Source organism: Callorhinus ursinus, unplaced genomic scaffold (genome assembly GCF_003265705.2).
Source record: "Callorhinus ursinus isolate GAN/ISIS: 27379988/994484 unplaced genomic scaffold, GSC_fseal_2.0 scaffold11, whole genome shotgun sequence".
NCBI classification, from domain to species: domain Eukaryota; kingdom Metazoa; phylum Chordata; class Mammalia; order Carnivora; family Otariidae; genus Callorhinus; species Callorhinus ursinus.
In genome coordinates this window covers 42365639-42470355 of record NW_027397073.1, presented here as the reverse complement: position 1 = coordinate 42470355, position 104717 = coordinate 42365639, and the positions used below count along the sequence as shown (strand labels likewise).

The 104717-nt window shown below is 35.8% G+C and overlaps 1 protein-coding gene and 1 long non-coding RNA gene across 2 annotated transcripts; both read right to left on the bottom strand.

Annotated features, from left to right (window-relative positions):
- Positions 1–17269: 17269 nt before the first annotated feature.
- On the bottom strand, positions 17270–50526 carry LOC141373683 (uncharacterized). The gene is made up of 3 exons (XR_012379930.1): positions 50474–50526; positions 29231–29282; positions 17270–17344 (listed from the first exon to the last, which is right to left on the bottom strand). It is a non-coding gene; the product is annotated as an uncharacterized lncRNA (long non-coding RNA).
- Positions 50527–64595: 14069 nt separating this feature from the next.
- LOC112835132 (large ribosomal subunit protein eL27-like) lies at positions 64596–65051 on the bottom strand. The gene has a single exon (XM_073897978.1). It carries the CDS (start codon positions 65030–65032, stop codon positions 64709–64711), a length of 324 nt encoding a protein of 107 aa, XP_073754079.1. The 5' UTR covers positions 65033–65051; the 3' UTR covers positions 64596–64708.
- Between the last annotated feature and the right edge of the window lie 39666 nt (positions 65052–104717).

The following is a 104717-nucleotide window of genomic DNA, read 5'->3' as shown; positions in this document are numbered from 1 at the left end:
CTGGAAGTCCAGAATTGTGATGCTGCCAGTTTTGCTTTTCTTTTTCAACATTCCTCCGGCTATTTGGGGTCTTTTCTGGTTCCATACATATTTGAGGATTATTTGTTCCATTTCTTTGAAAAAAGTGGATGGTATTTTGATGGGAATTGCATTGAATGTGTAGATTGCTCTAGGTAGCACTGACATCTTCACAATGTTTGTTCTTCCAATCCATGAGCATGGAACACTTTTCCATTTCTTTGTGTCTTCCTCAATTTCTTTCATGAGTATTTTATAGTTTTCTGAGTACAGATCCTTTGTGTCTTTGTTTAGATTTATTCCTAGGTACCTTATGGTTTTGGGTGCAATTGTAAATGGGATTGACTCTTTCATTTCTCTCTCTTCTGCCTTGTTGTTGGTGTGTAGGAATGCCACTGATTTCTGTACATTGATTTTATATCCTGCCACTTTACCAAATTCCTGTATGAGTTCTAGCAGTTTTGGGGTGGAGTCCTTTGGGTTTTCCACATAAAGAAGGCTTCCCTGCTCTGATACCTGGGAGCTTTGCCGCACTCAGGCACCGCCAGTCTTTCTGCGACCCTGAGGGTCCTGAGACCACACAGTCCCGAGAGGGTTCCACCCCCTGCTTAGCCACTGGAGCAGTGTCCCTCAGCAGAGCCGACTTCTAAAATTTCCGATTTTGTGCTCCGCGGCTCTATCACTTGCCAGAAGCGGCCGACAGAGGCCCCCTCCCCTGCCGTGTATCCTCCCGAATATCGCCTCGGATTCACTTCTCCGCACGTCCTACCTTCCAGTAAGTGGTCGCTTTTCTGTTCAGAGAGTTGTTGCTACTCTCTTCGATCTCCTGTTGAGTTCGTAGGTGTTCAGAAAGGTTTGATCCCTATCCAGCTGAATCCCTGAGACCAGATGAAATCCGGGTCTCTTACTCCTCCACCATCTTGCTCCACCCCCTAAGAAGATTTTAATCATAAGATACCTTTTGTGAAAAAGCAATTCATCCCAGTCTTAGATGTCCTCTGTTCCAGGTTCCAGTAAGAGTTGAGCACAAAGAACAAGGTCACGCAGATGAATGCCTTCTATTTTCCTGCCAGTGAAGGTGTGGTCTTCAAACCAATAGCACTGGTATTGTATGGAAGGTTATTAGAAAAGCAGAACCACAAGCTGTTGGTTACAACTTCTAGAATTCCTCAGGTGAAATTTGCAACCAGTCTCCATACACCCCAGTACTAGTTTAGACATTTGGGATACACTGGTGAAAAAAATCAGACTAAGACTTTGCTCTTGTGGAGCTTATATTCTAACGGATTCTTGAGTCCCTTCTATAACACACCTTACACCTGCTGTCCGAAGACAGCTCGAACATATCCACTGATGGGTAGTTCAATTTCTTTCATTGTGGGCTACAGTCTTCATCTGACTTTTTTTCAATTGGATATATGGACACCTTCCCAATAGGGTAAAAATTCCAGCTGGGAAATCTTTTGTAATTAATTTATTCTATATGGAAGAAAACACTATTTCAAGTAGATTATTTTCTTAAAGCCAGGGAAAAAAATAAGGAAAAATAATGTTATATTTTGAACTGTTCTTGATCATGATTCTGATTTCCTAATTAATTTGATATCCTGAGCTTCTTTTTAATAAAAGTACAAACCACAAGTTTACTAGAATTTCTGCAGGGGCAGGGGCAGAAGGAAAGGGGGAGAGAGAGAATCTCAGGCTGACTCTCCACTGGGAGAGTCAGGGAGCCCATGACAGCCTTGATCCCAAGACCATGAAATCATGATCTGAGCTGAAATCAACAGTCAGACACTCAACCAACTGAATGACCCAGGTGTCCCCTCATGTAATATTTTAAAAGTTTGTAAATTTAAGTTGGTAGACTCCAGCAATTTTTTTGAATTGAAAATACTTTGTTGTTTAAAATATGCAAAGGTATGAGTTCTCATATCTATGCAAAGAATAATCATAATATTTAATTTCATATGAGAAACTGAGATTCAGATATTTTAAATATAGTAAATAATACTGCTGGGTTGACTGATAACTCTCAAAAAATATCACCAGGAAAACCTGTTGATTCGAAAAAGCTAAGTTAGTTAGACTTAGTGCAGTAAATACTCTCCTGGGGGTGTCTTTGTAGTATTTCAGAAATGAGAACTCTGAGGAGGATATAGACATGTTTAAGTCCTTGGGGTTTTTTTTAATACTTTTAAGGGTTTAAGTCCTGGGTTGGGTGACTTTAAGGTGAATCTTGCAAGATGGAATACTAGTTGGGATTGGCAGAGTTTGTGACATAGTAGTTTTGGATTGGCAGGCATAGCAAGAAAATGTTCTTTAAATGCATACTGCTGAGTAAGCTATGTTAGTAGTTTATTGTCATATTTTCCAGGAACAAGTGTTTTTTGAGACAGTAGCTAGGTTATTTTATTTTATTTTTTCATAGAGAGAGGAGGGACAGAGGGAGAGGGAGAGAGAATCTTAAGCAGGTTCCACACCCGGCTTGGAGTCAATGTGAGGCTCGATCTCACGACTTGAGTCGAAATCAAGAGTCAGTTGCTTAACCAACTGAGCTACCCAGGCACCCTGGTAGCTATATATATATATATACATATATATGTATATATATATATATATATTTTTTTTTTTTAACCAAATTCCTGTGTTGGCTAGCTTGTTTAGCACAAAACCAGGAATGTATGCTTTGTACCAAAATAGATAAGCATGAAAACATGAAAGTTCTTAATTGAACCCCAATTGTTTTTCTTCTAATAAATCACTGTTGTGGAGAAGCTGAAAGTTATTTATCTATAGATCATTTAATAAAAGGAAACAACAGTCTAATTTTCTTATCATTTATATGCAAACATATACCTACACAATCAGATAATCCAATTAATCTTCCATTTCTACCAGCTATACTGATATTTCATGTTTTTATACATTGATTTTTTTAACCAATATTCCTTCTTTTTTCTTGAATGTCTTGACCTCTAGATAAACCTATGAGTGAAGGAATAACAAATTCAATAATAAAGAGCACAATTGAGAATGCTGGGATTTTTTATTGATTTTGATTTTCTGCCTTTGACCAGATATAATCCTGCCATAAGACTGACTTCCTGTAAGTAAGGAAAATAAAGAATTCAAGTTTCTTTGCCTCAGACTCAGCTTTAGAAAACCACCCAGAAGCTGCCCGTGAGCTAAAATTGATGTGCCAGGAACACCCTTGTCCTTTCTTTATTTGACTCTAAAATAAATCTGCATTAGGTACACAAAAGCAGTTAGGAGAACTGAATCAGCTCTAGCTGCCTTCCAACTCGTGTGGAAGCAGCTTCTCCTCAGATTCAGACCCTTGTGTTACTCTGGGTGGATAATTATCAATATTAGACTGGCTTGTAAGAACTGTAAAAACAACTATTTAAGAAATTGAAGCTAAAATTAATCTGTTAAGAATGATAAAACTATTGGCTTGATCTTATTTTGTCACTATGTTTTATAAACTGCAACATTTAGTTATATTTTTTTCCTTTTTTGCATGTTTTCAGTAGTGTTGCTGATGTTTTGGTTTTGCTCTTAACTCCGTTAACCATAAATAGCTTTTTTAGTGTTTACACCTGTCTGTTCGAGTTTTAATCTGTTCTAGTGGTCATGTGAAGAGAATATGGGCATTCATTTCTAAAATGGGATTATGAGTGTGTTACAACACAATGAGAATTACAGTATGAGTCACACAGTCTGAGTTCTAGTCCTGGCAGTCAAAACAGCTAATTGTATGAATTTAGAAAAGCTCTATGTAACTAAAGTTGTTTATTTGAACAAATGAAGGTGTTGGGCTATTTGACTGATAAAATTTTCCCATGTCTATGAAGGTTTTATTTAGCTTAATTATAAAATATCCATAGTAAATCAGATTTCATATGAAAAAGGATGTTAAGAAGCTAAACAGGCTAAAACATGATGCTTTTAGTGTATTGTTGAATCTATGATGATGTAATGGGTTTACATATAAAATATAAAAGAGAAATCAAAGGTCAAATTAAAATTTAAATTTAAGAATCAAATAAAAAATTAATAAAGATCTACATATTTACGAGAACACTTGAAGAAAAAGCCTTAGTTTGTAAAATGAATCCAACTCAGCAAATTTAACGTAGAGAAAAAAATGTAATATTCCTAAATAAAAATCTGGCTCTTTCTTTCTTTTTTCTTTCCCTTCTGCTAATGGTGAACTTTACTTGAGCTCTGGAAAACAATGATGATTAAGAAATTTTCCCAATGTTTTGTTATCCAGAATCCCCCTTTTTGTGTTATGGGAAAAAGTTTACCTCAAAGAACCACCCATGTGTGTTAGATAGGACCTTCTGTCCACCCTTTCTCATGACCCTTTTACAATTTGCAGATGACTCCTTTGTGTACCTGTGACAGGTCAAACACAGACCTTTCCCCCTTTTGCCTGAACCTGCTGACAAAACCAGACATAGCCCCTCCTCTTCCCATTCCTTGTCTCGTGAATGATTAGCTGAGATTAGAATTGTTTGTCCCCCATGAAACTAGCTAGACACAGGGATAAACATTTCCATTTTAGCTAACTGACTGAGACTTCCTTGATGGAAAAAACAAAACAAACAACAACTCAAGTGTAGATCACTCTACCTTTAACTTCACTCCTCCCTGAAAAGTCCAGGGTAAAACTCCACAGCTTAGACAATGATTCTTAGATCTCCCTGTTGAAACAGCCTGCATAAAATCAATTTCCTCACTTGTTTTGTTTTTCTTTGACATTGCCTTCTATTCTTCTTTCTTTTCTTCCTCTCTTTCTCTTTCTCTCTTTAATTGTTGTTGGATATCCATAGATTTTCTCAGATTTTATTCAAGGTGAGGCTTGAAGCACAGAGAAGACACTTCTCTTGCCTTCCTAAACAGTAAGAATGATGAGTAGCAGATGGGCATGTGTCTACTAAAATGAGAAAAGAAAAGATTAATTACATACTGAAAAGATAATGCTTCTGAGCTGAATAGCATTTTAAGGACCACATAGCACTCAGTTATGACAGAATAGTTTAATTTGGATCCATCATTAAGAAAGCTTGGATTTAGAATAACTGACATTCAAAGTTGTCGAACTTAAAAGTGTATATGTGAGTTTGTTTGTGTGTGTATGTGTTTAATACATATTTATTTCTGACTGTAGGTCCTGCATATTAAAGGGACCCGAATAGTGCAAATTAGTTAAAAGTATATATATGTATATGTGTGTGTATATATATGTATATGTTTATATATGTATATATAAAATATGTGTAAAATGTATACAATCATACATAAAGTATTATAATCATTTTATCAAATCGAGAGACAATTCAATATATTAAAATTATTAAGAAGTTTACAGTTTTAATGAAGTTCTTCTAGCTTAAGGATTATTCTATTTCATATTCCTTTAATCTATAAAAGTAACCCAGTAAAAAATAAATACTAGTTACTAGAATTCTTGATTTCTATAAGTCTAACTTTCCACGTACTATAGTTCTATAACATTTTTACTTCTATAAGATTTATAGAGCAGCATATCTCAAAAGATTTCATTTGAATTGGTAGCAGAACGATATAAACATTGCTGTACTTCTCATATTATAAAGACAGTCTGCTCCTTCTCCTTGTGCAGGCACATTACTCTAAGTGATGAGGTTCATGGCACTACACAGCATGCTTTCTTGGATCAACATCAGCTCTTCAATCCCAACACATCTCAGAGTGTATTTTTGATGAATAAATTACCAAACTAATGAGACACACTAAGAGGTTAAGGATTGATCAAGTACTTAATCTTTTTAATGAAGGACACAGCATGAAACACATTCCTCCAAATAGATACAATAAACAATCTTCTAAAACCTAATTAGAATAAAAATAAAGGTGCAAAGTCTTAGAATTTTTCTACTAGATAATAACTTAGCATTTTCTGCAACAATGGAAAAGCTTTAAATCATCAACCTTATTAATATTTGAATCAGGTGAGTGCAAGAAATGCAGCAGGATAAAATAACGTTTCATTTTGTTTTGCTTTTTTTCTGGGTCAGTCTGGAGATAGGAGCTATGCTGGGAGAAAGTAGTAATGATTTATTAGTTATAATCATAACAACAATAACAGTATACATATATTGAAAGCTTACAATTCTCCCAGCATTGTCATGTTTTATTTCACTGAATTCTCTTAAAAATGATATGAGATGACTGCTATTATTTTCCCCATTTTACAGATGAGAAAACTGAGCTCTAGATAATGTAAGTGACTTACCCAAGATCAATACATGGTAGGTGAGAGAACTGGATTCAAATCCCACATGGTTCAGAGTCATAAACCATTAAAATAAGAAAACCATTAAACCATGTCAAAAATTCTTTTTTTCAAAGAGGTAACCCACAGAATGGGAGAAGACATTTGCAAATGACACTGCACATAAAGGGCTGGTATCCAAGGTCTATAAAGAACTTCTCAAACTCAAAACCCAAAAAACAAATAAGTCAAAAAATGGGCAGAAGACATGAACAAACACTTCTCCAAAGAAGACATACAAATGGCTAACAGACATGAAAAAATGTTCATCATCATTAGCCATCAGGGAAATTCAAATCAAAACCACATTGAGATATCACCCTATACCAGTTAGAATGGTAAAAATTGACAAGGCAAGAAACAACAAATGTTGGAGAGGTTGTGGAGAAAGGGGAACCTTCTTACACTGTTGGTGGGAATGCAAGTTGGTACAGCCACTTTGTAAAACAGTGTGGAGGTTCCTCAGAAAATTAAAAATAGAGCTACTCCATGACCCAGCAATTGCACAACTCGGTATTTACCCCAAAGACACAGATGTAGTGAAAAGAAGGGCCATATGCACCCCAATGTTCATAGCAGCAATGTCCGCAGTAGCCAAACTGTGGAAAGAGCCAAGATGCCCTTCAACAGATGAATGGATAAAGAAGATGTGGTCCATGTATACAATGGAATATTACTCAGCCATCAGAAAGGATGAATACCCAACTTTTACATCAACATGGATGGGTCTGGAGGAGATTATGTTAAGTGAAATAAGTCAAGCAGAGAAAGTCAATTATCATATGGTTTCACTTATTTGTGGAACATAAGGAATAGCATGGAGGACATTAGGAGAAGGAAGGGGAAACTGAAGGGGGGGCGATTGGAGAGGGAGATGAACCATGAGAGACTATGGACTCAGAAACAAACTGAGGGTTTTAGAGAGAAAGGGGGGGGAATGGGTTAGCCCCGTGATGGGTATTAAGGAGGACACATACTGCATGGAGCACTGGGTGTTATACACAAACAATGAATCATGGAACACTACATCAAAAACTAATGATGTAATGTATGGTGATTAACATAACATAATAAAATAAAATTTAAAAGAAATTCTTTTTTTGCACTGGGTGTGTTTCCTGCAGAAAAAAATACTTTAAGAATATTCTTTTCCTTAGTAAGAAACAGTTTGGAATGACAGTGATTTAAGTTCTACCCACATGACATTGTCAATGAAACTTCAAAAACATGAATCAGCCATACCAATTCTATGTACTCTTAATGTTTGTCATTCTTCAAAGACAGGTAAGATCTCTATCCAGGGAACTAGTATCTTCCCAATAAAACCTAAATTATCAATTAATATGGAATTTCGGTGGTGTGGTTCAAGGAATAAAAGCTGCAATTTTAAATAGAAGAAACTGCAATGTGCCCTTGCTTTATTTGTTCTACCAGGAGGCCATCAGGTGCCTAGAAAGAAATTTACTTATAGGAGAAAGATGGGCCTAATTTATAACAGTTAAAAATATAATTAAGTAAATATTTCCAATTGTCTTGAAACAACCATCATTTTGCCTCATAGACAAGTATTTTGTTCTCATGTAAAATAATTTGTTTCCACGGGGCATAATTCATACTCTTGGATACCAAACCTTATTTAGTGGATCACTTTCTCTCATTTATGACTCTGTGTTTTAGAAGAGTTACATTATAACTGCTATTCAGTTTACTGCCTTAGAATACTAGAATTCCAGCAATTACTTCTAGAATAAATTCGTTTTCAAACTGTGCTCTAAGGAGTGCTAGTGATTCAGTGAGGGCCAGGAATAAGATGGGTTGACAAACAGTGAGCCTGCCCTAGTACATCCTGGGCTGCCAAATTACATGTTCCTTGAACAGAGAGCTAAAAAACCAAACCCGAACTCCAAAAAATTTTAAGTCCCTCGAGTTAGGTTAATAAGTAGAGGAAAAGTCATGTATAGCCTTTATTCATTTCAGTGTCTTAAAACATTTCTTTTTGGAAGCCTATGAATGTATTAGACAAGTTATTAGAAGATTTGAGTTAAACATCTGATTTTGTGTTTACCTTGATGTATGAACTTTGGGGGCTAAGGCTCCACATCTATGAAAAAAAGAATGTTGGATCATTCAAATCACCTCCAGCTTTAAAATAAAATTAAAAAATAATGAAGTTAACACCAGTGATCACAGACAAGTTGCATTTGTTCTTTGAAGATTATATTATAGCTCAGTTTTCCTATATTACTAATAAATAATTACCTCATATGACGATAAAGGTCAACATGACATTTAACATCGGTATGCAAAATTAAACCTTCAATTATTCAGATATTTATAAATGCCCTCATGTTTGTTTCTGGTGAACAGTATTTGTGACTCAGATTCTTTCATTCTAAACTAAGAAGTTTTCAGGCCCACTGATCTATCAGTAGTGTCTTAAGCACTTACTAGCTTCTGTAGAAGCCTGAAAGAATTTAAAGAATTCATAAACTTTTCAAAGGTGTCCAATTATCTCCCCATATTACTCCACAATTAAAAAACAAATCTGGTTCTTTATCATTTATAGTTTCATTACTTACCAAATTTATAATTGTTTTTGAGAAAGTTCATTGCACACATTTATGGAAAACAGAGTATATTTTCTCAAAATATATGACTCCCATATTTATTCCTTTGTGGATTTTTATGACTATAGAACTTAGCATTTTTTCTTTCCCATTTTGCCTTTTAGGACCCTAGGTAGTGAAAGTTGGCCATAAGTATGTTATATCATTAAAACTTTAAATTTAGTATGTTTTCCTTTTGAAGATCTACAATACTATTTTACAAAAAAAAAAAAAAATTGAAACATTTGGCTTTTGCTTGCTTCTTTCCCTCTTCCTGTTATCTGAAAATGGCACAGATCATAAGTGTACAGTTCAATGAATCTTCACCAAGTGAATGCATCCCTATAAATATATCAGAAAATAGAATATTACCAGGACTGTAGAAAACGCTGTCAGAGTCCCTACCAGTCCCTGCCCACCTCCAAGGGTGAACTCCATCAAAACATTTAATATCATAGAAGCCTGCCTGATTTTAAACTTTATAAAAACAGACTGTGCAGCAAGCCCTCTGTTGTGCATGACTTCCCTGACTCCATTGTTTGTTCTTTAATTTGTCCATTAATTTGTGTAAGGGCGATTGATGTTGTACATCTTTTGAGAGTCAACAGTTGAAAAATAGTAGATGAACTGTTTGGGGGAAAAATGTTTTTACAAGTGATATACAATTGTCTGTTCCTCATTATTACATATTATCTCCATTTTATGCAGGATCTTCCATACTAATCTGATAAAGACTTGCTGAAAATAAATGATATGTAATGTGAGAATAATCTATCCATAACCATATGTAACAAGGTTTCTCTTCCTATAGCTTTCAATTTCAGGGTTAAACTGCCTTAGAGATTTGACAAAATATAGTTTCTTTCCTAAAGTAAACAATGAGACATAATGAATATTTGGGACAGAAATTAAAAGAATTTCATATATGGGGGCACCTGGGTGGCTCAGTTGGTTAAGCAACTGCCTTCGGCTCAGGTCATGATCCTGGAGTCCCGGGATCGAGTCCCATATCGGGCTCCATGCTCAGCAGGGAGTCTGCTTCTCCCTCTGACCCTCTTCCCTCTCATGCTCTCTCTCTCTCTCTCTCTATTTCATTCTCTTTCAAATAAATAAATAAATAAAATCTTTAAAAAAAAAGAATTTCATATATGTACTTTTGGATTACAGGAGAAAGTTAATCAAATAGACTACATGTTATGCTAATTCCAGGTTGGCATTTATACATGCTTGTCTTTTTTTTTTTTAAAAGATTTTATTTATTTATTTGGCAGAGAGAGAGAGAGAGAGAGCACAAGCAGGGGGAGCAGCAGGCAGGGGGAGAGGGCGACATAGGCTCCCTGCTGAGCAGAGAGACCTGATATGGCCCTGGATCTCAGGACCCCAGGATCATGACTTGAGCCAAAAGCAGATGTTTAACTGACTGAGCCACCGAGGCGTCCCACATGCTTGTCTTTTTTACCTTGCATTTTGAATGTATGCTAATTTCATTTCCACTGCTTGACTCTGTCTAGGTTCTTTGGGTGGGGAGGTATCTATTCTTGTACCTCTCAAGCTTACTCTAACAGTTACTCTAACTTACTCTAACAGTTACTCTAACTGTAAACCAAAGTAGGTGCTTACTAAGTGCTTGTGTTTGAAATGAATAAAAGGCTGACATATCCATTTTTCCAAGTCATGCAATAATAAGTAGTCAGAATCTCTATTTTTGCATTTAATCTATAAAATGATACTTTAATATTGATTTGTCTCTTGATTATATTAAAAAACTATTATTTCTGAGGCACAGGAATATTTTTTTGTACCTGTGTTATTCTGTTTAACGAAATGTTTTTGAAATGTTCTTGGATTTTCAAACCAGTAACTAAAGCTAAAGTATGAATTTTTCTTTTGCCAAGAGGAAAAAAATTCTAAGAGAAATTGGTAGCTCTACCCTAATCTCTAAATCAATACAGAGCCATAGCCTAAAATTACTAAATTCCATTGGATTGATAGGTAATATTCCAGAATGCAACAGTGGCTGCCAACTTTTGCCTTGGAAATAGAGAACAGGACAATGGGCTAGAAAAATGTTTCAAAAAGAGAAAAAAAGATAATCTACTAAGTAATTCCACCTCATGAGAGAACACAATGAGATATATTAAATTCAATCTTTAGGCATTTTATTGCTAACTCTCAGTAGGTCAATATAACAAAGTAAATATAGTTTCTAGGGTTTTCTGTGTTTTTGTTTTTGTTTTTGTTTTGTTTTGTTTTGTTTTGGTGTAGTTCAGTCTACAAAATAAATTGGAAGAGAAAATAAAAAGAGTTATTTCTCGTTTCTTCTAGTCATAGTTGGTTTGAAATTGTTCCATGAGGCAGACAGACATTTTGTCAGTAGAACTGGATCTAAGTGACTCAGTAGTTTTGTTCTACAAGAACCTTTATTTAAATTTCCAGCCCAGTGTTTTTCTATGTGTATCAATTTGGTTAGAGATATTTAATATCTTCCAAGCATTAGTGGCCTAGCATGTGCAAATACCATGTGAAAATTTCCCTTTCAGTCTGGGAAGTTATTAGTTAAAATCATCTAGGAAATATGGTAGAGATTAGTTTCCTTGTCCAGTCTTTCTTCTAAATGGCAGCCATGCTTGAGCTGTGCAGCAAAGCAGAAGCAAAAGCACAGAAATCAGAGAAGCCAGCAAGCAGATGGCTTAATTGTCAAGTCCATCCTATCCATCACTGGGCCATGTGCTATTTTGGCAGTCCAGGAAATGTTATTTTTAGGAACAGCAGGAGCTGCTGCTAAAGCCAGCAAATACACTTTTGTGGTAGCACCATTGGCCAGTAGCATTTAATATCACAGCTAGAGATAACAAGATTTTATACCACAGGTAGTAGTATTGGGTGATTAATATCACAGGGAATGGTATTAAGTATTTACTATCACATGTAGTGATACGGATGCCTTTGCTTCTTACTCCATCCTTAAGAAATGGGGCAATACCAACACATCCTTATGTGCCTTTAAGACCATTTTCAAAATGTAAGATACACTTATGGGTTTGATAAACATCATTATAACAATCATACACATACTAAATTGGTGATTTCTATTTTTAACTTGAAAGCTTTTAGTAATGTCTATTTTTTCTGGGATGATAGAAACTCATAATAGAGAACTCTATTTTATCATAATCTGATAACAGTAAAATATTTATGGTACAGACCAGCTCACACAAAATGATAGATGATAATCACGTTGAAATGAAAGTTTCATTTTTGTCAATAATTGGATTTATAATGAGTAATAGCAAACCAAAGTATTGAAGAGAGTAATATCACTCAAAGAATCTATATTTCATATATTTTTGCTGTTGTACTTGAAGAAAGAGAGAGAATATGTTAAGGATACTACTTTTAAAGTTCAGCTTTGCAAAGCAGTTGATACAAACATTTGTTTTTCAAAAAGTAAGGTTTACATATATAATTACTGCCTACTGATATTCAAATATGATTAATACAAAAATTAGTCAATTTTTGGCAGGCAGGAAGAAAAGAAAATGTATTTAGTATAGAATGGTATACAAACTGTTATGTCTATTTCTTGGCAAACATCATTTGCTTTCCTTGAAATAGCAAGAACTTCATGTTTAGATGTTTACATAATCACCCCACAAAGAAGGGCCATTATCATTAAAAATACAACTAATGTATAGTAAATACCATAAAAAGGGAGCTTTTAAAGTTTTTACATTTTTTACATTTTGAAAAACATTCTCCCAATTCCTATTTCTGAAATAGTAATTCATACCTACAATCTATTTAAATGTAATTTAAATATTTCCATTTGTAAATTTCCTTATTTTTTAAAAAAGTAGCACTTTAAAAAAGCTTTTGTAGATAGTCTCCTTTTGTTCCCTTAAAACAGTTAAGTCATTATGATCATTTTAGTGAGGCAGAACAGGGAACGGATTAATTTAAGGTTCTACCTGAATTTGGAGGTTGGTGGGGAGGCATGAAAGAGATAGATTAGCAATCATTAACTGTGTTTTAGGCATCTTTATGTAAATTTATGTAACTAAATCCATGATGCCTAAATTCTCCAGGTAATGGGGTCTTAACTGGCCTAATCACGCCCAGCAGAGCCAGGTCTTCTATTAATCCTCTCAGAAGCAGTCCCCGAGGCAAGGATTCAGGTTCAAGTGATTTGTTAAGGAAGATCCCCCAAAGGAAAGCAGAAGAAGCAGCCACTCAATTCTGTGTTTTCAGTGGAATCCTAGACTCAGCCCCAGCCCTCAGGGAGCTCTGTAATGTAAAAACACCAAGGACTGTCCAGCCTTGAGGCAAAGGAGAGGAGCCTCCGTGCTCTTGTTCTAGTCAGTTATTGTTAGGGACTGCAGCTGGGTGGAGGGAATAAATTCCCCTGTACTTCTGGCTCCCCATAAGGGTGGGCCCTAGTCCTCAGAGAAGAGCAAATACAAGCAGGCAGCTGCAAAGCCCACTGAGGCTGGGAAGTGGTTGCACAGAGATGGTCTACCAGTCCGACTCGGAGGGCACCACCAGGGTCAGCTATGGCTCCATCTTGCGTGAGCATTTAGGTCCAGCTCCCCCTCAGTTACCTCTAAGGAATCCCAGCCGGAGTCTGTCTCTTCCTGGCTATTGCTTGTTTCCTGTCCATTCACTGTACCTCCTCTGGTTACGTCAGTCTGCTCTCTTGACCATCTGGTACCTGCTGCTCCAAGCTGTAACCCTTCTTCCCTAGTTAGTTTTGCTCTGAGGGTGGACACAATCCTTTCTCTTTAATTACAGTAACACTCAATACAAGACTGTGCAGTGAATAGATTTAAGTAAATCTTTAAGATAACACAATTACAAAGCAGAAAAGGAAAGCCTACCTGGTTCCTGTGTGCTATGGCTCTGCTTTAGCATATTTAGTATATATTATTTGCTATATTCCTTTTTAAAGGAATAGCAGCTACAGCCTTGCCTTACTTCTGTACCACTAAATATTCAATACATCTTTTTTTTTATTTTTTATTTATTTATTTGAGAGAGAGAGAGTGAGAGACAGAGAGCACGAGAGGGAAGAGGGTCAGAGGGAGAAGCAGACTCCCCGCTGAGCAAGGAGCCTGATGTGGGACTCGATCCCGGGACTCCAGGAACATGACCTGAGCCAAAGGCAGTCGCTTAACCAACTGAGCCACCCAGGCGCCCTGTACCACTAAATATTCATATGAAAATTTCACCTAAGACATTTCAGCTTAGATCCTAGAATGCAGAAACTGTTGCTTTTTAAAAATCAGCTCAGGGGTGCCTGGTTGGCTCAGTCAGGAAAGCATGGGACTCTTGATTTTGGGGTGGTAAGTTTGAGCCCCATGTTGGGTATAGAGATTACTTAAAAAAAAAAATCTTAAAATGAAAAGCAGCTCTGTTTTCTCCCTGCCTTATCTATACATTACATCTAGTTTACATGTCATTGTAAATTATTGTATAGAAGAGGAAGTTAAGCCTTAAGACTGAGTAACTTTTAGAAGTCATATAACTATTGCATAGCAGAACTAGTCTCCCACTATGCATCACTTATTTCAAAATACATCTTTTTTTATACTATTCCATTCTTTTATTTAAAAAAGGTTTTATAGTGCCAAATTTTGTCTTATGTTTGTATACCATCTTTGGGGGGCTTTAGACATCATTTGACACATAGTGTGTCCTCTCAGGATATTTTGAAAAACTCTTCTCTGATTGAAGAATGTCCTTCTTTATGAATCCTGCCTTCCTAAGACAGGAACTAGACCTGGCTTTTCCAGTCATCCTAATAGTTTGGGCACAAGAATACAATCCAGGAACCAGAAATGCAAATGTGAGACTTTGCTACAGAAGAGAAATGTAAAGAATCAAGCAAGGCCTCACAGAACCCACCTTTGAGAGAGTGTGGTGGTGAAGGTGGCTGGCTTTTATGGGTAGCACTGCTGAAGATTCTGGCATTCATTTCCAAGCATCAATTTTGTAAGCAATACTCATTTCCAAATTATTAATCTGGGGATAAAATTCATGCTTACTTCTGTGTGGGTTTAAGAGAATTAAATGAGATAATGCATAAACAATGCTAAAAAGTATGCATGGCACAAAATAAGTCCTCAATATGTTAGCTTTTACGGAAATGATGATGATGATGATGATGGTCTCATTCTTCTTAAATCCTTCAATGGTTCCCCAGGTTTTTCAAGATGGAGGTCAAACTCCATAGTTTATGCCACAAAGGCCTGCATTAACAGGGTTTTGCCTCCTTTCTTTGCAGACCCTTCCTTCCTCCACACTAGATATAGAGATTTTCACGAATTACATCTACCTGCTTCCAGTTTCTGAATATATAATATGTTTAAAAGTATCAGCCTTCATGCATACTATCCTTCTCCCATATCACCCTATTCCGGCTGTGAAACTTATTGTCTTTCAAACAGAACATTTCCGGGAAGCTTTTGCTTACCCAATTTGAATTAATGCTCCTTCTGCTCTCATAGTGTCATATCTATTTCTCCATCTCAGCATTTAATACAATATAAAGCCCTTTGGACTTAAAGATTTGTCTCACCACTACTCTCCTTGAGAGTATGGAATATGTCTTACTTGCATGGTTCTCCATACTTCTTAATCTCAGAGAATGTTGTTAAATCAAAACAATATAATCAGACTCTGAGTAGAATAAATAGCGAGACCCTAAATCAAAAACATTGACGAAGGCAACCTTCACTCCCTCCCAAAAGTATAGAATCACCTATTATTTACTGTTAAACATGTGCAAATCTTCCTTTGTTATACACAATAGTTGACTTCATCAACCTATCTCCACATAGCCACTGCTCTCTGCCTCCCTCCTCCATGAGTTTTCTATACTCACTGTGTCTACTTTTTTTATCTCCAATTACTCTTAAGTTCATTCCAATCTGGATTCACCACCATCTCCATCACACCACCAGGCCATCCTCATCAAGGTCGCCAATAATCTCCAGGGCAGTAAATCTAATGAACTTTACCCCTTTCCTAACTTGCTAGACTTGTTACCTACACTGAATAATGTTGAAGCATTCCCTTCCCTTTGTATCTATGTCCCAACACTCTCCTGGTATTCCTCTCACCTATTTGTACCCTACTTTCCAAGCTCAGCCTCTTCTACTGTCTTTAAAACTTTGAATTCTTCATGATGTGATCTGAGGCCTATTTCTCTTCTTGTTTGTTATCCAAAGACATCTCTTATAAGACTATGCCTTTAATATGCTCTAAATATGTTGACACCCAGAGCCTAGAACAGTGACACTCAGTACACAATTTCTCTTTGTTCAGTGTATAACTGAGTAAATGAGCAAACCTCAAAAAGCTAGGGTGTACTGGACCTTAGGATGAGCAGGAAAGAGCCCAGTAATGCTTTGGACAATAATGGAGGACCACTGTAATCTCCTCTATGAGATTAGACTTGGTGGTCTCTGAAAAATATTTATCAATGAGGGCTGTGTTATTTAATAACTCATTCCATCAGGAAGCTCTGCTCGTGGTTTGAAGCTCATGCTCTGTTTATGATCTGTAAGTCTGAGCTGAATTGGCCATGCATACCTATACAACAGAAGACCTGAGTTCAATTTCAGGTCTGTGGTGCAGAAAAGAAATAATGGGAAAGGCTTTCTGTTGTTAGTAGAAGGTGGAATTTTCCTCAGGGAAGCAATAGGGTTTGTGGAACACAGAGACTCTAGAAAAGTGTGGCATTTTGTGTAGGATGGGTGATGTACAAACCTGAGAAGGAAGAATCAAGAATAAAAGGAATAAGAACACCTTCTCACAATGTCTTGTTGTTTAACATGGGGACGTTATGGTATCTTTTGTGCTAGATAGCTCACGCTTCAACTTTAAGAGCAGTGAATTGTCCTAAATGAGAATGTACACCTTAGCGGTCCTCACTGGCAAAATATCATAAAGTCCACACTCCACACTATAGTGCTTATATATGTAAGCACTATATAAATACTGTATGTACTTAAGTGCAATATTATATAATGTAATAGAAAAGACACATGCAAAAAAACAAATCTTCTGATTGCCTTAGAAATAATCAGAATCTACTGTTTGTTGAGAAAACAGAAGAGAGCATAGAAATATTGAGGTTATATTACCCTAACACTTAGAACATGTTTAAGACCTAGAACACGGCCTAAGCCTGTTCTTTACCTGGTATATACTTGGTATATACTTGACAAACGCTTTTGGATGAACAAATGCATGCAGTTAGCTTTTAGTTTTTAAGGTCAGTATTATTCTTTTTGTGAATTCTAACAGAGAAGGAAGTCCTCACCAGTATTTCGACTCAGTTCTCAGGGCCTGGCAATCTGGTGAGTTCTTAAATATTTTATTGGGTGATGAATGTTTACTGGAAGAAAAAAAAATCAATAAATGAATAAATTAAAAAATAGCCACTAGATTCTAAATATTAAGGTGCATCATGATGGGACAAAAAAATATATCATGCTAAATAGGTGAAATATATTCTTTAAGAAGCACACTTATTATTTTTTTCTATTGCTAGATAAGTAGGATTATAATAAAATAATGCATCTCAAAACTTCATACATATTGTGCTAAGGCTACACAATTAAGACTAGGATAAATTTTTAAAAATCAGAAAACAGGCAATACCACATTGCTAATGTGAAGGTAAGAAAGAAAAAGAATGGTTTCTTCTTGAAAAGATTCATTTTATTATAGGTGGTGCCTTAGCCCAGGGACCCAGGTAACAGTAATTTAAATCTGTTGTATTTGATCTTGTATTGTTAAAGGAATTTACAAGTAAAGCCTTTACCAGTCTCTCCTCTCTCTCTCTCTTTTTTTAAAGATTTATTTATTTATTTGAGAGAGACTGAGTGAGCAGGGGGAGGGGCAGAGGGAAAGGGAGACAAGTAGACTTCCCACTGAGTGGGGAGCCTGATGCAAGGCTGAAACCCAGGACCTGAGCCGAAATCGAGTGGGACGCTTAATCAACTGAGCCACCCAGGCCCCCAACCAGTCTCTTGAACAATGGAAGAGATAATACATTTAGAAAGTAAAGAGTTAGTGATGTCTTCTATGGATACTAGGCAAACAGTGTAGATCATTCCTGAGCAGTATCTTCCTTGAATCATCAGACTTAATATTCTAGACTAGACGTCTAGAAAAATAATTATTGCCCAGTTGTTGAAAGTTGCTTAATATAATGGAATTAACACAAACAAATCTCACAGGAGACTCATGTATAAAAAACAATATCAATGGATTGTTTAACATTATGTCACTACACAGACTTGCCCAGCATTAGAGAATTTAGAAAAATTAAATTTGTAACCAAGGAGTTACTTGGTATATATGAAAACACAACAGAGAAAGTAGAACTTTCAGGATGTCCTTTTTCTGTCTAGAATGAATTCCCCATTGCTATAACAGAGCATATAGCTCCAGTGATTAGAAAGTTCTTGTCCACCAGGTGAGACAGGAAGGCATAGAAAGATTATAATGTATATATTTTCAGCTTTTGTAGAGGATTGAAAGTGGAACGAGCTTCAATGACATGCATTGGTTATATTCCTATAAATGATTAAGTAGGCCATACTTTAATTGGTTTAAGTTCATGGAGATTATATTTTATCTACAAAAAAAAAAAAAAAATTCAGGGAGCACAATATAATTTCATTCTCATTGCTCTAACGTGAAGACTCTTTCTTAGACTTATGTCCCTTTTGGCTCTGTCATGGTTATATCTGCTCTCCCTAACTAATGCCAGTGACTCTTCTCTACAGAGATAACTTACTTGGGAATTTTGCTCCTGAATGCTTCCATTAAGTTGACCCATACATATAGTACACCAGTTCTCTAACTTTGGTGAATATAAAAATCATGCAGAATATGTAGTAAAATTTCAGATTCCTGGAAGAAACTCCATAGTTTCTCGTTCTAAGGGTCAGGAATCTGAACTTTTAACAAGCACCTCAATCAATTTTAGGTGAGCAGTCCAAGAACAAGGATTTGCAAAAAACCCTCACATAGTGGTTTCATTGAATCTCAGAGTGTGCATCAATCCCCCTTCCCTTTAATGTGGGCTGTACTGGTGTCCATCCCCATAGATGCCTAACTGGGTATACTGAGCTGGCCAGATGGTCAAGTGGTGCCCCCAGATACAGTCACTGGGATGTCTAGCCAGCTCGTGTTCTGACAGTGAGGGAACAATACTCATCATTAAAACTGAATGGTTAGCATTTCAATATTACTTCTGCTAATAGCACTCTTGGTCCCTCTATTTCCCAAAGGAGAATCCTTTCTGACTTGCCTCTGAAATAAACTTACTTTTTTCTCTCTCTGGGGAAATATTTTTACTCAGGTATCCCAAGAAGAAAGATTTTTTCCAAGTCAATAACCAAGATACAGTCTTATGATTTCTTTATAGGTAGGGTTGACCTAGTCACGCATCAGTGGCCAAAGATTGACAGTCAAATAACTCAGTTTCTTCCTAAGGTGTCATGGCCATTTGGGGTCCATTATGCAAACCTTGAAACAAAAATTCTTCTACAATTAACATGGGTTCCTTACACTATATATACATATACATGCATATATGTACGTGCATATATATATGTGTGTGTGTGTGTGTGTGTGTATACAGTTTAGAATTTAAGACTTTCTTAAAAATTTCTTAAGAAATAAGAATTTTCCTAAATATGAGTTGCCAAAAAACAGAAAATTGTATTAGGAGGAGCAGAAGATTGCTTTGTTCTCTTCTGTTGTGTATCATAGAAAGAAAAAGTTAAGCATTTACCTCTCTGGCATAATAAGATGTAGTTCAGTGAGGGTGAAGCATAGTGGGAGTGCATAAGCTATTAAAATCCCATCCAACCAGGTGAATCTATTTATTTGTTCTTTTCCTATGTTTAGATGTGGCAGTGATGAATGCGATTTCCACACAATATGGTGCCTGTAGCTGGCACTGGGACCATGTTTTGTAGTGAGTTAGGTATAGCCATCTACTTTCATATCTTGGCTACTATTCTATTTAACATAGACCTTGAAGAAAAGCACATTTAGTTAATAAGTGTGTACGCATTTTTCATAAATGTGGTTTTAGAAAGCTGTGCTCAGAAAAGTCTAATTTAGACTATGAATTATGTATATTTAACCTTATTTCAACAATCTGTATGTTTTATGTTATAATATCTGCTTCTTAACACATAAAGCTCCCTTTTTCTTTTCTTGCTTTTTAGATTTCAGCCTTTAATTTAAATTGGTCCTTTAACCTGCTCCATCTGCTTACCTAGTGATTATTTTCATGATATACTTGGAAGCAGTTGCATATCCAAATGCTAATTAGGCATACATATATATTTATAAATATATATATATTAATTGAGGTAAGATTGGTATATAATATATTACTTTCAAGTGTATCATATAATAATTTATCTTTGTATATACTACAAAGGGATCATCACAAAAGATCTAGTTTCCACTCATCACCATACAATTGACTCCCTTCTCCCATATTGCTCAACCCCAATTCCCTTCCCTTCTGGTAACTATCAATCTTCCGTATCTATGAGTTTTGTTTTGATTGTTTTGTTTTTTATATTCCACATAAGTGAAATTATATGGTATTTCTTTCATTGTATCACTATTTCACTTAGCATAATGTCCTCAAGTTCTATTCATGTTGTCACAAGTGGCAAGATTTCATTCATTTTTATGGCTGAGTAGTGTTCTGGTGTGTGTGTGTGTGTGTGTGTGTGTGTGTGTGTGTGTGTGTATAATCACATCTCCTTTATCCATTCATCTGTCGATGGACACTTAGATTGTTTCCATATCTTTCCGTATCTTGGCTATTGCAAATAATGCTGCAATAAACATAGAGGTGCATATATCTTTTCAAATTAGTGTTTTCATTTTGTTTGGATAAATATTCCAAAGTGTAATCGATGGATCATATGGTAGTTCTACCTTTAACTTTTTGAGGAACCACAATACTGTTTTCCACAGTGGCTGCACCAGTTTACATTCCCACCAACAGTGTACGAGGTATCTCTTTTCTACAAATCCTCATCAAAGTAAGTTATTTCTTACTTCTTTGATAATAGCTATTCTAACAGTTGTAAGTTGATATCACATTGTGGCTGTGATTTGCATATCCACAATGATTAGAGATTTTGAACATCTTTTCATGTATCTATTGATCATCTATATATCTTCTTTGGAAAAATGTCCATTCAGATCTTCTGCCCATTTTTAAATGGGATTGTGTTTTTCACTAAGTTATTTGAAGTTCTTTATATATTTTGGATATTTACCTTTTATTAGATACATGGTTTGAAATTTTTTCTTCCATTTAGTAGGTTGCCTTTCCATTCTGTTGATTATTTTCTTTGCTATGCAGAAGCTTTTTGGTTCGATGTAGTCTCATTTGTTTATTTTTTCTTTTGTTGCCATTGTTTTTGGTGTGAAATCCAAAAGTTATCACCCAAACTGATGTTTATGTTTTCTCTGAAGAGTTTTATGCTTTCAGGTCTTACATTCAAATCTAATCAATCTGAGTCAATTTCTTGTGTGTGGTATAAGATAATGGTCCAGTTTCATTCTTTTGCATGTATCTTTCCAATTCTCCCAATACCATTTATTGAAGAGACCATCCTTTCCTCATTGTGTGTTCTTGGCCCAGTGTAAGCATGGGTTTATTTCTGTGCTTTCTCTTCTGTTCTATTGATCTGTGTGTCTGTTTTTATGCCAATACCATACTATTTTGATTACTGTAGCTTTGTAGTGAAGTTTGAATTTAAGGAGCATGATATCTCCAGTTTTATCCTTGTTTCTCAAGATTGCTTTGACTATTTGGTATCTTTTGTGGTTCCATCAAATTTTAGAATTATTTGTTCTAGTTCTGTAAAAAATATACTTGGAATTTTGATAGGGCTTGCATTGAATCTGTAGATTGCTTAGGTAGTATGGACATTTTAAAAATATTAATTCATTCAATCCATGAGCATGGGATATCTTTTCTTTTATTTGTGTCTTCTCGAATTTCTTTCATCATTATAATCTGTCCTTGAGAATGTTCCATGTGCACTTGAGAAGAATGTGTATTCTATTGCTTTTGGATGTAATATTCTGTATATACCTATTAAGTGTATATGATTTAAGGTGTCATTTAAAGTTGCTCTGTTTGGGTGAGCCCCACTGCTCTGTCCTCCAGGTCACTGTTCTATTCTTCTGCTTCATCTGGTCTGCTGTTGAAGCCCTCTATTGTATTTTTCAGTTCAGTTACCTGTGACTTTGTTCGATACATTCTTGGTTTTTTTGCCTTCTTCTTGAAGTTCTCACTGTGTTCTCCATTCTTCTGAGATTGATGAGCATCTTTATGACCGTTACTTTGAACTCTTTTTCAGATAAATTACTTATCTCCATTTCACTGAGACTTTTTCTTGGGGTTTCATCTTGTTCTTTCATTTGGAACATATTCCTCTGTTTCCTTATTTTGCCTGACTCTCTCTTTGTTTCTGTGTATTAGGCAAAACAACTACTTTTCCTCAGCCTTGAAGGAATGGCCTTGTGTAGGCAATGAAACTTATCATTCAACCTTGCTGTAGCCCTTGGTTATTTCTCAAACCTTTGTGATTGTCTAAGCTGCCTAATTTATTCTTGATAATTCCCAGTTGTTGAAGGTGTGTCAAGCCCTTGTCAGTGTTCCAAAGGAAGAGCTCTCAGTCAGCATCTGTTGTAGGCCTATTGGAAGCCAGTCTCTCAGGCAATGGCTTTTAAAGTATGCAAATATATGGAGTCCTGTGAGACTACAGTCATAACCTCTGCTGGCCTTCAGACCAGGTGATTTGGATGTTTCTCCTTGGTGACAATGCAAAAACTGGGGCTCCAGACAAGTGTAGAAGCTCCATTCTGAGAGGGACCAGTGAAATCCAAAAAGGCCAAGGGAGAGTGCAACGATGGCATCCCCTGGCCTGAGATCACCTCAGTAGCCCCTACAGGTATGGTAAATCTGATTCTTGCCCCTCAGCTCCAGGAAAAGTAAATAGTCCTTTTCCACAGGAATACTGCCAGTGTATTTCAGTCTATTGTCTGTGTTGTGCCCTGAGGGGTGATAGCTTGCCAAGAACTGTCTTTCTGATTGTTTCAGTCCTGTGGTGAGCAAAGGTGAGTCAGGTGAGCAAAAGGTGTCCCCTGTGTGGATTAGATAAATCTGCTGGCTTCAGCAAGCCCACTGGTGCTAGCACGGTGCAGTGAAAAGGTAAAAAATGGTGCCAGCCAGTGCCTTTGTCCCCAGAGAAACCCAACTGATCTCTGCATCCCTGGCAGATGCTTTGAGATTAGCTAAAAAATCTTCATGTACGGTCCAGGTGTTTTTCAAACTGTTGCTTTTGCATTGGTTCCCAGGGTGAATGAATCTGTGCATGAGCCCTTTAAGGGTGGACTTTCCATTCCCCACAGACTCTTGGGTCTCCTAGATTTAAGCCCTACTGGTTTTCAAAGCTTGGTGTTTTAAAGGATCATCCCTCCAGTGTGGGATCCAAGGGCTGTGGCGCCTTATGTGGGGCACAAACATCTTGGTCCTCAGGGATAGGCTCTGTATCTGTGATACCCATCTTCATTGTGGGTCACTATGAGGATGGAGTTTTTGGCAAGACCCTGTCTCTGGTTTTCCTAATCTTGTCAATGTGGTCCTTATTCTTTGTTGTGCAGGAGCTATTCAGCTAGTCTTCAGGTTTCTCTCAGAGGGAATTTTTATATATGTAGCTGTAGATTTGGTGTATGTGTGGGAGGAGATGAGTTCAGGATTTTCTTATGCTGCCCTCTTGAACGTCCCTCTCCTCCACTCAATGAGACTTATATTTATCTCTATATTTTGCGGTTTAAAATTCCATCTGATAACAAAGGGACACAGTGTAGAAATGCATAGTGAACATTCAGATATGTGTGTATTTTTTTCCTGGGGGCATATAAGATTTTAAAAGAGAGAGAACTGTTAAAAAGGGTACCAAAAAAAAAAAAAAACCCCAAAACAAAAACAAAAAGAAGCCTACAACATTTTTGTGCATTTTGAAAATCAAACAATAGCATAAAAGATATAAACATAAGAATAAAACTAAATTTTTTTCTAGAAAAGTATTTTTCTGAGAAATTTCTTCCTTCTTTTATCTTCTCTTCTAACAGTTCCTTGGAGTACTGCAGTTTGTTTCTGCCCATTGGTTTGAAGCTGACAGCAATATTTTGAACACTTTCATCAGTGTGCTATGCACTTTTTTTCTTTTTCATATATTAATCATCATAATTTTGAAGTCTGGATATTGAAACAGTTTTAGGACATAACTGAATGGGTCTCTTAAAATTTCCCTGAGGGCAATGTTGTTCTGATGTGGCTGATGGTGAACCTGGACTCATTGATAGAATGGTATCTGTGCTGGACGGTAAACGATGACTTTAATCAAGATTCTAAACGTTGTTCAGATTAAATTGCTTTCCAAGGTTCTCTGATTTTATAGAGTCAGAGTGGGTGTATCTGTTTCTCTTTTGTAGTTTCCTTCCCCTAGATGCTGATTTCTCTTAACTCTCAAAGCAGTAAAAGAAGCTAAGACAAAAATCATGCTATTTACCTAGTGATCACTTTTTGTTTTGCAATCTGAAGCACATCAATGTTGGTAACCGTAGAAAGGAAAGAAATGTGCTCTAGTTTTTCCTTTTCATTATCATTTCCTTTGAACATAAAGGAGGAATATTACACAAAAGGCAAATTTTGTTGCCAGCCATGTGATAACTTATCTAAACAAATACATGTTGGTTGTTTGAATGCTGTCACCTTAAAAGGCAATGCTCTCGTTTCACTCATGCTGTAGTTGCCCTGGGTAGCTTTGATCCAAAATTTTAGAATTATTTTCAGAACCAGAGGCAGATTCTTTTCTTTTTATTTTCCCTTCCATTATTTCCTTCCTCCTTCCCACCATCCTTTCTTCCCCTTCTTTTGGCTTCCTACCATCTCCTTTGTCCTTTCATTGTTTTCTTCCTGGTCAAGTGCCTGGAGGTAAAACTCACGAAAGGACAGGAGCTTCCCGAAGGCTAAGACTCCCTTGAGTTTTTAACTCTTAGACTTGCTCACCCTGAGCTGCCAACAATTTATCAATTACAGTTTGTGTTCCTACCCTCGTATTGGTTCCAGTGGAGGTTTTTGCTCTGGTAATTTGTGAATCTCGTTTCACCTCTTTCTCCAGTTTTGGGAGGCAGCAGCTTGCCCTGTGACCTTAATTCTCTAACAAATCTGATGAAAGTAGTTGATTCTTAGTTCAGCTTTTTTCTTGTGAAGATGGGAGTGACCACTTCCCATTTCCTTACAAGCTGGACCAGAAACTAGGTCTCTGAAGCACACTTTTAATGCATAAGAAGTGACAAAGACTCTTTTAAAAGGAGTCTTATACATACTATGTTTTCTATCATTTTTAGCTATCATTATTGCTATATTTAATACACCATATCTTATTGATGTTGGGACTGTGTTTTTCAGATTTCAACAGTCTTGAAATCATGATGTGGTGGCTTACAGTTGGTTTGCATATGATTACTGCTATTTCTGACCTTGACTCAGCTAAAGAAGTCCAGCTGCTGTTAGGGTAAGACCTCAGCAATTGCCCTCCCCACCACAAACCTCTTAGGTCCTATCTAAGCAGTCCCTTTGTACCAACTCTCTTATGTCAAACACAAGCATTAACATCCTTGGACTTGCTTTTACACCAGGAAAGAACACTGAAGGGCCACTTAGATTTCTCTGGGCCACTGTGCAGTTCTGGTATCTATTGGCTGTCATAGCACATCCAACTAGAATTCTCTTTCTTTGTATATCTTTCTGTCTCTTTCAGTTTCTCAAGTTAAGATAGGGAGCCAGAGAATCTTTGAAAGAGCTTTTCTAGTAAGTGCAAAAAAAAAAAAAATCAGTCAAATAGTAAGAAAACATTTTGCCGTAACTTAATTGGCAGCATTACTTATTTCTTCCTGGTAGCTAAAATGGTGTTGTACAATTGATAACAACTTATATCTGATCAAATGATCCAGTGATTTGCTGCAGCCAGCTTCTTCTCCTGGCTCATGAAGTAGAGTGTGTGCCTCTCTTCCCAGCTCCATTCCCAGTGACACCAAGTTGGTGGCTTGAAGTTAGCTATGGTGGGATTTTTAACACCACACAAATGAGCAAAAATTAAAAATCAGCACCTCCTCCCCAAATTGTTAGATATTTCCTAGAAGATCACTGATTTTACCTCTGAGTTACAATTTTCACTCTGGAAAAGCATCGTCTATTTGTGATTGACTTCAGAAAAGATGAACTTGCAAAATTTAAACATATTTTAGAAGTTTACATACCTTACCATATACTGGCATGAACCAGTCACTAATGAAGTTAAATGAGATTACCACATTGTAAAAAAAAATCAAGTTGATAACAACATCAATAAAACTCTAGTCTATTTCTCCTTCTTTGTTGAACATTAAGCTTAAATGTTTTTAAAGAGTGTTTTTCAGTAATAAAAAATAGTTGAGTTTATTATTGGTGTGAGAAAGGACCTATAATGACTTCTTTGGGCCTTTCAAATTTATAGCAATTGGACATTCTTAGACTTTTAGCTAGTAGTTAAAAGATTTTTATTTAAGGAACTTTGTAAAGTTGAAAAACTTTTTTCAAAGAGCAACAATTTTTTTAGCTAATATTTTTCTCTTGGACTATTATTAAACCATGACCTTAGAAGGACCAGTTTCTTTTTCTTCTGAGATCTAGCAATGAGGAAGCAATCCTCTGTTTATGGTACAAAAGAAACAATGTCCTCTGGAGAACAGCAGGTGAGAGACTGTCACCTTCTGTAGGGTCCAGTACAAATGAGTTATTAGGATGGAAGTTTTTATTCTGTATGCACACCTTCAACTAAAAGAGCAGGTAGAAATTATTTCATTAAAAAAATTATACCTAAATCACTGCTTAAGTCTACACATTGCTTTAAAATTTTTGTCTAGGTCAAGTGGATATCTTTGGAAAAGTTATCACTCATTGCCTTTTCACATCTTGAAGGTTTTTATTGTTAATCTATCTTAATTACTCATTGATTTTATCGAATATATCTCCAGTGCTTAGGACAATGGCTTATACATAGTAGGAGTTCAAAAAAAATTTAAGTGTATGAATATATGTATGTGTATCTATTTATAGTCTATCTTAATAAATTGATGACAGCACTCAGATGTAGGATATGACAAGAGGAGAGTATCCAGAAATTAAGGACACTTAATCAGTACTAAGCAAACTTCTGTTCCTGCTTAAGTTCAACTTTAACTTTACTCTTTCACTACAAATCTTTCCCAGTCCTATTTTTTGCATCTTTTCCTTCTTCCTTTTGCTATTTTACTCACTAGCTTCTTAAATTACTTTTTTTATTCACGCCACTTCTTTTCATAGGAATTCTTGAATAATACAGGCAAGTGAAATATTGACCCCGATCCGTTACCTTCCTTCATATTGAAATGTATTACTGCATTACAGGTCACAGAAATGATTGGTGAATAGAAACTGTTGTGTGGTTACATTGCATCTACAGGTAAATACAGCACATAGTACTAGAGAGCAGGGAAATATAATCAAGAATTTCATCCACTACCATTACCACTCAAGTGGAAAACCATTTCTGAAATGTCTAAAATGCTACTCTGACTGTATCATTGATAAATAAGTAATAAGTGAATCCTTCCTTGCTCCAAATGGTTTATAAACCAATTATTTTGAGTATCAGATATCAATATAAAGTATTCCATGATTTACACATGGATATTTATTGGAATAAGTAGCAAACATTAACTTTATTATATTTTTAAGGGTATACATTTTTAACCTGCTGGTTTAAATGATACTTGCAGAAAGATTTCATTCTGTTTTACTTATTTTGTTAATGTAAGTTTATTCCTTTTTTATATTTTAAGTAAAGATCCATTATTATTCATGTGGTATATACTAGGAAAAATTATCTTCAAATGAGTAAGATAAAACATTTAACTATGTTGAATGTACAATGTAATTAAGAATTATCAACACAAAATAGTTTTAGAAAGAAAAATATTGAATGTTTTAAAAAGAGAAATGCATTTGCATATATAACATAGACAATTTGATAACATATTTTATTTGTCAGTATTCTGGTCTCTGCAGAAGATAGTTACTATATAGAGAATTTTATTCATTTGGAGGGCAAGTAGAGCTAGAATGTAAATGTAATTAATCACATGTTAACAAACATATCAACTCAAACCTCAAAGTCCATATAGCTTTCCACTGTAGGATGATGGTAAGAATGGACATACTGAAAAGGGGGAAATACCCCTTCTCAACCTTGCTCTTTTGTCTAGGGGGGAACTCTGAGCTTGGAGCTCCTCACCTAATCAGGAAATTACACACTTGAGTAGGCACAGTAAGGTGGTTTTTAATGTGAGAATTGAACCCATTTATTTCCTACCTTGATTCTATTTAAATTAGATTGACCCAAGAGAGAAAGATGTAATTCGATTAGGTTGTAATTATTTTTTTAATAGTCATTCTAAAATGATGTGGCAATTACCTGTGGAAAATATAAAGTGTTTACATCTGTTAGTACTTTGGAGATTAAGCCTGAAGTTATTCTTCAGGGAAGAGTTGCCAGGAAGTTTTGGAGGATTTTTTTTTTTTTTTTTAATTTCTAACCCTTCGCTCAGAAAGTCTTGCAAGACAAATTTCTGAAATCATTTTTAAGGCTGTGAAAGGATTAGCAGAAATGTAAAAAAATGACCATAATTCAGCAGTTAATCTGTTGCAATCAAGGTCATGGTGTCCATTGTGAACATTTCTTTTGGGGGGTGGGATGTGGGAGTGCTGCTACTCATCTCTTGATTAAATAAATAAAAAGAAAAAATAGAAAAGTTAGCATAACTCAATGATGTTTTTTTACTTAAAAGTGCAATACAACACACCGATTTATTTGCAAAGTCATTCTCATATAATTAAATGATACTGCTTATATTCAAAATTCATAAACTCCTTGGGAGGTTTAAAACACTAAAACGTTGCTAATCTGAATATAAAGTTTTTCCCCTTCACAGCCAGTTCTTCCCAAGGAATTTGAGGGAGAAGGTCACATTTGCCCAATAAGGCTGATTTTACTTTAGTGGATGTAAAAACCTATCTCAAAAAGCTCTTGAGATGTAATTTAGAAGTTTTTAGGAAGCAGCAGAGAACACTTACCAGTAATGTTGAAGGACCCATCGTTTCTTTTAACCACCTGAAATCAGCAGCCCTATTATAAAAAGGAAGATACTTGGGTGATTATGTTCAGGGCACCAGCAAAAAAAGTAATTTTTAAAATCTGGCCCCAAATATAAATTCTAAAGATAAAAGTAATCAGAGAGGGGTAACTGGTTCCAGCATTCTGAACTGACTATAAAATTAGTAGAAATAAATTTGTCTTAAGATTTGTATGTTGCTTACACACAAATGAGGTAAGGAATTTAATCTGACGTATCTGTGCCTGAAGAAAGCAATCTTTTCATTCCTCAATAGCCTCCATGTAATCCTATCACTAAACACTTGTTTCAGGTTTCTGAAGTTAATTATTTCCATTTAGTTATTTCAGAAATACATAGACTCTATAAAGCTTAAATAATTATCAAATATGAAGATATTGAGTCAAATCAAGTCTGATTAATTAGATCTAGAATACAATACATGTAACAATCAAAAAGATCCCTAACGTCTGAGCTAATATTAGGCTGCGTAGGATAGAGAAAATATAAATGCACCACAAACATCAGTTAATATAATGAATATCAAGCGAAATGTTATAAGGTAGACAGAATAGTTAAAAAGCATACACTTGGGATCAGGAAAATCACATTTGAAATTCAAACCATTTCCCCCACTCGCAATGCAGTTTTTGAAATGCTTCTTATTCTTTCAAATGCTCACTTTTCTCATCTGTAAAATAGGATACTAAAATAATGACAAACATTCAGTTTGTTGAACTTTATAGCAATGGCTTTGTTTCTAAGTTCCTTAGAAAAAGTAGCTCTTAGTAGAGTTTTTAAGACGGAACATTTCAAAGAATTAAAGTACCAGAGTTGCAATTTTATAAAGATTGTATCATCTATTTAATTCTTTTTTTGTTTTTTTTATTTTATTTTGTGATGTTAATCACCATACATTACATCATTAGTTTTTGATGTAGTGTTCCATGATTCCTCGTTTGTGTATAACACCCAGTGCTCCACGCAGAATGTGCCCTCTTTAATACCCATCACCAGGCTGACCCATCCCTCCACCCTTCTTTCCCACTAGAATCCTCAGTTTCTCAGAGTCCATAGTCTCTCATGGTTTATCTATTTAATTCTATAAGCTAGCAAATATAACTCACATTCTTTTTTTCTTAGGATTTTATTTATTTATTTGAAAGAGAGAGAGAGCACGAGCAGGGGGGGAGGGCAGAGGGAGAGGGAGAAGCAAACTCCCCCTGTGAGCTGGGAGCCCGATGTGGGGCTCGATCCTAGGACCGCGGGATCATGACCTGAGCCAAAGGAAGACGCTTAACCAACTGAGCCACCCAAGCGCCCCAATAAATCACATTCTCATTTTAGGGGTAAAATAATGGTTATTTTTATACCTTTTGGATAAGTCTTCCTTTAGAATTGCCAAATATATACATATATATGTGTATGTGTGTGCATGTTTGCACACTTGTTTCATAATGTATTTGTTATTACAGTAATTTCAAGAAATGACATATCACAGCTGTATAATTTTATAATGTTGTTTGATATATTAAGAAATTATTCCCAGTAAGAAAGTATGTTTAGATTCAAACCTATAACATTTCTGCTTCTGGATCAAGTCGCAAAACGACTCCTGTAAACATAAGTATTCAGTTTTCTTTTTGATTTTGGTTTTGGGTTTGGGTTTTTTTGTGTTTTTTTTGTTGTTGTTGTTGTTGTTGTTGTTTCTATATTTTCTTTGACTCTTTTTTGTTTCTGTGAGGAAAATGACAGCATTTTTCATCATTATGTTCACAGCACAATCTGACAGATCTTATTGCTGCATCTTCGTTTTAATGCACCAATTTTTTAAGGGGGTTTGTGCCTTCCCAGTAGATACTACTGTTTTTCCCACTTGATTTTGCTGGTTTTGCTGCTGACTTTCCCTACAAATGTATTGTTACGGCATTTCCAAATTTGTATGTGTATCTACAGGTATATTTTGCTTGGTAAGAAAATTGGTGTGTGTCTCTGCGTTCTTGTTTGCAAATATGAATGTACGAATAAACAAATATATATGTGTAAGCTGTTTTTAGTTGGGGCACGTGTTCTCTAGTTCAGCACAGGCCCTGTTGTTCTCTACTGCCTTATTGTGAAGTGCTTCACGCTCTGTCTTCCAGAAGATGAGTTTTGGCTGCATCGTTAGAGGGCTCCAACTTGATAGAGTCATTTACTAAACCACTGCTGTTGCCGAGTTGAGACAGGATGGCCCTCCAACAATTTTTCTGCTTGTTTTGCTGTTGCACTTATTGCTTAAATATATGGCAACTGTTTATTTTAAAACAATGCAGATTACATCTTGGATTCTATGTAACAGATTACCAAGTCTATGCAAAATATCCAAAAGTCTTTTATTCTTACGACATTATGGTTGTCAGCAAAAGAGTTAACTTTTGCTTTTTTTAAAGTACTTTTAAAGAAGAAGTTACGGCATTTCCAAATTTGTAAGTGTATCTAATATTAAAAAAAGAAGAACTAAACTTCACCAGTTTTGAGCTAACAATTTTACATGCATTTGCCCTTTGTGAAAATGTGTCATCACTACTGTTGCCTTGCAAAGGCACATTCAATCAATTCTAGTTATTATAAAAATGACAAGCAGATAGCATTCGTTATTGTCATGCCTCGTGTGGACTTGTACTTCGTCTTGTTCCAAGACTAATTGTTCTAAGGGTCAGCAGATTTTTTAAATATTTATTTTTAAATCCTGGCTTTTTCTTAAACAGTAGTTATAGCACAATATATATCCTTTGAGTCCTACTGTGTAAGGAAAGAAAAGGCTCTATGCAAATATAAAAATATATTTATATGTGTATATTTATTTATATAGCTATATATAAACATATGTATCTATATGTACATGTGTATATGAATATATATACATACACATGTATGTATATGCATCTTTTGCATTGGATTGGAATTAGGGATTATATCTAATGACTTATTATAGAAGCATGGATATTTGTCTGAAAAGTCTAGGACGGTGGGTTGGAGGGGTTGGCGTTAGATCTGTGAAGAGATTGGGGCAATTGAAACAGATGCTGACAGTGGAATTTCAAACAAGTTAACACATGAATGGAGTCTAATTTTTTAAGTTTGGTCAGTATAGAAGAGAATATTAACTATGTCAGTCTGATGGAAAAACAAGGATTTCACACAGCGTCAGAAATCTAAGTTGTGTTATCAGTTACTGCCTTCCAAGTAAACAGACACATGAAATCTGACATGGATAACAAAACTCAAACTTAGGTTTCAAGGTAAAATCTCAGTCTCTAGAGAGGGTGTTTGGCCACCAGGCAGGGTTTTAGTCCTCACCAGAGGGTGGGATAGAGAAAGGGCAGCAAGTTGGTGGTTACTGGGGGCTCTGTACTATATATGCTATGCTGGATGCAGATGATGAAGACTGCATTTGCGACAGGGATCAAGAGAAAGTCTCAGCAAATGGGAGAAATGAGCTCCTCAGGACTGAAGAGCCAAGAGTCAGGCCTCTGGGAGCACTGTGTCCAAAAAACCACATGTAGGCTGAAGATGGAGGGGACAGAATGCCAAGCCCTCTAAGTGATCTCTACTCATGTGTTAGGGTTGCTTCTTGCTTTAGTCAGTAAGAGTTCAGAAACTGAGTCCAAACTGGCCAGCAAGTAGGGTATTAAGTGGGGCCTAATCATTGCGGAGCTGGAACGAGCAATCTAATATTCCTGGCTGATATTCAATATCTAAAACAATGAAGTTTAAACTAGGAATACTTTCGATTAATAAGTGCACATTTTTCTAAACTCATGAGTATCATTCTTTTACGTAATTGCAGTCATAAGTCCTACCTTATGGAATAGATGTATGCCTAGAATGTATATGCAAATAATTATTGTCTTGATAAATTAGCTTGTATTTTAAGTGAACAAAGAAACTCATTGTTTAAAAAATATCAAATGAGGTCATCAGAAATATGAACTTGGTCCTTCAGTGTATGACTTTATCTTTTTACCTCAGTTTACAATTCACAAGAAACATTTTCACTCCTGTTGTCAGCTGTGAATCCCATAACTCTGTAAGTTATACAAGTGAGTATAATTAGGTACACTTTTGGAAGGAGCAGGAGTGGGAAATACACCCATTGCACACATCTGAAAGTTAGCTCTAGGTCTTGGACCATCATGCTTTCTCTCTCCCTCTCTCTCTCTCTCTCATACCACACTGCCTCTGTATTTTGTAAAAAATATGTTCTTATGTCCCATGTTACCATCTGTGGTTGGGATCTTATTAGCCAGGGAAGCCACCATATTTGGTTAACAGCAGTGGTTTGGTCCATCCTCTAGCAGGTGGCATAGCAGTTTGGAGCTTGGAGTTTGGAGCTCCTCACTTGACTCCTCCCTCTACATCCCGATTACTCATGTTCTCACTCATTGCTCTGACACTGATTCCAGGCTCTGGAGAACCCTTCCTTAAGCTGCGTGTCCCTTCTCAATGGAACTTTAACCATACATAGTAGGGCAGCCTATATAATGTCCATGAATGAGTAGGCATGGTGAGATTTTCCTCTCTTTCCTTTTAGTTCTTTTGCTACCTTATAGATTCCTTAGATCCCATTACTTCTATTTCCCAACAATTCTCAAATAACAGACTTCCAAGCCTGGGTTCTTACACTGCCTCAACAGTTGAAGTGGATTGTGCTACACCTGGTTTTAGATGGGCCCACAGCCCTTCTTATTGCTAAGATGCTCTGCTTGACTCAATGATTTCCATGTTCAATAGTCATACCTCAAGGATAGCCTCTGTGGCTTAAAATTTTATATATTGTACAAAGTCACCAGCAAAATGGACCACCTATTAATCATTTTCTTCAATATTAGCCTTTAAAATAAATAAAATAATGATTATTTCTTTTGGTTTAATTCATTCACTAAATATGTGACTGGGAACTTTTCTGGGGAAAAGTTTTATTGTATTGCTCTTTGAAATGTTACAGTGTAACATTTATAAAATAGGTTAAATGCAAATTGTGAGCTGATTTGCAGAAACAAGCCGCCACATATAAGAATGATTCCTTTGGGAGAAATTCATATCAGATTCAAATAATTCAGTTCTAAATTTAGAAAGAAAAAATCAACCTATTTGCAGCTTCAAGGTTGCTTGTATTTGGTTGTTTTGAAATGAAGCACATCTGCTTGACCAAATGACTAGTACCATATTTCTTTTGACTATTGCAGCTGAGTTTACAAATACTACTTGTTCAGTGGAAGTCATTTATAACACTGAGGTGGGTAAAGTGAAATACCATCACCTTAGAAACTTTTGTTGCTCCATCATGCTTTAGTTGAATTCACATATTGTGCTTCAGAAAGCAAGGTCTGACCTGTGAATTACCAGAATTCCCATAATAACCACGAATCATAATATACCTTGAAGTAGAAGATTTTTTTTAAATCTTAAATTTTAAATTTAATTTTTTTTAAATTCAAATTTTTTAAATTTTTAAATTTAAATTGACCGAGAGAGAGATAGCGAAAGCAAGAACACAAGCAGGGGAGTGGGAGAGGGAGAAGCAGGCTTCCTGCTGAGCAGGAAGCCCGATGTGGGGCTCGATCCCAGAACCTTGAGATCATGATCTGAGCTGAAGGCAGATGCTTAACAACTGAGCCACCCAGGCACCCAAAGTAGAAGGTATTTGAAAAGAAATATGCCATTCAATCAAAAGAGTTCTACATTGAAATAGGAAAAAGGGAAAGGAAAGAAATTAATGGAATTAAATTCAAAACACAGGAGATTTTAGAAAATTATGTATATGAAGAAAATTTTTAGAGAAAGGCTGTTACGGAAAAGGAGACTAGTAGTTTCAGGGGGAAATATTTAAAAGAAGAACATAAGCAAGTCTGAATAGTGTTTAAAAATCCAGATGATTGAAGCAAATGGAGAAATTTGGGTGATGATGAAAGCAATACAAGATGTGGGAATAAGCTACAAAATAATAGACCAGCAGAAAAGAACATGCACGATACTTCCTTAATAGACAAGATATGACATTGATTGAGGAAATCCACTCTTCACATATCTGCAGGAGCTGCTTTTTTTTTTTTTTGAAAGCAGACAATCTGACAAATTTTTGTCTTGTCAATTTTATCTCTCACAAGCAATGAGAAAATATATATGTACTGTCAGTGTTTAGATTGGAGAAGATTCAGAGGCATCATGATGGCTGTCTTTAAATGAAGGAAGATGTGTTATGTGAAAAAGGGATTCCTTAGCCTAATACACAATTCCAGAGGCTATAATTAGAACCAGTGTACAGAAACTCAAGGGGAGTTAAATTTAACTCAATAAATGCAACTGTTGTTCTTGATATATTCCTTATTAATGAGTAGGAATATGTAACAATGGAGTAAGCTTTCCAGTGAAGAAGTAAGATGGTAGTCATGGATTTCTTTGTGAATTGAAAGTCCAAATAGGTGAAGTCTCTGAGCCTAAAGGACACTGATCTCTATTAAAAGGGAAGAAAATTCTGCTATTACTACTAATAATAATGACTAAGGCTTACTGAATACTCACTCTAAATCATGCACTATTTTAAACCCTTTGTTATTAACTTGTTTGAGTAGAGTGAGGATCACCAAATAATTGACAATAATCAGGAGAAAACTGATACAGGATGCTACTTGAGAAGATCATGTCAAGGACTCTTGAGAAAAACAAAGAAAAGATGTCAATATGGGCTATTTGAGCTGCACAAAAGGATGTGGAGCGGCTCCCTGGAACGTTGCTAAGATATTGGTAACTTAAAGAAGACACTTTCAATATAATATTGAGAAGAGTCTAAACAAATCTAGACGTTGGTAAGGACTCTGGCTATAATAATTATAATTCAAGATTTCAGATCAATAGTCAAAGGTGGTAAAGAGTTGCAGGAAGATAATTAAGACATTGGATCTTTAAAAAGGCTTTTTGGGATTAATATATCCAAGTGGAATAAATGAACTCAATTGGCTTCTAACACATTCTATACATATTTCCTTCTAACAGATACTACTATTTTTATGTCCAAAATTGAAAATATGACATATGCCTATTTATCTTAGCATCATATTTGACTAGATACTATGTCATTATTTACTTGCATGATCATTGAAAATGCATCATCTGTGTGTCTTTAATCTAAATAAGCATACTGTTTCTATGGCACTAATAAAATAATATTTATATGGCAAATGATTTAAATATTGTAGATGATGTTCTGCCATCAGCACTTTGCTTTACTTACAAGAAATAGAAATTCACTCTGGCTCTCTCAAATTGAAAACTGTGATGGGATTTTGGTAAACAATCAATGGGAATTATCAATGATATTCATGGAAAAGTAATCCAGTACAAGGGAGTATCATAGGAGCTGAATTTAAGATATCAAGTAGCTGGAAGCAAATTCTTTTTCTTTACCAAGAAAAGCTAATTTTTACTTGTTTTCATACAACTAACATTTGTTTTATGAACATTTCAAACATAGAAAATAACAACGAGAAATAACAGAAGTGCTTCTTGTTATCTAAAGAATCATCTTAATAGAAGTAGATTGCTTATACATTTTTAAATATATTTTAATATATTTTAAATAATATTTTTTAATTTTAAAAAATTCTTATTTTTCTTTTTTTCTTAACATATATTGCGTTATTTGTTTCAGAGGTACAGATCTGTGATTCAACAGTCTTGCACAATTCACAGCACTCACCATAGCACATACCCTCCCCAATGTCTATCACCCAGCCACCCCATCCCTCCCACCCCCCACCATTCCAGCAACACTCAGTTTGTTTCCTGAGATTAAGAGTCTCTTATGGTTTGTCTCCCTCTCCGGTTTTGTCTTGTTTCATTTTTCCCTCCCTTCCCCCGTGATCCTCTGCCTTGTTTCTCAAATTCCTCATATCAGTGAGATCATATGACAATTGTCTTTCTCTGATTGACTTATTTCTCTTAATACCCTCCAGTTCCATCCACATTGTTGCAAATGGCAAGATTTCATTCTTTTTGATGGCTGAGTACTATTCCATTGTATATATATATACCACATCTTCTTTATCCATTCATCTGTCGATGGACATCTTGGCTCTTTCCGTAGTTTGGCTACTGTGGACATTGCTGCTATAAACATTGGGGTGCATGTGCCCCTTTGGATCACTATATTTGTATCTTTGGGGTAAATACCCAGTAGTGCAATTGCTGGGTCATATGGTAGCTCTATTTTGAACTTTTTGAGGAAGCTCCAAACTGTTTTCCAGAGTGGCTGCACCAGCTTGCATTCCCACCAACAGTGTAGGAAGGTTCCCCTTTCTCCGCATCCTCACCAATATTTCTCCTTTCCTGACTTGTTAATTTTAGCCATTCTGACTGGTGTGAGGTGGTATCTCATTGAGGTTTTGATTTGGATTTCCCTGATGCTGAACAATGTTGAGCACTATATATTCCTAAAAATATAAATTATGACAGTCGCCACTTATATGATTAGTAGTAGCACACTCAAATATATTTTTTTCACTAGGCAAATAGAATCTCTACTTCTCATAATGTCTTTTCTTTAGAGACCACATATACTTAAATTATTCTTCTTGAGGTTCAAAAGTTTAATTTGAAATACACTTTTATATTTTTTTCATTCTAATAGGTTGCACACAGCCTTTGCATCATCTTAGGTTCAAACTACCCGCAATATCTAGTAAATACCTAAATATAAAATGATGTCTTAACAGTACTTTTAGTTAGTAGGTGTGTGGAATGTTGATTTCCAAAGGAGGATGTCAGAATTTGTGAGTAATGAGTAACTGTACATTGGTGTTTTTCTGCTCAATCTCAACTCTTACAGTGGTACGATGCCCCTATATAGAGGTAAGATTTTGAAATGCTAGATATTAAATGATCTGACTTTGAACATAAATAAATCATTCTGAGGTTTTGACAAGTCTTTTTTGGAAAACTCATTCAAGCCACTGTAACCTATACTGAACAGACATGCTCGCTAGACATAAGTCACTCCATTTCAGAAAGAACAGTTAATGAGAAGCAATAAGTAAAAGAATAATTTTCAATAATCTATTGTCTAAAGGGGTAACTAAAATAACTATATAGGTTTTATTTTTTTTTCTCCTCTGGCAGAAATACAATTGTTCATAATTCATTGGTTGTTTTTGGCTTCTGTGTTACTTTGAAGAAATGTTTTAGTATTTTATCCTTTAATCTGATAAAGGTTATCTACATAAAAACACAGCAAACAAAATATTTTATGATGAAATGTTGGAAGTATTTCCTTTAAAATTAGAAAAGAGAAACACGTTACTGTTATCACAACATTTTTCAATTTTTGGTGTTCAGTGCAGAGAGGCAAAGAAAAAAACTGTATGCAGACTGGATACAAAAAACTAACAATCAAAAACCAGTCAATATTTGCAGATCATATCATTGTGAATAAAAATAATGTGATGGAATATACAGAAAATTTATTAGAATTTATAGCAGAGTTTAGTCAAACTGTTAAATACAGATCTAATAATTATAAATCAAAAAGCATTATATACAAATTTACATGAGGTTAAAAAATAATGAAAAAATTTAAACCCCATTTCAAATGACAAAAAGAAAATACAAACTATCTAGGAATTTATTGTACAAAAGCCAGACAAAAGTTTTTTGTATAAAATTCCTTTAAAAATAAAAGACAATCTGGTTGAAAATTCTTTTAAAAAAGGAAATAAATAAGGAATATACTAGTTTCATAGCTTAAAATATTCAGTAATTGAAAAATACAAATTCTGTCAAAATTGATCTATAGATGCAATGCAATTCTAATAAAAATCTGATGTGCGTGTATTTAAATTGAATATTTTAACCTAGAGTTTATATGAAGTGAAAAGAAACTAGAGTTATATAAGATAATTTTATAGAACACAATAGGGAGACTTGCCCTACCAGGTATCAAGACTTATGATAAAGTTATCATGATCAAAAGAGTGTGGTCCTGGTGCAAAGATACACAAACAAATAAAGCAGAAAACAGACATCAAAGATACTTGTGCCCACACATGCACGTGTGCGCACGCGTGCACACACACACACACACACACAAAGTCATGTAAGTGGATCAAATGGGGAAAAAGTACCTTTTTTCATGTTCTAGAATGAATGGCTATATCAACGTAAAAAAAAAGGAAGATTAAATTTCTTTATACCATAAACAAATATAAATTCCAGGTAGACTGAAAACCTAAATATGAAAGAACAACCTACACATTTTTAAGAAGACAATATAGAAGAATATTTTCACAACCTTAAAAAAGAAATGGATGTTTTAACTGGACAACCAAACAAAAATTCATGAAGAGGAGAAGTGCTGAATTCAACTAAAAAGAACTTCTTTTTTTAAATATTTATTTATTTATTTTGGAGAGAGCGAGCTCACAAGTGGGAGGGGCAGAGGGAGAAGGAGAGAGAATTTCAAGCAGATTATACACAGGCCAGGACCTAAGGCTGATTTCCCAACCCTGAAAACAGGACCTGAGTTGAAACCAAGAGTGGGATGTTTAACCGACTGCGCCACCCAGGCCCCCCAACTTAAGAGAATTAAAAAGAAAAAGAATTTCTGTGTATAAAACATACAGCAAAACAGTATAAAGTCATGCCACATTTATGACACATACAAAATATTTTCAGAATATATAAACAACTTCAGTGAATCTGTGTGAGGAAAAGTCAAAAATTCAGTAGTGGTATTGGCAAAAGTTTTGTCCAGACCCTTCATAGAAGAGAACAAGCATGCGAAGTATTAATCAAGCAAATGAAAATACACTTATTTTCTTATGCATACCTTCTTCATTAAAAAGAATGTGAGCAACACACTTTCTAAGTCAAAAGAAATTTGAAATTGCCTCCATTTCTTCAAGGATTGAATTTTGTAGATAATCAGTCTTCAAGTTTAGTCTGGATGACTGTACCCTGATTTTTTTCACCTTTATAATTTAGAAATGTTAAAAGGCTATGACTCATTTTCCAGGTACTTTGTGGGGTATTTGTACATATATAAATTTGAGAATCTTATACTTGGAAGTTGTTTAAAATGTATTTTCCCTTATTTCTTTTTTTTCCCCTATTCATCCTGTATGGACTCTTCTATATAAGATTTCCCAAATTAGCTCTCCCTATCACTTTTATTTAATTACTAACTTTCATTTCTTTGTCTTTTATTATTCTGTTAAGTTCAGAGAATTTCCTAGGATTCTCTTTTAATGTAATAATTTTCTATGCTGGCTTATTCAATCTATTATTCACTGCCTTAAAAACGACAATAACAACCTTGCAATTATGATTTGCATTTCCAAGAACTCCTTCATTTTGTGATTACTTACAAGAGCCAGTTCTAGATTTACCAATGCAACATGCTTTCTAATTCTTCCCAAAACAAAAGAATTCTCTTCTTTTTCTTGTAATGACTGTTTTTATAAAGCATTATTTGCTCTCAATTCTCATTTTATCCTATTTGTTTCCATACTGAGTGTTTTTATATTTCCAGTTTTTTCCCTTTTCTTCCTTGGACTTATTTGAGAAGGTCTGTACACATATCAGCACTGGAAGAGAGTTGGGTCCTTATCCAATATTGTTATTACTGATCAATTCCTTTAGGTTCAGACTCAGGTCTAAGTATTTGTTACACTGTAAAATTTCTTTTTTTGTTAAGTATTACATTTTCTGGGGAGTGTTTGGCTTTGGGCAGAGAGAAATAGTTTTGGAGCAGAGAGTTTTTCCTCTTTAGAAACAATCTCTTCTCATGTATGCACTGGCAGTCCAAAGACAGATAAAAAGCAGAGTCCTCCTCTCTAACTGGCCACCTAGCTTATGTGAATTTCCATGTTCCCCCATTCCACCCAACAAACTGTCTCTGTGAACTTATTCTCTGATCTGTACAGATTAAGGATGATTTACAGGCTCAAACAAGGTCATAATTTATTCTTATGCTCTCTCCTCCAGTCCTTCTGTTAATCTCCACTTTAAGAAGTAAAATGTTTGTAGTTGTAATTTTAGATACCTAATGATTAATAGGACTACATTATAATCTTTTACAAAATTGAAGACAATCCCATTAACTTCTATGTGTATTTCTGTCATGTATTTTTACCGTATGATGAAGTCTCAAAACATTCTTCAATTTTGATGTTTAATTTTTCATCCATATATTTAAAATAACCTATGTTCTATTTATTTATTCCTTTTTTTTTTTGAGAGGGAGAGAAAGAGAGTGCACACCCAGGGGGAGGAAGTGGCAGAGGGAGAGGGAATCTTAAGCAGGCTTCAGTCCCAGTGCAGAGCACAACATGGGGCTCAATCTTACAACCCTGAGATCAAGACCTGAGCTGAAACCAGGAATCTGACATTTAACTGACTGAGCCACCCAGGTCCCCCTATTTATTTATTCTTAGTGATTTTGAACCCAGTGTTATTCTTTGTATGAAATTAATATTGACATCACAGTATTACTATTTTTTTGTTAATATTAATGTTAATGTTAGGCTTTATATTCTTGAGGGTTATCATTTATATAAAGCTTATTCTTTTTTCCCCAGCTTTATTGATATATAATTTATATATAACACTGTGTAAGTTTAGATGCACAACATGTTGATTTGATACACATATATTACAAAATAAAGAATACTGCAGCATTAGCTAATACCTCCATCACCTATATAATTACCTTTTCTTTTTTGAGATGAGAATATTTAAGATCTACTCTTAGCCACTTTTAATTATATAATACAGTGCTGTTAACTATATTTACCATGTTGTACATTTTATTCCCAGAATTTACTCATCTTACAACTGAAAATTTGTGCCTTTGACCAGCATTTCTCCATTTTCCCCATTTCCCAATTTCTGGTAACCATCTTTCTGTTCTCTCTGAGTTTGGCTTTTTTAGATTCCACATAAGTAATATCATATGGTAACTGTCTCTTTTTTATTTCACTTAGCATAATGCCCTCAAGATCTATCCATTTTGCTGTAATTGGAAAGACTTCCTTCTTTTTCCTGGCTGAATAATATTCCATTATATATATATATATATATATATGTATATATATATCATATCTTTATCCAATCATCCATTGATGGACACTTAGGTTGTTTCCATATCTTAGATATTACGAATAATGATATAATGAACATGGGAGTACAGATATCTTTTTGATATCCTGTTTTTATTTCCTTTGGATGTAAACCCAAAAGTGGGATTGCCGAATCAATCATATGGTAGTTTTATTTTTAATTTTTTGAGGAACCTCCATACTGTTTTCCACAGTGGTTGTTCCAGTTTACATTCACACCAAGAGTGCACAATGGTTCCCTTTTTTTCCATTTCTTCTCTAGTATTTTTTATCTTTTGTCTTCTTAATGATAGGCATTCTAACAGATATGAGTTGTTATCTCATTGTGGTTTTGATTTGCATTTCCCTGATGATTAGTGATGTTGAGGAACTTTTCATGTACCTGTCACCATTTGGATGTCTTCTTTTGTAAAAATTTGTATTCAGGTCCTCTGCCCATGTTTTAATCAAATTATTTGTATTTTTGCTATTGCATTGTATGAGTTCTTTATATATTTTGGCTATTAAAACCCCTTATCAGATATGTGATTTGTAAATAATTTCTCCCATTCCATTGGTTGGCTTTTCTTTTTGTTCTTTGTGTTGATTGTGCCTTTTACTATGCAAAACCTTCTTTTTTTTTAAGAGAGAAAGAGAGTGCAAGTGGGGGTAGGCAGAGGGAGAGAATCTTCAAGTGGACTCCCCACTGAACATGAAGCCCGATGTGGGGCTTGATCTCATGACCCATGAGATCATGATTGAGCCAAAACCAAGGGCTGGATACTCAACTGACTAAGCCACCCAGGAGCCCCATGCAGAACTTTTTTTATGATGTAGTCCCACTTACTAATTTTTGCTTTTGTTGCTTGTCCTTTTAGTGCCATATCCAAAAAGTTGTTGCCAAGAGCAATGTCAAGGAACTTATTCCTATGTTTTCTTCTAGGATTTTATAGTTCCAGATCTTATGTTTGTCTTTAAACTACTTTAAGTTAATATTTGTAAGTGGGGTAAGGTAGGGGTCCAACTTCATTCCTCTGCATGTGAATATCTAGTTTTCCCAACACAATTTATTGGAGAGACTATCCTTTTCCCCCTGAGTATTTTTGGTTCCCTTGTTAAGTATTAGTTGACTGTTTATGCAAGGGTTTGTTTCTGAGCTCTTGGTTCTGTTTAATCGGTATATAGTGTCTATTTTAATGTCAGTATTATACTCTTCATTACTACAGCTTTGTAGTATAGTGTGAAATCAGGAAGTGTGATGCCTCCAATTTTCTTCCTCTTTCTCAGGATTGCTTTGACAATTTGGGGTCTTTGAGGTTCTACACAAATTTTAAGATTCATTTTTCTATAACTATGGAAAATGCCATTATTCTCTCAACTTCTGCTTATCTGAGAAATTATCTTTCATTTCATTTCTGAAGGACAGCTTTGCCGGGTAAAGCATTCTTGGTCAGCTATTTTCTCTTTCAGTGCTTTGAATGTATCACTCTAATCTCCTGGCCTGAAAGATTTCTGGTCTTGAACTGTAAGCAATGGAACAATGTCTGATCGTGACTAGGTTATGGAGAATGTTGCCAGGATTATCGAGCATAGAACTAGAGAGAATAAAGCCCTAATCCTATACTAGGTTGTGGATTCTGAAGTCCTTAGTTGTATGTATATTTGGGTGATGATAGCAAGTTAGACCAAGCAGGTAGTAACAAAAAAGTTACATCGCAGGATGACAATCAAATTCTAGAATGTCAGCATCCAAGAAAGGCACAGGAAGTAGAAAGAAATGGTGAAGTGTAAAGAAAAAAAAATAGGCAGATCAATAGGTCTAAGGATACTTAAGGTATTTCCATAAGGGAAAGAATCAATTCCAGGCTTAACCAGAATAAGACTTGTGGGTAGAGTTAGGAAAGTGATTGTATTTGAGAGAAGCATTAAGTGAAAATTAGAGCGTATGCTGAAAGACTGCATACTTTTAAAAAGATTTGTATTTGTCATAGGTACTTCTAGAATTTACAGTTGTTTGATCAGACAGTTTTCCTGAAAAATGCACTTACACGGTGGACAGGGTTTGATCTGCATATAGTCTGATCACTACAATTGTACCTTTTGAAATTAGAACCAACAGTCTTCTCTCAAGCTTTTTTAAAAAGATTTTATTTATTTATTTGATAGAGAGAGGGTGCATGGGTGGAGAGAGCACAAGTGGGGGGAAGCAGAGGGAGAGGGAGAAACAGACTCCTGTGCCATTAATAATAGCAATGCTATATCCAGATGTTACTTTTCTTTTTTTTTTTTTTTTTAGAAATAGGAGCTTCTAGGAAGAGATTTGCTGAAGGTGCAGGGGTTCAGAAGTAAAGCTCTGACCTATTACTTCTTATCTTATGTTTGTAGTGGCTGCCTAGATATTTCCTCCACTTTTAGCACTGCTTCTGTTCCAATGTAATTTCCATTTCTGCTGACAGACCACTCTTAGGTTACAACTATAATCATGCTTTCCTTTTTCCCCAAATCCTCATCCCCATGCTTACTAAATCTAGGCTATATGCTTTAACATGGTCCTCAAGGACCTTCAAATATAGCTCCCACATGTATTTTCAGTTTTATCTTTCAATGCATTCCTTGGAATCCAACCAAATTCATCTGCTCACACCCACTTCTATAGTTTATACATTTTAGCATCCCACTCTTGGCCTTTTATTTTACCATATCAGTGTCTTATCATTCCATAGCTACTTTAAGGCCCAGAGCCATGTCATCTTTCGTAGCTAGAAGTGGCTGCTGTAGACTTACTCTCTCCTAAGAACTGTGTAAAGAATTTTGGGTGGTTTCAGTCGTTTGTATTTTAATAGTCCCATCTTATGGTTATTTGGGTTTACCTTTAAATTTTCCCTGTTTATTATTGTAAGGTCCTCCTCATTAAATTGTCAACCCATTTATTATACAAATTTGTATCTCTCACAGTTTCTTGCACTTGTTTTTTTTTTATATAGTCATGCTCAGCAGATAATTATATGAATAAAATAGTGGTTAGTTTATAGAGCCTGCAAAAGACTTCTAGGATTAATCTACCCAGCTGACAATCGATTTCTGTTTTATAAATAAGTTACCTAATCATATCTTCACTTAAACCCAGTCCATACATAATCCCAATATGTCATGCCTCAAATTTTTCCATATAAACATATATTCTAAGTAAATACACCCTACTTACCAGGAGCAGATTATTTAGAAGAAAAATCCACTGGCTTTATCCCTATTTCTTTCAGCCCTATTGCTACTGTGAATATTAACTATATTAAAATTACATTTACTACAGTTCTATCCTAAATGCTCTATTTCTACTTCTACAAGAATCCTGAAGACTTTAACTGTTCAACATTATTACCTTGAACAGTGTCTGTTAGTTCTTCTATTGTCTACCTACCTCTGTAGCCTGAACTTTATCCTTTGGGTCACACTGTACATAGACTCCCTTAGAATAAATGCATGACCAGAAAGGTAGTTGGCTGGAAGAGCCTCGAGCTTGCTGGCTACTGAATAGTATAAACATCTTTTTATTTGCATTAGGTGAAACTTATTGATCTTTCTTCAAAAGCAGTATGGAATTTTGGAAAGCATTTTGCGCTAAGGTTTGTAAGGAGTGCAAGGATCTTAGAGGTTGATTTTATATACAAATAAAGACAAAGTCTCTGTCTAGAAGACAGAAAAGGCATACAATTTGGTACATTAATGTACATTAATCTCACATTGGCTATGTCAATTTTTAGTTGCCATTTAGCTGAAGAAAAAGTACAGGGAACTGTTAATTGTTGTTAATTTTTCCATGTTTAGAAATACGATTTAAAAAGCTACTGGAAAGCTACTAGTATGATTAATCACAGAGCTGTGTCCTCTTGGGGTACAGAGATACATAGGAAATGGCCTCTGCTTTCCAGTTTTTAATCTAATAGGAAAATTGAGACATTATCCACACATAGCTATTTACATACTGTATGGTGTGTGTGTCCTTTCCTCCCTCCTTCCCTCCCTCCTTCTCTCCCTCCTTCCTTCCTTCCTTCCTTCCTTCCTTCCTTCCTTCCTTCCTTCCTTCCTTCCTTCTTTCCTTCCTTCCTTCCTTCCAGAGAGCATCACAATCAATGGGAGAAATTTGAAGAAGGAAAAGTCATTACCCAATGAGAGAATCAAAAGCCGTCATTTAAGCATAGAGATTGCTCAATCAAGGCAAGAGTGGGAAAGGAGAAAGGGTTGGCAAGAACAAAGCATTGTAGACAGAATAGGGAACACATGCCTCTGGTACAGTGAACAACACAGTTTCATTGGAACAGATGTGTCAAGAGACAACTGCTGTTGGAAGAACTGAGAAAGAATAGTACCATTTTTCAAAGTCTTAAGATTATAAGGTCAGATCTCCTTCCTGAATGCCTTATCCATCGATCCAACTAACTTCTAGAAATCTCTTTGGGATATTTCACCTCAAATTCATCATACTCAGAAGACAAAGAAAGCTGATGAAAGTTTTTGAGGAGGGAGTTACCTGGTGACTGATTCAATATGAGAGAAAGGAGGGATGTGGTAACTTTATTGTTAGAAAGTAATATTTGAAATTGAGAAGTCCCCTGTATTCCTCTTTATCTAAAATAAGGAAATGTGAGGAAAGTATGGGAAAGGTTAGTCTCTTCAGGAAACAGCCAGCCACAGGAGTAGAGCATGACGGAAGAGCTCAAAAAGAGTTTGAAAAAAGTTTGATAAAGGCAGCAGGGATGAGAGGTTTGTGGCCAGAGATCCTACCGGTTAACAGCAATATAAAGAGTGGTGTCTTACAGGTGGGAGAGAAAGGTGCCTGGGATGACATTGTATAGTGCTGTGTGATGGGGGTCAGAGGACAAAGGGCAGGTTCACTGAGGGGATATGAAATGTAAGCATCCAAGTACAGGGAAGCACAGCATAGATCTTTAGTGTGTCATTTCAATTAGGAACATTATTTAAAACTTTTTCGTAGCACAAAAGTGACTTTTAAAATTATACCTATGGAAAACTAAATAAACCTTCCTCCAAGAGGACATCAAAATAGCCAATAGACCCTTTAAAAGATGCTCAACATCACAAATCACCAGGGAATTGAAAATCAAAACCACAAGGAGATGTCACTTCACACCTGTTATAATGGTTATCATCAAGAAGACAAGAGACCTGTTGGTACTGATGAGGATGTTGTGAAAAGGAACTCTTATACATTGATGGTGGGAATGTAAGTTGGTCCAACCACTATGAAACACAATATGGAAGTTCCTCAAAAAGTTAAAAATAGATCTAGAGTACAATCCAGCAATTCCACTTCTGGGTATACACACAAAAAAAATGAAAACAGGATTTTGATGAGATATATGCATTCTCATATTTATTGCAGCATTATTCACAATAGCTAAAATATGGAAACAACACAAATGTCCATCAGTGGATGAATGGATGAAAACGATGTGGTACATTTACACGATGGGATATTATTCAGTCATAAGAAAGGAAGATATCCTTCCATTCGTGACAACATGGATGCACCTTAAGCACAGTGTGCTAAGGACACAAAGTCGGACATAGAAAGAAAGGTACTGAATGATATCACTTATATGTGGAATATAAAAAGGTTAAACCCATAAAGGATAGTAAAATGGTGGTTACCAGGGGATGGAAGAGAAGGAAAAGAGTGAAGGTTTTAAGGGTACAAACTTGTAGTGAGTATTATGTAAGCCATAGAGATCTAATGCACAATATAATGAATATAGATAATAATATTGTACTATAATTATATAATATGATAAATATCTCTACATCAGCAATCATTACAATATATAAATGTATCAAACTAATGCCGTGCTGTGCACCTTAAACTTATTCAATGTTCCATATCAAATTTATTCAATTAAAAATGATACTATGGAAAAACTTATGTTTAGAAAAATAAAGAATATGAATGAGGTAAACTACAAATTAGAAAAGGGTTGGGTTACTTCTAGTAATTGTAGCTGTTTAAATTCAGTATCTGTTTGACCAAGGTGAAGCTTATAGTAGTTTTTAACTTATTTTCTTGAAAATAAGGACACATTTTGAAAAGAACTGCAATCCTTCAAATCATACTTGTTATTTAATAAGTACACAAGGGGTGCCTGGGTGGTCCAGCCGTTAAGTGTCTGCCTTCGGCTCAGGTCATGATCCCAGGGTCCTGGGTTCGAGCCCTGTATCGGGCTCCCTGCTCCACGGGAAGCCTGCTTCTCCCTCTCCCACTCCCCCTGCTTGTGTTCCCTCTCTCGCTGTGTCTCTCTCTGCCAAATAAATAAATAAAATCTTCAATCAATCAATCAATCAATCAATCAATAAAATGTACACGAACTCTCTACAGAGCAGTAGTGAGAAATTAAACATATTTATATTTTTCTAACAACTTCATATGTAAATATATGTATTTAAAGTATCAAATATAAGTAAAAGCATAGTCCTATGAATAATTTGAAACAAACCAACTTTGACAACATTTTCATAAATCATTCTTTTGTTCATTAATTAATTTTCTATGAGTTATCATTAGTCACATGAAATTTCCTTTGCCCTTCAGCATAATAAGATAGTAATATTTCCATTGTGCCAAAATGCCTGTTAGATACAATAAAACTTTCAAAAAGTAGAGAAGGCCATAATCTATAGAATGAACTTTGTGATGTGCCTGAATCATTATGGCTCTAGCGAGATTTCCACATTCCTCTCAAATTGCCTTCTGCCTATGTGCCCCCCCCCAACTCCTGGGCACTTTGTTAAGGCATCCTTAATTCCCTTTTAGATTCATATTTGCAGTTTATCTACTATTACCACCATCATTAGTATTTTCCCCTGGGACCCATAACTTTTGCTTTCAAGATAACAATTGTATGACATTCTTTCTCCCATGTCTTCTATGAAACAACTATTTATTGGTTTTCTTTTGCCTCCTTCATAGTCTCCTTTTCCAGTAAATATCTATTAAATGGTGATATTTGTTAGACTTTCTATTTGCAAGGCTTCTTCTCCTGCCATAGTTTTCCTGGCTGACATTTCATTACTATGCTTCCACTCCTACCTCTGTTCCTATGCTTATGACCCTCAATTTTATAGAGCCCTTTCCTGAGTTCTAAAATACATTACAAATTACTTACTAATCATCTTTCTTAGATATCTGTAAGGCTCTTCTAATTTAACATGCCCATCACTGAGCCAAGTGTATCTTTATTCAAAATACCTTCCCTGTTCCTCTCCTTTACTGGCCATTCCTTCCCTTTTTCCTCCATTTACTCCCACAGATGTGGAATGCCAGGGGACATGATAACAAATAAGCTAAACATAGTTCATGCCTCATGGAGGTAACAGTCAAGGGGAATAAAATGATTCTCAACAGATCAATATGATGGTCAGGTGATAAAGAAAATCAACATAATGTGAATGTGAAAAGATAAGCTTCTGTAATAACAATGTGGATGATATTCTCTCAGTTTGGCAGTAGCTTGTGGTTACTGACATTTTGAATGTTAAAATGCCTTCATAATCAAATCTCCTTTCCAAGAGAATACTGATAGCACCACCCCTTCCACCCCCCCACCCCCGCGCCCCGCCTTCCTACCTCCAAGGATTATACAAACATGTTAAGAGAAATTGTATTAGATGCCCTCCTTCCAAGTTCTACCAAATTATGAAGGACTTGTAGTTGGTTCAAAAGGCACTCTGAACTGAAAAAACAAAACAAAACAAAACCAATTCAAATTACAAAGTTAGAGTGAGCAGGAAAATCTATCTACTGTGAAAACTTTCTACTAAAGCTCTACTTTAGTATTAATTAAATGAGCAATTCCTGGTTGTTTATGTACCTGATTGAGATGCTTGCCAGTTGATGCTTTTGTAGAGCAAAAGTATGCAGTACTGTACTGCCACATTTAATTATTGTGTGTTTTTTTAATTGGGACAAATTTTTGAAACACCGGACTTTGAAAGTATCCTGTTTATTCTACCATGCCATTGGCCCCTAGGTTTTATTTAAAGATGAGGTGGAAATAGCTTTATACCTTTAAGGGTAGGTCAGTCCACATTCCTCCTCATTTGTCAAGGGACTTGTGTTGATTAGAATCTGTGGACTATTATGAGCTGAGAATTGTTTAACAGCAAAAACCTTCTGGAACAAGCTGGTTGCCTAACAACTAGAGATCAAGTCTTTCTTACTCTTTTTTTTCTCTCTCTCTCTCATACTTTGCCAGGATGCTGAAGCTAAACACTACAAGAAAGCACATTCACTGTCCTTTAAATGTGCTTTAAATTAACTATGTTAGATTAGGTTTGTAATCAATTCACTTGTAAGGATTTCAATGTTAATGTGCTTTCAAACCAGGTGGGATTGTCCCTGAGAGGGTAAATTTGCTATCAATTTGATACCCCCAGAAAGTTATTGTAATAACATATATCTTGAGGCATTTCACTGGCTACTGCTCGAGTCCCCATCACTGGCTTAATTGGATTAATCTCAGGAAAAGCAAAGATTAAAGAAATTTAGTTTTTGTTTTAACTTTAGTTCTCTGATTAGGGAAGATTTTCCGAGCATGCAGGCCCATGAAAGAGCTTCATGCTAACTATCCAGATGTGAGATGTAATGAAAAGTTTCAGTGAGAATTTGGTGGTTTGTCCATCCCCCTCAGTATAGTTTATTCTCTCTTCAGATATAACAACCATTCCGAAGCTATTGTACATCCTCTCTGGTCTTTCCCCATCTAAGTATGTGGCCATGAAAAATAGATAGTATATGATTCAAAGTTACAGAGTTATCATAATGAACTTACTTTTCTTCAACATTGTTATTGAGATTTATACATGTTGATATACAGATCTAGTGTGTTACTTATATTTTTCACCCAAATTTAGTTTTCCATTTTACAAATATAACATTATTCCATTATCCATTTCCCTATTTGTGAACAGTTAGGTTGTCTCTAATTCTGTGCAAACGTTGTTAACCTGAACAAACATGGACATGTCCCCTTGTGCGCATCTATAATACTTTCTGGAAGGTGTGCACAGTACTTGGAAATGGAGTTGCCACGCACATTTCCATCTGCACCTCTTTTGCTCCTTGTTTTTGTGGGCTGTGTTTTTCAGGCCTCCATTTTCAGAAATAACTTCTTAGTGCTTGGTTTCTTTGGTTACCCTAAATATGTTTTTGTTGTAATCATTCCTTGCTTGTTTTTAATAACGGTCTATTTTGTTTTCATTACTATTCCTATTCAGGTTTTTTGTTGTTGTTGTTGCTGGTTGTTTGTTTGTTTTGATTTGTTTTGGTTAGCATATGCCTGATACATTTTTCCATCCTTTTGCGTTCAACATTTCTGCCTCATTATGTTCGAATGTGACATTTATAAACAGCATAATGGTGGATTTTGAAAAATCCAACTTGGAAATTCCTGTCTTTTAAGGGGTCATTCATTTTTTTAATTCACTTACATTTATCATTATTCCTGACGTATTTGAAATTAATTCTACTATTTTATTTTCTACTACTATTTTATTTTCTATCTTCTATTTATGATGAGTTTGCTACTTCTTAGTCTTTCCATTCTTCTGTTAAACCTATCAATTTTTATTTACTTCCTTTTCCCTTTTGTACTAATTAGGAGGCTCTATGGTCCACCTCTATCTGATAGTGAGTCTATTTTCTAAACCACGTAATTGAATTAAATCTAAAGTTTACCAATATTTCTACCCTTCTTATGAAGAACACATGGACCTAAGAACATGTTAGCTCTGATTACACGCTTCTCGTTTTACAAGGTATTTTTTCTCATCTGGTATTTTAGATCCATGTTTTTAATGATCCTCACTTTGTTGTAAATTTCATTCACCCACAATTCTCATAATTGCCTTACTGTTGCTTCTTATGTGATACTCTGTCATTTGGGGTTCAATTCCTTTTTGCAGAAATATATGTTTAGTTGTTATGAAACTGAATATGTATGAGTGGAAAATACCAGGCTGTTATTATTTTTTTGGTCTGAAAATACTTTGTCCTCAGTTTTTATGACAATTTATCGGTTACTTGATTTTACACCAAGAGCTGAAGCACACTGAAGATAGTAAGTATTCCACTGGCCTTTATTGTTAATTTCAGAAAGAATCCTCTCAATGCAATGGTTGCTTCTTTGGAGGTAATCTGTGTGTTTGTTGTTGTTCTATAGATGTTCTACTTTCCTACACTATTTTGTAGTTTCATTACGATGCATTAGTTCTTACTTTGTATTTATTTTATTGAAACTCATGGTTTTCTAGTATTTATGATTTTCAGCGTTTCTGGCAAATTCTCAGTAATTTTCTCACTAAATCATTCTTCTTCCTTTTTCTTTTCTTTCTGCCTGAATCACATATTTAATCTTTGTGGTGATTTCTCATTCTGCCTTCCGTATCTTAATTGATCTTTTATATTTTTCATTTTTGTTTCTTTGTGCCGACTTATGCGTGATTTTCTCAGCTCCATCTTTTGCCCATTGAGTGTTTAATTGCAATGGTATTTTTCATTTTTACAAGTTCATTTTGATTCTTTTCTAATCTTGTTTTTTCCCTTTTTAAAAAAATTCTTTATCATTTTTAATCCTCTTTCATCTCTTCAGTTTCTTTAAATATATGTGTTTTGTAATCTTTTTTCAGAATTACTCTTATATGAAATTGCAGGGAATCTAAACCTACACAGTATTATGCATGCTGCCTTTCACTCCTTTGGATGTTTTGCTTGTGTGATTTTAGCTTTTTTCTTTTGAGTTAATTTTTAGTTCAGCTTTTTTTAAGTTATATAGTGAATTTGCATTTCTAAAACTTCTAATGAATAATCCAGGGTTTTCACTGACCTGGGACCTGTTTAAAAGATAAATTATTACTTTAGGATTTTAGTTTCCATACCCTAGCATAAATTTGGAGCCTACTCTTGTATTTGGGATAGTCTTAGTTTTATTAAATTTCTTTTCCCCACATGGAGTGTGGGGCAGAGACAAGTTCCCAGGGAGAGTAAATTTTTTTTTTTTTTTAATTTTAAGGATGGGATGTTTTTTTCCTAGCTTAAAGTTTAGTTTCTCTACCATGCTCAGATCAAAGTTTACATATCCCCTTCCTAATTGGGAATCCCACATTCCTAAAGCCTATATCCAGATCTAAAATAATCTTTCTAAAACATCATGATCATCTTACCACAGGGTTTGAACTTATGTTTAAACAGTTCAATAAGCTTCCTGTTATCCCTCTGAAAGCTAAATATTTTCAGCTTTGCTTATGAGTTCTTTCCAGGTCTTACTACTACTTCTTCCTTCTTCCTGGTGTCTTTTTCTTTTCACCTTCACACTCTGTATTCCAGCTACAATTGGCTTCTTTCAGTTTTTTCATTGTGCTCTGCTCTCTCTTGCTTCTGGGTCTTTAATCAGCTCTTTCTACTTCACAGGTCATACCTTTCTCCTTCCCTTCACAAGATAACTCTTCTTTCTTTCTTTTAGATCCTCTCTAACTACGGCAGTTCCTCCAGCATGGAGTTTTCATAACCCATGTGCTTCTTTAATTAAAACGCACCAACTTACCATCTACCATTGAAATATCCTATTTAATTGTTTGTCTTCCTTGCTAGAATATAAACTCCATGAGGGCAGGAAAAATATCTACCATATTTACTACTATATACCTAATGTCTAGCAAACTTTCTATACATAGTAAATACTCAATTCTTATTTGTTTTATAAAACAAATAAAATGCTTTGAATAAATGAATAAATAATGGCTTTAATTTTTTTTATTTTGGTTGTAATTATTCCATTACAATACAGTTGAATCCAATTAACTTGCAATTAGCTAAAACCTCAATCTAATTTTACATACACAATTGCTTGCCTTATCCTAAATATGAAATATGTTACAGAAATGAACATGGATTTGCATACCTAGTTCTTGTGCATGTAGAAATATATTATCTATAGCTTTCTGGGGTTAATTCAATTCTTAGTAATTTGACTAAAATGATTGGTTCTGGTGGTTATAATTTGATTTCATATAAATTCTCAAGGATCCTCTAAACTATACAATCTACCTTGTTCTTTGGCCCAACTTTGGACTAATCCTATGCCCATATCTTACCAATGCACTTTGTTTTGATCATGGCAATGGAGAAGCTGACACCACGTTAGTATCTTATTGGACCAGCTGAATCGTTAACAATAATCTGTGAACATGGAAAAAGAAGTGGGCTTTCTTACTGGGAAAATCAGAAATAAATTTTCTCTGAAGAGAGTTAAAGCCATCCTCAGGAGACTATGTGAGGAGGCAGATACTGCATACATGATCTCCAGCTGGTACTGGTATATTACTGCAGGAAGAACTTCTGAAATGAAATAACACAGGCAGTCTTCATGCTGCCTTACCTGTGGGTATCTGTGGATGAGCTGTCAAGAACACTTGACCTGAGGTTCTAGGAGGGAAAAAAAGCAAATAAACATCAGTGTACATCTGCTTACATTTACTAAAGGACGAGGTAATGGTACTCTTTTACTCAATTATTCTACAATATATCTTAAAATATAAAAAATATACATTGTAAGTGGAAAATACAAAACTATGTGTTTGTTATCAAGGTTCTCAATAACAGGTTGGGATTCTTTTATATGGAGAGAAGAGATATTTTTCTTTATAGTTTTCAGAACCTTGTTGTTAATGTCCATACTGAAAGAAGTCATATCCCAGTGCATTAATTCTATGTATATACTGCATAAATACTTGTGAAATTTACTGAAAAAGCAAAAACAGAAACAAAAAGGAACCTTAAAACTGTGGCTGAATATTGTCCTAAAAGAACTGGAAATTTAAACAGCAGCATGTTTGCAAATTTTCTGTTCCTCAAACTTGTTCACATTAAATATATTCTTGACTTTAGGGTCTTAAATTTCATTCCACTATAGCCTTGTGTTATAAAACAAAATAGAGCAATTTGATTGCAGTTTAGTAGTGTCCTTTTGTTTCCATATGTTACTAGCAAGCTGTATTTAAAACATCTTTTTTTTTTTTGTAATGGACCAACTATCAAATGCTTGAATTCCTACAAAATTTTGAGTACTGTTAAGCGGAAAACTAGACCTCTGAATATAGTAGTATGTCCAGTTAGGAAACTGATATAGTATTCTTCTAACACCCCTAAAACACTTGTCAGGATGGCAAAAGTGATTTGCTCTGTGGAAATTCTCTGACCACAAAATCCAGGCTGATGTCTTATGGGAAATGTGTTGATTTATTTTTACATAGCATACTATGCATTTTATGTTGTGTTCTTTCATTCTGTAGAAAGTGCCAGAATAAATTTGAAGTGCTTTTTGTATGAGATGAATCCATCTGTTTTTTTAAACATTGCCTCTGTGAAAACTGTTTTTAATTTAGTAAATAACTACAATTACATTGTAAGCTTCAAAATGAAAGGGGCAGCAATATAATAGTAAATCAATATTAGATTTATTTGAGGAATGGAACTTATGTAGCATTGCCAGACCAACCCCAGAATTTAGATTTGATGTGTGTGTGTGTGTGTGTGTGTGTGAGAGAGAGAGAGAGAGAGAGAGAGAGATTACCAAGGCTGTTAAAGCAAATTGGTATTATCTTTCATTTTTTAGCTAATATCCACTGGGATTAATTTTGGGAAGTATGATAACTTGGCTTGGATGAGAACGATTTGGAGTATTTCTAGAATTAGATAAGTTAATAGTGAGTATCCTAGATACATTTTTTTTTTCTCTTTAGAGAATCCTTTCATTAATTTCATTAACACTTGAGCAATTCCAAGGAGCCCACAAAGCTAACACATAGCAGTAGTTTTTTTTTTTTTTTTAAGATTTTATTTATTTATTTGACAGAGAGACAGCGACAGAGGGAACACAAGCAGGGGGAGTGGGAGAGGGAGAAGCAGGCTTCCCCCTGAGCAGGGAGCCTGAGGCAGGGCTCGATCCTAGGACCCTGGGATCATGACCTGAGCCGAAGTCAGAGGCTTAACGACTGAGCCACCCAGGCGCCCCGGGTACAGCAGTAATTTTAATAGTAATATCAAATGCCATTAGACAAAAATCTGTCCATTTTATAGGTAATTTCCCCAAAATCATTGAGTTTAGACACAAAACTCTTACATTTGACTGGGAGTGGGGGGTGGGGGGGAGGCTTCCATCTGCATTTCCATAGTGTTTAATAGCACCTGCTCTGGAGTTACTTTTCCTGGGTTCTTACTTTAGCTCAACTACTTATAAGCTTTGAATCCTTGTGCCATTACTTATTTCTGTTATCCTTCAATTGATTACTTTTTTTTGTAAAATGAAGATATTAAGAGTGTCTACTTCACTGGTTACTATAAAGATTAATTTACAAAAATACATACAGCTCTTAGCACAGTGCCTGGAAAAATAAATGTTGACTCAAGTATATATTGTTAGTTTGTGTTATTATTTAACCAAACTGTTATAATGACAGGCTTGTCTCAGGAACCACAACTCCTCACCCTATATTTTCCTTGGACTTTATATATGTATAAATTAGTTTGCAGTGGTTAAAATACTTGAAATTCATGAGTGTGAAATAACAACACAATAATATTTTCATTTTTCTATAAATGCTACTTTTCAGATCTTTTCCATTTTGGTACAATTTTTAACCTATCAATATTGCTTTATTTATCATTATAAACCTATTTTTATTTCTCTGTCAAAACATCAGATTGAAATGGTGAGTTTCCAGGCCCTGAAAACATCTTAGATTACTTCTTTCCTAGAATATGGACACTATTTTTATTGTTGTTCAACTTTATAGGGAAGTCCAACATATAGTTTTCCTCATTGGATTTAAAGGCAACATTTGCAAAGTAAAAGAGTAAATAAAATTTTCTCTGACTCTTCATCAGGGAGTCTGAAAGTCTGTATTGATTTTGCCACAAGTGAGTTTCATGGCCTGTGATGATAAATTGATTTGGGGGCTGTCCATGTTGCAACATCTTTGCACACAGCCAGTTTTACTGACAACAACATGGCTCTGGAGACCCCAAGAACTATGATCTCTGACTTGGGGATTTTCATTCCTTGTCATCTCAAATGTCATTTCAGAAAAATTCATCATAAGCGGTCTGTCACTGGACAAAAAAATGGGCCACTGTGATATTCACTCAAATACACACACTTGCGCTGCTTGTGTGACAGGTCCTGCTGTTGGTTACTACTTGAGATTATGGAGAAGTTCAGACACGTCAAATACAAAATGGGGATGACATGAGATGGCAGCTGAAATGGCACTGTGCGTGCCCACTAAGGCTGCTGGTTACGTGAAGGGATGATATAAAAGCAAGAGGGCTCCTTGCTGCTTGTGTTGCAAGTGTTAAGTGGCTTATACTACTTGAGCTATATAGCTAGAGCCATTACTATTGGGACCCTTTTGATTTGAGAGCTGTAACCACTGTGAGTATTCAAGCATATGTTGTAAGGCTTATGAGGCAAGCTCTGTTTGCCACATCTGTAAGTGTGCATGGGGGTTAAGCACAGTAAAGACTCCCCCAAATCATCAGGTGTCCTTCAGGACCACATACACCTCTTACCTCTGTTTTCCTATGATGAAACAGCTACTTTCAGTCCCAGTGTGTTTTATCACATTTATACTCACACTATGTGAATTTCCTAATTAATTATTTAATTTCCTAATTAATATTTGGGATAGATGTATTTTCCAGGGGAATAAGTTTATGGGGATAGTTTAATAAGTAAATGCGGTTTGGATAACTTCAGACAATATTTTGTGTCATCCTTTTCTGAGCCTTTAAAGTTAACGTGAGGACAAAGGAGAACACAGGTAGCAACCTCTTCGACCTCAGCCACAGCCACTTCTTCCTAGAAACATCGTCAAAGGCAAGGGAAGCAAGGGCAAAAATGAACTATTGGGATTTCATCAAGATAAAAAGCTTTTGCACAGCAAAAGAAACAGTCCACAAAACCAAAAGACAACCGACAGAATGGGAGAAAGTACTTGCAAATGACGTATCAGATAAAGGGCTAGTATCCAAAATCTATAAAGAACTTATGAAACTCAACACCCAAAGAACAAATAATCCAATCAGGAAATGGGCAGAAGACATGAACAGACATTTTTCCAAAAAAGACATCCAAATGGCCAACAGACACATGAAAAAGTGCTCAACATCGCTCGGCATCAGGGAAATCCAAATCAAAACCTCAATGAGATATTACCTCACACCCGTCAGAATGGCTAAAATTAGCAAGTCAGGAAACGACAGATGTTGGTGGGGATGCGGAGAAAGGGGAGCCCTCCTACACTGTTGGTGGGAATGCAAGCTGGTGCAACCACTCTGGAAAACAGTATGGAGGTTCCTCAAACAGTTGAAAATAGAGCTACCATACAATCCAGCAATTGCACTACTGGGTATTTACCCCAAAGATACAAATGTAGGGATCTGAAGGGGTACCTGTACCCCAATGTTTATAGCAGCAACGTCCACAATAGCCAAACTGTGGAAAGAGCCAAGATGTCCATCGACAGATGAATGGATAAAGAAGAAGTGGTATATATACACAATGGAATATTATGTAGCCATCAAAAGGAATGAGATCTTGCCATTTGCAACGACATGGATGGAACTGGAGGGTGTTATGCTGAGTGAAATAAGTCAATCAGAGAAAGACATGTATCATATGACCTCACTGATAGGAGGAATTCTTAATCTCAAGAAACAAACTGAGGGTTGCTGGAGTGGTGGGGGGTGGGAGGGATGGGGTGCCTGGGTGATAGACATTGGGGAGGTATGTGCTATGGTGAGCGTTGTGAATTTTGCAAGACTGTTGAATCACAGATCTGTACTTCTGAAACAAATAATGCAACATATGTTAAGAAAAAAGAAAAAGAAGAAGACAGCAGGAGGGGAAGAATGAAGGGGAGTAAGTTAGAGGGGGAGACAAACCATGAGAGACGATGGACTCTGAAAAACAAACTGAGGGTTCTAGAGGGGAGGAGGGTGGGGGATGGGTTAGCCTGGTGATGGGTATTAAAGAGGGCACGTACTACGTGGAGCACTGGGTGTTATGCACAAACAATGAATCATGGAACACTACATCAAGAACTAATGATGTAATGTATGGTGATTAACATAATAAAAAAATTTTTTAAAAAGTTAACGTGAGGACAGTTTTCAGTTGTGGCTACCTTTGGCTTCCCACTGCTTACCTACCTCTCTTCAAGTAAGATGACTTTTACGTTCGGACTGGAATCTAGTCCATCAGTATTACTCATTCTCTAATTTTTTCTTGTTTTACCTTACAAATTATTAATTTCTTAATGTAATCTCAACATACTTAACTAGTGACTTAAAGAATTGACAGAGCCAGACTCTTCATATAAGCTAGGCCTTTTTGTTTGTTTTCATCTAACACATTTTTTCTTCCTTTAAGCAAAAAGATATTTAAGTACATTTTGGTAAGGCCTGACTTAATTCTAGATTCAAGTTCTAAAAAAAAAACACATATCTCTACCTGCAAAATTTAATCAGACTTTGAATGTTGCTAGTGAGTGGTTGACAAGAAAACATTACTGAAAAGTTAAGATTTTCTCTCAGATTAAATTGTCTAAAAACTAAAGTACTTTTTCATTTTGTGATTCCATCCCAGACTAAATGTCTATTGATTTGTTGATAAGGAAGGAGATATTTGGCCTACGTCATCTTGCAGTAAGGAAGGAAAGACACACATTTTGGTAGGAAATTAATAAGTGATGTGCTTACAGAAAGAACCTAGGCTTCCCAGTGACAACCTCATAGATTGTCTGCCACTTAACTTATAAAGCACATTCAACTTTTATGGAGAAAGCTTTCTCTATTCATGTTAGATAAAGAGTTTGGGGCTTGAGAAAAATAGAGCCTACCTAGATTCTACATCCTCAGTATTCCTTTGAGAATTCAGGAGGTTAGCTAAGGCATGATGTTTAAATCCACTTATCCTTGCAGACAGTTCATTTAATAGTCTTTGTCTTTAAATTTTACTGCTTTTAAACTGTTTTCAATTTCCCATTATACCATGGCATACGATTATTTGTGCATGACTATACTGGAAGCTCCCCAAGGGCAGGTTTTTAAAAAAAATATAGTAGTAGTATTCATCCTTGTCTTCTAGCACACTGTATTTTTCAACTTATATTTTTGAGTTGAAATTGATTGAAGCTAGAAATTGTTAAAAGAACAAGCTTTCATAATGAATTGCTCAAGTAGGAAAGAGAGGACCTACCTTTCTTAAATGTTTTCTGAGTTTGATGTTTGCATTAAATAAAGGTATATGTGACTAATTTGGGTTATTTTCCTGTCTTTATTGCCAATATATATTAGCAAAGTAAATTGACTAATAGCTAAGGTAGATACTATCAGCAGTACGCTCAAAACTCTTGGGGAAGTTCAGGCTTATTCTGTCCCCAGGGAAAAGGAAACCTGATTATATTCAAGTGTGTGATTTCTATTCTAGGCATGAGCATTTATACCACTCTACTAGGGGAAGCTATTAGAGGGAGAAATAGGAGCTTAAATGGAACAGATCTAGATGGATGTCTCTTGGATTATGTCCACATGACCTTTGATCAATCCATCTTTTTTAGCCTGTGTGATAGCCAGGCATGGGGACACCTCCTGTTGGGGATTGATGACCACTGCCCATAGAACGCCAAATATGAACTAAGATGGGGTGAGAAAAAGGTGAACTGGGGAAAGCCACTTAACCATGAGTCTAATAGACTAGACAGAAAGAACTCTAAGGAATCATCTGAGATTTAAACTTTCATAATAACAAAAAATGCACTAGCTCACAATATCCTACTTTCTTCTTCTTTTTTTTTAAGATTTTATTCATTTATTTGAGAGACAGAGAGCACGAGCAGGGAGAAGGGGCAGAGGGAGAGGGAGAAGCGGGCTCCCTGCTGAGCAGGGACCCCCCCCCACCCCCTCACGGGGTTCCATTCCAAGACCCTGGAATCATGACCTGAGCTGAAGGCAGACACGTAACTGACTGAGCCGCCCAGCCGCCCTAGTATCCTGCTTTCTTATTAGCGGTTGCAGCAACCCATGAGGCTAAAAATAAGGGATTTCTTGTCTTAGACTTTTCGCTGAGTCAAAGTTCTGATAATTATTTCTTACTCTTTACCTGACCCATTTCTGAAAATGAACAGAAAATGGTGATCTCAGGACAGAGGTAATATGATAAAATATGCAAGAAGCAGGTATGTAGTTTTATATATATATTTTTAACACATTCCAAATTCCTCTCTTCCTTTACTCTCTCTTCATTAGTATTCTCCTCTCAAATTTTAAGCCCTTTCTTTAAAAAAATTGTTCTATATTGAGTTAATCTAACAGTAAGAGGTATGCTTCAGTGATTATTGCCAGCTACGTAAGTGCTCAAAGGTTTTGTTTTTTATGTGTGTTTTGTTTTTTGTTTTTTTCTTTCTGGAAACTTAAAATTAAGCACATAAAAATATACTTATTAACTTGGTATATAAAATTCATGTTAAGAATATATAGCGTATATATAAATATATACACTCATATTATATATCAATAAACAAAAAAAATAAAAAAATAAAAATTCATAGCATCAATCTGAAATTTCCCACTACACTACTTTGCACCCTTATAAAATGCTAAAAAAAAATCCAGTGTATCTAGAATCCTAATTTGAGCAGTTAAGCCTATCACTTTCTAGATACAGTTGATTTTAGCAAACATCTTACTTTTCTAAGCACTAATGCCACTACTACCTGGGGGCTTATTGCTTATTTGCTTCTTTTGTCTGAACACAGGAACCTGGAAGTAATTGCCTAATTAAGGTAGTGTTGGGGAAACATAGTGAGCAAAATTAAGTCAAATTAGATCATTGTTCTCAATCTTCACTGTATGTTGGGAATCAATGGGAAAGTTTAAAAACATATGCCCCACCCCCAACAGATTCTGATATAATTAAAATGGGGTATGGCCTGCGTCTTGGGATTCTAATAGCTCCCCAGGTCATATAAAGCAGCCAAGGCTACAGATCACTGAATTAGAATTTGAGAGGACTTCATCAATTAATCTTTACTTAGCAGTAGTATTTTCACTAGATCCTATGTGGGACTTGGATATAATACTGATTATATATATAAATGTTCTTTAAAATATGACACATAACTCCTATAGAGAAGAAAGGAGTTCTCCAGAAAGGAAGAAATATTAGAGTCCTTGTGTTTCTGAATGTACCCATCATTTATGTTATTATTTAATACAAATTGCAGTGATGTTATTTGGAACAAGGAGTGCTTCCCTTTTGTTGTGTAAAGTTACTATTATAAATGGTTTAAAGTAAGTATATACATGGTTTTATGAAAGTAAAATATTAGTATGAGTAAAAGTATTAGTATTACTAAAAGACAATTCCAAAGTAAGCACAAGACCATAAGCTTTACCTGACAAAATTACTGGAGTACACAGTAGATTGAAAAATTAGAATTAGATTTTGGGTGTGAAATATAATCTTAGAATGTGCTACTTCTTAGAGACTGGGGCGCTTCTGTATTTGTAGCTCTTAATTTGATATTTTCTTCTTCATTTATTGCAGTAATAACCAGGGAGAAGGAGTGCATGGGAAAGTATACAGCAGGCATTCAATTATGTATATATTATATACAGGCAGGGGTCAGCTGAGGGAGAGAGAGTATGTGTGTCAGGGTCAAGCTCCCTGCTTATTCCACAAGTATCCTCGGACAGTTGCTTAGCTTACACACATACTATTTAAAATTTCATAGGATCATGAGGGAAGTTAACGTAGTCAATTTTAAGCATTTAGAATATCACAAGTACTTAATAAGAACTATATATCATTAAACGGCTTGTACATTTTAAAGAATTATAAAACAGCAACATACTTTTGGGGTGCCTGGGTGGTTCAGTCAGTAAAGCATCTATCTTTGGCTCAGGTCATGATCTCAGGGTCCTGGGATCGAGTCCAGCATCAGGCTCCCTGCTCAGCGGGGAGTCTGCTTCTCCCTCTGACCCTCCCCCCTCTCATGCTCTCTCTCATTCCCTCTCTCAAATAAATAAATAAAATCTTTAAAAAAATTTAAAAAAGAAAAATTAAAACTTGTTTAGAAGTATAAGAGATTAAAAAAAACACTGTATAAAGTTGATCAATCAATGAATCCAAATTTAAGTGCTTATCTTTCTGCTGTTCATGGTAGAAATGAGCCTCACTGTGCCTACACTGATCCGCTTCCATTAGTCCTCATTCATAAGCTATTCTGTTTCTTTAAGCAAGTCAGTAAAAAGTAAATAGTTGCACTCTTCCTTTAGTTCTAATGTGTCTTTTTTGAGAAAAGATGTTAAATAAAATTCTTTTGAAAGGCCAAGAGTCCTGGTTTTTGTTTTTGTTTTTCCCTCTTCTACTTTAAAAGCAGACTAGCTGTGCCATTTTATTTGTGTCAAGCAGTTTGTGCTTCCCATTTCCATCTTCTTTAGCTCCTAAGGCTTATCTTGCAGCAATGCTGCTCGGCGGGCCCAGGGGAGCCAAGTGTCAGTTTTTCCAGATGGCAAGCTGCCAGTCTACAGTAGACTGTTGAGAGTCACAGAGGGAATTCATTTCATTGCAAAACCAAAGAACATCATCTCATGCACACCTTGTACATGATCAGCTCACAACAGCTGATGAGTAGCCACTAAAAAGGGACAGATGGAGAGAGAGAGGAGATGCTGTTTTAGTGAATTCAGCCCATGTTCTAGACTATTTTACAGTGACATATTTTATTTTGCAAACAGAAAGTTTTTAAACATGATTGTCAATTTACAGGAACTTCTCTCCTAATAGCTGGAACAAAATTCGCAATTTGCCCTAATTAGAATACTAGTTAGGGGGAATGAGTTTCTCTCCTTCATATTTAAACTGAACATTAAAAAAAAAGTTAAGTCACTTTAAATGGTCTTTAAATTGCATTCTCTCTATCAGAATCGTTAAGTCTTTTTGCCTGAAGAGAAAAGCCTCAATGTAGAAATATAATATCAGAGTATATTATTTGTCTATAATAAATATTTTGGCTATTACAGAGTTTGTATTTATTTATTTATTTGTTTGTTTGTTTGTTTGTTTGGTATTTTTAATGACTGAAACCAAACAAATCTAAAACCGCAGCTTCTGGAAGAACCACTTGTTCTTGCCGGTCTTGTACCTCTCCTCGAACTTGACCTTAGCCTCTCGTCGGGCCTTTCATTTAAGAGCAAGGTCTCTGAAGACATCCTTGTTGACAACAGTCTTGTCCAAGGGGATATCCACAGAGTACCTTGTGGGTATGAGGTGATTGTAATTATAAACTTTCACAAAAGACTTGATCTTTGACCTCTTGGCAATTTTCTTCTTGCCCATGGCAGCTGTCACTTTGCGTGGATAGCGGTCAATTCCAGCCACCAGAGCATGGCTGTAGGGACCGTCTGAGGTGCCATCACCAATGTTCTTCACGATGACCGCTTTGCGTCCGGAGTAGCGTCCGGCCAGGACCAGCACCACCTTCCTGGGTTTCATGAACTTGCCCATCTCGACACCAGCCACTCAAGCCTACCTACAGAGTTTGTATTTAAATGGGAAGTATTATGAGTTCTACCTATCTATGAGTTCATACTATCTATGAGTTAAATGGGGAATGCTGAGAACTACATTAATTTTTAATAGTTTTGTAAATGGAAACCCAAAGCATAGGAAACTGTATGAGCTAAAATATTATTTCAGGAATTGAACAGGTACATCTACAGGTAGAAAGTTTAAATTGCAAAGGATTCAGGTAAATATAGCATATAGATAGATTATGAAGCCAAGAGACAGAGATTCCAGCTTCAAATCTCTGGGTTCTCAGGGGTCGTAGGTGGCCTCTCTGGGTTTAATCTATAGAAGAAGCAGTTTGGTTTGGCTCTCTAGATTTCTCCTGTCTGTTAGGGGAGCGAGTTATTTGGCTAAACTGCAAATTAAACATTTGTCTGAGCAAGGGTTACACTGTGATAGTTTTGTTATTATAACACATCTTCATTTTATGATAACACAACAATTTCTTTATGGAGGAGGAATTCAGAAATATAGTGTTTTTTTCTGAATATTACTATAAACATTGACAATTTGTAGCATTTGTGTATATTGAATAAGTACAGTATAACATCAACATCTGAGTGCTCATGCTATGATTACTGTTATCCTCACATTTTTTCAGCACCTTCAAATGTCTTTAATCAAGTAATTCATGAATTTTACCCACTTAAGAATTAAGTGAATAAGTATTTATTTTACTGGAAAGAAGTTATTTTGATTCACAACTAAAAGTGAGATTGTATTTGTTATAATGGACAGTGACAGAAGCAAGATTATTTTTTAGATAGCCTAAATCTAGACTATATTTTAAAACATATTCTAAATGTATTCTTAAATATATTCTAAAAGTAATAATGTATAGTTTATTTGTTGTATTTAAAACCTTTTACCATGATAAAATTTGAATTACAATTTCGAATCTTCTTTAAGTTATATTATCTCACCTTTTAATATGAGATAAGAGCTTTATGGCAGGATAAATAGGAAAAGAATGCCAAAAATGTTTTGAATTTTCAAAACCCTACTTGATAGTCACTATTTTGCTAATTTTCCCATGCCTTGATCAAAGATTCCCCAAAATGTAGGATGTTGGTTCAGGTGCTGTGAAATTCAAAGAAAAGCAAACATTTACCTGCTTTTCACAAGCTTAACGTCTCAAAAAGACAAGGTAGCCCTTGGTGTCCACAAATACATCCCATCATCATACAGAGCCAGCTATATACATTTTAAAAAATTATGATTACAAAATAATTAATTTCATATTCTAAATATAGAATTTTTAGATGAGGAATCTCTGGTCAGTAATTGGGGCACAAGTTTTTAAGGAAAATCAGCTATTTTCCTAAGAAGAGAAGTAGAGGGGAGCTTGTTATGAATTTGAACGCTGAACGTGCACAGCCAGGTATTATCTGTGAGAAATCTACAGCACACATACACTAAATAGCTTTCCCAAGATTCAAGGGCAACAACACAAGGGCTGCCTTGGATGCCAGAGGGTCCTGGATCTAGCACAGGGCTCCTTGCACTGGTCCCCAGAGAGGCCAGACCTTGTACGATTGGGAGGATTTAAAATAGTTTGAGTCTTCTTGCTTTTGACTTCAGTGTTGTGAAAACAGTGCCTGGTGCATGGTAGAAGTCTGACTTAAAGTGTTGGGCTGTTGGGGGGAGGGGTCAATGTAGAAACTCTAAGGAAGAATCTCTGTTGGAATATGTTACTAAGCCAAGAAGGAAACATGAAAATCTGAGGGTGGGATGGTAGGGAGTTGTATGAGACAGACTATAGCAGGTAAGCAACTTCTTTCTCAGCATCTTGCAGCAGACTGTCTAGATTTCCTTATGACAGCTCTACGCAGGTGTACAAGTAGGATGATTTGCAGACAGTCATGCTTCTGCAAGACTTTCCTACACGTTTTAATTAACATAATATTAAGCGTTTCATGTGTTATTTATACAGTAATCAGTGTTCTTTGTAACAGGAATTGAGCTCAGCACCCTCCTCAACCCAACGTGGATGCTACTTTTACCCTTCGAAAGAAAAGGAACAAAGGTATGAGACTTTGAAACTTTCTCAGGTCAACTGCTAAGAGACAGGCTTGGAATTTCAACTCTCTGCTGACTGACAGCAAGCCTTTGCTCCTAACAACTACAGGAATATTGTACGTAAAATGTATGCTCTGCATAAATTAATTTCATTGGTTATAAATAGACAGAAAAAGAGAAAAATGATTCTGCTCTCAGTTTGAAAAATGGTGAGCGCTGTGAATTGTGTAAGACTGTTGAATCACAGACCTGTACCTCTGAAACAAATAATACGATATATGTTAAGAAGAAGAAGAAGAAGAAGAAGAAGAAGAAGAAGAAGAAGAAGAAGAAGAAGAAGAAGAAGGAGAAGATGATAGTAGGAAGGGAAAAATGAAGGGGGTGAAATCGGAGGGGGAGACGAACCATGAGAGACTATGGACTCTGAGAAACAAACTGAAGGTTCTAGAAGGGAGAGGGGTGGGGGGATGGGTTAGCCTGGCGATGGGTATTAAAGAGGGCACGTATTGCATGGAGCACTGGGTGTTATACCCAAACAATGAATCATGGAACACTACCTCAAAAACTAATGATGTAATGTATGGTGATTAACACAACATAATAATAAAAATTAAAAATAAAAACAAAAACAAACAAAAAAGAAAAATATGTTGGCTTCAAAAAGCATTTTTGGCCTTTTTAACTAAGATTTCTTGATATTTTAATTTGCTATGTGCATAGCATTTCCGAAAGGTTGGAGGAACAATGTATGTTGCATTTTGTAACATTTGACCATGAAGCACTTTTGCAAAAGTTCATTTTTTTTTCCTAATTCATTCATTTGTTTCTAGGTTACCATCCACTTATTTTCTTGTCTCTTCCACACATCTCAGGCTTATATTGGAGCCAGCCCAGATCGTTCCCTGCTATAGGAAAACATATACAAGGTGACTGAGAGATTTTTCTTTAAAAATAGATCTATATAGCACTCAGATATTTTGGTTGCTATTGCCTTATTTTGAAACTGCCTTGTTCTCCGGCAACTGAAGAAGTCAAATCTTTTTGTTTGTTTGTTTGTTTGTTTTTTCCAGGCTTTTCCTGATAAAATTCTCATTATCGATTAGCTGAAATAATGTCATTTCGAACTTTTCAAAAAAAAATCTTTTTCAACCAAAGTGAATACTTCTTGATGGCAGGCATATTTCATATTGATGTTCCTCTATGCAAATGGTAGAATCCCAGTATTTTCTCAGTATGACTTCTTTTTATCCCCCGCCCCCCATCACCAATTGAGTGTCCATGTGAACACTTCTATAGAGTCTATGTATTTCTCTTCTTTCCGTAATTAAGACTATTTGTCAGGTCTCCATATATGAGGTTGTGGATTACCACAGATCTTCTCAAGTAGGACTTATTAACAGGCCCAGCTTTCATACGGTTCTTCAGCTGATAAAGAAAAGGACTTGGAATTTATTTTCCTGTAGCAAAGTGTATTTCCTAAACTATATTCTTTCTTATCATAACAGATAACAATTGGAGGTATCACAGCATCTGCTCACACTAGGAAGTCTAGGGGAGAGGAGATTACAGTTATCCAGCTTGGATGTGACAGGCCGTGATGCTGGGAAGGGAAAGGAAACATCAGCTTCAAGCAGCGGTGTAAATAGGGTGGTGTGGTCACACTGGTTACAAACACACAAGGAGAGAACAGGGCCTAAAGGGTTTGCTCTGGGTGACTTCCTACAGTTCATCCCATCTGTTCTGCCGTGACTTGTTAGTCACCATTGCAGAGTGGTCCTGCGTCACTTTGACCTTATCTGTTCATCGGTAGTCTTCCAGTCACTTCCATGTTTGTACCAACTAGGCTTGTATTGACTCGTCTCACCTGTGACTGGCACAGGGTTATCTTTTCTTCAGTCCCTGAGAATTTCTCCCTGTTTCTGCCCTGCTCTAACCCCCCATGCAGAATGAGGGTTTTCTTAAGATCTGGAGCCAGTCAAGGATTTACTGGATCTAATCATACTGATCCTAAGAATCATCAGTTGATAGCTTTCTGTATTTACTGGTTGGTGCTAAAATGACTAAATTTTCATTTTTTCTCATTTGTCTCTCAATTATACGCTTATTTTTTTTTCTACGTGTATAGTGCCTGAATAAATTCTAACCACTTCTGTCTCCCCTAGTGGCACCAGCTATATTGATGAGGGGCAAGCGGTTAATAGATGTTCACGCACTAAAAACTGCACAATGACATTCCAAAGTCTACATCCTTTGAAAATAGTTTGGCAGTTGTTATTGTTGTTTTTTTAATCACCAAATTTTCTTTAGTTAGCCAAAGAGGTTGAGTAAGGTTGAGTTTCATGCATGGCAATATTTAGGAAGAAAAATAAATTAACTGTGATACCGGAGCAAGGAAAAAGGATGTACCTGGCTTACTCTCTTTATTTCTGGCTCTCAAACTGATTCTGAAAACAATTTCAGAAGATGATTTTTCAAAAGGTAGCATCATCAGAATAAAAATGGCCAAACTTTCGAAGTGATTATTTCTGAATATGAATGTATTTACTTGCATACCTAAGTCCTGTCCAAGAGTACTAATTACTAAAGACAAACCTAGTAAAAATAGTAAATTATCAGAGATCTCACCATATAAGTGGTATCAACTTATGTGCAATGGCGACATTTCACCAGATTCTGTCCAGAAGCTGCGGTTTTAGCCAATCTAGTATCTTGGCTTAGTTATGTTTGCCTGGACAAGTAGTGAAGTGAAAGAATGACAGAAATAGAAACCTCAGCTCAGAGAAAGCAATGTTTTCTTGATCTCAGGGCTGTTTTCGTTGGTGCTGCTAATTCCAACCTGGCTCCTGCTGATCACCGGCAAAAGGATCTGATACTGTTTGACTTTCAATTTGGGGAAATATTTGAGAATTTGCTTGGGGCAGAAAGCACAAGTTATAACTGGTTTCATGCCAGCAGAATGAGAAGTTGTCAATACACGTTTGTTGAATCAAATTGATTTGAACTGAACACCACTGGATGCAATTAGTATCATGACAGGGAAGAGAAGCTTCGTGGCAATTACTCAATATTTGTGGATCACCTACTATACACTAGTATGCTGTGAAAGAGAGAGCAAAGTTGTTTCTGACCTCCAAAATCTTCCAATCCTGTGGTGGATGAGAGTGAGAAAGGAAGACTGACTTCCTTCCCAAAGCATATAACTATAATGAGTGACAGCAGAGCAAACTGCCACCATGCCCCCAGTGATATTATAGAGATGTTTCAAACAATGTTTCAAGCCAAGGCTGTAAATATATGTTCTTGACAAATTATACCAATTATACTTCCTTGGTAGTGCTGTCATGCATATGAATATTTACCTATCACTTAGCATAATGCTTGCCATGTAGTAACAGTAGACAATCTTACAGAATCAGAGGGGAGGCTTGTTTGCCATTTGCTAGTTGCAGTGCCTTCTTATGAACGTGAATTTGGAAAACAGCTTAGGAAACCATAGTGGAGCAAAGCTATTTAATACCAGAGAATTGTAAGTTATAACTCATGAACCAGTGGGATTAGGCATTGGGTATTTTCTAGGTCTTTATAGATTACATTTTTTTATCTGGTTATTTTGCAATAGCTCTGTAAGAGAATTCAGAAAGTACCTCTCCAAAGTCCCAAATGAGAAAGGGAAACATAATTGGATAGCATCTCTGGTATAAAAGGGAAAGGCAGGTAATTTCAGGTAAGGAAGTGGGAGCCAAACAATGTCCAGTGTGCTCTGTCAAAGTAAAAAACATCTTGTAACCCTCCTCCCCAAGCACAAGGAACAGTACCAAATGTCTGTTCCGACCTATACAAGAGTCCAGAAATTAGATAAGAAACCTCCTCATCTAAGAGTTGGGTAACTAGTTTGGATAAATATTTGATTATATAGCATTTTCTTGAATAAAGGTTTTTGACTAAAGACGCATTTGACTAAAATCCTTGTATCACTGATTTCAATCACTTAGAATTTTAATCCATTTACTCACCGACTTAAAAAACAACCTCTGTTTTTTGTGGGGATTTTTGTTTTGTTTTTAATTGGGCTTGGCAAGGCCAAGTGATTCTCCACATGAATCAGATTTTCCCTAAGTCAAGTACTAATGTTACCTATTTTTCTTCACTTTTTCTGTCTTCCTCCTCACATTTCAACCACTACTTGCAGACAACTAATTTCCTCAGGCTTATCAGGTCACTGACTAAAAAATTTGTCAATAGAGGTCCTCTCCATCCTATTTCTACGCTATGTATCTTTTCCTACTGGTGGTTCCCCTCCCCCCTTCAGGTTTAGCTATAATCTTACTGACACTTTCATAAAACTGCATTGTAGTAGTCAGCCTCAGAAATATTACCCATTTATCCTCACCCCTGGTTTTCTTACTTTTGTGTAATTTCCTCCTGAGTGATTAGGACTCACCAAATGCTCAAATGATGGTTAACATTATTTTAGCTACAAAGTATTTTTTAATTAAAGTATGTACATTGTTTTTCAAGACATAATGTTACTGTATACTAGACTATGATATAGTGAGTGCACTTTTATATGCACTGGGAAACAAAAAAAAATATTTGCTTGGCTTTATTATGATATTCACTTTATTGCAGTGGTCTGGAACTGAAACTGCAGTATCTTCAAGGTATGCCTATACTGTTGATTCATAAGCATTGAACTCACAACTAACATCACTGTAACTCATGCTTGGACAAAACTTACCTAACATATATTTTCTGTGTAAGGCACTTCACAGCTTTCTTGCACTTATCAACACGACATAGCACTTCCACACTGCATTCGAGGGCTATTTTGAACAGTGTAATGACCAATAAAAAAGCAAAAATATGCAAAAACTTGGCACTGACTAGATTGTGAAAAGGGCACCGTTTATAGTATGAGAGCTGAAACAAGAAGGCAGAGTACTGCCTTGTTCAACCTCAGCAGGGAATGGGCACACTGGGTGACCCAATGTTTCACGACTCTGCACATGTCCACCAATGATGGCAAAAGGTCCTTGAGTATTGGCTTTGAGTTTGCAAATAAATTTTACTAAGTAAGCAAATTTGCAAATATGGAATCTACAGATAATAAGGGTTGGCTGTATTTATTTGGTTCCTTATATATTCTTAGTGGAGAGTCTATCATAAACATACTTGCTATCTGGTGGATATGAAAAATTAGAAAAGGCAATGTCTACTCTACTGCACTGGCCTCTGAACACTTTAGTTAACCTGAATACCTACTGTCATCCAGTATCAAACTGATTTGGATGGTTGGGAATCAATCATTTTGAAGCTGGAATAGATAGATCCCTTTACTCAGTGAGGCTGGACAACCTGGCTGCTCTGTACTATGAGACTCTGCACCTGGATCAGATTACTGATATCCATCTTTACCTGCCCAGCTGTTTCTATAAGTTTTCACACATTCCCAATACCTCATATCCAATGTCAATTATCTTGGGGGAGATAGAACAATATAGATCTTTACCAAACAGATTTCTTCTTTCTTTACCCCTTCAAAACCTTCTCTGCCACCCATCTGCCCATCAACTAGAAAACTTATAAACAAGTATAATCAGAGTAGCCTAATTAGAAAATAACCTACAGATCATTTTGAAAAACAAAAACAAAAACAAAAACAAAACATCAATTTCTCCCAAAATATATATCCGAATTTCCAGGGAATGGTCTTGAAATTCTATAATCTTATCAAGTGTTCTATAATGATTTTTATGATTAAGCAAGTTCTCACCCTTAACATTTTTCCAAAAACTTTGAAAATTTGGAAAAGGATAAATAGAGGAAAATAAGATTCCTGACTCAAGATTTCCTTTAGGCCCATTTGAAGTCAGGTTTTTAATTGAAAGCGGCTATCAGAAAGGCTCAGCCTTAGATGATTTTCACATAAGTAATGTTAAAAACGTACTAATGGAATTGCGATGGATAAATTAGTTAGAAGTATATTTTATGGTCCTGATTTGCCTGTAAAGAGGAGGCAATAGTTGTTGTAAAATATTTAATATATTTGGTTTGAGACACACTGTTTCTAGTGCTTTCTTGATCCTACCAGAAGGCATCAACAGAAAATTTTTAGCAACTACATCAAAACTACCTGCCTGATAGCAATTGTAAGACAGGACACAATTAGTGTTAGATGAATTTCTATTGTAGATATACTAACATGTGAAACAAACAAAATAACAAAGACATCAAAAAAGTGGCAAATAATTGATGAATTCAGGTTATTATAGTATCATGTTACACTAATTTATTTCATATAAGTTATAATTGCCCCAATCATGTTAAAGACTATTTTCCCAACTAGAAAAAAGTAAATTGAAATAGTCTTGAGTAGAGAATGTATCCCATTTGTTCAGGCTTTTATGATTTTTTTAATCTCTAACTAAAAACAAAACAAAACAAAACAAAAGTCCTCTTTTTTTTTCTAACCTGTATTATTTACCTCTTAACAATATCTATTTTCCTTCATACCCATTACCAGCCCCTAGTTGCAGTTTGATTATTCATTTGAACTCTTATTAACATACTTGTGCTGTGGTTTGAATGTTTACTGCTGTAGTTACTCCTCTGAAGCACATCATGGAAAGGTGCTGTGTTAATAAAGAGCTCTATAGGGTGCCTGGGTGGCTTAGTAGGTTAAGCATCTGCCTATGCTCAGGTCATGATCTTGCGGTCCTGGGATCGAGTCCCACATCAGGCTCCCTGCTCAGCAGGGAGTCTGCTTCTCCCTCTGTCCCTCCCCCCACTCGCTTTCTCAATCTCTCTCTTGCTCTCTCTCTCCCAAATAAATAAATAAATAAAATCTTAAAAAAAAATAAAGAGCTCTATATTTACTGAATCTCAGGGTCCGGCTTTTCATGGATCACTTTCCTCTAGGGATAATTAGTCCAAGTTAGTGATCCTCAAACTCTGGTGCAAATCTGAATCTTTTGTGGCACTTCCTAAAAACAGTTGCTGTAACTGCATCTTAGCTTCTGAGTGAGATCCTGAATGGCATCTAATCATGGGAGCACAGGGTACATCATGAGGATAGAGTGAGCTCTGGCACTCTTAGACTTATTCACGTTCATAAGAAAGGCATCTGCACACACATTGTCTGCCTTGGCTGCACTGACTTCAACTATGACTTCTTAATAGACCTAACACTGCCAGTTCAAATTTCTATTCCTAATAGCTAAAGGTGTACATTGCCATTAATCCTTAGAGTTTTTTGCTCCATTTTGATAACCATTAAATCAAAAAGAATTTTCAGCTAAGACATTTAACTTATACATGCTAGTAAAAGAATTGTTTATAGGTTGGGAAGATGAATTTTTTTCTGAGAAAATGCCCTAAACAAGAGATTACATTAATAAGGAAATTCCAAGTTGTCAGCTAGAGTATTGAAGTGATTATTTCATCTTGATTAGTCTTTGGAGCCTTCAAATCAGATCCAGAAATTGGTCTCCTATTTACCTCTGTGCACGGCTAATCTATTATCACTTTTAGAAACCACATCCTTTAAGAAGCCTACCTCAGTTGTTTGGTATTATATCATAATTCTCCTCCCCTGAGGGTAATTTAATCTTTTCCTTTTTTAATAATACCAACAATGAAATAATCAAAATGTTACATATGACTGAAAGTGGTTTTGTAGCCTTTTGTTCCATTATAAGAATAAAGAAAACTGAATGCAAGAAATTCACATGTTCTAAAAAATTGCATAGCATAGTTTGGATGCCACATGCGATTTGCCATTAAAACAAATCAATAATGAAACCCTTTAAACATTGAAGCAATCAAACACAGCTGAATAGCATTAATTGGAAATCATGGTATATTTTATAAATCAAAGATGGAAAATCAATAGCAAGGTTGAAGGTGCACCTGTGGTGATCATTCTTGGTTGCATTCTCCTGATAAGTGACCACATATTATTGATTGGGAAGAAGCTTATATCGAATAGATGGTATATACTGATGTCTGGGTCATTCACTTCTTATAGCCACAAAGAAGAATGGGACTTAATGAACTGGTCCCCTTATGTGTACATAATTACATAAGCAAACAAGAATTACTCATGTGAGAGTAGTGGTATTGTTAATTAAATGGTTAGTATATGTTGGATTGTATGAAATTGAAGATAGGAACCTATGTCACTAATCATAGAATCTTGGAAAGGTAATTTAGAGACCCTAATGCAACACTCTCGTGTTATAGTGGGGGGAAAAAAGAGACAGGGCAGATAAAATGATTTGATCAAGCCAAAATAATAGGTAAGGTCCAGATCTAGAACCAAAGACAATATTCTTTCTGTTTCTGATGTATGATGAAATATCTAGGAATTAAACACATCTAATTAAATAGTATTTATGTTGCAAAATATATTTTGTGAGTTGGTTTACTGGAATTTGGATTCTATTTTACCAGAAATAGAATTTTACTTAACAAAAGCAAGATCTCCAGAGAAATCTACAAAAGTGTTCATGCCAAAACCCATCTTTCCTTCTGCAACTGGTGAAAGAAGACTGGCAATACTTTTTCATTCATGCAACTTTAAGAACAAAACGTTAAAATCTAAAATGCTTTATTATAAATTTAAACAGTCACAATGAATAACATTTCTAGTATGTTTTCTAGATTGACATTCTAGAGTATGTATCTACACATTTTACTACTGCAAAATTTCAAATTCAGTTTAAGTGTAAGATGAAGACTGAAATTGTGCTTTTAGGAACCTGTTAACCTAAATATATATTGATTTTATGAACCACTGGCCCCCAAATCTGTATTTCAAGATCTTTTGCATGCTGTATAGATTCCTTCATTTTCTCAAAAAGAAATAGCCTTTATTTCTTTCTGTCATAATCCAAATTAACTATTTCCCTTGACTTTCAAAACAAATATAGTGATTTGTTGTCATCTTCTAATACACACTATAAATCATCACGGGGAATTTTATGCTCCCAGTGTTTCCATTCACAAACTGTAATTAGATTTTAATCCTCTCCAACCCTAATTCTCTCTAACTCTATGTGTCACTTACCTATTGCTTTATAACAAACCACCCCAAAACTTAGTAGCTTGAAGCAACCATTTATTTAGCTCACGTTCTGTGTGTTAATTTGACGTGGTCTCAGGCGCATTGTTCTGCTGGTCTCAGCCAAGATCACTTATGTAAATACAGTGACCTGCCAGTAGTTGGAACACTCTGCTGCTTGGATTGGCTGACTATAGTTGGTGGTGACAGAAGTGACTGGACCACATGTTGCCTAACAAACAGGAGGCAGCCAGGGCTTTGTCACATGGTGGTGGCAGAGATTGAAAGAGCGTAAGGGGAGGGAAAACCTCATTGTGCAACAACTTTTTGGTCTCTGCTTGCATCATACTGCTAACGTTCTACCGGCCAATAAAAAGTGGCATAGCCAACCCACAATCAAGGAACGAATTAATGGTCTCCACTTCTTAAAAGGAAGACCAGTAAAATCACTCCACTGGAGCATAGTTGGAGGGATGAGAAGAATTTGTCCTCATTTTTGCAACCTATCATACATTGATCCTGCTTATGACTATTCAGTTGCTTGAATAGAATGTCAGAAAAATTTACTAGATCAAAGTCCCGTGCAAAGTCAGTTTTAGAGAAATATTCAAGCCAAGATATATTTGACTCTAAAAGTATCAAATCCATCTTATGATAGATTTTAAATATATCTCATACCTCTTCTTTCTTTCATCTTCACTGTAGGTCAAGCCATCATCTCTGATCTGGATATAATCTCCTTCCAACCTATCTTCCTGTTTCCAACTCCCCTACCTGCAATACATTTTCCATGAAGCAATCTGAATGGTATTTTAAAATGTAAATGAAATTATGCTGTTTTCCTAATTTAAACATTCCAGTAGTTGTCATCCTCTTACTTAGAAAATAAAAATCCAAAGTTCTTATCTTGTTTATAAAACCCTAGAAGATCTTCCCCCTTGCTTTGTTCCCCATACATTATGTTCATTATGTTTGAGCCACACTGGCCTGTTTATTGTTTCTCTAATACATTGAATTTATTCTCCTTAAAAGTGTTTGTTTTTTCTGTCCCTGGAGACATAGCTTCTGAAAGGAAAACTCTTCTCTCCTGGACTACTTAGCTTTCTCTCATTATGCAGGCTCATTGACAATGCCAACTTCATAGAAAGGACTTTCTTAACTGTTTTCTGTAGAGTAACCATGCTTTTCTCTGTGTATAGGGTCCTTCATTAAGGCAATTTATTACATTATATTGGGGTGGGACACAAGGAGATGGTGTCAGTATAATACTCATTAGTAATCGTCTTGCACATTTGTTTACTTTTATAACATCTACTTTCTTGCTACCCTTGTAAACAAAATAACAGTAGAGACCTTGTGTATCATAATCACTGATGCATTCTAAATGAAGGACCAGTGCTTAACACGATATTTGTTGAATTAAGAAATGACATGCTTCAGATCTTGGAAAAAGCCATGAAAAATAACAGGACTCTTTCCCCATCTTTGGTAGCTTTCCGTAATGAGCTGAAGGCCAACTGTTCCAAAGCTCATTCTCCTCAGAGTTTTCCTTTGATGAGAGTCTCTACACTATCGTGGAACATGATTCCAAAAGAATTAAAGTTGTCATCTATAGGGCATTTAGGCCAGGTGTGACTTCAGGGATATCTACATACCAAAGGGGAAACAATGGTCTTTGAAATTAATTTTCACTAACATTTAAATGATAATATATCTTTACCAGGTATGACAAAGGAGAAATGATAAAAGCTGAAGAATATTGAAGACCTGAATAATGGAAAGAAGAAAATACTGAAAGGAGAAACATGAAAGAATTGTAGATTTAGTGACACAGAAGACAAACTACATTGACTTGCTTTGATTAACCCTATTTTCCTTTAACTTGGTAAAGATAAAAATATAAGCTACATCTGGAGTATTTTTGTCACTCCTGACTGAAAATACAGACAGCTGTGTTTTAGATGATTTATGAATATTTTTAACACAGATTGTGTAAAGGATTTCAGTCTCAGTGGAATAAAGTATGCTTGACAGCAGAGTTATAACTAGAAGGGCTGTTAAGAATAGAGTTATGGAGATTAAGGAATGTGTCCTAGATTTATAAGAGTATACACAAAATAGTTCAGTCTTATAATTACCTTAGAAAATTGGTAAAGAGTAGAAAATAAATTTTTAAACTGCAAAGTATACTATCTTCTATCTTAGTGGGGTATTCTAGCATTTTGGGGTATTTTTAAAAATATGTTGTGTGGGCCTGGTAGCAAAATGGAATTCTTGAGATTGTTTATGTTGGAATATTGACATTTTCAGATTTGTGATATATCAAAATGTCTAAAACAGTCTATTTTGGACATGGACTAGAGAGAGCATATATCTTGCTTAGTGAAATTCTCAGTAGAGTAATGCAGGACACTTTATATATTTACTATATACTATGCATAGATGTATGTATATTATAGATATACATGTGTGTGTATTTATTTTTGAACATTTTGCTTTTATTGGAATGGAAATATCCTACTCCTAGACTTATTCAATTCTCTGTAGAACTACATTACTAAACTCAGTAATAAAGATTTTTTAATTGCTCTAGCTAGTTCTGTTTTCATGTATTCAGACCTCTGAATATTGCAGCTTTTGAAATGTAAATATACATTCAAGTAGAATAAGAATATTTAAGAATCAACATTATTTCCTCACTTATTCTATAAAGCTATGCTATTGAACATCTACTAGATGGAGGGACTAGATGAGTAACTGTGGAAAATACAAGATAAGAGGACAAATTTCTTTTAAAAAAGTAAATGATTTTTTAGTAAAGATAATACACATTCACAAACTAGTAAAGCATAAGATAGAAAGTGTTGTGTACAATTACATTTTATAGTGTAAATTTTATGGTATATAGATTTTTTCTCAATAAATCTGTTAAAAACACTACGTACAAAATGATATTTACAGAAACATGACTAATCAAGGTAGATTCTTGGAAGGTTGATATCAGCTGGTAGGCATGGACACACTGTGTGTTTTTTACTATTGACATCTATTCTTTTTGGGGTGTCCTCTGTTCTGACTGGTTAATGCAGAGGCTTCATCAGTTATTAAGGATTTGATCATCACCATTCCAGGTAGAGAGTTTAGAGTATAAAAATTAATGTGTTAAATGTTCTAACAAAAAAGAGAACAACATGAAATAATAAATGGGTTTATTAAGTAGAAAAAAGGAAGTTATAAAAAAGAATCAATTAGAAATGTGAAAAATAAAAAAGACACAATAACAAAGATTAAGACTATAATTGATGCGCTCATAAGTAGACTCAGTATAGCTAAATACACAATCAGTGAACTTGAAGATAGAAACATGAAATAGAAACCAGGAAGAGAAATAAACACACACACACACACACACACACTCACACCCTGCAGAGAATTCAAGAGCTGTGGGTTAATAATAAATGGCCTAATATATACAGTAGGCAAACCAGAGAGAGGAATGAAAGAGAATATAAGGCAGAAGAAGTATTTGAGGAAAAAATAGCCAAGAATTTTCTATAATTGAGAGATATCAAACCACAATACAAGAAGCTAGGGAAACCTCAAACAAGATAAACACCAAATAAACCACAACTAGGTGTATCATACTCAAACAAATAAAAACAAAAAACTGTGAGAAAATCTTGAAGGTAGCCAGAGAAAAAAAGAAAAATTATATACAGAGGAATAAACATAAGAGTTTCTACAGATGTGTAACTAAGTGACACCTTTAAAGCCAAAAAAACACTAACCCAGTTTTATACCCAGTGAAATAGCCTTCAAAAATGAAGCAAAGTGAAGTCATGCAGAAACACTGAGGGAACTCATTGTGAGTAAATCAATTTTATGAGAGATGTTAAAAGTTCTTCAACAAAAAGAATACGACACCATACAAAAACTTTAATGCTCACAAGCAAATGAAGTACATTGGAACTACAATAAATGATGGAAAATAAACCTTTTTTCATATTTTTAATTGTTCTGAAATATAACATTATATAAAGCATAAATAATAGTAATGGACCATACGCTTATGACATATTAAAAGGACATCTTATAACAACATTAACACAAAAGATACAATAAGAATTTTGGAACATATTTTTTAAGATTCTTAACACATAAAGTGGTATAATACTATTTAAAGTTACAGGAAAATTGCATTAATTAAAGATGTATATTATAAAGCTAAGGCAAGCAATAAAACTTTTTTAAAAAGAAGTATTAACAATGTCAGTAGAAAAGATAATAAAGAACAATGAAAAATGCTCAATCTAAGAGAAGGCAGGAAAGAGGGGAGGGGGGTAACAAAAGACAGAAGAGATAGAGGAGCTACTAAGATTTGAATCCAACAATATCAAAAATATCACACTAAAAATGAACTAACTGACCCACCAATAAAAGGCAGAAATTGTTATCTTGGATAGAAGAGCAAGGCACAAATCTATTCTTCAAAAACTCATTTTAACTAAATATATAAATAATTAATATAAGGACAATTTTCAACAAGGGTGCTAAGACAATTTAATGTGAAAATAAAAGTCTTCCCAATGAATGATGACAGAACATCTGGTTAGTCACACTCTAAAGCATGAGATTGGACACCTACCTCACAATAGTATACAAAAATTAATGCAAAATGAGTCATAGGGGGAGCCTGGGTGGCTCAGTCAGTTAAGTGTCTGACTCTTGGTTTCAGTTCAGGTCATGATCTCAGGGTTGTGAGATCGAGCTCCATGTTGGGTTCTGCACTCAGCGCAGAGTCTGCTTGAGGTTCTGTCTCTCCCTCTGCCCCTGCCCATCTAAATAAATAAATAAATAAAATGTAAAAAAAAACCATAAAAACAAGAAAACAAAAACAAAATGAGCCATAGATCCAAAGGTAAGAGCTAATGCTATAAAAGAAAACAAGAAATTTTCATGATCTTGGATTAGAAAATGTTTTGTTAAGTATGGCACCAAAAAACACAAGCAACAACAACAAAAAGAGATAAACTGCAGTTCACCAAAATGAACACTTTTGTGATTTAAAAAGCAAGGGGATCAGGGGGAACAGCAGGCAGGAGGAGAAGGAGAAGCAGACTCCCCGCTGAGCAGGGAGCCTGATGCGGGGCTCAATCCCAGGACCCTGAGATCATGACCTGAGCTGAAGGCAGCCACTTAACCAACTGAGCCACCCAGGTACCAAGATAGCTTTTTTTTTTTTATAAAAGAATACTAATTTAAAAATGTAAAATGAATGAGAGAAATGGAAAATCACCATTAGAGCATCACAGTAATAATTGCGGAAGACCCAATATTTTGATGGTTGCTAAAATTTATGGACGGTTTCATTAGAAATGAGATATTTGCATAGCCTAAAATTACCTTCCTCCAAATAATTATTCATTGCAAAGGAAAAAAATGTTAACTTTACAGGGGAGAAATCTGGCATACATCATTTTAATCAAGTGACCAAGGTTAACCTTACCATTGATAAGACATAACTATATCATGTAGCCCTTGATACGATGCAATGAGAAAAGGATATCATTTCTGTGGTATTCTTGCCTATGTGCAATCTAACCTAATCATAACATAACAGATATCAAACAAACCGTGAGGGACATTCTACCAAAATAAATTGACTATTAATCTTCAAAAGTGTCAAAGTCATGAAAGTCAAGAGAAGTCTGAGAAACTGTCACAGATTAGAAGAGACAAGGAGATCTGAAACCAATTGCAATGCAAACTAAATGGATAGGACACTGGGGAAAAGAAGATATTAGTGGAAAAACTGGTGAAATGAAAATAAGTCTGTAGTTTCGTTAATAGTATTGTACCAAAGTTATTGCCTTGGTTTGGCACCCTGATTATGTAGTGAAGCTATGTGAAGCATGCATGAAAATTCTCTGTAATATTTTTCAGCTTATATTTAAAATTATTTCAAAATAAAATGTAAAGAAAGAAATCTAACATCCGTGAAAGCAGATATTATACATTAAAGTGGTAATTATTATTTTATACATAAAAGCAGAAAACTAAACATAACAAAAAATTGTTTAAAAACCACAGATTGAGAAAGTTGTCTCTGCTTCTACATGTTTTTACCAGTGTGGAGAGTGTGTATGTGTGCATATACGTGTGTGTAAGACAGTTTGGTTTGTGCATGTTTGTTTTTCTGTATATTGGTTCTTTTGTGGTTGATAATGACTCAGTTCAGAATTGAAACAAACAGGAAGTCAGTTTTTACAAGTGGAATAAGAGATTTGTACACCAATGGGATGTGCTTCTCTCTCTTATCTCTGATTCTCCTTGGAAAGTGGCTAGATTGTCACAAATCAGTCAACATCATATCTCTCAGCAAAGATAGTCTCTGATAGAATGTGACTCACACCACCTTAGAATGATGTGATTAAAGTGGGAGAGGAACAATTCCCCAAAAGATGCATTTTCCAGAAAGATAACGTATGGCACAGAGAAAATAGTATCTTCATACTTAAATGAGATATACTTTCATAGAATACTCAAGAAAAGGAAGAGGGAAAATAGGGACAATCAAATAGCACAATGAAATTTGAAATATTATTTTTGTGATAGTTTAATAATGGCATTTTATAAGTTATAAAACAATAAGAAATATTAATGAGTTACACCATGTACTCTCTGAAAGCGTTATTCTTTTTTTTCCTTTCAACTTGAATTTGAAAGGGATATTCTTTGAAAAAAATGACAAAAAAATTAAAAATAATGCTTCAAAATGTTCGTGGATGATTTAAAATTGTACCATTGATTTAAGTAACTATTTCTGTATGATAACAGACTCTTTGCTCCACTACAAAAATAAAGCATCCAGGGGTGCCTGGGTGGCTCAGTCGTTAAGCGTCTGCCTTCAGCTCAGGTCATGATCCCAGTGTCCTGGGTTAGAGCCCTGCTTCGGGCTCCTTGCTCAGCAGAAGCCTGCTTCTCCCTCTCCCACTCCCCCTGCTTGTGTTTCTGCTCTCACTATCTCTCTCTCTGTCAAATAAATAAATAAAAGTCTTTAAAAAAATAAATAAAGTATCCTGGAACTAACAAGTTAACATGACAACATTGCAGGATACAAGGTTAATATACAATAGTCAATTATTTTTCTATTTATCTACAATGAACAAACAGAATCTGAAATTAAAAACATAATACCATTTATGTTAGCACTCTAAAAAATGAAATACTTAGTTGTAAATATAACAAAGTAGGTATGAGATCTATATGAGGGAAACTACAGAACTCTGATATAATCAAAGAAGAACTAAATAAATAGAGGGATATTCCATGTTCACAGGTTGCAAGACATAATATTATCAAGATATTAGTTCTTTCCAACATTATTGGTAGATTTAATACAATCCCAATAAAAACCCCCAGCAAGTTATTTTATGAATATCGAAAAACAGTCTAAAATGTATGTGGAGAAGCAAAGGACCCAGAATAGCCAACACAGTATTGAAGGAGAAGAACAAAGTTGGAAGACTGACACTACCTAATTTTAAGGCTTACTATAAAACTACACTAATCAAGACAGTGTGGTACTGGGAAAGAGTAGATAACTAGATCAATGACACAGAATGGACTGCCCCCCAAAATAGACTCACATAAATATAGTCAACTGATCTTTGACAAGGAGCAAAGACAATACAATGGAATAAAAGCAGTCTTTTCAGCAAATAGTTCTGGAAAAACTAGCCACGCACATGCAAAAAAAAAAAAAAAATCAGACACAAACCTTATATGCTTCACAAAAGTAACTTAAAATGTATCATAGAGCTAAATGTAAAATGCAAAACTATAAAACTCCTAGAAGATAACATAGGGGAAAAATCTAGACAACATTGGTTATGGTGATGACTTTTAAGACACAACACCAAAATATGACACATGAAGAAAATAGCAGATAAGCTAGGCATTAAAATTAAAACTGCTCCATGAAAGGCAATGTCAAAAGATTGAGAAGACAAGCCATAGACTGGGAAAAATACTTGCCAAAGACACATCTAATAAAGGACCAGTATCTAAAAGAGACAAAGAACTCTTAAAACTTCTAAAAAGGAAAAAAAAACTAAAAAAAGGAAACAGACCTAATTAACAAGTGAGTCAAAGACCTTAACAGACATCTTAACAAAAAAGATATGATATACTGAATGCAAATAACATGCAAAAATATGCTCCGCAAGAAATGTCATCAGAGAAATGATAAATAAGATGAAACAACGAGACACATTACACACCTATTAGAATGGTCAAATGTAAAAACAATAACAACACCAAATGCTGACAAGGATGCTGAGCAACAGGAACTCTCATTCATTGATGGTGAGAATGTGAAATACACTTTGGGGGACAGTTTGGCAGGTTTTTTACAAAATTAAACATACTAGTGCTGTAGGATCTAGCAATTTCACTCCTTGGTATTTACCCAAAGGAGTTGAAAACTTAGGTCCACACAAAGACTTGCACATGAACTTTATTCATAATTGCCAAAACTTGGAAGCAACCAAGATATTCTTCAGTAGGTGCATGGATGAACTATGGTACTTCCAGGCAATGGGATATTATTCAGAACTAAAAAAAAAATATCAAGCCATAAATACACATGGAAGATGCTTAAATACATATTACTAAATGAAAGAAGCCAATCTGAAAAGGTTACATACTGTATGATTCCAATTATAAGACATTCTGGGGAAGAGAACTATGAACACAATAAGTTCAGTGTTTGAGGGGTAGGAGAAATAGGCAGAGTATACGTTCATAAGGAAATGAAAATACGATAGTATAATGATGGATACATGTCATTATACATTTGTCCAAGCTCATACAATGTACAACACCAAGAGTGAACCCTAAAGGCAAACTATGGACTCTGAATTATAATGATGTGTCAATGTAGGTTTGTCTGTTGTCACAAATATATCACTCTGGTGGAGGAAGTTGATAAACAGGGGAGGCTATGTATGTGTAGAGGCAGAGGATACGTGGGAAATCTCTGTACCTTCCTCTCAATTTTGCTGTGAACCTAAAACTGTCAAAAACAATAAAGTCTCTTAACAAATTAAAGCAACACCAAAATACCTACTTGCTAAAGTAACATGTAGCATAATATATTTCTTTATTTGAAAGCAATAATTTGTCCCTGCACGTATTTATTCTTAGCCCAAGAATGTAATATTATATCTTATGCTATTTTCGTTTTTTATCTCTTAGATCTATTTGAACATGCTGCTATTCTTATATCACAAATTATTGTTAACCTCTCCCTTGATTTTTTCTACTTTCAGAAACTTTGGATTTCTCTTTTGAACTTATTTTCTAACCTGTTAAAGGCTTGTTGTGATAATGAAACATTACCCTGATGTGAATGAAGCAAAACAAGGCAACCACAAAAAAGGAAAAAGAAAAAAAAATAATTTGTGCCTCTACCAATTATAAGAAGTGTGATCCTGAACACACTGATACTTGACCCTCAATTTTCTCATATTTTAATTGGTAATAAGAAGGCCAGCTCTACTAATTTATTTTCATTCTTGTTAGTATCAAATGAGGCAATATAATATGAAAAGGGCAAACACAGCATAAAGAAAAACAACAGATTAATACCCTGAGTTGGCAGTAAGCAAAACCCTTTTAACCTTCTGCCCTGCAGGAAAGAGGCATTTGGTGGTACAGGAGAACTATCCCTGAAGAAAAGGATTTCTGGGTAGAGCAGGACAATCTTCCATGTGAACTTTATCCTGGAAAAGCACCTCTTCCCTCACCTCCCATGTAAAGACTGAAGTTCTATGCTTCAGCTAGTGCAATCCATCAGGACACCTGCAGAAAGTAATTTACAGAAATGTTGTAGCAGTCATTTCTCCACTGATATTTTTGGAAAGCATTAGCAGAGACCATTCAAATATTTAGGTAACTCAAATATGTTGGCTGTAGCCCAGGCTTCCTGGACCAACTCTGTTTAACCTGGTGCTAACTGGTGTGGAGACCTGGTCTCTCTGCCTTTCAGCGGTCGCGTTTGTGGATCGCGGTGAATGTTTTGTAGGGGAAACTGTGTTGTGTTGAGGAGGAGACGGTGGGTGGAGACAGTATTCGTGGTAATAGTGTACATCTCCCACAAGGGAGTACCTCATTGTGCGTGTACGCACCTGCACACACGCACACAAGCACACATCTCTCTCTCTCTCTTTAAAGTTCCCCTTAGGCCATCCATCTAGCCAAAAAATGGTGCTTTCATCCATAATTCTTCCCTTCATTAACTGTTTAACCATGCTCCCATATTCTCCAGCCATCTCACATATTCCCTTTTGAAATATCAAATTTCTCTCCCATACATCAAGAAGATTAGCATAGCTTTTCCTTAGGAAAATGCGGTACCCATTTCAATGCCTGTCCCTTGATTTTTGTATTTATCTTACAGAGCTATCATTCCCAAAAAAAGTTTTCTCCTGTTAAAAGAATTATTTTACCAGGTGCTGAGAATATATTTTCTTCCCTAAATGATTACATTAACTATTGAATATTGGATTTCAATTGCCCCACACCACCCCCAGCCCTCTCTTGGATGTTTGTAAGGACTGTGTGTACTTCTGAATAGCTAATAAAGTCTATTAGAGCACGGTACCTGTAGCTCTCTTTCCAGTTAAAATAAGATTTGGGTTTTGTTGTATATGGGTAACTGTCTGCTTTAGAATTTCAGCAATATTTTGGAAAGCAACTCCATGAACACATGCCATAAAACAGGCAATGTGCAGGGCACACTTTTTTCTGATTGGAGCTGTTCATTTTCCAGGTTTTCTATGTTAGAGTAGTTGGTAACCAGCAGAACATTTTATGTATACATGTCTATCACTAATAGTTAGGATCAGCTGTGTTTCCTTGGATTCAGACTCATTTTGATTAGAGCTGCCTAAACATGATCTTGCTTGACAGTTGACATTTCTATCTCCCCTGCCTTATCTCTTTTGAAATCTATGACCCATTCCCACTTTATTTCATCTTGATGGAATTTGTTATTGTATGCTATTTTTTTTTCAAAATCTACCTGCAGAAAAATTCACTTTTTTTAGCGTACAGTTCTGAGTTTTTAAGGTAAATAGATTCTTAAAACAACCAGCACAAACAGAATACAGAATAATTGCATTATTCCAAGGAATTCCCTCATGTGGCCCCTTTATATTCAGACCTCGTCTCACTCCAACCCCTAGCAACCATTGATCTGTTTTCTGCTCCTCCATGTTGGCCTTTTCCAGAACAAATGGAATCATACGATATGGAACCTTTTGAAGCTGGATTCTTTCACTTAGTGAAATGTGTTTGAAGTTCATTCATGTGTGAGTGGGGTGAATCAGTAGTCCTTTTATTTTTATTGCCAAGTAATATTCCATTTTGTGGATGTGCCACAGTATACCCAAACACACACTGAAGGACATTTGGATTATTTCCAGTTTTTTATGAGTAAAGCTGCTATAAACTTTTGCACACAAGTCTTTGTGAAATATACTTTTCTTTGTCTTGGATAAATATCTGACAGTGAAATTGCTAGGTCATATAGAACGTTTATACTTAATTTTATTTAAAAAACCTGCCAAATGTTTTCCAAAGAAGTTGTAGAACTGCCCTTTCTTCTAAAATTTATTTTTCTTATTTAATAATCACATGATTTTCTTTTACCTTAGTGAGAAAAGAACATTGCTACTGTTCTCTAAATTTGTCTTTAGGCAATGAGTATATTCTAAGGGAAGACTTCCCTGAGGTCTAACATGGGTGGACGTACCATATGTTACAGAATTCTGAAAAAAGCATGTATATATCCTTTCTTAGCTAACTCTCCTTAAGATTTCTTATTTACTTTTCACTAACATTGTATAGACATAACAAACTTGATTTTTCACACCCTATCATTCACCTTACAGGTAAACTAGTTAGATTTATTTGGCTCTTTTGTTGGATAGCAAGATCTTGAAATAATGTCACTTTTACATTCTGGACATCCGGACTTGTACCCTGGATTATAAATTAGAAGCTTATTTAGGTATAAAGCTAGAATAATCTGAAGGAAACAGAGCTGATAGTACAGATATCATTCCTTTTCTCTAGAACTTTTCTGAGTTTCAGTGGTCACTACATTTGGAATTTTTCTCTGGTGATGTATAATCCAATCTGGTCATGGAAGAAGAAAGGGTAACCAGGAATATGTATTTTTTACTTTACAGATTAGTGTACAACAGCCAGTCAATGATGTAGCTAGTATATGAATGAAGGACAGGTCACAGCTAGAGTTGGAAATCATTTAAAAACTATGTTGGTTTGAGAACACCTATGCAAGTGTTTAGCAACTTAATTCAATTATATCTAATCTTTAGATAGGTTCTGCAATCATTTTTTGTCAACTTTTTCTCCCAGACTCCAAGACCTCATATTGCACACAGCAGTGGCAGACTCCTTATTGCTGAGAATGTTCTTTTTATTTGTGTATTAATGAAACCAGCGGGAAGAAGTTTCCTAATATCTTCCTCCTACAAATAGCTCAAAAATAATCCTGGTAAAGGCAATCTCCTAATAGGCACCTCCTGTCTGTTTTGTCTATCCTAGACATTAAGATGCTCACCCCCGACTCTCAGGCAGGATCTACCCCGGTGAGGTATTAGTCTGTAACAATGCCTGAGAGAGTCTTCATCCAGAGGAAGATTACAGGGTGACCAACTGAACCGACACCGTGTGAAAGTGGGAAGTGTGAACTAATTATAAGCAATCCATCTGATGACAATCATACATGTAGACCCATGTTTTATCCTCACTTGCAACACAGTAAATGGTTACCATATGCAGCTCAGGAAATGCCTTTTTCTTGTTCTTAAACCTACCCTTAAATCTGTCTTGTTCATAAATCTAAAGGCATCTACCTTTCTGCTTTAGTTCTTTGCCCCACAGTATTCTTGTTCCTGCCAGTATACTCTGAATAGCCAATGATTTAATTTGGGGATTCTCAGTACTAACTATTCTCATGTCTATTCTATAATTGCTCATGGTTTTACTATCAAGAGTTTTCACTGTTCTTCATCATTGCAGTTTTGCTTTTTCAATATAATTACTTAATTTTTAAAGGTTTATAATATTATTAAACTAACAGAGGCATGTGGCTAAACCAAAAGTATTGTGCTGAACTCCCTCTTAGCTCCAATCCTGTCCCCAGAAGTAAGATGGTTAGATTCTTAATTTTTTTTCTTCTGATACCTCAATATCCATAAGTATTGTTTCCACAATATTTTTGAATTTATTTGCTTTAGATATTACATATTAATTCCTTGTTTTAATAGGCAAGGATTTAGCTACCTTACACCAGTCTTCAAATTGCCTCTCCCATTCTGATGATATAGGGTTGCTATATCTCACAAATAAAAATATGTAATTCCCAGTTCAATTGGACTTTCCTGTAAGCAAAACAATATCTTCAAAAAGGTTTGTCCCAAATATTACAGGGGCTATAGACTGAAGGTGCCTCCCCAAATTTATGAGTTGGAACCTAATTCCCAACGTGAGGGTATTTGGAGGTGGGGTCTATGGGAGGTGTTGGGCCATGTAGATGGATGGAGCCCTCAAAAATGGGATTAGTGCCCTTATTAGAAATGCCTGAGATTGCTCCACCCCTTTCTGCCATATAAGAACACAAGTGAAAAAAACCTTCATCTATGGACCAGAAAGCAGGCTCTCTCCAGGCAATCTGTCGGCATCTTGACTTTGGACTTCCTGGCCTCCAGGACTGTGAGAAACAAATTTCTGTTGCTTATATGGGATCCCGTCTATGGTATTCTGTTATAACAGCCTGAACAGGCTAAGACAACAGGGGACATGCTTAACTAAAAGAATTCCTTGTTTGTCTCAAAACCCAGTTTAACTAACTGAGCAATCTATATTTCATTTGGCAACCACATCACAATAGTCATATTACTTTCTTTTTTTTATCCAGTTGGTTATCTTTTAGAAAAATGTATCTCTTAATTCTTGTTCCATCAAAAGTATTTTTTATCCACCACTTTGTAAGATGCATACATTTGTACTTCTTCCCCTTTCCTTTAACTGTATTCCTGTTCTTTTTTATATATTTGTAAGTTCTCCATATGCAACATTCATATAAATAATATTTTTATTATTTGAATTACAGAAAAATATTAAATGCAGAGCTATGTCATTAAGGATGACTACATTGGTTTTCATAAAATTTTCATGGTTCCTCACTCTGAATATTTTCTAATGCCATTTCTCCCCTTGTTCCACTCTCCTGCTTTCATATATTCTCAAACTTTGCAAAGACTGACTTCTTGGGACCCCTCTGAACTGCAGTCAGACTGAGAATTGATTCCATTTAATGCTTTCCTAGGTTCAATCCATTTTTGGTCTGGATCTTCATTCTTATTTGTTTGTTTTACCAGAGCAAAAGAGCTGCATTTCAAGTAACTATCTAAAGAGTTTGTTGAAGGTAATTTTTTTTTTTTTGAGATCTTGCATGTTTGAAAATAGCTGAATCCCTTCTTCATACATGATTGATAGTTTGAGTGTGAACAGAATTCTAAGGTAAAAATAATTTCCCTGGGGAGGTTGGAGGGAATTGCTCTCTTGTCTTTTGGCTTTCAGCGTAGCCATTGAGAGTCATGCTTGTTCTGATCTCCTTCCTGCATCTGCATTGCCCCGCACCCCCTTTTCTTCCCCCTTCCCACTGTATGCAATTCTGAGACTATACTATGTTGTAATTAAGTGCATATTCTCCCCACTCATTGTGCTGGGTGAGTTCTTTTAATCTAGAGACACATAACTTAATTTGGAGAAAAAATTTTATGTATATCTTTGATTCTTTGCTCCAGTTTCTCTGGATTTTTTGAAACAGCTTTTAGTTGCATACTGGGGTTCTGAATTGTTTCTTTATGTTCTTTACTTTTTTCCCATCATTTTAATTTCCTTTTCCTTGGTTTCAACTCTTTTCAGGAGACTTATAAAACTTTTTTCTCTAAATTGATTTTTCTCAACATTTTATTACAAATATTTTCCAACATCGAGCATTTGAAAGAATTTGTAGTAAATCTGAATGACTACTACCTAGATTCTATTTCTTGCACTTTAAAACTTTTGTGTTTATTATATATATTTAAGTTTCAAAAAAAAAACCCTGTCTTTTGATTGTTTGTTTGTTTTTGCAATATATCTTGTTTTAAGGATGCACATTTTTTCACATGTCACTTTCTTTGGGAGTGATTTTATGTTCACCTCTGTCACTTTTACTTAGAAGAATTCTCCAAATATCTCATATGTCTTATCTTATTAATTCACATTTGTAACTAAGTAATTAAATATTAGTTTAGCAATTGCTTTCATGGTGGGTATTTGAACAGCTACACTTTGCTTTTGAGGGTTTGGGCAGGGGTGATCTTCACCTGGGAAAACCTAAACACCAGATTGAGTGGTCTGCTTACCTTCCAGAGAGGGGGACTCTGTTTTGTTACTTTCCTAGTTTAACAGGAGAGATTTCTGCAGTGTTCGAGATAAGTGTTCAATATGAGCACGTGGATGCGTCTGTGTAAGAGTAAGTGTCTATGGTTCTGGGTGGGTTAGTGATCTGTCATAATGTCATCTAACCTTTCCTTTTTCCTGCCGCCTGGATTGACAAAGCTGGAGACTTTAGGGTTCTACCAGGCAGAGTTGCATCCTTATCACTCTTGGCTAGGTCTTACTAGATTTTGGATTACTTCAGCAGACTTCTTCAGTTTTGCTTTGTTTGTTTCCTCTGTTTCTCTCTCCCCTGGTCTAGCAACATATTTATGTTTAGTGGCATTTTTTCACTAAAAGTTTAGTGGCATTTTTTCTAGGAAGAGCGGGTAAGTGTAAGTGAATAAGTGTTATTTCTGGAATCAGTTTTCCTCTCCCAATCGGTTTCCCTCTCCCACCTCAGGAAGTCAGGTGTGGTCCATCTCTCTCTGAGCACTCTTCTGCTCTGCATCCTTGCAGTAAGCTGCATTTTAGTATCTGTTCAGGATTTCTGAAATAAATAAATAAATAAATAAAGTAAAACGAGCAAATAAAACCATTTACAAGTTAAATTTGTTTCAACAAAATAGTCCCAGATGTGCAAAATTCCTGTGTTGTAAAGCCTAGCCCTTTGCCTGGGACTAGTATCCTTGGGTTTCAGACCTACCGTCATGCTTTTGCAGAAGTTCTAAATATTCATTTCCAGAAGACATGTTAGGGACATGAAGGCCAGAATTTTCTAGGCTCATATCTTGACCGTGCTATCAGCTGTCTGAGTGACTTGGGGAATCTATTTGATTTCTATGAGGATCAATTCCGAACCTTAATATTTGAAGAGTTACCTAAAATAGTAATTTGTACCTTACAGGTGATATAAATAACTGTGAGAACTTTCCCAAACACGTGATCCTATACATGAAACTTTGTAGACTAACTCACTTTGAGTCTAAATACTTCAGAATTGCTACATATCAAATTATATTAATTATAGTATAACTAAGCCCAGCCAACATATTGTCGACATGACCAAGTATTACAGAATCCAGTATTCCTGCATGAAGATAATAGTATCTGTTTCATAGGGTTGTCATCGGAATTAAATATGTTAATACATATAAAGTGCTTAGAAATGTGTCTCACAGAAAGACTCCCTCAAATGTGCACTAAAATAGTTGTTTTGTATTATTTGATTTCTGTGTGCCATGAACTTTTCTAAAACTTTTTTTTAAGATTTTTATTTATTTATTTGACAGAGAGAGAGAGGGGGAGGGAGCAAGCACAAGCAGGCGGGGAATGGCAGGCAGGGGAGAAGCTGACTCTGCGCTGAGCAGGGAGCCCGATGTGGGGCTCGATCCCAGGACCCTGGGATCATGACCTGAGCCGAAGGCAGCGGCTTAACTGACTGAGCCACCCAGGCGCCCCTAAAACTTTTACATGTAGCATCTCTTACCTCATCTTATCCCTACCTATCTTTGAAAGGTACTATTGCCATTCTCATCTTATGGATGAAGATAAGAGGCAAAGAAAGTTATGTAATTTGCTCAAGGGGGCGCAGCTAATAGGTGAAGTAGGCAAGATTTGAGTCTAGGCAGTCTGTTCACACAACTAATCAATCACCAAACCAAACCATCGGTTTGAGCAATATAAGTATGAAAATCAGATATCAAAGATTATTGTAGGTTGGGTTTATGTAGAAAAAGGCTTTCTAGTATTTTTGAGGCATCTTCCCTGTAGCCTCTACATATGACTCAGATCGACATAGAAAGGAGAGAAGGGAGGGCTGCCAGGTAGGGCTCATGGCACAAAGTTGGCTGTTGCATTAGAGCGGTGATGAATGCGCCTGCTTGGAGATACCAACTTGAATTTTTTTTTTTAAAGAGTCAGAGTTAAGTGTTAATTTTTGGCAAAAAGGACATTAAATATTAGTAAAAGGAATACTTTGAAAGTGAATTGAAGCTAAATGATGAATGTTAAATGTTATTTTCCTTCTTTTAGAGTTCTTAGGAATTGTGAAAAAGAGCTGCAAATACGCTTAAAACCTAAATTTTGTGAAAACAACAATCTCACAAAATGTTGCGTATATCTGTGTGTGTATATATGCAATCATTCCATAATAGCCTTCATTTCCTGTCTTATGAGTGCTTTAGTTTTGTTTTCAAAGCACTTGCTTTCCCTTTTTCCCCCTTCATATTGATTGGCTTATTTAGATATTTAATCAATCTTAAAATCCATATGTTGTCCATTTTCTCAGTATATTTTAAATTCATCACAATCCTCTGGTTGGATTTAAGAGAGCAAATTTAATTCCGTACTGTAAACAAAGATACTTTGAATATGTAATAGGAATGCCACTTCTCTTTCCCCAATCCTCATTCTAGACATTTAAGTTATTCACAGCCGCTATTCCCATAACACTTAAAGTGATTATATCTATTGCCAACATCTATAAATTATTAACGTCAAAGCGAGAGCTTCCTTGGCACACAATTTCAACCTTTCACAGAAAGAGGAAAACTTCGAGGGAGGTTTAAGAAGAGTAAGGAAATTCCGGTGGTAACATGGTCACTAGAAATTTAATCTTTGCGATTGCTTTCCCTTTCTTTTCTTACTGGTTCTTGTGAGCAAGACTTTGAGTCTGTGGAGATTCTGAAAGTTCAGATAACTGGGTAAAGTTCATTCCACCCCATCTTCTTCCCACAGTTTTAAGTAATGAGCCTGCACAGTCACTTCTCACTTAAAGATATCTTGCAGTTATTAGACTTTATTCAGCAAGGGCTTATGCACTGGATTCATAAAACAAGAATTTATTAAATTCAAGGAAAGGAATAATGAAGATAAATTGAGAAATGTCTCAATGATATAAAAAATTGCTACTTTTTCAGAATTCAAAGAGTGGCTGGCTATAATATGAAATACCCAGTTAACAACTGGGAATTAAAGGTATGTGACTGATAAAGATGGATGTCTCGCTTTTGTGGATACAACTTGGGCAGTTTAAAATAAATACCATAATAATTGATCTTTCTGAACGATGTGCAAGTGCTGAATAATGCTTGATATAGGGTATCAACTTCCTGTCTTTGACATTGATAGATGGTCTTTACATTTCTCCTAATAAAATGATGGGCACGCCTTCAATTATACATATTTCAGCGCTGCAAATAAAGCTCAATGGAAGTGGGTGGGAGACTCTCTTACCACCATTTTAATATTACCCTAGACTGAAACCATTTCTGCCTTGCAGGCTGACAAAAGGAAGATGTCACTGCAGATTAATGAGCTTCACATTACACTGTCCTAGTAGAGAAATGGGGAGGGGATGCTTTGCTTCTTTTTTTTTTTTTTTACAGCAGCTGCCTGGTTACCTCACTAAGTAAGAAGCAGCTTCAGAAAGGTTATTAATAGCTTTATTGACATTCTGATTGAAAGCAATTTTTCATCAGGCTTGGGTATAATTCAGTAAAGATTTTATTGGCTATTGACCAGTAATTTCAAAGAAATACTTCAATTAGTAATGTAATAATATGTCTGTAGTCAAGGTATGTTTATGAAAATTATGCCTCAGCTCAGCTTTGAATTCTCTTAGAGATGAGAGTTTGCCTGTTTGTTTGGAACAGGGTCATTATGACTCTTCAGACTCCAATGGTAAAAAATAACAGTAGGTGCTTAAATAAATCAGAGTATATTGGCTGAATATTCTCTTATTGGTGCCCAGAGTTACTACAAACTTTTATATTCCAGATCACATTTAAAATACAGCATCACAGTGGGTTTTTATCTTCTGTTCGAAATTCAAAAATGCATTACTCTGAGTTTCTGCCCTTTTTTAATCTTGTAATAATATTTATTTGTTCTTATGATGAAAGAGTGAGTGATAGATTGATAAATCTCACAGATAGGTATTTCATTAGAAAAACCATCCAGAGTTTTGGATACAGAGAGTCAAACTGAGATCCTATAGGAGATACAATCCCCCGTTTCATTGTTTTCTTGAAACCAAAGCTGTCATCTGATAATTAATTTAAACTGCTGCTTATTAAAGTGACTTTTGTATCCTCTGTACTCCACCTTATTAATAACAGTTTCCCTAATGTGAGAAAGTGTTCCCTGAATTTAAGTTCAACATACTTTGGGATAAAGGGACTTGGGTTGAATGGAGGGGTGGACAGGAAGGGAAACTCTTACTTTTCTGTAGTGTTATGTGTGTGTTTTGCCATGTATGTGTGCTGATGTTTTTAACAACTTTATATTGAAGTGTAATGTAGGTAGATGACAGATACATTTTAGATACACACACACACACACATACATACATAAGAGTACACCACTATAAATATGGTATAAATATTCACAAAGTAAATACACCTAGTGTAAACATTACCCAGATTAAGAAACTGAATGTTACCCAAACCCCCAAAACTCCCTGTGTTCCCCATCAGTCACTACCCTCCTAACCATTATTCTGATTTCATATGGCAGACATGAGTTTTGCCTTCCTTTGTTTTACCAAATATAAATAGAATCATACAGTAAGTACTCTACTGTATCTGGCTACTTTTGCTCAACATTGTGAGAATCATTCACATTGTTGCACGTAGTTGTACATCACTCAGTTATTCCTGTAATGATATTCCATGGTAAGGATAATTTTAATTCATTTATTTATTATATATTTATTCATTCATTCATTCATTCATTCAGTGTTTGGTAGGGCATTTGGAAAATTTCAAGCTTGGGGTTATTATTGATTGTGCTGTTTTGAACATTCTAGAATATGCTTTTATGGTAAACATATGCACACATTTCTGATGGGTATATTATCAGGAGTAGAGGTTGTGTGGTTCCTACATACTCAGCTTTAGCAAATACTATCAAAACTTCCCCAAAGTGGTTGCACTAGTATGGGCACATACTAGCAATGTCTGAGAATTCTGGTCATTCTATACTTGCGCCAACAACTGGCATTTCTTGTCTTTTTAGTTTTAGCCATCCTAGCGAGTGTGTAATCATGCTTCTATTGTTTTAGTTTGTATTTTCTGTGGCTTATTGCCTTTCATAGATTTATTAGCCATTGGATATCTTATTTAGTAGTGACTTTTGTCTTTTTTCCCCTACTGTGTTGCCCTTTTTATTGCTTTATACTTCTTCAAGATATTCTGAATATATAGTTTTGATGGGTGTATATTTTTTAAATATTTGCTTTCTGTTGGTGGTTTGCCTCATTTCTGTCTTAATGGTTTCTTTTGATGAACAGAAGTCCTCACATTTACTATAGAACAACTGGCTAGGAAATAATTGACAGCAGATCTATAACTCATTCCCTTCTACTGCAGACTACCTAGAAGAACAATGGTGGCAATCGAATTCCCTTGAGAACAACTTAGTGGCCATATACCAGAATCAGAACTTCCATGCTAGTGACAATCACTAGCATAAAGATAAAGGACAGAGGGCCCTATTCTCAAAATGAACAATGATGTTTTGGTAGGACACATGTGATTCCTCTGATTGCATATTGAAAATAAACCTAGAAATTATGAACTTATGGTGAACCACTGGATGGATATGGTGGACACTTGCACACTGTGTAGCTAACAGTAGATAACATGAAGAGAATCTAAAACCATAATGAATCCCATTGTGTTAGTAATCATTCACATACACTGCAGAAGGATAAGGATGTTTTGGGAACTGTCTCAGACATCTCTGAGAAAATTAATTAATTTAAAAATGCTGATTTTTCGAGAGGAGAAAAGATGGCGGAGGAGTAGGGGACCCTATTCCAACTGGTCCCCAGAATTGAGCTGGATATCTACCAGACCACTCCGAGCACCCACAAAACCAGCCTGAGATGTAAGAAGATCTGGATCTCTACAAACAGAATATCGTGGCGGTTGGTTTCAAGGTACGAAGTGGGGAGCCCTGATCCTGCGGGCAGATATCGGAGGATAAAGGGCAGGGGGAGGGAGCCTGTCCATGGGGATCCTACACCGCTGGGGAGAGACAGCCTTGCTCCTGGGGACAGGGTTGTCTCTCTTCAGGGCAGCCCCTGGGACAGAAATCCAGAGCGGTGGGGTCATGTGTGCGAACTGGGAGCGGCTGGCAATTTTAGAAGCACAAAGGGCAGAGATGTGCCCGACCTGGAGACAGGACTGGGGGTGCTGCGGAGGGGCGCACAACCCAGGCCACTGCAGTTTATAGCAGCACGGACAGAAACGGAGATAGTGTGGCCTGGAGAGCTCACTGAGGAACAGACTGTGATCTCTCTGCTCCGAGGCAGAGGGTTAGAAACGGTCTCTTCTGCTCTGACTCTCGGAAGAGACATGGAAAGCCGCCAGGGAGAGCCGCCAGAAAACAAAAGCTCCAAAAAACTGGTTCCCACTGAGCCCATCCCCCGCCACGGGGGGGCAGGGCAATCTGCCCAAACAGGGTTGCTTGAGTAACAGCGGGGCAGGCCCCTCCCCCAGAAGACAGGCTGGGAGAACAACAGGCCAGCAACCCTAAAGTCCCTAGAAAACAGGTGCATGTTCCTTGGGTTCTGGTAAATAATTTGGACCCTATACATTCCCTCAACCACCCATCAACAGAATGACTCAGAGGAGGAACCCCCCAAATAAAAAAGACTCAGAGATTATGACTTATGCCGCAGATTTACAAATGAATGCAGATATAACCAAGATGTTGGAGATGGAATTCAGGCTAGCAATTGTGAAGACAATAACTAGAATGGAGAAATCAATTAATGGCAACATAGAGTCTCTAAGGGCAGAAATGAAAGCTGAATTGGCAGAACTTAAAAATGCTATCAATGAGATCCAATCTAATCTAGATAATCTAACAGCTAGGGTAAGTGAGGCAGAAGAATGAATCAGTGACCTGGAAGACAATTTAATAGATAAAAAGGGAAAAGAGGAGGCCAGGGAAAAACAACTCAGAATCCATGAAAATAGAATCAGAGAAATAAGTGACACCATGAAGCGTTCCAATGTCAGAATTATTGGAATCCCGGAGGAAGTGGAGAGAGAGAGACGACTAGAAGATATATTTGAGCAAATAGTACCTGAGAACTTCCCTAATCTGGGGAATGAAACAAACATTCCCATCCTAGAGGCAGAGAGGACCCCTCCCAAGATGAAGGAAAACAGGCCAACACCCTGGCATGTAATAGTAAAACTCACAAATCTTAGAACCAAAGAAACCATCTTAAGGGCAATTAGGGGGAAGAGATTCTTTACGTACAGAGGGAGGAACATCAGAATGATGTCAGACCTATCCACAGAGACCTGGCAAGCCAGAAAGGCCTGGCAAGACATATTCAGGGTACTAAACGAGAAGAACAGGCAGCCAAGAATACTTTATCCAGCAAGGCTGTCATTTAGAAGGGATGGAGAGGTGCAGAACTTCCAAGACCAGCAGAAACTGAAAGAATATGTGACCACTAAGCAGGCCCTGCAAGAAATATTAAGGGGGGTTCTATAAAAGGAGAAAGACCCCGAGAGTGATATACAACAGAAATTTACAGGGACAATCTATAAAAACAACATCTTCACAGGCAACATGATGACAATCAATTCATATCTTTCAATAATCACTTCCAACGTGAATGGCCTAAATGCTCCCATAAAATGGCACAGAGTTGCAGATTGGATAAAAAGACAGGACCCATCCATACACTGTCTACAAGAGACTCATTCTGAACCTAAAGATACATCCAGACTGAAAGTGAAAGGATAGAGATCCACCTTCCATGCCAGCGGACCTCAAAAGAAAGCTGGGGTAGCAATTCTTATATCTGACTAATTAGATTTTAAACTAAAGTCTGTAGTTAGAGACACAGAAGGACACTATATCATTCTTAAAGGGTCTATTCAACAAGAAGATCTAATAATTGTAAATATCTATGCCCCCAATATGGGAGCAGCCATCTACATAAGCCATCTGTTAACCAAAATAAAGAGTCCTATTGATAACAATATGTTAATTGTAGGAGACCTCAATACTCCATTCTCAGCAATAGACAGATCATCTAAGCAGAAAATCAAAAGAAACAAGAGCTTTGAATGACATAGTGGACCAGATGGACCTCATAGATATATACAGAACATTCCACACTAAAACAACAGAATACACATTCCTCTCAAATCCACATGGAACTTTCTCCAGAATAGACCACATACTGGGTCACAAATGAGGTCCCAACCGATACCAGAAGATTGAGATTATTCCCTGCATATTTTCAGACCACAATGCTTTAAAACTGGAACTCAATCACAAGAAAAAATTTGGCAGAAATTCAAACACTTGGAAGCTAAAGACCACTCTGCTCAAGAATGTTTGGCTCAAACAGGATATCAAAGAAGAACTTAAAAGTCATGGAAATCAATGAGAATGAAACACATTGGTCCAAAACCTATGGGATACTGCAAAGGTGGTCCTAAGGGAGAAATACATAGCCATCCAAGCCTCACTCAAAAAAATAGAAAAATCCCAAATTCACCAACTAACTCTACACCTTAAAGAACTAGAGAAAAAGCAACAAATGATACCTAAACCATGCATCAGAAGAGAAATAATTAAGATTAGAGCAGAGATCAATGAATCAGAAACCAGAAACACAGTAGATCAGATCAATGAAACTAGAAGCTGGTTCTTTGAAAGAATTAATAAGATCAATAAACCACTGGCCAGACTTATCCAAAAGAAAAGAGAAAGGACCCAAATTAATAAAATTATGAATGAAAGGGGGGAGAGAGCACGACTAACACCAAGGAAATAGGAACAATTATTAGAAATTTTTATCAACAACTATATGCCAATATACTGAGCAATCTGGATGAAATGGAGGCCTTCCTGGAAATCTATAAGCTGCCAAGACTGAAACAGGAAGAAATTGACAACCTGAATAGGCCAATAACCAGTAATGAGATTGAAGCAGTGATCAAAAACCTCCCAAAAAACAAGAGTCCAGCACCTGATGGATTCCCTGGGGAATTCTACCAAACATTCAAAGAAGAAATAATACCTATTCTACTGAAGCTGTTTCAAAAAATAGAAACAGAAGGAAAACTTCCAAACTCATTCTATGAGGCCAGCATTACCTTAATCCCCAACCAGGCAAAGACCCCATCAAAAAGGAGAATTTCAGACCGATATCCCTCATGAATATTGATTCCAAAATCCTCAACAAAATCCTAGCTAATAGGATCCTACAATACACTGAAAGGATCATCCAACACGACCAAGTGGGATTTATCCCCAGGATGCAAGGATGGTTCAACATTCGCAAATCAATCAATGTGATAGAACACATTAATAAGAGGAGAGAGAAGAACCATATTGTCCTCTCAACTGATGCAGAAAAAGCATTTGACAAAATACAGCATCCTTTCCTGATTAAAACTCTTCAGAGTATAGGGATAGAGGGAACATTCCTCAAGTTCATAAAATCCATCTATGAAAAACCCACAGTGAATATCATCCTCAATGGGGAAAAGCTGAGAGCCTTTCCCTTAAGATCAGGAACACGTCAAGGATGCCCACTCTTTCCATTATTGTTCAACATAGTACTGGAGTCCTAGCAACAGCAATCAGACAACAAAAAGAAATAAAAGGTATTCAAATTGGCAAAGAAGAAGTCAAACTTTTCTTTTCACAGATGACATGATACTTTATGTGGAAAACCCAATAGACTCCACCCCCAAATTACTAGAACTCATACAGCAATTCAGTAATGTGGCAGGATACAAAATCAATGCATAGAAATCAGTTGCTTTCTTAAACACTAACAATGCAACTGTAGAAAGAGAAATTAGAGAAATGATTCTATTCAAAATAGCACCAAAACCCATAAGATACCTCAGAATAAACCTAACCAAAGAAGTAAAGGATCTATACTCTAGGAATTACAGAACACTCATGAAAGAAATTGAAGAAGACACAAAAAGATGGAAAAATATTCCATGCTCATGGATTGGAAGAATAAACATTGCTAAAATGTCTGTGCTACCCAGAGCAATCTGTACCTTCAATGCCACCCCGATCAAAATTCCAATGACATTTTTCAAAGTGCTAGAACAAACAATCCTAAAATTTGTATGGAATCAGAAAACACCCCGAATCACCAAGGAAATGTTGAAAAAGAAAAACAAAGCTGGGGGCATCACGTTACCCAATTTCAAGCTATATTACAAAGCTGTGATCACCAAGACAGCATGGTACTGGCACAAAAACAGACATATAGACCAATGGAACAGAATAGAGAACCCAGATATGGACTCTCAACTCTATGGTCAAATAATCTTTGACAAAGCAGGAAAAAATATGCAATGGAAAAAAGACAGTGTCTTCAATAAATGGTTCTGGGAAAATTGGACAGCCACATGCAGAAGAATGAAACTCGACCATTCTCTCACACCATACACAAAGATAAACTCAAAATGGATGAAAGGCCTCAATGTGAGACAGGAATCCATCAAAATCCTGGAGGAGAACATAGGCAGTAACCTCTTTGACATTGGCCACAGCAACTTCTTTCAAGATATATCTCCAAAAGCTAGTGAAACAAAAGCAAAAATGAACTTTTGGGACTTCATCAGAATAAAAAGCTTCTGCACAGCAAAGGAAACAGTCAACAAAACAGAGGCAACCCACAGAATGGGAGAAGATATTTGCAAATGACACTACAGATAAAGGGCTGGTATCCAAGATCTATAAAGAACTTCTCAAACTCAAAACCCAAAAAACAAATGGTCAAGTCAAAAAAATGGGCAGAAGACATGAAAAGACACTTCTCTGAAGAAGATATACAAATGGCTAACAGACACATGAAAAAATGTTCATCATCATTAGCCATCAGGGAAATTTAAATCAAAACCACATTGAGATACCACCTTACACCAGTTAGAATGGCAAAAATTGACAAGGCAAGAAACAACAAATGTTGCAGAGGTTGTGGAGAAAGGGGAACCCTCTTACACTGTTGGTGGGAATGCAAGTTGGTACAGCCACTTTGGAAAACACTGTGGAGGTGCCTCAAAAAATTAAAAATAGAGCTACCCTATGACCCAGCAACTGCACTCCTGGGTATTTACCCCAAAGACACAGATGTAGTGAAAAGAAGGGCCATGTGCACCCCAATGTTCATAGCAGCAATGTCCTCAATAGCCAAACTGTGGAAAGAGCCGAGATGCCCTTCAACAGATGAATGGATAAAGAAGATGTGGTCCATATATACAACGGAATATTACTCAGCCATCAGAAAGGATGAATACTGTTACATCAACATGGTTGGGACTGGATGAGATGATGCTAAGTGAAATAAGTCAAGCAGAGAATGTCAATTATCATATGGTTTCACTTATTTGTGGAACATACGGAATAGCATGGCGGACATTAGGAGAAGGAAGGGAAAAATGAAGGGAGGAGAAATCGGAGGGAGAGATGAACCATGAGAGACTATGGACTCTGAGAAACAAACTGAGGGTTCTAGAGGGGAGGGAGGTGGGGGGATGGGTTAGCCTCGTGATGGGTATTAAAGAGGGCAAGTATCGAATGGAGCACTGGGTGTTATATGAAAACAATGGATCGTGGATCACCACATCAAAAACTAATGATGTATTGTATGGTGACTAACATAACATAACAAAATTAAAAAAAAAAAAAAGCAAGTACTCTAAAAGCATTCACCCCCAGATTTCAGATTGCAAATCCCAAGTCAGTTCTGAAGATTTTCAGTGTAATCATTGTACAGGAATCCACACCCACCCTAATGCTACAGTTGTCAGGGATAGAGTATTCAAATTCTCATTTGACTATGTGACCTCTGGTTATTTAACTACTTTGTGCCTTAGGGTCTCCATCTGTATAATTGGGGAAAATAATAGTAACTATTTCCTAAAGTTGATGTGTTTAAGGAAACAAATTTAAAGTGCTTAGAATAGGGTCTGGCCCACAACACTAAATAAATGTATTTTTTTAAGATTTTATTTATTTGACAGAGAGAAAGACAGCACAAATGGGGGGGCAGGCAGGAAGGGAGAGAGGGAGAGGAAGGCTTTAGCGAGGAGCCCAATGCGGGGCTCAATCCCAGGACCCCCGGGATCATGACCTGAGCTGAAGGCAGATGCTGTACTGCCTGAGCCACCCAGGCGCCCCTAAATAAATGTATGTTAGTATTATTATTATTAATACTTGGCACAAAGAGAAATTTAAAATTTGCATTTATCTAGACCAATTTCCAAAAGTTCGGTCATTTAAATAATAACCTTATTATTTCCAAGTATCATTGAAACTACTACGTTCTTGAGATTTTTTTCTAAATTGTCATGCTTCACATAATAAACTTTTTCTGTCATTCAAAAAAAATACTGATTTTTCTTGCAAAAACTTGTACCAATGATTCTTTGTTTCCTATATATTTTAGAATTTCCTTGTTTTTTAGGTAGGGACACTGGGTCAAAGTTTAGTTGAGATACTATGATATGGAATTCTTGCTTCCTGTAACAAACAGACTTACTGAATAAACGGGTTTTAAAAACATAATTTGAGACTATCAGTTTACTTTAATGTATTGAGGACTTTAAATGCAATAGGGGTCAAGGAAACAAAATAAGCAACAGGACTCAAAAAAATAAAAAAGTGGAAAAGTTTGTAAGAATGGATTTCATCGATTGTGAATTTTGGGATCTAAAGTGGATTAGATGGTGGGGTGGGTCGAATATGAAGTGTTTAAAAATTAGGGGATTGGTCTTTGTAAAATATAATCTGCTTAACTGCCTTTAATCATCAGGACTTACCCAAAGTCATAACAGAAAGACATTAACTGTACTTTTTCTTCTTTCTTTTGAGAAGAAGAAAGAGAAGGAGAAGGAGAAGGAGAAGGAGAAGAAGGAGAAGAAGGAGAAGAAGGAGAAGAAGGAGAAGAAGGAGAAGAAGGAGAAGAAGAAGAAGAAGAAGAAGAAGAAGAAGAAGAAGAAGAAGAAG

What these genes read in the sequence shown, in the direction of transcription:
- LOC112835132 (XM_073897978.1), bottom strand. Translation starts at nt 65,032, where the DNA reads ATGGGCAAGTTCATGAAACCCAGGAAGGTGGTGCTGGTCCTGGCCGGA.